The sequence below is a fragment of the Lacerta agilis genome, chromosome 11, assembly GCF_009819535.1.
Source record: "Lacerta agilis isolate rLacAgi1 chromosome 11, rLacAgi1.pri, whole genome shotgun sequence".
Taxonomy (NCBI): domain Eukaryota; kingdom Metazoa; phylum Chordata; class Lepidosauria; order Squamata; family Lacertidae; genus Lacerta; species Lacerta agilis.
In genome coordinates this window covers 14,574,701-14,718,879 of record NC_046322.1, presented here as the reverse complement: position 1 = coordinate 14,718,879, position 144,179 = coordinate 14,574,701, and the positions used below count along the sequence as shown (strand labels likewise).

The 144,179-nt window shown below is 43.8% G+C and overlaps 3 protein-coding genes across 12 annotated transcripts; all 3 read right to left on the bottom strand.

Moving 5' to 3' along the window:
* Positions 1–7,856: 7,856 nt before the first annotated feature.
* Positions 7,857–10,905, bottom strand: LOC117055271 (O-acyltransferase like protein-like). Its single transcript, XM_033164727.1, has 4 exons — positions 10,888–10,905; positions 9,415–9,598; positions 9,088–9,230; positions 7,857–7,988 (listed from the first exon to the last, which is right to left on the bottom strand). The coding sequence occupies exons 1-4, from the start codon at positions 10,903–10,905 to the stop codon at positions 7,857–7,859; spliced, it is 477 nt and encodes a 158-aa protein (XP_033020618.1).
* Positions 10,906–34,067: 23,162 nt separating this feature from the next.
* On the bottom strand, positions 34,068–87,274 carry ZNF532 (zinc finger protein 532). 9 transcript variants are annotated; one of them, XM_033164048.1, is made up of 10 exons: positions 87,014–87,274; positions 82,726–82,855; positions 62,417–64,783; positions 49,325–49,506; positions 47,621–47,797; positions 44,169–44,331; positions 42,108–42,386; positions 38,409–38,521; positions 36,916–37,063; positions 34,068–34,995 (listed from the first exon to the last, which is right to left on the bottom strand). In XM_033164048.1, exons 3-10 carry the CDS (start codon positions 64,754–64,756, stop codon positions 34,501–34,503), a joined length of 3,897 nt encoding a protein of 1,298 aa, XP_033019939.1. In that variant the 5' UTR covers positions 64,757–64,783; positions 82,726–82,855; positions 87,014–87,274; the 3' UTR covers positions 34,068–34,500. The 9 variants fall into 9 exon arrangements, with proteins under 9 accessions (XP_033019939.1, XP_033019940.1, XP_033019936.1 ...); XM_033164049.1 differs by lacking the exon at positions 87,014–87,274 and adding an exon at positions 83,779–83,796; XM_033164045.1 differs by lacking the exon at positions 87,014–87,274 and adding an exon at positions 83,380–83,631.
* A 17,603-nt stretch (positions 87,275–104,877) lies between these two features.
* Positions 104,878–143,429, bottom strand: MALT1 (MALT1 paracaspase). Of its 2 annotated transcripts, XM_033164106.1 has the most exons (17): positions 143,244–143,429; positions 141,601–141,767; positions 139,361–139,482; positions 138,360–138,510; positions 130,490–130,668; positions 128,279–128,375; positions 124,429–124,461; positions 124,015–124,041; positions 122,959–122,991; positions 118,334–118,537; positions 114,879–115,056; positions 112,416–112,490; positions 110,883–111,010; positions 108,266–108,415; positions 106,999–107,156; positions 106,690–106,815; positions 104,878–105,895 (listed from the first exon to the last, which is right to left on the bottom strand). In XM_033164106.1, exons 1-17 carry the CDS (start codon positions 143,399–143,401, stop codon positions 105,440–105,442), a joined length of 2,442 nt encoding a protein of 813 aa, XP_033019997.1. In that variant the 5' UTR covers positions 143,402–143,429; the 3' UTR covers positions 104,878–105,439. The 2 variants fall into 2 exon arrangements, with proteins under 2 accessions (XP_033019997.1, XP_033019998.1); XM_033164107.1 differs by lacking the exon at positions 124,429–124,461.
* Positions 143,430–144,179: the final 750 nt, after the last annotated feature.

Below are 144,179 nucleotides of genomic sequence, written 5' to 3'. Positions count from 1 at the left end.
CTCACTGTTCTCAAAAGTCTGTTCCTTTCAAGGAGGAGTCTAAACATCAGTCAGCTTCCATAGCTCAGATACAGCTTGGATCATAGAACTGTAGAGTTGGAAGGGACCCTGATAGTCATCTAGTCCAACCCCCTGAAATTCAGGAATCTCAACTAGATCATACATAACAGATGTACCCAGGGGTCAGGAAAAACTTTTAGCCACAGGCTGGTCCACTGTCCCTCAGACCTTGTGGCGGGCTGGAGAAGCAGCACCGGGGGGGGGGGAACTGGAAGAAGAGGCAAGGGGGGCAAGTAGTCCTCCTCCCAACCCTCCAACCCCACCCCCAGCCGCTGAGCTTACCTTCCCAGTGGTGGCTGCTGCCGCTGCTGCCGCCACCACCGCTGCTTCTCATGGGTAGGCAGAGGGAGCTAGTTCGCTCTGCTCTCTGGCCGACAGGAGCACCAGGGCGGTGGCAGAGGAAAGATGAGCGGCGCAAAAGGGCTGGCTCCGGAGAGGGGCTGCTTAAAATGGTGCTCAGCCAGCTCAGCCCAGCCCCCTTCCTCCTCTAGGCAGGGCGGGGAGAAGCCAAGCGGAGGGAGGGAGGGAGGAGGCACCACAGTGTTGTGGGGGGGAGGGGTAAAAATGGAATGGCGCAGGGGGGGAAATGTTGCAGCCTAACGAACAGAATCCCCACACCGATCCATGGACAGTCCTGAAGGCAATTGGGCCTGATCCGGCCCTCGGGCCTTAGTTTGCTGACCCGATCTAACCACTGCTTATACAGATTTTACATAAAGCTAATTCTAGGCAATTCAGTTATCTTCTGACTGGCATGGATACACGATGCTTAATAAGCTTACCCATCTCACTCCTTTTCATCTCAAAGCCTGTGACATAATTGTCTCAGAAAGTGCGCATTAGATAGGTTTTGCCCATAAATGCAAATACATTTTCTCCTCCATCCCTAGATTTGATGCTGTTGCAATCCTTTCCCAAGCATTTAACAGTGTAACCCTATGCATTGAGTTCCTTGGGGCTTTCCCCCAGGTAAGTGTGCATAGGATTGCAACCTCGGTTTCCTTTTGCACTAAAGTGGCAGTTTGCATCCATACAGGCTGTTTTGCTATGTCTCATCACCCACTCTAGTTGAGCTCTTCTGCTCCACAAATCATTATGCCATTGTTGCTTAGACATTTGCAGCTCCTTTATCTACAAATTGAAAATAAGCCCCTGTTGTGAAGTAGGAGCAACACCGGATATTGTAATTTTGCTGTCCTTACCTGATTTTGGTGCATTGCCCCCTTAACGGAACAGTGCTGGCCCAATTACATCATAAGTAGCCCAGAGCTCTACATTGTTAAAGGAGCAACACTTAAATGTGCTTATGTGCTAGTTTATGCATGCCAAAGGCACAAATCGATTTGCTTACAAACAAACAAAGCAGGGTGACTTTGACCTGTTTTGAAAAATAATAGAAACAGATCAAATTTTCTTAAAAATATACTACATTAAAACGGTTCAGTATGACTAAGACCTTAAACCTTTACTGAAACATAGTAAAATAAAAAACCCAGTGTCCAAGAGTGAATTAACAGGGTCTTGGTCTAGCCCATCTCAAACAACAACAACAACTGACAGTGCCCTAGCCAACCATCTGTCATGGACTGGTTGGACACAGAGGAATGATGGGAGGAATCAGCTGGAGAATCCACAAGGGAAGAAGGTTCAGAGCCTGGGAATTGGTGGTGGGACTATGATAAGTGGTCAGAGGGAGAAGACTGGGAGGAGGTGGTGTCACAAGCTGAAGAGGTAACAGGGCTGTGAGAGGGGGGAAGTCTGTGGCAGTGAGAAGTCCAGAATCAGAGGCAGAAGCTGAAGCAGGAGAGGGGGATGAGAAAGGCCAAGAGGCAGAGAGGAGTCAGGCTGGTGAAGAGGCACAGGTGTCTCTCCTTCCTGCTGGGACCCTTTCTCCCTCATCTCCCAGGAACAGGAGAGGCATGAAGTGGGAGGAGCAAAGACAGGCATGCTGGTACAGTCTCAGATTGCTTGGGGAAAACCCTAGAGAGGAGAGGACTTGGGCAACTGCGGAAGGCAGGGACCTTCCAATGTCTCTGCAACTGCCTCATAGGGGCAAAACCTACTTAATATGAATTGCTGTGCTTATTAAGGCCTGGCATCCCTATGCAGATCCTGTTTTTCTAATAAAGAGTTAACTTCACTTACACTGTGTGATTTACTGCTGGCTTGTTCCTGCCACCACCTTTGTTTTGTTGTAATTCATAGAGGAAGTAATCAGACAGCAATAAGTTATCCATCCAGGTAGTGAGGCAACATTAGCTGCTTCTAGAATTTCACTGCAAATGAGAATCGGATCCCAGGAGGAATTCCATCCCTCTGCCCTTTGGCTCTTGAAACTAGACCTGCACATCTACCCAGAAGCATCCATTCCTTGATCCGGAGGGAACGTTTACACAGGTTATTCTCATCAATGTTAGATGGAGAGTTGATCTGATCTCCACCCATGTCAAACGAATCTCTTGAGCCTTAATTAAAAGTTGCCGTTTCCAGGTGCTGAGTCACACACCAAAGAATTAAAGTAAGTGCCATGGATTCTGCAAATGGAGGGAAGAAACATAGCGGAGAACACATGCTGGATGCTGGGACTAATTTCAAACCCCTTAGTCAAAAGCCCCACCAGTATCAAAGACTGCGTACCTTATGATCACTGCCTTACAATGTGCACATAAAGGAGCATATGTAACATTGTGTGCAGGATGGTAGCAGATCAGACTTGGTCAGTGATAAAGCATCTACTTTGCATGCACAGACTTGGAGTAAACATATCAAAATTCTGACCCCTGTCCAAACTAAGAACATAAGAAGTTTGCCTTATAGGAAGTCAGACCATTGACACATCTAGTTCACTTCTACCTACGTCAGGGATTGTCAATGTGGTGCCTTCCAGCTGTTGTTGGACTCCCCGTTCCCATAATCCCTGACCGTTGGCCATGTTCGCTGGGTACCACAATGCCTACCCCTGATGCACATTGAGTGGCAGCCAACTGGGGACTTTATTATTATTATTATTATTATTATTATTATTATTATTATTATTATTACTTTTCTGGTTTATACATTTCACTGATTTTACAATCACTTTGACATTTCAAAACATGACTTCCTTCCCCCTCTTTCTGCGGTTCCTTAAATCTATTTTTAATATCTTCTGCATATGCAAATTACCTTAACTTTTTCATTTATTAATCTACTTTAAAATACATACTCTTATGAAACTGCAGGTTATTACAATAATCTTGCCAATGTTCTTATCTGTTTACAATTCATTTGTAAATATTCAATAAACCACTTCCATTCTTTTATAAGAAGTTTGTTATCTTGATTTCTTTTTCTTCCGGTAAGTTTCGCCATTGCTGCATATTCCATAAGTTTTTGTATCCATTCTTCCTTTGCTGGGACTTCAGCTTCCTTCCATTTTGGAGCAAGTAACATTCTTGCCACTGAATAACTTTCTATACAGTTTGGATAGTTCTGTCCCTGTAATTTTAAACATCCTTTTCATTTAATTATATATGACTGAGAACTCTAGACTGGGGATATTGCCAGCCTTACCTGGAGATGCTGACGATTGAACCTGGGACCTTCTGAAGGGAAAATGGAAGCTATGGCCCCTCCCCAAAGAAACTTCCACTTTAATGGAGAGTTGAGTGGTGTGTGCAGGTAGCCTAACCCCACGGAGAGGGCTGCGCTTCCAGCCATAATGGGGCGAGGGCAATTCACGGCTCTCTGCTCACGTTATGTACATTTGGACACACAATTAGTTGTTATGAAAGCCCACCCAAAGCAAAGGGAAATTGCTTCGCCGAAAGGATGAAACTGGATTCTGCCTGCGCAGCTCATTTGCATTCCTCCTCCATCCAGGTGACATTTGCAAAGATGAGCAACCATGTTTTTTGGGGGGAGCATGAACTGAGCAGAACATTTAGTGGAGCCAAATTATTCTGCCTTTTAAATCAGAGTTGGGCATTTTGTTTCCAGCTAAAAAAAGAACTTTATTCTCCAGAATATTGAATCTGTATGTATATAATAACAGAAAATACCAATGCAATGACCTCCAGAGGTTTTTTGAGATTCCAGCTCCCATCATCCCCAGACATCATGGCCAATGGTCACTTCAGTGACATCTGGAGGGCAGGCATTTAATAGGGGAAAGGTGGGACTTTCAGAAGGGGTGGAAGCCTCGTTGTGGTTTTGTGAGCAGGGTTTTAGTATGACAATGGCATGCCATACATAAGTGCTCTTAGAAAAGCAACCAGCAGCTTTTCCGAAATATTAGTGCAGGGTATAGGGAAGTTATGAAGAATAAAAGAAAACAGCTTCAGCTGTGGGTTCCACTCAGCCGAAGAGCCTGTCCATACCTTGGGAGCCAGTGTGGTGTAGTGGTTAAGAGCGGTAGACTCGTAATCTGGGGAACCAGGTTCGCGTCTCCGCTCTTCCACATGCAGCTGCTGGGTGACCTTGGGCTAGTCACACTTCTTTGAAGTCTCTCAGCCCCACTCACCTCACAGAGTGTTTGTTGTGGGGGAGGAAGGGAAGAAGAATGTTAGCCCCTTTGAGACTCCTTCGGGTAGTGATAAAGTGGGATATCATATCCAAACTCCTCCTCCTCCTCCTCCTCCTCCTCCTCCTCCTCCTCTTCTTCTTCTTCTTCTTCTTCTTCTTCTTCTTCTTCTTCTTCTTCTTCTTCTTCCTGTCTTAATGCAGATTGTGAACCCCTAGTGCCACCTTTAATCCCCCCTGGTCCATGTGGTGTTTCTGAAATTCCCAAGGCAGTCCACATAGTTCTCCTATTTGGATTTTCAGAGCATAGGGAATTATCCAGATTTAGGAAGGAGAAAGTGTGGGGCAGCACCACCAGTTCTGCCACACTGAGCACTAAGCCTAGGGGGTGCTGCAGGGCAGCACAGCTACACAATTGAACAGAACAAAAGGGAAGGGTGCCAAATTTTGGCCTCGCACAGGTTGCTGCTGAAATTTGAAAGACCAAAGTCTGCCCCCTCTGCAGCACAGGCCATTGGGTTAGTATCTGAATCAGCACCGGCCACATAACTGGCTGACCAAAAGAAGGGATATAGAAGCCGCTGCATCTTCCTATGTAAGTAAAAGTGACTTTTGTTCTGCTCAATATAAACTCCACCCAGCCAGAGAAAAAGATAACACCAAGCTAGAAATCAGGACTCTGCCTCCTTGACAACTCACTGCCTGAAGTTCACACTGTCCTGTTCACACCTCCAATCAATGCAGGCTAAACACACGGGAGAAGATTGTGCCCAGTTGATCCCACATGCGAAAACCTAAGGGCAAAGTTTGACCTTCACAGGAATGCTTGGCTCTGGGGAGGCGAGAAGGGAATGCTTAATAATGCAGTTGAGAAACTTGTTTTAATTTTCTTTGTTTCTCCAAAGCAACACACGTTTAAATAGAAAACAAGCTGAAATATGCACTAAGCTGTATATATTCACAAAGCCAGTTAGGATGGGCGACAGAACTTTGAAAGGAGAACTGAAGAGGACTGAAGCGGATTAGGCAAAGTCCAGGGCCCCACAGACCCCAAAATGACCACCCAGAGAGTGGCAGGTGATTAGGGGGGGCAGCAGCAGTAAACAGGCCCATGAAAGAACTGCTGGATTAGGCCAAGGGACTGAGCAACCTGTTCTCACAGTGGCCAACCAGATGCCTGCAGGAAACCCAAAAGCAGGACCCACCCTCCTGCAGTTTCCAGCAACTGCTATTGAGAAAGATACAACCATAATGGCTAGGAGCCTCTACAAAGTTGCCTAATCCTCATCAGCACCCGGGTTAGGATGAGTGTACAAGGGCCCTCTGGAGCTGATGCTAGTCCAGGCATAGGAAAACTCGCCCTCCCAGATGTTTTGGGACTACAACTCCCATGATCCCTAGCTCACAGGACCAGTGGTCAGGGATGATGGGAATTGTAGTCCCAAAACATCTGGAGGGCCGAGTTTGCCTATGCCTGTGCTAGTCCCTACAGCATTCTTTCTTTCTTTCCTATTTTATATATATACTGTATGTATAGTCGGGATGACCAGCCAAGTGTGTACCTGGTTACAAGATGCCCATTTTGATATTTTTACTCTAAAAATATATATTAACCTTTTCTACATGAGTTTGATCCCTATGAGACAGCTGCATATTTCTGCATTGCAGGGGTTTTTACTAGATGATCCTTAGGGTCCCTTCCACCTCTACAATTCTAGGTTCTACATACAAAATGCCATTTATTCCCAAGGCAATGTGTTTATTTGCATAAGGTGAAGAGGAGCAAACTCCCGTTATATTCCTGTAGCCAGGAGGATGCTATAATAATTTATAATAATTTATTATTTGCACCCCACCCATCTGGCTGGGCTTCCCCAGCCACTCTGGGCGGCTTCCAACAAAGATTAAAAATACATTAACACATACATGCTATGATTTAAATTGGGGGTTCCAAAAGTGGGGGGGGGACATCCCCTAGTGAGGGGTGTTAGAATTACCTAGGGGGGGAAATGTCTTGTCAAAGGCAAGGTAGTTCTTTTAAAATGAGATTCAGAAGCAGTACAAAATACACAAGTGAGTGAGAAGATTAAATATTTTTATTCTAAAACAGTGGGCAATGTATAGGATACGAAGCAAGCGCTTCAATCTACCACTTGGAAGCCCTCAAGAAGCGGCGAAGTGACTCCCCCAGGTAGCCTCAGTTTGCACAGTCCTGCGGCCAATCAGTCCATGCATGAGCTTCCAAGAAACTCTGCCCAAACCATCCGATTTTATGGATAGCCGCCTGTGTGGATTCCAAGACCACCTACATGCAGATAATCTATTAGCCACCCCTTCCCAATGCCTCACTTTCTCAAAACAATGTCCAACATCAATGAAGGTACCCAGCATTATCCTCCACAACTGATTAAGGCAGCTATGGGGGGGGGGGGTCGCTTCCTCCCAACCTTCTCAGGACATTAAAGACTGTTCTCACACCATCAAAGAACTTAACAAGAGCGAGGGAGGGGGAAGGAACAGAGGCAGGAAGGGTAACCATGTCAGATCACTAACTCTAACTCCTCGATACATTTTTTTCTTCCAGATGAATTTCCCATACAAGGGAGGGCACTAAGAGGCAAGCAGGTGTGTGTGTGTGTGGGGGGGGTGTCACTGGAGGTGTGAATGACTACCAGACTCTGAAAAGTTGGCATCACTGGATAGTGTTCATTTGTTGAAATAAGTAAGCTAAATAGTTTTAATTGGATTTTGGATAAGATTAATTGTTACTGTTTTGAATTTTATTGTGTTATTTTATTCCTTAGTGGGTTGTGCAAACTGCTGTTGTGAACAATGCATTTTATAGGGGGGGGCACTGGGGACGAGTTTATGGAGCCAAGAGGGTGGCGGCCCGAAAATGTTCAGGAACGACTGATTTCAGTGAATTAAAAATGCGGAACTGCATGGGCTCAGAGTATTTCTTTTCTTTTAACTAGGGTTGGTAAACCGTTTGTTCACTGTAACATAGCAGGAATGCAGAAGCAGTTGCAAAGCATGGAACAGAGGCGATGAAGAGAAGAAGGGTGTTAGCTGTGTGCTTCACAACTAGCCATCTAAAGGGGAGGCCTGGCAAGACCATTAAGACTAGATTCTGAAATTCCCTAGCCACATCACTCTTGAAGAGCCTGGGGTGCAAATTTTCAGATCTTCATCACTATAGTACAGTTCTTCTGGAGTGCAGCAGAAGAACCTCTCCTTCAAAGGGAAAGGGTATGGTGGGGAGGGTTAAAAACATCACACTGTTCCTGCTTCCCCCTTCACAGCTGAACCACTTGTCGGCACACGCAAGCCACAGCCCGCCTTAACGCTTGCAGAGGCATCTCAACCATCACCGTCAATGCCAGCCCAACCATGAAAGTCATCAGGCAGTGTCCAAGGAACAGATAGAACTAAAAAGATAAGTGCAAATGGAAATAAGGGCAGATATGTTAAGCATAATTGTTTAACAGCACACTGAAATGCATAGCTGTCAACTTTTCCCTTTTCTTGCGAGGAATCCTATTCGGAATAAGGGAATTTCCCTTTTAAAAAAGGGAAAAGTTGACAGCCATGCTGAAATGGAGAATGGCTGTATACATATTGCTGAAAGGGTTTAACATTGGGACATGCCACTGAAGCATATTGAAGCTCTCTGAGCTCTAACAGGTTGATAATTAATCAACTGGTGTTCTCTGCTAGCTCTCACGTGAGTGTTTAACCTTAGATAGGGCTGCCATACGTCCAGAATTCCTAAGACACATCCAGGATTTGTACTTTGGAAATTGGGTCCGGGAGGAATTTCCAAAAATTGATTAAATGTCCGGGGAAACCCAGGTGTATGGCAACCCATGTGGTTATTTTGGTGACTTTCATAGAAAAATTATTCACAAACTTTCAAAAAAAAATGAGGTTTTGCAAAAAAGGGGTCAACAAGTTTTGTGTTCGGATTTGAAATATGACAACCGAGCCTTAGATCATGTGATTAAGATATTCAATTTCAAATCTCCATTTTGAAAAGGAGTTGACTCTTGGTCTTTTGTTCCCAGGCACAGCCAGAGAAAGATGTGATAATGAAGCCTCTCCAGGAGTTGCATAGCCTTAGGCTGGATGCAGGCTAATGCAAGCTATGGGAGAGACAGAGCTTTGAATTTTGTTCTGATCATAATGCAGTTCTGCAGCCAAGTAATGTGCTCCAAAAAATAAAACAAAAAATACTAGGGTAAATGTGCATAAAAGTGTATATATTAGTGAAAATAACATGCCAAAGTGTATTAGATTATGGAAAATGCTTTGAAAGAATGTGTGTGTTTGGCAAAACTTCACACAAAAATGTGAAATTTGCACTAAAAAGGTGACAAATTTTCAAGAGGAGTTTTTTTTAAAACAAACAAACAAACACCAAAATCTCAAATTGCTGCAGAAATGCAAGGAACTGAATTTTAAAATTGGAAAAATCAAGATCCTGAAGAGAACCGAAATTGATAGATCCGTCTATCCTTAATCACTCACCATATTCATGTCCGAGTAGTGCATGGACGTTTCTTGAAGTCCATTATACAACAAAATCAACATTGGGTGGACCAAGTAGCAGGCATAGCTGATTTTGGCAACCACCGACCAGAAGCCCCATGAAAGCATCCAATTGATGAAACCTATAAGGGAGCAAATCACAAACCTTTGAAGACCCAATTGTGGTGTAGTGGTTAGAGTATTGGATCAGACCTGGGAGACCAAGGTTCAAATCCCCACTCCTGAGGGCCAGATGGGGGGGCTCTGAGAATCACATTCGCCCCACTGCCCGGGCATGAGCTTCCCCACTCCTGCTCTATAGAGTACCTCCATAGCCTTCCTCGCACGCAAAAATTATCCACCCTACAGCAATAGCCCACACCGTCCGGTGAGTAGCTTGGTAAATGGCTGTGGCAGGTGAGTAGTCGAGGGGGTCTTGTAACGTATAGGCCAAAGCAACCACCATAAACATGGAAAACGTTGCACAAAGCCACCCGATGGAAGCCTGCACCTGCGGAAACACAAGAACGAGACGTTTGATTGCATCTTAGTTCATTAGCACAATTCCTCCTGACCCTGGTCCTTTTGTCAGATCTGGAGTAAGCGACTTTGCTTTTCTTTCAATGGAATGCTCAGGCCTTCTCTTCCTGTCATGGACAGACTTTGGTAACATTATTACTATCATTATTTTGCGCCCTCTCAGCTCAGTGCCCCGTGTGGGGCAATTGCACGCACTGCCCTAAATCCAGTGCTGCCTCTCTCAACTGTTACAATGCCTTGCTGGTGGTCTCTCTCAATGTTCCTCTCAATGGATGTTTTGTCATTTCTCAATTCTACTCAATATTGATCCAGAGTAGAATCCAATGTATAGTTAGCAGAGTGAAAACTTAAACACGTTGCAGGATTCCCAAAAAATAGACCAGAGGCAATTTCTGAAGGCAAATGAGCATAATGGTCACAAATCCAATACATTCAGGATTGGCCCTGTCCATAAGAAATGCAGTTGCAGCAGACTTAACTTAAACTTACAATAACTTATAATAAGTCTAAACACTATATACCGAACACCACACCAGAAGGAAAGGAGATAGAAAGAGAAAGTGAAACCCAGGCTCCTTCTGGCCCTACTTTTATAGTCAGCATGACCTTGACAGAAGAGATAACAGTACCAAGTTTAAGACAGCTGTACTCAGCTTCTCTGAAGGAATAACCCAAACATTATGAACTTTTTGGTTGTTTCTTTCACACAAAGAAGCTTCCAGAACCCTCTTGAATTAAGTAGAATAGAAAAGATCTATACACATCACATCAATACTTTCTGCACTAAGAAATGCAAACTGACATATTTAGTTTACTCAGTTCAGTTACTCAGCTTTCAGGCACTTAATGATAAAATATACATATATTTTAGGCCTGCTGTCTTTCATGCATTGTAAACAGTTAGATTAACTGAACAAAATAAACCAACCGATGTAGAGGAGATTTGTAAAAAGTGCTTATTTCAATTAAAGAACTTCTAAAAAGACTGCAGATGAAAGACGCTTCTCTCTCATAGGAGGGAATTCCTCTTCTAAAACAGTGTTTTTCAACCTTTTTTGGGCAAAGGCACACTTGTTTCATGAAAAAAATCACGAGGCACACCACCATTAGAAAATGTTAAAAAATTTAACTCTGTGCCTATATTGACTATATATAAAGTAATTTTTCAATTTTTCCCACGGCACACCAGGCAACATCTCGCGGCACACTAGTGTGCCGCGGAACAGTGGTTGAAAAACACTGTTCTAAAACAATGCTTACTATGATATATGCATGCATTACCCAAAATCAAAATAAATTTAGCTTCTTCCTTCAAAATAATAAATAACAAGAATTACTATTACCTCCCAGCCTCCCCCTCTAAGACAACAAACAACAAAATTGCAAAAATAAAACTTGTAACAACAACAACATCTTGAAACAGTCATAAATCCTCACAATTGAGTAATTTTAAGGTTGCCAGGAATAGAATATTTCAGCCACCAAATACCAAATTTTTCCATGTAGAAGACTAGTTTTTCCCCCTAAAAAATAATGTCAAAAATTAGGGGGTGCCGTATACATCTTATACATGGATACATCTCCCCCCATTTTCTTAAATCTGAGTCCCCGAAAATATTATACATGGGGGCGTCTTGTAGACGGAAAAATACGTCACTTGGGTGGATAGGAAAACCAAGGACCCTCCTGGGCCCTGCATAATAACCACAGTTTACAAATTTAGGTCTGGGGAAGTGGGATACAGGACACAAAAGGGAGAGGAGACAAACACCTGTCACCCACCCAGCAAGGCAGCTCCAATCAAAACTGGAATATGACATGGCTGTTCTACAGACCGTGGGCCCCTCTTGTTTTTATGGTGTTCATTTTAACTACAAAGTCTCCCTTAGATGCTGCAATTGCATCTTGCTCTCCTCTCGAGACTGCTGCTCCCCTTGCCAAAACCGCCCCCATTTATTGTGTGCCACGAAATGCGCAAGCTTCTCTCCATGTCATATCAAGGTCACTTTCACTCTCTCTCTCTCGCTCTCCAGGTTGCAGTGGGAACACTTCAAGGCAACACTCGCCCCAGAGGTAATATTTTGCACAGCACTTCCAGGTGGCTTGAATATTTGGAATCAAAGGGGCCCACAAGCAGTGCTCCGGGAACCTTTAATCAACGGCTCACAGCAGCAGAATGATGTCGCTTGTGCAAAATGGACTCGTCCCTTCTTTGTTTCATCATATACTGTAACAGCAAAATTAATTCCTTGAGCGTGGATCCATCAAAGCACAAGAAGGGAAATATCAGTCAGTCTGGAGGGACCCCAAGGTTTGCGGAAATATACTTTTTTTAAAAAAAAAGAAAAAGTAAAAAACCTTCAATTTGTATGGCTGTGTGTGAAGGCAGGGAACCAAAGACAGGGAACAGAATACGAGCCAACTCTTGGGAGAGGCTAGAACACTGGGGAGAGGAGGAATGGAATATTCTGGAAGACAGCATGATTGGCTACTAGAACCCTGAACAGGAGCACTCTGCACTGCAACATTTTTGTTGCAGTTCCTGCTTGTTTTTATTTTTTATTCTTCATACTGGAAGGAAGCCCCCATTATGAGGATCAAGCCTTGGTGACACCTTTCTGCCTTCTAAAAAAAAAGTGTGGATAGCAGGACGCACACAGCACATCATCCAATTGCATTACAGTGGATGATGTTATCCCCCAACTGTTGGCCCTGTAAATCTGCCAGTAAGGAGGTTTAGATTGACTCTTCCAAAGCCCAGAGGATACAAAATCTTCCAGAGCCTTATGAACTACCCTTAGAGCACAAGGGATACCTTTATAACCGTGCATCTAACGTACGAGGAAGATCTTCCCGAGAAATACCCTTTTAAGACCGAAGAACTTTAGAAGGGAAAGGGGGTTATGAGAAAGCAGAGGAAAGAAAGAAAGGAAGGAAGAAAGGAAGGAAAGAACCACACATCGCCACCATCAACTCTGAGTGGAACCTTGGCATTTCAGAGCATGTACAGAATTCATTACAGGACAAGATAGTTTGAGAGGGCATTAGTCTCTTGCAGAGCATATTTGGTCCCCCAATACACATGGTTCCTGTTATGTATTGAAGTTCTCACCCTAGGCCACTAGGGGTGTGTGTGTATATAGTTCATTCTGCTGCAGTTTTCACTCAGGTCAGCATATGCAAAAGAGGGATTGTAAAGGGACGTTCAGGGATTGGTTAACTGTGGAAAGTTGTTACTGTTGCGTTGTAGCTGAGTTCTATATAAGCAGGCTGCTGAGGCCTTCAGGTCACTTCTGTTCCAGCCTGAGAATAAACAAGAGCTATTTTGGAAATCACTGTGTCGTCTGCTGTGTCCGCCCACAACTTAACAGTTCCAAAGGAAAGGAGGGATTGGGGTGATAGCCCACATATTTTGGGGGATCTGAGACCAACTGAAGCCAGTCTCCCTTCTCAGATGGAGTGTAGTTTGAGCCAAAAGTGAAAGAAGCTCCATCTCTGACATAAATGGTTGAGGCAGCCAATTAGAAATTGCCCAGGAGGATAGTCCCATCTTCCTAATGCGTTTTGACAAGAGAGCTAGCCAGTTCCGACCAGCTGGTTGTTGTAAATTTAAAAAAGGGGGTGGGGTAGGTGTTAAACTTGGGAAAAGGATCAGAAATGAAACAACAAAAAATGCATTCTCAGGAGGGATCCAGAGTTCCAGATATTCTGAATGGCACTGTTGGTCATGTTGGAATACGATGCAAACCTCACCAAACCTGTGCCAGATTTCTTTGGAGGACGCCACTGCAGTTAAAATGGTTTAAAATCAATACACATTTTGTTGTGTAGATAGGTTCCCAAATGTTTGTTAAACACGCCCATTTACCTTGGTCCTTAGGACTGGGGTTCGCTGCTGGTTCATGTACAACCCAAGAAGAATGCCAACTAAAAATGGACCGTATCGGCAGTAAGGTTTTGAGTAATACTCTGCGAAATACATCACAGTGGCCATTTTCCTGCAGCATATTGGAAACAGGTTATAAAAAGATTATACGGAAGGCTTGAAGGGAGAGAAAGAGCATTCACAGATAACTATTTCGAACCAAAAACATTTGGCAAATGACTCAGATGGAACGATTCTCCTGGCATAAAATGTATGAGTACCAAGTCTGAATATTGCTGCTGTTAACAAACATGGCATAACCCAAGTGTTCTGCTCTGAAAGGAAGTGTGATAACACCACCTGTTTATTTGCTTCTCAAAATTCACAGGTTTTGCCTTTTTTAAAAAATCAGTTGGGAGAAAAACACATTAGGCAGATGAAGTGAGTCAGTCAGATGAAATCTCTATTAAGTGCAATTTTTTTCCCTCAGGGTGCCATTCCAACTTCTGTTTCCAAAAATTCAAGAACTTCGGACATACAGAATTACTTTCTCTTGATTAATTAGATTCCTGGCTGGGAATCTCTCCCAGCATATTATTGTGACCTATTATTGTGACCTATTGTTATCTCTCCCAGCATATTATTGTGACCTATTATTGAAGGGGGCAGTTTCAAGAAACTTACCTCATATCATGAGGATTTGCAACAGGAAGCCTGTAGAACGATGACAGCAGGGCTGTCACTGTAAAAGTCGTCAGGAACAGCAAAGTCCCCAAAATTATAATTCCCTGCTTGCTCCTGCCAAAACAATAGAAATATAAGCAACAGATGGAACCTTTTTTTTTGGGGGGGGGGGTAACTTCATCTTATTCATTTAAATGATAAAACACTTAATAACAAAAATCTCTAACCTTTATACCCAAAGGGTTGCCTGAGAGGGCATGTATTTCCCTGTTATGACTGAAGTGATACTAGTTTTCCAAGGGGAAGTAGAATAATTCACACTCTAATCATCCACATGCATGCATTCAGTTTGGAAGAAACAAAGCGACAGACCAAATGGGTCCCATTTGGTACAGTTTTCTCATGTTCTAAAACAAATTCACAGAGATACAGATGCTAAAAGGTAAGGTAAAGGACCCCTGGATGGTTAAGTCCAGTCAAAGGTGACTATGGGGTTGCGGCGCTCATCTTGCTTTCAGGCCGAGGGAGCCGGTGTTCGTCCATAGACAGCCTTCCGAGTCATGTGGCCAACATGACTAAATCGCTTCTGGCACAACGGGACACTGACGGAAACCAGAGCGCATGGAAACACCGTTTACCTTCCTGCCGCAGTGGTACCTATTTATCTACTTGCACTGGTATGCTTTTGAACTTCTAGGTTGGCAGGAGCTGGGACAGAGCAATGGGAGCTCACCCCATCGCAGGGATTTGAACCACCAACCTTCTGATTGGCAAGCCCAAATCAGATGAACAGGACTCTGATCCGTGCCTCCCATGTGGGGTGGAGGGGTCTAGATCCCTCTGGTGGCAGCAACAGCAGAAGGCTGGACAGGCTTTTCTGGAAACTGTCATTCGTCCCTACCCCACAACCCAAGATGCCCCAAAATGACATTCAGAGCATTACTGTTTTAAATGTGCATTTTATATTTGACTTCACTTAAGCAATTTTGTTTGTTTGTTTTGTTGAAATGTTTAAGGTTTTTTGTTAATTTTGTTTGTGTTAAATATGTATTCTGCAGTTGACCTCCTTTGTAATGTTTTATTTTGAAATCTTTAAGATAATATTTTAGTTTTCTTTTAATTATGTTGCTTTGACTGCATACTCTGTATTTGACTTTCTTCAGAAATGTTTGTTTCTGGATTGTTTTGTTGCTGTTTTAATATGCTGCAAACCGCTTTGAGGTGTCCCTTAAAAAATATAAAGCGGTATAGAAATCAAACAAATCAAATAAATAAATTACGAGTCAACCTCATGGTAGATGTTCCTTGCCTAAGAAATACTCACCTCATGGAAATATAGACCAGCAGAGGTGTTGTGAAATAAAACTGGAAATCGTTTGCAAGGTACCATGTCCATCCGTTACACTGAAAACGGGGTGGGAATGGGAAGACAAATGTATACTTTAAAAATGTATTAGTTAAAATATATATTATGACACAACGCCCCAATAAATATTCCATCGTACAGACTTACTGACTCTTGCCCAGCGATGAAGTTGTTGATCAGCAGTAGGTTGGCCCACCACGTTCTTCTACAGTTATCAACCTCAAGTTTCGAGAGCTCCCACAACGTCCCCCAAGGAGCGACAGAGTACAAACCGATTAAAAGGCACAAGGAATATAAATGGAGTGCCTGAAGCCTCCAAACACAAGAGCAGATGTGGTCAGGTTGCATGCAGTTTTCAGCACCTTGTTAAACAAATTCATACCTGATTGCATTTGCAAAGCAGACTCTCTTCCCTTAAACTTCATCCCTGCATTCCTTTGTAAGCCCAGCTCAATGGCAAACTGCAGTGATTAATAGTGCAGTGGTACCTTGGTTCTCAAACTTAATCCGTTCCGGAAGTCCGTTCCAAAACCAAAGCGTTCCAAAACCAAGGCGCGCTTTCCCATAGAAAGTAATGCAAAACGGATTAATCGGTTCCAGACTTTTAAAAACAACCCCTAAAACAGCAATTTAATTATGAATTTTACTACCTAAAGAGACCACTGATCCATAAAATGAAAGCAATAAACAATGTACTGCAGTCACACAATCAATCAGTAGCTGAACTGGGTTCCGCACAGTCACAAAAACAAAACAAAAAAGCCACAAAAACTTAAACGCAACATAAATAGCAGAAACAGACAGACCTCAGCGTAACACTCAAAATGGAAGTGTGGCACTCAAAATGGAAGTGTGGCATTTAAAATGGAACACATTCGGCTTTCAAAAAAAGTTCCCAAACTGGAACACTTAATTCCAAGTTTGCAGTGTATAGGTTCCAAGTTGTTTGAGTACCAAGGCGTTTGAGAACCAAGGTACCATTGTATGTCTCTGTTAAGAAAGAAAGAAAGAAAGAAAGAAAGAAAGAAAGAAAGAAAGAAAGAAAGAAAGAAAGAAAGAAAGGATCTTTCCTGCATCTAGACTTCCTGGGAATCATAGAATCATATAATTGTAGAGTTGGAAGGGACCATGAGTGTCATTTAGTCCAGCCCCCTGCAATGCAGGAATCTTTTTGCCCAACATGGGGCTTGAACCCACAACCCTGAGATAAAGAGTCTCATTATCTACTGACTGAGCTATGCCAGGCCTAGTGAAAAAAATGTACTTCGCAGCTAAACTGATCCATTTAAACCATTAATCTAGCTTTCCTTCTCAGGCGAATGTTACATTGCTGTTGGAAAAGTCAATGTTTTTTAAGTTCAATGTTTAAGACACAGTGATCCGACGTCATGCCTTCCACTAGGATTGCAACTTCCATCACCCCCAACCATTGGCTGATGGGAGTTCCTGCCCAACAAGATCTGCAGGGTGTCACTTGTGCTATCTTTGGACAACGGTAGCGGCTTCAGGCCCAGGTGCCATGTGCCCGCCAGACCTCTCTATATGGCCCTTGGGTCTCTCCCCAGGCCACACCCTCTCTTCCCAGGACTGGCTCATTTACCATCCCTACTCAATTTGCCTAGTTAGAATGTGTCCTTGGACTGTGATTAAGCCTGTTGTGTGCCATGATGGATTGTTGCATGCCTGTATGTGGTGCTGTGGTCTAAACCACAGAGCCTAGGGCTTGCCGATCAGAAGGTCGGCGGTTCGAATCCCTGCGACGGGGTAAGCTCCCGTTGCTCGGTCCCAGCTCCTGGCCACCTAGCAGTTCGAAAGCACATCAAAGTGCAAGTAGATAAATAGGTTCCGCTCCGGCGGGAAGGTAAACGGCGTTTCCGTGCGCTGCTCTGCTTTGCCAGAAATGGCTTAGTCATGCTGGCCACATGACCCGGAAGCTGTAAACTGGCTCCCTCGGCCAGTAATGCGAGATGAGCGCCGCAATCCCAGAGTCGTCCACAACTGGACCTAATGGTCAGGGGTCCCTTTTACCTTTATGTGTGTATTAAAAAAAAAACTCCCCGCTGACTTCTGCATAGCTGGAATGTATCATACTGCATGAAGGAAAAAGTCACACTCATTGTTGCACCCATATTTGCTTCTGGCTCCACCCTGTGACCCTTGGAAATGGGGCCCTCAAGATGAAGAATGTTCCCCACCACTGGCCCAAGCCATTAATTTGCTAATATACTCACAACTCCCTCAAAGTCTTAAATAGCAGAGGTAAATATCACCTCAGGTACCAGCAAGGCTAACGACAGATGACTTTCTTTGTGCCCATTTTGCTAAATGGATCAAACCCTCACAAACGGTTACCGGAAAAATCGGCGCCACAGGTACTTCGTTGTGAGGCAAAAGGTGATCCGTTTTTCAGAGAGATTCAACATGTTCAAAAAGGACTGGCAGCTCAAAAAGCCACTGAGGAGAAAAAGAACTGAGGTTTAATTGCCTGTTCTAAAATGCCTGTCCTTCAGTTTCCTTTCCAAATAGAGGTATTCAAAGCGACGAACAAAAACAAGCCCCCCCCCAAAAAAATTTAAAAATAAACTCAAATGTAATAATGCAGGAAAACACACAGTGTTACAATGATGTAATACCCAAAACTAAATAGCCAGAATGAAGAAAAAACACACGGTAGACATCACAACGTAATAAGCAACTGAAAAATACATGTCCTCAGACATCATGGAACATGGACAAGGAGGGGGCGCAGTTTGTGTGATCACAGCACTCCGTGGTGAAGGCGCCAGTTCAAACAATCAGGGATCCCACCAATCCTGGCTGGCTGACCCATGTGATCCCTATGGCACAAGACTGACCAGCCCATGGGGCAAGGTGAGGCAGTTGCCTCAGGGCGGCAGGCTCCGGATAGATGGGAGGGGTGGCAGATCTGGCCTCCCTCCATGAAGTCTGCCTTGGGCTTGTTGGCCTCTGTTACTGCCATGCGCCTGCTCCCCCAGGGGTGGGGTGGGGGGGTCAAGTAGGTGGGCAGCAGAGACAGGGAGCATGGACTACCAGCAGGATCAATTGTCCTACAGATCACCTGTTGTTGTGAAATGCTTCTTCAAATAATTACCAGGGAATAATTCTCATGTTCCACCTTTATAGACTTTGCAAGTTTCACCACCATGAGATGTTAGATTGTTGCTTTTTATTTAAAAATAATAATCGAGGGAGAAAAACTTCTAATAACACCTGACTTACCTGATGAGAAAAAACGTGTCAACGCCTAAATAAAATGGTCCACTTAGAGAATATACGTAAAGAGGGTTTTTAAGCACTTTAGCTTCCCATTCCAACTCGTTATCTGTGGTAACATATAAGGGAGGGAGGGAGGGAGGGAGGGAGGGAGAGAGAGAGAGAGAGAGAGAGATAAACAGTCCAGAAATATTTGTAAATTTACTTAATTCAAGCTTATCTCTTTATGCAGACGAAGAGAACAAATCAGGTCCAATTCTGTCTATTTGTGGGTTGTTGGTTTTTTTTTTTTTTTAAAGTTCCCTTCCTCTCACTTAAAACATTTCCAAAACTGCTTGAAAATATTTTGGGTCTTTGAATGCTGTTCAGGCTATGGCATTCATACTTTATGTTGGGCTAGTCTTTGCAAATACAGTGCCCTACTGATGTTTTCATGTCTCTGGGAAGTTTACGGGAACTATTTGTTAGACCAGGCATAGGCAAACTCGGGCCTCCCGATGTTTTGGGACTACAATTCCCATCATCCCTGACCACTGGTCCTGTTAGCTAGGGATGATGGGAGTTGTAGTCCCAGAACATCTGGAGGGCTGAGTTTGCCTATGCCTGTGTTAGACAGAGGATGTTTTGAAATGTTAGAACTGTTCCTCCTCTCCAGCTAAAAGGGATGAGTGTGTGTGCCTGTCTTGAAGACTGAGATATTGGGGCAACCCAGGAAACAATCACACAACCATTCAAAGACGAGGAAGAAAAGACACAAAATGCACTGTGGTGTGATTATCCTCCTTGAAGACTGAGGTGCTGGAATGAAAATTGCCATGTGTCTGGTGTCACTAGATGGAACTAGATTTAGTTATATCTGGGACACTGAGTCAGTAATGTCCTGTTGTTGGTTTGTTCTTGTTCAAGATAGACAATGAAGTTCTTGTCTAAGTTCTTAACTGGTGTGTCCTTAATCCTTCTTTTACAGAATGTATATTCAGGAAACCCTTCCAAATTTTATTGATTTACAACATTTATATCTCACATTTCCAAAATGTTCAAGGCAGCGAAGAAAGACGAAGAAACACACTACAGTATATCTCAGAGGTGGGGAGAACTCACGGGCTTCCAGATATTGTTGTACTCCAGCTCCCATCAGCCCTGGCTAACAGCTTCAATGGATGGGGATTATGGGAGTTGGAGTTCGGCAACACCTGGAGATCCATAGGTTCCCTGCCTCTGAAATCACACACACACACACAAACAGAGGGAGGGAGGGAGAGAAACACACAAAGAGAAATAGAGGAAAGCTGTGAAATCCTATCAACCAAAGTTCAGAAGCCAACAGGTCTTCCACAGTGTGGGTGAAGAACATCAGGTGAATCTCTCTGAAGCGGAGAATCACCAAGTTTTGGTTTGGTCACTGAAAAGGGCCTTTCCAGTTCAAACAGCAGCTCAGCCTCTCTACAATCATTCTTAAAGGACCCAGGAAAGATGTGAAATTCACTGAGTGAGATATATGAAGTGAGGACTCTTGTTGTTCTTTACAACTCTGTATTGAACAAATCTCATTGCCTCTATATAACCCTGTCAAAAAAAACAAAACACCCCAAAGGCAGGGCTATTTAGCAGCAAGTCACAGCCCATGAACTGCAATCCCGAGTGTCAAATATGGAATAAAACAGCAGTTGAAATGAGTAGTGAGTTCATAAAGAGAACACTGTGTTTCCTTTAAAACAGAAATATATCTGCCCTTGTAACTTCAGCTCATACCTAAATTCTGCCACGCTGTCATTTGACTTGTATGCCCAGAAATTACCCACAAGAGACTCAGCCCTCTGATACCATTTAGAGCCAAGGAGACTTCCTTACAGGGTTTCATCAGCCAAATGGCTGGGAGATGGTTTTGCAAGGAAAAACACTTCAGAACGCAGTCCAAGGTACCTAAGAATATTAAAGCAGCAGAAATTAATTCATTATACCGTGTAGATTATACATGTTCTGCCATGTAGAGTGAAGAAATAGTCCTCTTTTGAAAGCATGTACGCACTTAACTCCATGGGGCTTACTTCTGAGTAGACATGCATGGGATCGCATATTAAGACTGTCAGATGATGGGGGATAATTAATGGACAAACAGCTTCCAAAACAAACTGCAGTGCTTTTCTTCCAGCTTCATAGGCTGCTCTTGGAGTAACATTCATCTTCAAAGGGGAAGCCTGTGCAAGGATTATTGCTAGCCCAACAGGACTTCCCCCTTCTCAGCTCCGAAGGGTTGGGGGAGAAACTCAGAACAGATTTGGGGGCGAGTGGAGGAGAGATGGAGATGGTTCCTTGGTGCTACACAGAATACAACTCAATACCTTTCAAAATTCATTCTGGATAGATTGTCAAGAGCCAGTGTGGGGTAGTGGTTAAGAGCGGTAGACTCGTAATCTGGTGAACTGGGTTCGCGTCTCCGCTCCTCCACATGCAGCTGCTGGGTGACCTTGGGCTAGTCACACTTCTTTGAAGTCTCTCAACCCCACTCACCTCACAGAGTGTTTGTTGTGGGGGAGGAAGGGAAAGGAGAATGTTAGCCGCTTTGAGACTCCTTCAGGAAGTGATAAAGCGGGATGTCAAATCCAAATTAGAAACCTGAAATGGAATTTTTAATCCTCCTAAAATTATCCTGAACCTGAACCCAAATGAACCCTGTGGGAGTTGAAGATTTCAGGGCTGGCTTCCTCCCTCCTCCTTGTCCTTGATTCTCTCTGTTGCCTTTCCTGCTAGCTCAAAATAGATTGTAAACTCCTTGGGATGGAGACCTGCCCTCCCCAAGCCCCACACCCTGTGATGCTTCCTGCTCACAGTAGGTGCCATAAAAATAACTACCAACATCACCATTAATAATAATGCAATGCCTACTTTGCTTCGAACCATCAAATGCGGCTAACACTGCTGATACAGGTTCATGACTATGTTTCCTCTCTGCTTTTGATTCGCTTGCATGTCTTGCAACGAAAGATGTGCTCCCGTAATTTGCAGGAGGCAAACCGTCCGATGGCAATTCATTGCTCTTTGCCTTCTCCCATACATCAGCGGTGTAAATGGTTCCAATGATTGGCAAGATGATGAAGGAAACGCTAACAAACCTGGAAGGGAAATAGAAGTTCATTACCGCAGAGTGACTCTCGCTCCTGGGAGGCACGGTATTCAGGGTCAGTTTCATGGCTGGGCTGAGACGTCCGTTCTCAATACTTACAAACAAACTGCTACAAACACATCAATAGGGAAAAGGTTCTTAGCGCATCTGGCCACAGTCGGGAATGAGGGCGTTGAATTCACAGCGAACAGAGATGGAAAAGGCAATAGGAAAGAGATGGTCTTGAATTTAAATACACCTGTCAAGGAAGAATAAATTAATAATTCCACGGTCAGGACAATGGAGCCTTTTGTGATCGCAATTTCTACCAGCTTGTTCAACTGAGTAAGTGGAAACATTTGCTCTTTTAAGTCCCAGGAAGTGTTTCTATTCGGCACAAAGGTTTTACTGCACATTTCCCAAAAAATAATAAACTTCCAGTAGCTTTAGGAAATGAATCTCTCACATGCATTCCCTTGGTTGTTTCACCTTCCTTGCAGAAATATGGAAGAAACAAGAGTTGGTATAAGCCCATGACAGGTCAGTTTAAGGGCCAAATTGCAGGTGACCAACAGTGACCTATGTCATAGAACCTGAGGTCTGCTAAATGTTGTTGGACCCCAGCCAGCACGGCCAAGGGTCAGGGATGATGGGATATGGAGTTCTTAAGCCATTGGAGGGTTACAGGATGGGGAAGACTAGCATACAGCGCAACCAGAAAAATGAAAGTATCCATTCTTCCTTTCAAAAGTACTCATAATGTTGTTTTTCCTGTTCTTTGTAAAGAACAAAGAGGCCAATGAAAAATGAGAAGGAAGAAAAATAGGAGTAACAACTTAAGCACAATGCAGGATTCCCCCCCCCAAAAAAAGGACCAGAGGCAATTGTATTTCATTCAGCAGAGCTTTACTGCTACTCAGTGCTTTTTAATGGGGGGGCGCATACCCCTAAACATTTTGTGAATCTAAGTTTGACCTCATTGAAGGGCAGTATTTCAGTATGAGTAGAAAAAAGCACTGCTGCTACTGAAGGGATAATGCTCACAAATCCAATACATTGAGGATTGGCACTGTCCATAAGAAAACCAGCTGCAGCAAACTACCTTAAACTTACAAGAACTTTTAATAATAATAATAATAATAATAATAATAATAATAATAATAATAATAATAGTCAGCATGACCCTGACAGAAAGAGATAACAAAACCAGCTGTACTCAGTTTGTCTGAAAGAATAACCCAAACACCAGAAACATTTCTGCTTGTTTCTTTCACATAGAAAGAAACCTTCCAGAACCCTCTTGAACTAAGCAGAACAGGAAAGATCTCTACACATTAGATCAATACTTTTTGTACTAAGAGATGCCGACAGTTATCTATGGGAATAGGGTGTTATTTGTTTTTAGATAGTAAACATGTGTGCTTTGAAGGAGAGCAAAAGGAGATCCATCTAGGTACACACACTAGCCTGTTTGTAATGTCATGTTAAACCACAGTCAAGGTTTGACTATGATTTATGAACATCCTGGTGGTGCACGAAGTCCGCAATATTCTGCTTCGGGCTGCGCTAGAAGCAACAAACCATAATCCTTGTCTTGTCACGCCATCTGAATGCAGACCCGTGGTTTGTTTCTCTCCAAACTTATATGTTTAATTACCAGATGCATGTACTGACATTAATGTGTCTGTGATGTGAATGGATGGTGGTTCATGGTTACTATTGGTATTATTCATATATTATTTCTTTTTCTTTATTTTCTTTAATAATTTCCCCCTTCATTTTCTTTGTTTAATCTGCAAATAATAAAACTCACGTTAAAAAGCACGAGCAATGGTTTAACACGGTGTGTGAACTCAAGACACGTGTCATAAATCCACACACGTTGGATCTTCAGACAGAAGTCTCATCTACAAGATGTTATACGCTAAACAAGCAACAAAATCACAGTCCATTTACCTAGCGCGGCCAGTGTTGTAATTTCTTCTTCGTGGCAGGAACTGGGCACACATAATCCATTGTAGTAATCAATTCTGTCCTAAGAAGTGGAACGCTTTTCAGTTCTCTTGTTGCAATAGGTTTAAGAGAAAATAGGGATACTGGCAAAAGTAGGCAAATAAGGTAGATACCCAAGATGCATTGATTTCAAGGGCAGCCAGGGACAGTTACAAATCTGCTCTGGGGTTTAAAAGTACAGCCCAATACATTTTGCTGCCTGTGGTGCAATAAGAAATGGTGCCCCTTGCCCACTCCCTGCCAGTAAAAATGCAACCCCAGTAAATTAAAAAAAACTAACAATTTGCTGCTCTTCCCCAACACTCAAAATGAGCTGTCTGAGCGGCCGAAGTCAAAGTAGGAAAGCCTGCTAGAAATCCTTCCGTGTAATTATTAAAAGTTACAGGATTCGTCAGTTAGCTATGAATTCCATTTGTATCCTGAGCTCATAGTGCCGGACACTAGCTTTTTATCCTCAGAATAAACCTGGAGCCTAGAAGTGGCTCAAATGAGTGGGCATTTGAGACCAGGTATTTAAGAATTTAATTTATCAGAGCTCCAACAAACAGCAGAGATAATTCTTTTTTTTTTCAGCCCCTCGCTGAAACTTTAAAGAGCACTGTGTCAGATTCTAGAATAATTGTGCATTTGGAGCTTAAAGTACGTTAGCTTAAGATCAAGGAAGGAAAGTTTGCTGTCCCCTCTTACCCCCAGCAACCACATGTGCCTTGTGGCTATCAATGACTGCCGTTAACTTCCTTAATGTACAGGTATTTTAGGATTCCAGCCTAATTTTGGATTATCCCCTCTCCCCTAGAAGTCCCCCCATTTCATTCCACATTAGTCAGCATGTGCCCCAACCTTCCAGATCAGCTTTTAAGGAGTACAGGGTGTGGAGAGGAGATAGGACACTTTCCACCTATCCTCACCTTAGAATATTACCTGTGTCTTAACCCTTAGAATGTTACCAGTTTTACCTCTGTCTTCACATGGAGTCTTTTCCTCCCCTTCTTTTTTTTTGCTAAAGGACCTTTGGGAGTTGCTCTTCCAGCATGAGCACCAGTATTACTACAGTCATTCAGCCAACCCAAAGTGGTGCAGTAGGTCACACACCTGCTGTACTTGGAGTTTGCAGTACTGCCCTCGGAATCTTCCAGAAGGTGCCTCAGCAGAAATGCATTCAGTATAAGATCCCAGTCTGTCCACATTCCCACCAAGGACATTGCTGCCAGGTTTCCCAACAGAATCGTACACTGTAAAATCAAAGCAAAGATGCTGGGCAAGTATATATGGTCTACCCATAAACTGACTAAAGGAAGGATGCAATGAAAGGAAGGGGCCCAGAGGCATTTGGGGGAAATGAGAAGGTTCAGCTGCCTGCACCCACTGCTTCTCTGCCAAATGCTTTGGTTGGAATGGTTCTACTTTTTACTAATTTGGTTATTTATACTTGCATTATGATCCCCAAAGCTGGCATTAGCCTGGGGATGTAGCAAAGGGCCCCGATCTTTTGCATCTGCCTTAGAGAAGAAGCTATGCCTCTCCCTGAATACACAGGCAGAGAGATGGAGACAACCACTGATATTCCAGCCTAGTTAATAGTTGTGTAGGAAAACGCATCACCTGGGTGATTATTCTTACCCAACTGCAATGAAAAAGTAATGCCAGTAAAATCCTTCCATCTGGCAAAGAGATGGCGAATTCTGGTGGTAATTAAGACCGTGATGGCCACACACACCCCAACTTCCAAAAGGTGTCAGTCTACCTAAAATGACATTACTGGTGACTGGCAGGAGATAGTCTGTTGTCAGACAAGTCCCACCTGGGTCCAAACCCCTTAAAAACGGACTGCGGCCAAATGGTCCCTGTCCCACAAACCCCATCCAATGACTGCTACACGTGAGTAACCAGAAGCCTGTTTGTAAGTAGATGTATTTGGATAGACTTAAACTGACAGGTTCCTTTTCTTGTTTTATTGAAGCAACATTCTGCCTCTTCTGCTTGTCTTCTTCCTTCCTTTTTATTATTATTAATAAACTTCATAAAATTTGGCTGGTGTTGGTTTCTGGGGAGTGACGGATAAGCCAGATGCTATCTCTGTTTCCCTTTTAAGAATGTGCCTTGGATACCAGAAAGCATTCCTGCCTGGGCTAAAGGGTTCCTAAGAGGGGTGAGATGGCATCTTACTTGTGGAATTCAGCTGGAAGATTGGGGGACAAAACTAAAATTAGTTGGTTCTGCCTGTCATTGGCTCGGGCTGCACTTACTGTTGGTCTTCCTGCCTTTCACCCTAACCTTTCCAATGGACAACCACCACCACAGCTAATATCCCGATTGCCGCTTTAATTATACGTATTTGAAATACTTTGTAAGCCCCACATCAAGAATCCCAGTTAGCAGGTGGGAGATACATATTTCAAATAAATTAACAGGCCAAGAAAACTCAAGCAAGCACACTTAAAAATAAATAAATGACTTACTCTTTACGGCGTAAGCTTTGGGTTCTTCCGCATTCAGGTCAGAAAGGAATTCTGTGACGTCTTCCCAACATCCAAGAGTTATATTTATTGCAACAGAAGCAAAAGGTAGTAAAAGCAGCAGGAGGAGTTTGAACACACAAGCCATTTCTACACCTCGTTTACCTCTAGACTTCTTCCTTTAGGCCTGGCGATATATATTAGGGCCTCAAGCCACTTGCCTTAGGTGAGAAGACAAAGCAACCGTGTCTTAATTGAAAAAGGATCAATTCACCTTGCAAAACAGCTGCAATGCTGTGGAAATTGCACAAATAGCGTGAAAAGGGCTATTTGCGCCTCAGTGCTTTCTCAGCTTGGATGTCTTGCTTACTTCCTCTGCGCTTTTTAAAATCACCTGCTGCAATTTGTTACAGAGATCAAGGCAGGTGACTGTTACCTTTCGATGGTGCTCTCTCACCACAATTTCAGAAAGTATACACTTCCGAAAATTCTACATAGGATTACACACAAAGGTACAGACCACCTTTAAGAATATATCTGAACGAACACATTTGGACTGCCTAAAATGTACTTGATTGTGGTGGCAGGGATAAAGCTTCTGGGTTAGAACAGCATTTTATCTTGGAAGACTGTCATAATGGGAAGGCCATACAAATATAAACAAAACAGATAAATTGGGCAAAAGATGTGGGACATAATATTATGATGGATGACTGGGAGAGGCTGTGGAAGGAAGGTATCAAATTCACTGCTTGTAATGTATTAAGAGAAAATATTATGAAAATGATATATAGATGGTATCTGACACCAGTTAAGATAGCTAAGATATATCATGTCACAAGTAATGTGTGTTGGAAATGTAAATCGGCGGAAGGTACCTTTTATCATATGTGGTGGACATGCCCAAGGGTTAAAGCTTTCTGGGAGAAGATTTATAATGAACTCAAGAAGGTAATGAAAATTACCTTTAGTAAGAAACCAGAGGCCTGCCTTTTGAGCATGACCAATCATGAGATACCCAGTCAGGATAGAGTCTTCTTTATGTATGCCACAACAGCCGCTAGAATCTTACTTGCAAGAAACTGGAAAGGCGAAGAGATTCCGACAGTGGAAGAATGGCAGATGAAGTTAATGGACTTTATGGAACTCGCTGAACTGACCGCGAGACTCTGAGACCAGAGGGAGGAGAAGGTGCAACAGGATTGGAAGAAATTTAAGGACTATTAAAAAAATCGTGTAAAATTGGATATTTGAGCAGAATTAGCTTGGCAAATTGGCTTTAGCTAGTTGATGTTAGATAAAAATGTATACAAGAAGTATTGTTATGAATGATTTAAATGTTTAAAAATGTTTTAGGATGTGTAGTTTAAGTAATGAGTTATATTTGATTAATTAATGTCCCAAAGACTATTAAGAAGAGTGGTTAATGTTAAGAAAAAAGATATAAAGTTACTAAAGTATATTGATATTGAACGCAGTTGAGGGAGTGGGGGAAGTCCCCCTTTAAAGAAGATAGAAACTAGAATTGAATAAGGATAGTTTATTGTTCCTGTTTATGTAGGTAGGTATAAGTTTTCTTTTATTTTTTGTGGTCTTTGTTTGATGTGTTTATTATGTTTTTTATTGTGTATTTGTGTATGTATTGTGTTTTTGTTGTTCAATGCAAAAAAGAATAAAATATATTTTTAAAAAAAAAACAAATATACACAAAACAACAATGAAAAGAGTCTTGTAATAAAAAGGTAACCTTTATTATTCCATTCACACTGTACAAAAAACCCCCAAATAAAACACCATCACTGCATAGTGACTGCCCATTTGTTACACAGGTCAAAAAGTGCACATCGACAAGCGTGAGGCTTTAAGAGGTACACAGTTTCTTTTTTTAAAAAAAAAAGTTTTAAAAGGCAGTGATAAGCTAGTATACATCACTGACAGAAATGTAACAGGATCCTGCATATTCAGCTACAGGGTTATTTATTTTTATTTTTTTAAGAATCCATAACCTCCTGATATTTGATGAGTATAAAAAGAGGGAGAAAAGGAATAACAAGCATTCACTGGTCATCATCAACAAAGCGAAGAACAAATAATGTTCAACTACTGAGAACTCGTTTTGTTTCTGACAGAATATCGGGGGGCGGGAACGTTAGAAGATTGCAAGGAATCTGGAGGCACCTTAAAGGCTAACACTTGCCAACCTGCCAACCGAGTGTTTTGGCCTACAGCTCAGTCGGTAGAGACCCTTAAATCTCAGGGTCGTGGGTTCGAGTCTTACGCTGGGCAAAAGGTTTCTTGAGTTGCAGGGGGTTGGACTAGATGACCCTCATAGTCCCTTCGAACTCTCCAGTTCCATGGGTTCTAACTCCCACCAGCCCCCTGCCAGTATAGATTATGCCAGATGGGGCTGATGGGAACGGCAGGCCGAAACATCTGGAAAGCTCCAAGCTGGCAACTTATGATTAAGGTGCCACACGAGGCTCTTGGGATATTTTTTGCTGCAAGACTTAACACAGCTACTACCCCTTCTGGACATCAGTGGATCAGTATTTCCTCTGCTCAATAAATAACGGAATATTACAATTCTTTAGGGGCAAAAGAGAGGTGGGTGGGGGAACCCCACATTTATTTACATACAACATGTATCTTCATACAAGTAACTATGGACAAAATGTATAATTCCCGAGAGCAGCGACACCTTCCCTTGGTTTTCAAGAATGGAACGTTTAACTACAGTATAATCATGCAGTTTTCTTTCTCCCTCCCCCTATACATACATACATACATATATTTATATATACATACATACATACGTACATACACTGAACATTTTGTTTTCAATGTGTTTTCTCTCTCTAAAAAAGTACAAAATTGGGTTCAGGGAATACATATGTGGTATAAAAGCAACCCACAAAAATCCAACCTAGCGTAAGAAGGGCAGCGCATGGAACCTCTTCTGTACTTCCATAAAAACACGAGTTATCGATAGAAGGTACATTCTGAGGTGTTCCCCACCTCCAAAAGCACCATACTTTCCACCGAGGAGAGGAGATCGACAGTGTTTAGGAAATGCAAATCAAAAGGTGCTAAATTAACAGGCTTATGCCAGGAGAGGAGGAGGAAGTATCAGCACAAAGTGCAAGGTCGCTAACCTGCCTCCGAGGGGTGTCTCCTGTCAACAGCCACACAAATCCAACAAGCAGCTGGATTGTACGCAGAGCACCTCAGGCACACGTTCTGTCACAAACCAGGGGAAGCTTTTCACACATGAGGTGCTCCCTACTGAAGCATTTGCCAGCCCAGAATAAAATGGATACACCGGCGGTGGTTTGAACATTTAATTACTGCAGACACCTGGTTCGTGGCCACCAGCTGCACTTTTTGCAAGTTGACTTATATATACTTTGGAGGCATCTCGGGGCTGATTTTTTTTTGTTATCGTAAGAGGCACAGAGTAGTCTTGTGGGTGTCTGTTAAAACTGGCATGGGGATGTGAGTGTGCGGCATGGACAAATGCACAGAGAAAGCTGCCTCAAATGCCGAAAATAAAACTAGAAGATCTTAAGAACAGAAGAGGGTCCCTGATGGGTCAGCCCAATGGCCCATCTAGTCCAGCCTCCTGTTCGCACAGTGGCCAACCAGATGCCTGTAGGAAACCTGCCAGCAGGATTCGAGCACAAGAGTATACTCTCCCCTTCTGCAGTTTCCAGGAACTGGTATTCAGAAGCATTATTGGCTCCAACCATGGGGACAGAGCAAAGCCACCAAGGCCGGAAACCACTGACAGCCTTCTTCAAATCCTTGCTAACTCCATAACCATGAGTTCTAGAAACGTGGCGGGGTTTTTTTAAACACACGCCACCAGCTTTCCCATTAATCTCAAATACTCCACCATTAATACTTCCCATTAATCTCAAATACTCCATCTGGGCGATCTGGGAACTGCATAACACTGAGCTAACACAATTTGTCCCAAGAGACTTTGGGTGCAATTCAGAGTAGACGAGAGCGTACGTTAGTGCAGAGGGTTAAGACTATGAGCTGAGAAATCCTAAGTTCAAATCTTGCCTTAAATATGAGCTCTGTCCATGCACATGCAGCAATCTGCAATGTGGGGGTGATAATAATAATAATAATAATAATAATAATAATAATAATAATAATAATACTGACCTACCTTACAAGGTTGTTGTAAGGATTACTGAGATAATTTATGTGACGCACTCTGAACACACCAAAACATTTTGTAATTGCTGGTATTGTCCAGAACCTTTAAGAAATCTGATATGTGTGAATTACACAGCAGGCCTTGTTCTTTTACATTTTTTTTTTAAAAAAGAAATTACATTTTACCTGCAAAATTAGAACTACTATGTAGGTAGTAGTATTATTCACGTCTAGAACAGTTTCATTATTCAGAGTGCTTCATGGTCCTTCATCTTTATGTGATGCAGAATGGTATTATATGATGGCGCTCTCTTTTAAATTGCATCCCGAAAAAGACTCAGAGTGCTCAAATAGTACCCTTTCCATCTATCACCCTGGCAACATACCTCTCAGTTCATATTTCTGCGATTGCTTGCACCTGAACACATCTCCTCCTCATATATGTAAACCGAGAGGCTAAAACAAACTGATAGCTACAAAAAGAGCTAGTGGGCCTTGGAGGTGATTGGCTTATGTCTGTGTTAACCAGAAGACAAACAACCTTGAAAATAGTAACCATGTAGTTCAGAATTCAAAATGTTAGTCAAGTAATTGGAAAGCGAGACCAAGAGACTATAAGGAAGAACACATGAAGCTGAAACTCACTAGGTAGCCAATTCAGAGGAACACACTAGAAATTAGCTCACTCCTATGTATTCCTAAGTGCACAAACAAACCATGCAAACCAGAACCATCCTCAAAGACACATTAAAACATTGGCCTGGTTTGCACATAATGCTAAACCATGGTTTCCTGAACAATGGCATAATGTTTACAGTGTGTGTGAAGCCTGCCCAGCAGCTTAACTGTATTTTGGTTTTCTATTTTTTTCTTCTACCAGCAAAACACAGTCTGAAGCAATGGTTAGCTTACGAACATTCGGTTTGTTTCAGATCTGGCTTGGCATTACATATGACTCCAGTGCCCTTCCTCAATCATAGTTTGTTTGGCTACCCTATCTCAGAAGCTCGCCAATCATTAAGAGATCACTCAGGCCTCAGATTAAAACACAGCACCAGAGGCCAGTCCCATTGCTTGCTATGAAGGGTCAAGTGTAGCTCACACTACCCTGTTTCTCCTAAAATAAGACATAGCCATAAAATAAGCCATAGCAGGATTTCTATGCATTTGCGAAATATAAGCCATTCCCCAAAAATAAGCCATACCCCGAAAATAAGCCATAGTGACGTGGTACCTCCCATTAAAACAGCCTGGAGAGGCGTGGCTATGCAGCGTACCAATGCAACACGGTTAAAATAAGACATCCCCTGAAAATAAGCCATACTGTGTTTTGTTGAGCGAAAAAAAATATAAGACGGTGTCTTATTTTAGGATAAACACGGTAATTCAGGCCTGCACTATGCATACGCTGCATCAACAAAAACTGAATTCTGCCACCTGTGTAAGTTATGCAAATTAACCACATGATTAATTTATACTTTGCATGATTTAAAATGTCTCTCCTAATTGCAGGGAGTGGCAAAGAACCACCCTAAACACAGAAGCACCATTTCCTAGCGGCTAGAGCCCAGCCACTGGAAATCCTGTTCATACTGTCCTTTGGCTTCTGAGAATTTAACAGCCGTCCTCTGCGAACTAGAGACTTGCTTTAAAAAGAGTAAAACAAGAGTATTTCAAACAATACAGGATTCTGTGCCAGGTACCAGTTTATAACAACTGCTGAATACTGTTTATGCAACAGAACTGCTGAATAATACGTTAAGAACTGAAGAAGAGTCTGCTGGATCAGGCCAATGGCCCATCTAGTCCAGCATCCTCTTCTCACAGCGGCCGACTAAATGCTGGTGAGCACAAGAGCTCTCTCCCCTCCTGCGGTTTCCAGCAACCATTATTCAGAAGCATTGCTGCTTCCCACACACAGCGCTGCACTAAATCCCTCTTGTTCCCACAGTCCATGCTATTCCCAAATCACATAACAGGAACCGCTATAAGAACACCATGGATTGCAAGGCTCACTGTCTTGTGGTGGTCACACGACTGGCCCTATCTTTAGAGCAGCCTTCCCTGTGGCCCAGATCATTACAACTCTCAGCATCTCCCAGGGCTGGGCCTTGCTGGCTGAGACTTATGGGACTGTGCCAGCTTTGGCAGGTGGGCAGGACAACCCCCCTGTCAATTATATGATGGACAGGTGGGCTGCCCTACCCACCTGTCAAAATCCCTTGTCCTTGCTTTAAGACTTCCTATGTGAGCATGGGAATGTGGGGACTGAGCGCTCTTTGCAGAACTCTACCCGGAAGAGGAAGGAAGCTCTAGAAAGCCTCCCAGGTTGTGCATTTTGGTGTCCGATCTAGTCTATGTTTCAATAAGCAACGGAAACAAAATCTGTAGGAGAGGGAAGCAAATCCCTCTTTTTCTGCCTGAGATCCTGGTAAAGCTGTTGCAAAACAAGATGAGACAATACTGGGCTAAATGCATGCATAGTCTGACCTGCTAGAAAGCATCTTCCTACGGGGTGTTAGCTTTTCGATGGGGGTTATAAATTTATCCTACGGCTCCAAGCACCTGATCTGACATAAAACTGGCACTGCCTACCATCTTATGCAAGCACCCAGGCTTCAGCATTCTCCGCCAAACAAAAAACACATCATTTCATGGGTTTTTCAATGTAGTGTTTAAGAAATGACACGGCGCACGATCCTTCTCCCTGCCTCTCCACCATTGTAAACTCATTTCATAGTACTCTACATATTTGTTTAACTGGGAGCAGGTAAGCAGCAAAATACTGAATCACCTCAACAGGGCTTTCGAAAGAGTCCAAGGGCCTCTCTCAAAAGTGCAGTGGAGAGCAAAAGAGCATGATACTTAAAACACAATCAGCACAGACCCTCCAGGACATTCCTTACACATAAGCATTGGTTAAAAGGAAGGATAGTGCTTTGGGGCAGCTCCCATTATTTCAGGGAGGGCTTTTCTGCAGGAAACTGTGCAGCTGGGTTCTGTAGCCGATGCGTTCTCTACACACGGAAATGCCCTCTCACATTAATACGGGAAGATCTTCCAAAAAAAAGCACCTGTAACGTTTATGCAAGAGGCCGGATTTATATATATATATATATATATATATATATTCATTCGTAGGCTTCCTCGTGACTTCAATGCTGAGGTGTGTGAGCCACCACAATGTGCGACGTTTCCACACACACAACGCTGACAATTTCAGAAGCTCTAGATCGTGCGGCAGTCCAATGACACATGGTACAGCTCCTTACCACACCAGCATTAACCACGGTTTCCAGGAAGGGTGATGGTAACATGGAAAAGATCTGGGGGAATTGTGGCTCCTTCCATGTGACCTCTGGCAATCTGGCATGATCAGAGAGTCACGGGAAAGACGGGCGTGTTCCCTTGATGCTGTAGTGACATCAGAAAAGGGACCTCCCCCACAAAGCGGTTTAATGGAAACCTAAGCAATGCCCCACTATGAAGAACTCTGCTTTAAAACGAAGTTGCTGTCCGGAAAAAAAAAAAACTGACCAAAAACCGAAAAACAAAACAAAACAAAACAAGGATTTCCCACTAAATACCAATACCAACACATAACAAAGAGTATAAAAATTATCTGTTTAAATATATACAAACTCTGTTCAACTCAAATACTGCTTTATTTCACGTGGAGTGTTTCGTTTTGTTTTTTAAAAAAGTCTTTAGGGGGGTTATATATATCTATGTATATATATATTTCTCTATATATATATCTCTCTAGCGATGAGGTGAAGAAGATATTGTTTTCAGTACAGAATATATTGCAACAGCGTGGGAAGAGCTGTTATCTCCATTGTGTGGCAGGTTTCCTGTACCAAAAATGAATGAATGAAAGGAAGAAATGTCAGTCATGTTCTGAAGTAGAGAAGGCTTCTTCTTCTTCTTTTTCTTCTTTCTCTTGCTTTTGGAATATGCGTGTGGGGTGGAAGGGACGGGCGGGTCATTTTTCAGTCGAGCTCATTCTTTTCGATTTAATGAAGGCCATTCCATGTGTCCGCATGTGGGTGTTTAAGGCCGCTTCTGTTTCAAAGGTCTTTGCGCAAACTTTGCACTTCCTGTCGGACACGGCACTGTCAGACGACTCCTCCTCGCGGCTGGGCTTGTTCTCCTGTTGGCTGTCTTCCCCCGACCCATTCTGTTTCGAGACAGGCTGAGGCTCCTTCAGCTTGTGTACGATGAAGAGATGCCGGGAGAGGGAGACGTGGGAGGTGTAGCAGAGGCCGCATTCCCTGCACTGGTACGAAGAGCCGTCAGATTTGTGCTGGGGAATATGTTCGTGGAACTGAAGGAGGTTCTCGGTCGTGAAGCCGCAGACCGCGCACTTGTGAACTTTGAAAACGTTGATCTTGAGCTTCTTCAGCGGCTGAGTGATGGCGCCTCGAGGGGGCCTGAATTCCAGCACAGGCTCTTCCAATTTACGCTTCGGACTGGGAACCTGAAGTTGGAACAAATTAGTTTTAAAAAAACAAAACCCCAACTATGATCATGTAGCTGTTCTCATGAACAGCTTCTGCACTAGAAATAAGTTTTTTTTTTAAATGAGCCAAGGATCATGTTCAGAATCAGCCAACTGGGAAGCACTTCTTGACACAATGCACAATTTAACTTATGGAATTCTCTGCCAAAGTGTGTGTGTGTGTGTGTGTGTGTGTGTGTGTGTGTGTGTGTGTTTGTTTGGGGTGGTGATGGTTACTACTTTAGATGGCTTCAAAAACATAGTGGTGTATCCGATACGGAGGACAGGTTTTACAATGGCTGTTATTTATCTACTTCCATTCACATGCCACCCTTTCTTCCATTATGGAACCCAAGGCTTCCAGGCCTGCTTAGCATCAACAGGCTTATGGTCTCGCCAGGGTGTTTTTTCCCCAGACAGAGCCCCCAAACAACAACTCCTGGCGCTGAGTCCTGGCACAAACTAAGGTCCGAACAAAGGACCTTTCTCCTCCCCCTCCCCCCTCACCTCACCCCCCAACCCTGACATGGCCATGCCATTGCTCTTCAACGTGGGCAGAGGCCGCTATGGGCGATGGCAAGGCCTCCCCAGAGGCAGCTAAGGCATCCTTTCTTCCTCCTCGCTCCGGCTACTCTAGCAGGAGGTGGCGGAGAGGCCTGCGGAGCTGGAGGAAGCGAGGAGGGAGAGAGAGGGCAGTGGGGAAGCCAGGCCATGGTGTGAAGAGGAGGAGGAAGAAGAGGAGGCAGGGTGGCTGAGAGGGAGGGCCTCCCTGTAGACCTGGGAGGAAATATGGGCAAACAAGTGAAGACCAGGATAGATAGCAAGGGTCTGTGATGCCTAAGGAGGTCAGACTGCATATGCAAAGCGATTAGTGGATTAAAGGGTAGGAATCTACATTCTGAATCAGGGGTCAGCATGGCCACCAGTCTGTGGATGGAAGACATGAGCCAGAGAAGGGCTCACAGGGTGCATGGGGGGTGGGGAAGAGGGAGGAAGGCATGGGGGGCAGAGAGGGGGGGAAAGTGCTTGGTCTCGTGTGCCTTCAGACCAGATGCTCCAGTGGCTACAGTGCCTAATAAACTGGAGCCACTTTCCATCTTTTGACAGCATCACATGAAGAAACATTTCCAGCCCCAACTCCAACTGCTCAACAGAGCATTATACTCGTGTTCCATTGTTTCCAACAATTCTTCAGATCTCATTCAGCCGAGTTCAGACCCGCAGTGTCCTGTGCCCAACACTAATGCATACTTCTTCTTCTTTTTACCACCCTCCCACCCTAGACACAATGTGGGAGCAGGAAGGGGAAGAAGCAAGGGAAGAGATTCACTGCACTAACTGTGTTGGGAGAAATTCAGGGAGAGTCTGTAACGTAGAAATCGAACGTGTGCTTTGCCCAGTTCAATGCCCAAGGATCAGGCCTGACCTCGGGCATAGGAGAGCTAGTGCCAGAAAATATTAGGCTAGGTGGACCAATGGCATGACTCAGCATAACGTGAGATCGTATGAGGGATCCATTTTTCTGCACCTGACCCAGCTCATGAGCCAACCCAGCTTGGGAATTGCATGCAGCTCAGGAATGACAGTCTGGCTCTTAAGAATGCAGTACTGGTCCAAGTTATTCCAGGACTATCTGCAGGTCAGGCTAAAAACAAAATCCCAATGCAAATAATAATAAAAAGGCACAATCCTAGCCTGAACACTTTCCAATCTCCTTAAATAGGCCACAAAACCATTTTTACATTTGGAGGTGCTTTCTTCACTTTTTTTCCTCAAAGGACAAAAGAAGCTCCAAGTCTCCCAACTCTGATTTGTTGAGAGGACACAGAAGTTTATTCAGCTTGGTATTCCATGTTTCTTTTTTTAAAGACCAGGACTTGCATAAAAATAAGAGCTCACCTTCGCATCTTCTTTTACCGCACTTTGTCCTATATTGCTTGATTCTGTCATCTCTTTCACATCAGGCTCTTTAATGCCGTGCATCAGCTGAATATGCTTTTCTAGCATCAACCGCTTGGTAAAAGTACGCCTTGAATCTGGACAGTGCCTGCATGAATAAAATGCATAGCAGACCATCAACAGTTATGGTCGACTAGTTGGTACTAACAGTGTCTGCACAGGTGCTTGAGTGCCTACCCTTAAAATGAATGAACATGGCTAACTCACGTCTTACTGATTTCAATGGGTGTACTCAAAAAATATAATTTATTTGTAAAAGTCGGTGAGGCTTTTATTTGTAAAAGTCGGTGAGGCCTTCAGCTTGCCAGGTCTTTATCTGGAAGGTTTGGGGATGCATGATGGAATAGTGGGTGGTGGGCCGGGGCAATTAGTGGGAATGGGGCCAGTTTTCCTGCTTTTTCCTTGAACCTGGTTAGTGTTGTGGGAATTTTCCTTGGTTTGTCTTGGAGCAATGGGTACACTAGAGGAGGGCTTTTTCCGATGTTATCTGTCACCATTTTCACCCATTGCTTCATTTCGGCTTCTAGGATGTATGGGATTACATCGCACTTGGTTGGCGAACGTAAACAAACTGTGGAAAAGACTATGAACCGAAAATGGAGATGCTATATATACTTTCCTTTGTTTGTTTTGCAACACAAGTAAATCTTTAATAAACACACACACCCGTTTTACTAGGATTCAACCCAGTGCCCTGAAAAACAATAGGAGCACTCTCTCTTACACATACATACACCCAGGCCATTTTAACTTATTTGCTGCATAAAAAGCAGCTTGACTGCTGTTACCTATTTCCTCCAGCAACAAGCTGCCTTAGGAAACAGCTGGGTGCATTCCAGGACACATTTCTGGTTTCAGTAAGCCTAACTGTCACCATGCTTCTGCTGAGAACGCACTTTAGCAATTGTCGAATAGTCCTCTACAACCAAGGGTACATAATGTAGTGCCCACCAGACGTTTGGGACCACAATGAGTCCTCCAGATGTTCTGGGCTCCTCTGGGGCCCGGTCAGCATGGCCGATGGCAGGGATGATGGGATTTGTAGTCCAGGGCATCTGCAGGGCACCATGTCAGCTATCCCTCCTCTGTGGCAGGCAGCCTTACACGACAGACATGTACAGGGTTCTGTTCTTCAACTCTGGGCCCTCACATGCTGCAGGACTCCAGCTCCCATCATTCCCGACAACTGGCAACACTAGCTGAAAATGATGGGCATTGTAGTCCAACGACATTTGGGGACCCAAAGGTTGAAGAACACTGTGTGACTCATTTCCTCTAAAGAGTAGGCCGAAATGCGAGCAGATTGTCTCCATATATGCCACCTGGCCTCTCAATGAGGGAAGGGCAGGTTGTTGTTGTTGTTGTTTTAAAAAAAGGTCTAAGAATTATTATAACGAACATAGTTGCGCAGAACTCTAAAAAGCAGAACTTACGAGCAGGTATAAACTTTCCTAATGCCTTTGTGCTTGATACGATTGTGGCGGCAAAGGCTGTGCGAGGAACTGAAGGATTTGTCGCACTGTCGGCAAGGATGCTTCTTCATTTGCTTTAAAGAAAGGAAGTCAAAACGTTTTTTTTAAAAGGAGGTACATTACGATATGTGCCAGTAAACTTAAAACTTTACCTTTAACAAAGCAATGTCGCGAGCATGACACATTCCCAGGGCGCCGTTATGGCGTGATGTGTCCACCAGAGGGAGCAGGGCTGTGCTGTAGAGTGAATTATTTCCAGAAACCAATGGAAGCCACTTCCCCCTTACTAATTCTGATCCAGTATAGGTAGCCTGCTGGCTCTACAAACACAATGCTTTGAAAGACCTACTTGTGCGGTTTCCCAGATTTGCAATTACCAATTGCAGCTGCTCTGCCTAGCCCCCTAGAAGTCAATCGAGTGGGGGGGGGGGGAATTAACAAGGCAAAATGCAAATCAGCTAACGAGAGAGAGGAATGGCATCGTACACAAAAGCCAGCTGTTAAATGCAGAGCAGCATATGGAGGGATACATGTGCATTATTTCAATGCCCTGTGCTCAGATCTTCCTGAACAGGTGGCTCACACACTTGTCATTTGAGTCACAGGACCTATGGACCATTGTGTCCGCCCCCCGCCCCACCCCCAATCCAAAATAAGTGGGGACTAGCCAATGGCTTATTAGCCATGACGGATACATGCAACCTCCATGTGCAGGAGAAGAAGCCTGCCTCGGAGTATGAGATGCTGAGAACGTAGAGCAGTTCTTGCACTGCTTTGTGGGCCCCAGAAGGGTCTAACTGGTTGCTGGACCGCAGTGGAAAGAGGTCTGTGTGACCAGAAAGTTATGTGATGCTCTTATCCAGTCCACCTGCGGGACACAGATCCATCACTGGCATTCCTCGCGTCTGGCTGACGACCTTGCTAGGCCCAAGCCAAACCCAAGGTTGCTAGGCAACCCCTCAAGCTCTCTCTGTAAGGTTGCTTTAGTAGCCATTCGCAACACAAATGATAAACAGCAGCGAGTGGCTTGCTGCATGATAACCTACATAAATGACCCAAGAAGCAGTAAAACATTTTAGCCAACAGCCTGTATCCGAGAATTTATCCTACTCTGGAACAATTCACACACACAATGCTTTATTTCAGCTTCCATCTTTGAAAGCCGCTACATGGGTGTTTCATCATAGCATCTCCGACCCATGAGAGCCTGCTTATTACGAGCTTTCTTCTGTCTTTACCAACACCTCTGAGCTTATTACATTTTCGCGGTATTTCCCATATGGCTTTCTCTCGAGTCTCTCTCTCCTTCTACCCAAGGCAGCAAAACTGACATGGTTTTTATTAGTTTTACTGAAGCCTAGGGGCCTGTGCTGAACATCAACCATGAAAAATTATGAGCTTTTAAAATTTCTTCCTTTCTTTTTAATTTTACTACTCTGAAAGCCTCGTTGGCAGGCAGGAGCCAAAAGCAGGCTGGAGTCGATAAGACTGTTATTAGTTCAGAGAAGTGGGTATTGCAACAAAATATTACAGTATGGAGTGTTCCTGCTCAGGGTTCCAGCCAGCCAGTGCTCTTTCAGGACACTCCATTACATTCCCTCTCTCCACTTCTGTTTCTATTCCTCTTCTGAGGTGCCATTTTTGTGCACACTGAGCATACTGCCTGCCCACCCTGCTTGGAGTTTGGTACATATTTTGCAGCAATGTGACCAAGGAAACAGTCTAGTAAGACTGGTGACTGAAAGAATAAACTTAAGGTTTATTGCTCATGGCAAACAAAGCAAATATAGGTTTTTACATGTGGCCCAGATGGAGCAAACTCCTTTTTGGACCAGCCTACTCAAGAGAAGAAGCAGGAAGGAAGTAAAGTCTGAGAAGAAGGGATCTACTTTACCAACAAGTTGTTACTAAAAGAAATGCAATCTGTGAGGAGTAAGAACAGGGGGCCTTTCTGTTTATTGCACACACACCACACACCAGGCTCTAGTCACAGTTTACACAGTTTATTCCTGTCTCCTTGAGAAAAGGTTTCATTTTAACAGCATACAGAAAAGCTTCTACTTAAAAGAGTCTCTATAGAAAAAGAGTTCTTTATACTTCTGGACTAACAGTACATTCAACAATACATTCAGGTAATTATACCCAGGTTAGCTAACCCCCCCCCCCTTTTAGGTTTGTCAGGTTTGTGTAACCCCTTCCTTCATTCCCTGCTCTTCTTTTTGGACAGCCTTCCGGCTCGTCCCAAGGTACTGGACGGTATTCCCTAGCCAAAGCTATAATTTGGGGCCGTACCATTCGTGACACCCTTTTATGCATCATATTTTGCAAGCATTGCAATAAACAAGGTATACATGAGCAGAAAAGCAGCAAGATTAACAAGAGGCCCATTAACATTATAAAATTATTGAATGCCTCCAGCAGGGCTTTACTGGGCAGTATTGAATGTCCCACACAAATACCCTCCTCTTAGGGGTTGGCGCAAATCTACCCAGGGGCCCAAGGTGATCTGTGGAGCAGGTGTCAAGCTACCTCTCATTTCTGTACCGGGACATGGGCTATTCCTTCCATCTGGGCTGCTATGGTGTTCACATCTGCATTTCGCTTTGATCTATGAAATGAGGTCTATAAGCTGCATTCCAAGCGAATTAGATTCAGGCCTTTATGCAAGACATCCTACCATTCCCAAAAGGTAACTTATTGCAATCCCTTTTTGCTGTAGTCCCATTCGAAATATATAAAAATATGATCAGACACATTCTGCTCAATAGGACCAACTAATCAGAGCACCTCTGTCCTGTTAATTTATCGCAGCACCTTTAAGAACACAAGAAGAGCCTGCTGGATGAGGCCAATGGCTCAACCAGGCTAACCACCTGCTCTCAGAGGGACCAACCAGATTCCTAGGAGAAGCCTGAAATAACAGCCCTCTGCCCACTGTTACTCCCAGGAAAATGGCACTCAGGGGCAATGTGCTTCCAACTGTGCTGGGGAGATCACAGTCATTGTGGCTGGTAGTCTTCTATAGCCTTCTCTTCCACAAATCTGTCTAACCCTCTTTCAAAGCCATCCAAGTTGGTGGGCAACGCTTTGAAAAGCACTTAAAATTTAATGGATCTAGGCAATAACATACTTGTGAAAATTTCTAGTGTTGAATCTCCTTTCTGCGCTGTAGGAAATGTAAACCAGGCCGATCCATTGTGTTGATTTGTATTTTATTTCCCTCCATAACCCTGTGCCTTTTAGCATGCATGATCTTATTTATTCTCTGGATTTAAGCTTACATAAAACTAAATAATGACCTTTTTTCAGTGAAATTGTGTGATGGCTAGTTACTTAAAATGCAATCAAATCTGCCTGGCCTGGCTTAGCAAGAGAGGAAGAGCCCATTCCAGCATGCAGAATTGACGTCAGTCGGTTTGTCCTGGGCTTCACCACTTCCTTACTATGAGACCATGGTGAGGGATTTATTTTTATTTTTGCCAGGGGTAGGGTATTATCTTTTATAATAACTTTTCAGCAACAGGCAAGTGTAATCAATAAACCTCACTGCTGGTTTGGTTGCAAGGTGGGCGGCTAACGGGGAAGAATTCTTTCCATGCTAAACAGCCCCGTCAACAACTTGAAAACGGCCCAGATCTAATCTTCTAATTCTCCACTCACCTTTCCGTGCTCTTTCCTCATGTGGGATATGTAAACATCTCTCTGAGTAAACAGCCGATCACATTCCCAACATGTCCAGCCCGGATTGGGGACTTTGGGGGGCTCTGCTTTCTTCACAGGGGAGGGGGACTTCTTCTCTGTCTTTTCTGTCCCGTTGACAGATTTGGAGTCCTCCTTGTTGTGACTGACCGAGTTCTGAGTGGTGGGCTTCGTGCTCAGAGGCAAACTGATACCCAGGTTCGGAGGCCCCTCGACACTTTTCAGCGTCCCGTGCATAGACTAATTCAAAAAGAAAGAACAAAGCTATCTAGAGAGAATAGAGAGGTGCGATGACCAGCAGACGGAAGGCTGGAGAAACCAGTGTGATGTAGTGGTTAGAGTGTCGGACTAGGACCTGGGAAGCCCAGGGTTCAAATCCCCACTCTGCCACAAAACTCACTGGGTGACCTTGGGTCAGCCACTCACTGCCAGCCTCACAAGGTTGATGTGAGGATAAAATGGGGGGGGGGAGGAGGAGGAGAAGAGTTTGGAGTTGATATCCCGCTTTTCACTTCCCTTAAGGAGTCTCAAAGCGGCTAACACTCTCCTTTCCCTTCCTCCCCCACAACAAACACTCTGTGAGGTGAGTAAGGCTGAGAGACTTCAGAGAAGTGTGACTAGCCCAAGGTCACCCAGCAGCTGCATGTCGAGGAGCGGGGAAGCGAACCCAGTTCTGTGAGCATTAAAAGCCCATTTTGCAGATAGCAAACTCAGTCTTTTACAGCAAAATGCAGCAAAAACAACTGTGGCTGGAAAGCAACATGTAAGGTTTTATTTATAAAGCAAATAACAAAACAAGAAGACAACTCTCACATCCATCTTCTTCAGCAGAGGGGTAAAAGGGAGAGAGAGGGAGGAGACATTTAAATAGTTCCCATACTCATGCATCAATTAAGTAATTAAAGGCAACCCGCAACATTATGCAATGTGAGAATGAGACATTACAATACTGACAAATTCACCAGATTACGAGACTACCTTACCAGAAATAGTAGTCAGCCTCAAAACACCACTCCAGAAAAATCTTGTGGGGTTTGTTCTCTTTTAACCTATAATATAGGTCTCTGAAAGTGGATTCTGTAACTTCATAGTAATCTGCATGAAGTTTAGAATCTATGCAGATGAAGGGAGCGGCCATAACTCAGTAGTACTATAGCGCAGAGGCCGGGACATCTCCCATCATCCATGACTGCAGGCCACGCTGGCTGCAGCTGATGAAAGCTGCAGCCCAGCAACATTTGGAGGGCATCACTCTGCACCCGTGGCATAAGGTCCCAGGTTCAGGCTGTGATCTATTCAGTTCAAAGATTTGGGAAAGTCCTCTGTTCTGAGACTTGGGGAAGAGGAGCTGCCAGCCTGAGTGGACCGTACTGGGATAAGCAGTTTAGTGATCTGGTTCCTAGAATATAATGCCGTTTCACACATTCACAGTTTTATTGTTCGCAAGCCTGCTCCCCTTGTGATTACAAGGGCATCTAATCTGGTGTCAAGAACATGCCCCCACTCCCTGAGCGCAGGGGAAGAGTTAGACTCAGAAATCGAACTAAGTGAACAAGGGCCCGACTCTGCAGATGAGAGCTGGCTGACAGAGTCAAGAAAGGGCAGTTCAACTCCCATTCCCGGGGAAGACTCTGTTAGCTCTGAAGAAGAGGAAGAGTTGGAAGGCAGCCAGAGTGTTGCTAGGCAATCAGCAGATAAGCAAAGGTATGAGTCGGTGTCTCAGTCCCCGTTCTAGGCGTCTAGATAAGATCAGATGGCAACAGAAGGGCAAGAGGGGAAAGGCTGGAGTCTGGTGTCCTTCCTGCTGTGGGAGGGGCGAATATTCAGACTGACCAACTATCGTAAATCCGAGCAGGCAAGTAGCCGGGCTCTGGATGTGTCTTTCTTGTAAATAAACGTACATAAAACTGCCAGAGAGTCATTACTTCTTATCAGGCTTGCCTGCCTGCCAGAGATCATTACACCTGCTTTCATCTACTTCTGGTGGCTTCCCGTTATGGTTGACAAACAAAGCCCACACACCTTGATATGATCCATCATGAGTTGCTTCTGTGCGTACAGAAGCGAACAGTCAGGACACTTGAAGACAGACACTTTCTGGTTTTCGATGTGTTGGTCAAAGTGGCGATACAGCAAAGGCTGCAGGGTAAACACTGTGTCGCACATGGAGCATTTGTAGATTATCCTTTTAAAAGAAAAACACACAGAAAAAGGCAGTTGAAGAAATAACCTCCGTCCGTTGTGGCATTTCATTTATTCCAGAAGACTGCATTATTAGCATAGGTTTTTAAAACCGTACCGCAATTTTCCATCACACAAAGAGGCTGCTCAAAGGGGCTTACACATGAAAAGCAGACAGAAAAGCCACAGTAATCCCACCATTAAAACTTACATTATCCAACTACAAATAGCTGCAAAAACATAGAAAGCATTGCAAGCAACAGTCGCCCCCACGTATAAATGTGGGATAGCCCAACCCTCGCCCCAGAAGCATTAGCCAGGAGGTCACAAAGGTGTGATCCTGGATGCACAGTGGAAGGTAGGCAGGCAACCTTTCCACAAACACACCCCAGCTAATGTATGATGGTCAGGGGCAGTGGGATGATGCAGTTGTGATGCATGGAGGAAATATCTGAAAAAAGCCTTTTTCTTCATGGGGCCCTTATTACTACTACTACTACTACTACTACTATGGCTGCTACATTTATATCCCAACTTTCCTCCAAGGAGCAAGATGGTGCACACAATTATCCTTCCCAATTTATCCTTACAATAGCCCTTTGAGGTAGGTTAGGATTGAGGTTGAATCCTGACAAGACAGAAGTATTGTTTCTGGAGGAGACGGGGGGGGGGGAACTCCCTGGTCGTGAATGGGGTAACTGTGTCCATAAAGGACCAGGACTCACTCATTCTGTACTCATGGAGACAACATGTCAGATATGTGTCCAGGGCAGCTGTCCAGGACAGCTGTCTGCCAGCTCCATCTGGTACGCAGGCTGAGACCCTACCTGCCCACAGACTGTCTTGCCAGAGTGGTGCATGCTCTGGCTATCTCCCACTTGGACTACTGCCATGTGCTCTTCGTGGGGCTACCTTTGAAGGTGACCCAGAAGGTGACCCAGAATGTGGCAGCTAGACTGGTGACTGGAAGCAGCCACCGAGACCATATTACACTGGTCCTGAAAGACCCATATTGGTTCCGAGCACAATTCAAAGTGTTGGTGCTGACCTTTAAAGCCCTAAATGGCTCCAGCCCTGTATACCTGCAGGAGTGTCTCCACCCACATCGCTCAGCCTGGACACTGAGGTCCAGCTCCGAGGGCCTTCTGGCGGTTCCCTCATTGCAAGAGGTGAGGTTACAGGGAACCAGGCAGAGGGCCTTTTCAGTAGTGGTGCCCGCCCTGTGGAACATCCTCCCATCAGATGTGAAACAGATAAACAGCTATGTGGTTTTTAAAAGACATCTGAAGTCAGCCCTGCTCAGAGAAGTTTTTGGGGTGATGTTGTGCCACGTTTTTACTATTTTTTGCTGGGAGCAGCACAGAGTAGCTGGGGCAACCCAGTCATATTATTATTATTATTATTATTATTATTATTATTATTATTACTGAGACAGTGACTGGCTCAAGGTCAACCAGTGAGCTTCACAGCAGGGTAGAGATTTGGACCCTGGTCTCCCAGGTCCTAATCCAGCATTCTGACCAAACTGCGAGAGGCAGTGGAAGACAGGAGTGCCTGGCGTGCTCTGGTCCATGGGGTCACGAAGAGTCAGACACGACTAAATGACTAAACAACAACCACCGCCACTACCTCATACTGCCTCTCAGGGCAGCGTGAAATTGTAGCTGAAGCTATCCACACATAAGCCCAATGCACGGAAGCAATATCCGAAAAGGCCTAGATATGTAGGTCACTGGGTGGCAATGAGGCGTTTTCATTTCTAAGGCTCATAAGAACAACCTTTGCAGAACTGAAAGTAGTGCTTGCATGGCAATGGGCTTTCAAACGGCCCCTTGAGGCTGTAAATCAACTTGGTGGTTTCAGTGCCTTTCCATAAATGCAGACAAAGGACTCTTGCTCCTAATAAGGGAAGCATTACCAGCCACTTATCATTAGAACTGACACTGAATTTTCACCCGAAGCAAAATTCAGCTGAAGAATTGGAGGGACGTCAAGGGGAGCCGGAGGAGCGTTTGAAAGGAACGGCAAAAATAATTAAAATTCTCATTTTGCACTTTCCTCCTTTTTCTATGAAGATGCATTGTAGATGCTGTATCTGCATTATGCATTTATAACAGTGGCATACCAGTTCTGACTTAAATGGGAAATGTAATGTGGCAGGGATGCTTAGATTTCTCTATTAAAGACCCTTATCATTCTCTCACACAGCGTGCTCCCTTGGGAGAGAAATGGCCATTTGCATCTGGAGTGAGCACAGATACCCCTATTTAAGGAGCGGGAAACTGCAGGGTTTGGGGGGGGGGCTTCCGGCCTCTCATGGCTCTTCCTGGGCCCTGCCCCTCAAGGGCTGTTGCCTGGCTCCACTCTCCTCACATTCTTTTGCCTGGTTGGAATGTGTCCGTGAACTGCCTTTCCTCTGTCTGGATGTAGAATGAAGATGTGTGTGTATATATGTTTGTGTGTGTGTAACTGGAATGTAGCCTGTCGTACAAAGTTTCACCCATTGCCCCGCCCACTTTTGCCTCTGGCTCTGGCTCTACCCATTTTTTATTTTTTTTTTGCCTCTGGCCCTGCCTACCATTGATGTGTGGCCTCTGGAAAGTTGTCCATAAGGGGGACATGCCCTTGGGCTGAAACAGGGTCCCCTAGACCAGTGATGGCCAAACTTGGCCCTCCAGCTGTTTTGGGACTACAACTCCCATCATCCCTAGCTAACAGGACCAGTGGTCAGGGATGATGGGAACTGTAGTCGCAAAACAGCTGGAGGGCCAAGTTTGCCCATCACTGCCCTAGACCATCAGCAAGGAAGTACAGAAGTGAATATAAGAAATCTGGGGACAGGAAAACGAGGCTTCAACAGCTGCAAAATCCCTATTTGAAAGGTCGGCTCCGTGTGGGAGAACGTGGCCTAAAATTTGCTTTGACGCAAGACCTTTTCAACATGCTAAAAATAAACGGATCTCTGTGCAACTTTTTCAGTTACACGGGAGCAGGGTGCACATACACTCTCACCAACCTCACTCATAACCTTCTTGAATTAAGCAGGAAGGTATGAAAGGAGGTTCTAAGCACAAGCTGTTGAACATGCTGCTCTTTTTTTCTCATTTATATACTGCACCTGTCCTTTAATTTCAGAAACACAGTGGAAAGTAGGAGAACCAGCTCTAGCCGAGACTTTTCCCACTTCTCTGATGGCATATGGAGAGTTCTGGTCATGACACGCAACACTTTATTTCTGAGCACTGCAAGTCAATAGTTAAGCCAAGTAGGATGCAAAGATCAGAGCTGCTTACTTGGGCTCCCCTATCTTGATTCCAGGGTGCTGCGTATAGGCGTGGGAATGAGTGCTGGGCGCCGACTTGAATGCCATTGGACAAATGGGACACTTGTAGAAGACTTCACAGTGAGAACCTTGGATGTGGGATTTGAGTGCCGCCACATCAGAGTATACCACATTGCAATGGACACAGCTGCAAGAGATGGAGAGTTATGTCAATGTTTTCTGTTGTGCAGTGCAACGTAGCGCAACACAACACTGTAGGGTCTAAGTGTCAGTATCCTTCTACAGGGTGTAGAAAATGGCCAAGGACACAGCTATAACTGCACACAGAACAAATAAAGGATACAAAATGTCTTCAGTATGCTCCACTCTTTCCAAGTACAGTGGTACCTTGGTTCTCAAACGCCTTGGTATTCAGACAACTTGGAACCCAAACACTGCAAACCCAGAAGTAAGTGTTCTGGTTTGCAAACTTTTTCCAGAAGCCGAACATCCTCCGTCTTGAATGTTATGCTTCTGATTTGAGTGCCACACTTCCGTTTTGTATTTTATGCTGAGGTCTCTTTGCTTTTGCTATTTTTTGTGTTTTTGTGGCTTTTTTGTTTTCTTTTTGTGACTGTGTGGAACCTAGTTCAGCTACTGATTGATTGATTGATTGATTGATTGATTGATTGATTGATATGTGACTGTGGTACACTGTTTATTGCTTTCATTTTATGGATCCATGGTCTCGTTAGATAGTAAAATTCATGTTAAATTGCTGTTTTAGGGCTTATTTTTAAAAGTCTAGAACGCATTAATCCATTTTGCATTACTTTCTATGGGAAAGCGCGCCTTGGTTTTGGAACGCTTTGGTTTTGGAACGGACTTCTGGAACGGATTAAGTTTGAGAACCAAGGTACCACTGTATCACTGAAAGATTCTCAACCCTGGGACGCAGGGCACAAAGGACTGTGGCCCAGACCAACGATTTTATCTTCCTCTGTACAAGATTGGTAAGAAGCCAACACACTTGTCATTTGAGTCACAGGACCTATGGACCATTGTGTCTGTCCCCCGCCCCACCCCCAATGCAAAATAAGTGGGGACTAGCCAATGGCTTATTAGCCATGACGGATACATGCAACCTCCATGTGCAGGAGAAGAAGCCTGCCTCGGAGTATGAGATGCTGAGAACGTAGAGCAGTTCTTGCACTGCTTTGTGGGCCCCAGAAGGGTCTAACTGGTTGCTGGACCGCAGTGGAAAGAGGTCTGTGTGTCCAGCAAGTTATGTGATGCTCTTATTCAGTCCACCTGCGGGACACAGATCCATCACTGGCATTCCTCGCCTCTGGCAGACGAGCTTGCTAGGCCCAAGCCAAACCCAAGGTTGCTAGGCAACCCCTCAAGCTCTCTCTGTAAGGTTGCTTTAGTAGCCATTTGCAACACAAATGATAAACAGCAGCGAGTGGCTTGCTGCATGATAACCTACATAAATGACCCAAGAAGCAGTAAAACATTTTAGCCAACAGCCTGTATCTTACACAAGCCATACATAAAACTTCCAGGTAAATGTATTGATCAGACTGATCCAATGAGTAAAAAAACAAAAAACAAAACCGTAAATGTCCTCCATGATAATTTTTAGCTAGCACGACTGGACTACAACTTATTCAAGAGCACAATAGGTTTCATTTATACCACTTGACAGTCTCAAAAGTATTTTTATTATACTGACCGAAATCCAACTCTTCGAGTGTAGTGTAGGCAGTTCTTTGTGACGTGGGTCTGGAAATGTACCGATCTACAGATTGCACCACACTCGGGACACGTGTACGGCGATTTGTGCTGATGAATTCTCTGATGCGATGCAAAGCTGCACAGGTTGGGAAGCAGCATTTGACATATACTACACGTCTTCTACATGATAAACCGGAAACAAATGAGATGGTAAGTCAATTGTTTGTCCTGGGCATTTAATAAAGGTGGTCATGATTCAAAACAACAACAACAACAACAACAAAAGTACCATTATGAGCATTTCAGTTAAAAGAGATAAGAACAAAGCAATAAGGACCCATTACACCACTGTTCCTTTAAACTGAATTCCTGTCTCTTAGGTCCAGGTTAAGAAAGGACAGGTACATTATATCCTGTAAAGTACAGGTAACTGCACTTGCTAACCACATTCACTGTCACAACTCTTTCTCCTTCTCTTCTAATATTAGATTAGAACCTAAGGGTTGAATCCAGCAAAGTCATTCCACTTGAGCTATGAACGTTTGCCCTTCCTTTGCTTTTCATTTTCTTTTCTATATAAAGTTTTGTTAACATTTTTTCACACTACAAGGCAAGCTAATCTACACCAAAATAATAATAAAGAGAAAAGGAAAAACGATAGAGAAATAAGAATTCAATATCCCCTCTCACAAATATATCTTAACTGTTGTCTCATACAAAGATGTGTCGTCCCCCCCCCAGCTCTCACCAGAGAGCACCCCTCTCTTCTCCCAGCCTCCCTCCCCTTTCTTTGCTTTCATATTCTCATACATTAAAAAGCATAATGACAACAATAAAGAAGAGAGTAAAGGGAAAGAAATCAAAGCAAGGAAAGAAAACAAAAGAAAGGAAGGCTGCGAGAAGAAAGGAGGAAGTATTCAAAAAAAATAACATTATAATTCCAGTCAATTGTCTTTCGTCAGCATATTATCCAAGAATGTTTCCCCAAAGGAACCCATGAGAAGAGGGCAGCTGCCAATCATGTTCCTTAACTTTAATGGGTTCAACAAACGGATGCCAACCTTTAGAAAAGTTGACCTTTTTCGGATTGTGTAGAGTTCTGATATATTTTGTTAACTTTTCCATTAGTTCCCAGCCTTCATAATTTGTTTTGGCCAGTTGGGAGAACCACCAAAGTTGGGGTGGGGCGTGGGGTGGGGGGTTGTGCAGGAGGAAGAAAGGGAAAGAAAGTTATGTTGTTGCACAAGCAGAAATCATTCCACTTCCTTACGCAGGATCTTTGTTAGATGCAACCCTGAAGGGTTAAGCCCCACGAAGGAGGAACCTTGCCTTCTTTTGCTTAAGTTGTAAATGAAACATCATGTGCTTTACCGACTGTATTGAAAGGCATGGGGCAAGTCGCGGGGGGGGGGGGGGAGACTCCCTTTTTATTCAAAAAGAAATCGGAAACGTTAGGGAAGGTGAAAAACCCAACAGGAATGAGCTGTTTTTCATAACTCGCTGTCATTTCAAAACCCTGATCCACAAGCTGTAGCAAATGAGGTCTACGGATGGGTTGCAAAGACCGGTGGGGGGCCTCTACAACAAATCTAAACCAGGCATCTTCAGGCTATGCTTTTCATACTGCTCTTCCTCCAGACCTCTGGGTGGTCTTATGCACCCATACAACAATATCGGTTAAGCTGAGAGACAGCAACTGGCTCAAGATCAGCCAGGAAGCCATGCAGCTGAACAGGGATTTGAATTCAGTTCTGTCTGGTCCAGCTCGTGAACCCTCACAAACCCCAATGGTCATTTCCATCTCCCCAAGCTTTGAGTCTGGCTATTCCTTGCGGATGGGAAACTGCATCAATATCCTATGTCCACACCAACTCTAAGAACCTTGGAGGAAAGAGCAGTATAGAAACAGAACAAGAGAGTACCGCAGCAATGAATGTAGTGTTGACGCTGTATTTTCTACATATATATATAAAATACAGTTATTTTCATATTTCGCAAGAGAAAATTTGCAGCACTGTCTAGTCTTTTATCTGCCCCTCCCCACCAACCCTAAATATCAGACTCGACTCTTTGGAATATAATCCTAATCATGCATAGGCCCCATCAACACAGCAGTAAGATACCCCTTTGAATAGGCATGGCTTACCTAGGGAGTGTTGTTTCTTTACGGGCTTTGAGAGTGGCTGGAAGAGACCCCACCCCACCCCACTTTCCCTGCACAGAGCTACAATACCCAGAGCTCCCTGGAAGACTGGTTGCTAAATCACCCCACCATGACTGCTTGGAGTAGCACGGTACTGGTTTAAATGTATGTTGCTGGTGCAGCCTTACTCTTTAGTAAGTCCCGCAAGACACAATGGGGCTTTCTGCTGAGTCAATGCACATAGCATTGTAGCGCCTAAAACCCAGTGCATAGAAGATGTAAGAGGAGCAGCAGCAAAATGTTGCAGTATATCCTCCCTCTAACAGAAGCACTCCTTCCAACTGATATCCGACATTCTGCAACTACCGAGCATGCTCAGTCTTCACTGGAAGGGGGGGGGGTGTCTACCAAAATCCATATACCTGCAAACCTCAGGAATCCCATTACAACGCTGCAACCTTCCTCTCTTGTTCCCTAGTGGCCTCATTTTGTTTCCAATCCCGTCGGCACTTAACCACCTGAGTTCGCAATTATGAGGTTCTGCAGTTCTGGACTGAACCACTTCAGACCTTCAGGAGTCAAATTTTGGAAGGCACCACCAACTGGGGGTGGGAGTTTGAGGGAGGGAATATGCCTTATATGCAACGAACTAGCATTCGAAGAGACATGCACCACACATTTCTCTCAGATATTCTAGTTCGTTATTACATGCAGGGATTGAGGCAGTATTCAACAATACAAGCCCTGCCCCACCTGTGGCCTAAAGTAGTGCAAACCAGAATGTTAGCATTTTGCATGTGCTTGGGCTTTTCAGTTTGGAAAGAAGAGATAAATGAGGTTCTGCAGTTAATCCATGGGTAACCTAGCAACCTGGAATGGGTTTCACGCAGCTCCACAAGTACAATTTGCCACAGAAGCTAGCTATTTATTTATTTGTTTTTTTAAAAAGAGAGATTTCTAGCTCGTTTGGAATTCTAACCAATTCATAAATCACACAAGATGTGTACGAGCTCAGATTTAAGTGTGTGCCCTGCCAGTGACAATTTGCATCTATATACGCACATCCCGATCTACATTACACCGAATTGGCCAGATGTGCCTTTTGCTGGGAATGGGGATGTGCATCAGCAACTGAATCAACCCAGTTCTTTTGCTGGGATCTGAGCCAATATTTTATTTTGCTTCTTGCTTTCCCCACCCTAAAGCTGAACATGCACTAAAGATCTGCAAATTCTCTTTCTTTCAGAAATGTTTCCTTGCTGAATTTTACATTTAAAATATAATTTTGTGTGTGTGTGTGTGTGTGTGTGTGTGTGTTAGTGGTTCTGCTTTCGTATCAATGAATAGCAAACCAACAAACAAATAAGAAAAGTAAACTAGAGGTAATATTAACATTTTGAGCTTACAAAGAAGCATTACACAGTTTATGACCAATTCTGTATTTCCAAAAGTGGTATTGCTTGATTTTAAAAGCTACTACCAATATATAAGAGATAAGCCCCAAAGGGTGGCAAATAGTACTTTTACAAATAAACTTCACTCCTGCAACCCATTCAGGTTGTTTTGTTCATTTTGCTGCTCTCCCCTTCCTCAAAATTTGTAACAGTGTTCGTACATTCAGAGTGATGGCAGACAGCATGGCCCTTGCTCTGATTTGGCTTTCTAGCTTTTATTAAGATTAGCAACTATTGTTACATAGGATTTCTAGAAGGAAAAACGGGGGCTAGTTTACAGTCTACTGGTGATGAACGTCTTGCAAAATAGGCTCCGCTATCTCACATGCTGGCTCGTTTAAGAGGTCTTAGAAGTTCAAATCATAATCCAGCTCCACTGCAGAGACTTCATCTTCCACAGCCTCTTAATCCCCTGGTAAATTTCCATTCTAAACAGGAGCAGCTAGCTAGCCAGCTTTGGAAATGCCTAGATACTCACTGTAGGGACCAACTCTTGCTTTGATGACAGTTTGCAATAGAGCCAGGAAAGGGTTGGGGAAGACTTTTTTTTCCAGCTGGGGTTGATTCTTCTACTTTAGAAAGCAAGGTGGCAAAAGTATATTCAGGACAGAAACATACACATTTTCTCTTAGCCTTTCTACTTCCAAAGCAAGCTGCTCTTCAGACTTGGGAATCTTGGCAACAGAAAGGCACAAAAAGGCAGCCCAAATTCTTGAGCCCCCAAACCCCAAGAGTAAACCCTAAATAAAAGTATGCAGTCAATTCCAGAAAGCAGTTAATGTTTATTGTCAACAGTATATCTAGAATCACAGGCTGCCCCATAAACCAAAACTTATTCAATGCAAATATAACAACACACACACACACACACACACACACACACACTGTCTCAATAGTCCAGAAAAAGAGAGTAATATACTGTGCATGGATCCAAACAATCCACAAGAGAATGATCTGACTAAAAGTCCTGACCAACACGAGCTCTGGATAATTAATTGAATATTTTTTGAAAATACACACACACACACACAAATCTACCTTATACGCAGGGATGGGTGAAATCTATGAATTTCTGTTTCCCTTGGTTTATTGTTTTTCCAATCTTAATTTCAGTTCTCTACATACTCATATCAGTTTGCAATGTATTTGTTTGTTTTAATTCATCGACATTTTGGTGTGAATTTTGCCTAATATACACATTTTTTGCAGATAATTTTCCCCAAATATACAGCAATTCACTTTTGTATGTTATTTTCACTAATATAGGCATTTGCGTGCACAATTAAACCCGGTATACACATCTATCTAAACATTACTTGGCTGGAGAACTGCAGAGCAAAATTTGGAGAGTGTAGATTTCAAAGGATAGCAGCATTCCAGTTATTTTATTGGTTTCAGAAGTGCAAATCAGGTAACTTAGCTTTTAAATGTGAAATGAATCATATTTCTCTCCCATCACTACTCATGGGTAGATATATCTTGGCTCAGGAGATGAGGCAAAGGCTGTTTACTAGAACCTCCCTCTCTGTAACTGTATGAGTAAACTTGATGTAAAATATGGATTTCTCACTGATGAACTGCAGATCTAGTTACCATGCCAGTCTGGTGTGTTAACTGCAGTTTCACCAGCTGAAGCACAGTGTCAGGAAACTTCCCTCCCCGTGGCTGGTAGGATCGCAGGAGCGTCTGCGGTATAGAGAACCCCAGAAGCTGATTACCAGTTCGTCCTCCCCCTCAAGCACCAGAAGCGACCATTCCTCCAGTGGGGAGGGGGAGTCAGAGGCAGGAAGGCGGTGCAGGGGCTCTGAGAGGATCGCGGAGCCTCAGCACCGAGGGAAAAGCGGGGAACGGGGTCAGGTTTCCACGCTCCGAAGGGGTAGACAGGAAGGACGTGGAAGGGGGAGGCGGGGGTTCAGAATCCCGCGCCTCTTTTGCTGGACAAAGGACAGGAAGGGGTCATTCCTGGACTCTGCAGAGGGATGAGATGGACGTTTGATCTTTTGCTCCACTGTACATAGCTGTGCACAATAAATAACTTAGTTTTTAGAAGTTCTGCGTCTGGCGCTTTACTCATGAGCAACCACTAAACGTCCTTACACACAGTCATGCTAATTGGTTATGCTTGTTCATCAGTGATTTTAGCTACATCATTCTCCTGAAGATTGTTTGGACACATAGCTCAGTTGGTAGAGAATGAGACTCTTAATCTCAGGGTTATGGGTTCAAGCCCCATGTTGATTACTGCGTTGCAGGGGGTTGGACTAGATGATCCTCATGGTCCCTTCCAACTCCAGGATTCTATGATATACATTATCTTGTTTTTGAATTAACTTTTTGTTGTTTTTTATGCATTTCATGTAAAATGTTGTTGCTCTTTGACCTAGAGAGATCTATCTATTCAATTAAGTTGTTTATGTCCTGCTTTTCCAATCTCACTGTGCGCTAAGTCTCAGGTTCTGCTGGCACAAGGATTTATCTTTGCACAACATAATTACTCTCTCCTTCCCCTCTGCACCCCCTAAATTTGTTCTCAGGGTACTCCCACCCCTCTAGAACAGATCTGGGGACAGCGTGTGGCACCCAGGGTAGGTGTGTGTGTCTTTGTACTAGGGTTAATCCTTGCAGTAGCACAAAAGTTAGTCAAATACCGCAATATCAAAATCAAATGAAGTGCTGAAATACTCTTGGCCGCAAAAACCAGCACTGCCACCAGTTGTGGAGATGATTCCCCTCAGAAGCACAGCTGGCCCTGGCATTGCTCTGTCCTCAATGCCACCTCTTCTTCCAGGCTTTTGGTGGTGCACAAGGAGCCAAGAAAGAAGGCCTATGGGCCCTGGTATTCAGAAGGAGCAGACAGAACAATTCTATTGAAGGTTTTTCTGTTGATTGTATAAAGTTACTGTTACGGTGTACATTTTACGTGGAAGGTGTAACCTGCCCTGGGAGTGCTTCTTGATGGAGAGGTGGCATGAAAAGGAAGAAAGCAAACATCACAAAACAACTTCTGGAATAAAAATGTTTTCAAGCACCATATAAAAATGGGACAGAAGGAAGGCTTGCAGTATCTATGAGAGGGCAGATTTCCACAACTGTAGCACCACCACAAAGAAGGCACTGTCCCAGTTGCTCATCAATCAGGTATTTGCTAATCACAGACTAAAAATCCCAGGCAGTTTTCTATGTCCGTAAGCTTGGGATCAAGTTATTCTCTAACTGTAGCACTTAACTTAGGTAAGAGACATTTCCGATTTTATTTCAGTGCCTCCTTAAAACCTACTTATTTGACTGTGCTTTTGCAAATATCTAATTCCGGTTTTAGTCCTGCTTGGTGCAGCCGAATTTTATACTGTGTATGATACTGCCTGGTGTGTGTGATTTTTAAATAGGTATCCTTCCTCAAGGGGAAAGGCAGCCCAGAAATGTTTTAAATGAAATAAAATGAACAAATATTACTAGCACCATAACCTGAGCTCAGAACCCAAACAGAAAACAGCAGATCTAGCTAGTACAACTCACAAACCCTTTCCCACAAACTTTTACAATACTGGGTGAATGCACATCCCTTCTTCTGGAGAATATGGGTCATGAGGGAGCCTTTCAGGGAAGGTACCGGTATTTATCCCCTCTCTCTGACTGACGCATAATCTATGATCTCCTGGAAAGGTGAGAGCAGTAACCTTCTGCAACACCACAGGAGGACTCAAACTGTGCAGAGGTGCAAGGGTACAGATGCCATCCCCACTTCCAAGATCTGTATGCAACACCATCCTGCCCCCTCCTCTTCCAGTCTTTCTTTGCACGGAGCACAAAAAGCTCCAGGGAAATTCTAACTCATTCATGTGGCCACAGACAGAATCCTCCAAACGATCACCCAGATGAAAGGGGCGATTTCAACTACCTATATACTTGAGTATAAGCCTAGTTTTTCAGCACATTTTTTGTGCTGAAAAAGCTGCCCTCGGCTTATACTTGAGTGTGGCGGGCGGTGGGGGCGGTGAGAAAGAAGCCCTTTCTCTCCGCTCGTGCCGCCACCCGCTCTCCCCAGTCAACCATTCCTTAAGAAGCATACAAGAACAGCGGTTCTTTACTCTCCCCAGGCAGCTTGTTCCATTCCTGAACTGCTCACATAAATGCAAACTTGGCAAAGGAGGAAGAGGAAGGAGCAGCCCAAAGGGCTGCTTTCGGGCTGCTCGTTCCTCCTCCTCCTCCACAGCAGCAAAGGTGAATCGGCTTATACTTGAGTCAATAAGCTTTCCCAGGTTTTTGTAGGAAAATTAGGTGCCTCGGTTTATATTTGGGTCGGCTTATACTCGGGTATATACGGTACATTTAGCTAAACACTGTGAGATTTCCACTGCCAACTGTTATGGGCAACACATCAAGGTACTATCAGGAGAAAGGGAGGTGGGGTTTCATGGGGGTGAAGCCAGTGCACATGGCCCCACACCCCAATCACAAAATGTGAGCCTTCACAAATTCCTCTGAATGCTTGAACAGGGCTTGTGAGAACACTGCTGCAAACCACTGCTCCAAAACCAGTACAGTCGTACTTTGGTTCTCGAACGTCTTGGTACTCGTACGTTTCAGCTCCCGAACGCCGAAAACCCAGATGTAAGTGGTTTTCCGGTTTTCAAATGTTCTTTGGAATGTGGAGTTAACCAGGGCTATTGACTGTCTGGCTCCGAAGCGCCCTCTCCGATTGCATGGAGCCTGGACAGCCCCATGGTTTTCCCTGGAGCTGAGGGCGATGAAACAGTCGCTGAGACGGCTAGTGCGCCAGTGGTGGAAAACTCATTCTGAATCAGACCGGACACAGGCTAGAGCTCAACTTTGAGCCTACCAAGTGGCAATGGTGATGGCGAAGAGGACCTTCTTCACCGTTTCTGTTGCATCTGCAGAAAACAGCAGCAGGAGACTCTTCCAGGTGGTTCGCAATCTATCAGAACCACCTTCATCACCAGGGCTTGGTAGGGACCCCAAGATCTCCTGCAATGCTTTTGCAAAGTTTTTTGCAGATAGTCACTCAGATTTGGAAGGAGGTAGACTCCACCGTGGGAGCAGGGCCGGGGCAGGAGAGTGCTAGAGCTCTGTCTAGTCATGTTTCATGGGATCAATTCCAATCTGTTACCTCCAAGGATGTGGACAGGCTGCTTGGACAAGTGAAACCGACCACCTGTCTTATTGATCCTTGCCCATCCTGGCTAATAAAAGCGAGCCGGGAAGGGCTGGGCGATGGGCTTTGCGGGGTGGTGAATGCTTCCCTCTGCGAGGGAGTCCACTGAAAGAGGTGGTCATTAAACTGCTTCTTAAAAAAACATCTTTAGACGCGGCCAATATGGCCAACTATCTCCCAGTCTCAAATCTACCATTATTGGGCAAGGTGATTGAGTGGGTGGTTGTTGAACAACTCCAAGCACGCCTGGAGGATGTGGACCATTTGGATCCCTTCCAATTGGGATTCAGGCCTCATCATGGGACTGAAACTGCCTTGGTCGCGTTGGTCAATGATCTCCGGCAGGCTGGGGACAAAGGTGAGAGCTGTTTCCTAGTTCTGCTGGATCTCTCAGCGGCCTTTGACACCATTGACCATAACATCCTTCTGGACCGTCTAGAGGGGTTGGGAGCTGGGGGCACTGTTATACAGTGGCTCCGCTCCTTCCTCCTGGGCTGTGTTCAGAAAGTAGTGGTGGGGGATGAGTGTTCAGACCCCTGGGTTCTCACTTGTGGGGTGCCTCAGGGTTCCGTCCTCTCCCCCATGCTTTTTAATATCTATATCAAGCCGCTGGGAGAGATCATCAGGGGGTTTGGCCTGGGTGTTCATCAGTATGCGGATGATACCCAGCTCTACCTCTCTTTCAAATCAGAACCAGTGAAGGTCCTGTGTGAGTGCCTGGAGGCGGTTGGAGGATGGATGGCGGCTAACAGATTGAGGTTGAATCCTGACAATACAGAAGTACTGTTTTGGGGGGACAGGGGACCGACGGGTGTGGGGGACTCCCTGGTCCTGAATGGGGTAACTGTGCCCCTGAAGGACCAGGTGTGCAGCCTGGAAGTCATTTTGGACTCACAGCTATCCATGGAGGTGCAGGTTAATTCTGTGTCCAGGGCAGCTGTCTACGAGCTCCATCTGGTATGCAGGCTGAGACCCTACCTGCCCACAGACTGTCTCGCCAGAGTGGTGCATGCTCTGGTTACCTCCCACTTGGACTACTGCAATGCGCTCTACGTGGGTCTACCTTTGAAGGTGACCCGGAAACTGCAATTAATCCAGACTGGTGGCTGGGAGTGGCTGCCGGGACCACATAACACCGGTTCTGAGAGATCTACATTGGCTCCCAGTACGTTTCCGAGCACAATTCAAAGTGTTGGTGCTGACCTTTAAAACCCTAAACGGCCTCTGTCTCCACCCCCATCGTTCAGCCCAGACACTGAGATCCAGCGCCGAGGGACTTCTGGCGGTTCCCTCACTGTGAGAAGCAAAGCTACAGGGAACCAGACAGAGGGCCTTCTCAGTAGTGGTGCCCGTCCTGTGGAACGCCCTCCCATCAGAGGTCAAAGAGATAAACAACTACCTGACATTTAGAAAATACCTTAAGGCTGCCCTGTTTGGGAAGTTTTTAATCTGTGATATTTTAATGTATTTTAATATTTGTTGGAAGCCACCCAGAGTACAAATAAATAATAATAATAATAATAATAATAATAATAATAATAATAATAATTAGCCGAACGTCCAACGCAGCTTCCAAATGAGTGCAGGAAGCTCCTGCAGCCAATTGGAAGCTGCGCCTTGGTTTTTGAACAGTTCCGGGAGTTGAATGGACTCCCAGAATGGATTAAGTTTGACAACCAAGGTACCACTGTACTGAAACTGTGTGCGTCTTGGTGCCATTCTATAGGTTTCACTCCTCATTTCTCTTATTAGGCAAAGATCCTAAAGGTTTCCTTAGAGATGCCATCCCTCGCAGAGAGAGGAGGGAGGGTAGAATAACTATAGGACTGGGGGATAAACGTCAGGTCAAGTTGCACACACATGTTGAGAGGAACTGTGTTGTTTTATAAAGGACACTAGAAGAAATACCAAGTTTGGAAGCTTTTTAACCGTTTTTTATGGTGGGTGCCAGCAAGGTCTTATTGACTATAATATCTGCCACAGGCATGTACCTGAAGAGTGGAATCAGCCCTAAAGGATCATATGCGCAGAGTTTGGCATGGCCGCTAAAGTTACTTTCCCCAAACAACGGGCTGCTCCACTCTGCAGATAACAATGTTATACTGAGAAAAATGTGCAGGCAGGTTCATTCTATTCGGTTTGTCCTGAAAGCAGCTCTCTTCGCCTCTCCACACCCAAACAGCACAAGAGGGAATACTGAGGAACTATCCCTAAGAGAATTTCATTTCATTTCGCCCTGCACCAGAAAGGTGAGTGAATACAGGGACACCGGAAGTTCATGCTGGCTCACACATCTAAACTCTCTGCACCCCTTCTATCCAATAGTACACAGCCTTTTCTGCCTCAAGGCTTCTTTCGTCTAAATTTTACTTGAGCAGTTAAAATATTTGTCAAAACTCCATGGCATCACAGCTCGACCAATGCTTAGGAAGGACTTAGATATTAATACGTAATAGCTGGCCTGTTTTAGCTCGATTGGTTCTTTTTTAAAAAAACTTCCTAACCTTTTTTGTAAAACTATATTTTTGGGGAAAGACCATGCCTGTGCTTTACTTTTGATACTTCGCTATGTATCTTTGCAGCTGCAGTAAAATACACAGACCACACTTGGGAACAACGAGAAATCTTTAACGGCCAATAACTACAGTCAAACCTCGGCTCCCAAACGGCTCCGTTTTGGAACGTTTCGGCTCCCGAGCGGCGAAAACCTGGAAGTAAATGCTCCATTTTTTTAGAACGTTTTTCGGAAGCCGAACGTCCGACGCAGCTTCCGCTAAGTGCAGGAAGCTCTTGCAACCAACCGGAAGCCACGACTCAGTTGTTGAACGTTTCGGAAGCCGAATGGTCTTCCGGAACAGATTACGTTCGACAACCAAGGTTTGACTGTATATGAAAAGCAGTGTTAAGCACACAGGCTACCATGGAGAAGAAAATGAGACCTATTAATCGCCACTTTTCAGTGGTATTTTTGATACAGGCTTGCAAACAATGATGGGCATGTTTTTCCATGGACTTCACACATTAACAGAGCTCAGAAGGCAAGCGCCCAATAGGGTAAGGAAACTTCATGCAGCAAATTTAACTACCGGGGGGGACGGGGACAAAGCAAAGGTTGTGTCTGTCAACTGGCAAATTATTAAAGGGGTAGCAACTCAACAAAATCCATTGTACATAAGGATGTACATGAACCTTCCAATTTCACTTTCTCATTTTCCAGTCCTAATTGCAGTTCTCCACATCAGTTTGCAAAATGTCTGTCTGTGTGTATATATGCACACATATACATACACCTATGTCCAGCATCTTAGTGTGCATTCCTCTAAATAGCCACATTTCTGTATACAATTCTATGTGACACACGATTTTGGCAAAGTAATTTGCAAATATTTTATAGGTGTTCTATATGTACATCTTAGGCACAATTTAGCCTAGTTTATTTTTGTATACATAACTTGGCCGAAGAACCAAAATGCAAAATTTGGATAACTGTCTTTTGTTTCTGATACCATTTTGGAAAATGCAAATTAAGTTGATTTTTTGGGGGGGGGGGGCTGATGAAACCCAACACAATCCGGAGTCTTTTCCAGATGCCTCCAGATTATTTTCTGGAGCAGATCATTATAGATACAGATCATGTGTGCGCGCATGTCCGTGCATGTGCACACTCATGCTAGAAAAACAAAGCCTGTATGAGAGTGCTACATGCAGAAAGACATATGGACTGAAACTTTTCTATCAGGAACCATGCTGCTTCCAGACCCCAGAAAAGTAACACACCAGTAACCTCAATGGCCTCCTGCACAGTTGAGCATTTAGCCGGAACCCTTGAAATTTGATGGGGAGCTCTCCAACAGCATGCAGAAAACTGTTTCATAGCAGTCTTCCCCAACTTGGTGCCTTCCAAATTTGGACTATAACTCCCATCCCACCACAGGCTATGCTGGCTGGAGCTGATGGGAGTTATAGTCCAAGAACTTCTGAAGGCGCCAGGCTGTGGAACCCTTAATAGTTGAAATACTTTGCCTCGTTGTTATGTTTAAGTAGCTTAAAGACTACTTAGGAATTCTTACGAGCACTTTTCTTCTCAAAAAAGCCGTTTTTTGCTACCCAACGATTCCTCCTTCCAGCCCACTTTAAATTTACTTTTCTCAATCTTTTGCCACTTAAAAAAATAAAAGTTATGACCAAAAAGAACAAAACGATGCAAAGGAAAACACACATTTATGAAGAAGTGGGGGGGGGGGGGGGAAGAGAAGAGCACATCTCAATCTCCTTTGCATAGTACCAGGAACATTGGAATTTAAATATAAGATACTGTACTTGTCCGCTTGAGTCTGCAGCCTGCTGGAAGTGCGTTGCTAGAGACGTCTCGTCCTGGAAAACTTCGTTGCACTCCAGACACTTCAAGCTATGCCTGCATAGCTTTGGCGAGTCTTCGTCCAGGGGCATGGCTGGAGGGACAGGCGTGCTTGCAGGAGCCGATATGACCGCTCCGGTGATGTTGGACTGTATCTTGGCAACAGTATGGGCGCCCATCCCGATGGAACTTTGAAGGACGGACGATGCGACGGAACTGTTGCTCGTCGGAGAAGCTATCATTTGGTCCGCCGGGACGGGTTTCAAAATCAAGTGGGAGCACTGCATCACCACCCCTTTCTCTTTATGCCCACGGGCGTGGGAGAGGAGGCTGCACTTGTTGTAGAATACAAGGTTCTTTGTGCAGTGGTTGCAGGTGACCTCGATCCGCACGCTCCTCCGGTCGTAGTGCTGCGTCAGGCTCCTTTCGAGGGCGAAGGAGTCTCCGCACTCCAAACACTTGTAGCCACGCGGGGGCAAAGCGATGCCCGCGTTGGCGGGGGGGCTGAGGTTCGGGACGTAAACAGGGACGGGGTTAACACTGCTGAGCACCTTGTTGAACGCTTCGACCACGGAGCTCTGCAAAGAGGACACCACCTGGACTCGAGACACCTTCTTCGAAGGCTGCGAAGCCGCCGCAGAGATTATTGCCTGCTTGATCTGCTGCTGAGGTTTGGTGAGCACCTGGCGGAGTTCGGAGGTGGCCTGAGCGCTTTGAGGCAGTAGGTTAAGGTTGGCAAGATGGACTGTCTTTGGCACGAGTTTTGCGCTGGCAAGGCTAGACGCTGGCACCACCACAGTCTGCTGCTGTATGGCGTTGGCCGCTTTGATAATGGCACTGCTGGCACTCTGCACCGAAGCAGCAGATATCACGGTGGCTTTCACCGTCGTGTTGTTCGCGAGCTTCAGGTTGATAACTTGGGATCCTGCTGTCTTAACAGCCGACACCGGAAGGAAAGCGGTAGCCACAGGTTTAATGGTGACCTGCTTCGGAGCGAGTTCTGCGGACGCAACGGCGTTGGTGACAACCGTTGACTGGAGGGGTGCCCGAGGGGGGGAAGAAAGGACTGCGGCAGAAGTTGGGGAGGAGAGCAGCGAAGTCATGGACGCCACCATGGAAGCGGTTTGTTCTGCTTTCCGACCGCCGTCCAAATCAACTTCTGGCAACACTCTCGTAACCGTCCTCTTGATTTCGCCAGACGACGTCTTGATGGTTTTGATGCGAACTTTCGGGATTGCTGGTGTCGAGCCTGCGGGTGACGGCGGAGACCCTTTGCTGCTGTTTTCGCTCGATACGCTCCTGGGACTGTCAGGTTGCTTAACGGAGGGTTTCTTAGCACAGTCAATGAGACTCTGAGATTCAGGTGATTTGTCAATGGCCCTAGGGCTTTCGTTCATATCTTTTGGCAAGGGAGAAGGCTCTCTTGAAGTAGACTGTGGGTCTTTAACAGGGTCTGTTGCTGCTTTTTTAGCGCTAAGTGCCGCGATGGCAGCAATACACGAGGAGAGTTTTGCTGATGACTTTGCTTTCGACTGTGAAACACTGGTGAGGTTTGCTTCCGCTTTCTCTGTGCCTGTTTTTCCATCAAGTACCCGGTTTTCATGTACCTTTTCGGGATTTTCTTTATGTAGCTTATCATCTATTTTTCTCGCTTTAAAGGGTTCATACATACCCAAAGGTGCAGAGTTTGTTTCTGAATCTCTTTTAACAAGTTTATTTTTATCGGCATTACTGGAACCTGCAACTCCAGGTTTCATCAGGTTTTCCCCTCCAAGTACCTTTAATTTCTCATAATCCTGCTGGGAGGCGGACCCCGTCAATACGTTCGCTCTGAAGTTCCCACGCATCTCTTCCTTATCAGGAGGGTCATCCACCTCAATTTTTTCATCATCGTCGAATTCTTCGGCACTTGAGATAGGGCTAAATTGGTTGAAGGTAGACTCTTTCAGTGTTGTTTCCGAAACGGAGCCTTCCTCTTTGTGAGATTTACAGTCTTCTTTATTGTAACCATCTAGAGTCGAAACAGTTAAAAACCCGTTATGCAAGCCATTGCCTGTAGAGGGGTGACCTTCCTTCTCCGCTCCTTCAGAGGAATCAATCGTCCGCACGTTTTTCACGATGACGCTGACGCCAACATCGGACGACGACGGTGCGTGAGAATCGTCATCAGCATGCACATTCTGCTTGATGTGGTTGTCGTGGTCATCGTGTCCTGACTCAATAGCAGCTTTAGGGTCAACCATATCTGGGATGTCAAATGCCGCAAGGAGGTCGTCAAAGTCCGGGGTCTTCATATCTCCCATGGTCACGTTAATGGCTTAGAAGCAAATCTACAAAATGAACAGAAATGTTTCCTATCAGTACTGTGATTTGCAACATGCAAAAATACCCTTACCAGTAGAAGCCCATTAAAGTTGTTTCGTTCTGCCAAGAAACTTACACAAACTTTCTGAAGGATCTCTAATTACTTTGAGGACTTGCAAGTAAGAGAACAATTTTGCTTTTAAAGCAAATTGCAAGGGAAACCTTTCTTCTCAAGGACCGCCTTTCCATGTGAACCTACCCGAACCCTGAGATCATCTTCTGATGCCCTCCTTAGTGTGACGCCTCCTTGAGAGGTCCGGAGGGTGGCAACACGAGAACGGGGCCTTCTCTGCAGTGGCTCCGTCTGTGGAATGCTCTCCTCAGGGAAGTTCGTCTGGCACCTTCATTACACACCTTTAGGCGCCAGGCAAAAATGTTCCTTTTTAATCAGGCCTTTGGTTGACCTGATCAACATCCCATACCCTTTTAAAATGTGGCTCTTTTTGGGGGGGTATTATTGGGTTATTGCTTTTATTTTAATTTTATATACTGTGATATTTTTATGTGAACTGCCCTGAGACCTCCGGGTATAGGGTGGTATATAAATTAAATTAAATTAAATTACCGTATTTTTTGCTCCATAAGATGCACTTTTTTCCTCCTAAAAATGACGGGGAAATATCTGTGCGTCTTATGGAGCGAAAGGTGGTCCCTGGGGCTTTGCTTTTCTCCCTTTCCAAAAAAGCTGCAAAACTTTTAGCTGATCCTAAAAAAAAAACCCAAAAAAACAGGTCTTTTCCCTTTGCAAAAAAAGCTGCAAAACTTTTAGCTGATCCTCAGAAAAACAGGGCTTTTCCCTTTGCAAAAAAAGCTGCAAAACTTTTAGCTGATCCTCAAAAAAACAGGGCTTTTAGAGGAGGAAAACCAGAAAAATATATATATTTTCTTGTTTCCTCCTCTAAAAACAAGGCGCGCCCTATGGTCCGGTGCGCCCTATGGAGCGAAAAATACGGTAAATTAATCTCTAGGGATAGGAGGCGAGCAAAGTATGTCAGTGCTAGATATTTACCAAAACTCCAGGGCAATTTCATCCACAAATGATCAGTATCTCAGTTATGATATCAGTACTGGATGTAGCATGGAAGAGAACAGGCAGAGAGGATCAAGAAAATCTTATGGAATTCCATCAAAACATTCCATTCACATTTTCCACCGAGTTTAGAGCATATATGGCATCATTAAAGTTCTAGTGGAACATGGGGAGCCTATCTTCCCTATGCTAAAAAAAAAGTTGTATCTGCCCAGCACCATACAGACTGATTTAATGCTGCCTCTTTGCTAGGAAGATTCAATATTTTAGGTGTGTTGACACTTTTATACAATCTTATTTAGGTTTGTGAAAATATTATTCATTCTAGATTTTGTTAATTTCATTACAGATACGAAGCACCCTTTTGTTTAGTTCTAGCTTTGTGATGGTCTGGTGATAAGGCAAAAATAAACAATTCTGAATCTGGTAATATGTGGGAATCAGTTTAATATCCAGGTAATATAAAGTTAGATTTGATATTTACTGGGGAAATTGCTTCTCTCTCTCCCCCCCCCCGGCACTTTGCAGGTGGGCAGTCTCAAAGCAGAGACCCTCCCCAGGGCTAGGGGGGAAAGTGAATTTTAACAGGAGGGACACACCTGCAGGTCTCCAGATAAATGGCAACTCATGCAAGAGAAAAATTCAAAAGGAAAACTCTTGATCAGGAAAAAAACAAAGAATGATGGGCAACACTTAATATATATATTAAAAAATGCATTCGATTTTCGGTTCAGAACACAGAAGGAAACATGACTGAATAGACATACATCTTCAAGAACAGCCAGGAATTCATTCACAGTGTCAGCCTTTATGCCTACAAGAAAAAAAAAGGGTGGAAACGATTTCACAGAAGTACCAAATCTTCCCCTTGCCGTTCCTTCTTGATGGATAGCCAAAAAAATATAGTGGGACATAAAAACATGATAGCCTACAGGGTGGAAATTCCAAGAAAACTCTTCCATGTACCTACAAACTGCGTTTCAGAACCAGCAGCCCAATTCGCCAGTGGCTTCATTCACACGTAATGCTGGCCATAAACGATGGTTATGCACACAGCTCAAGCACCTTGCCCTTTGCTCCTTTCTTATAAAGCGGGAGCAAACCACAGTGTCGTGTGCAAACCAGTGTTCGTAGTTTGCTCTTCTCAAGGCAAACCATGATTGGAAACCAAGGTCTGTTCTTGGCTTCCCTTCTAGGAAGGTAGGAGCAAAGCAAGGACTACTCAAGCTGCTTGCACAGACACCGAGCTTGTGGACAGGCTAGCTTCCTGTTCATGGATAGCGGCATGTCTGGAAGCAGTCAATGAAAGGCAAGAATTACAGAGTGGGCATGTTAACTCCAAATCTCGGGCCTCTGGGGTACAATGTCACTGTGACTGACAGGTAGACAACTCTGCCCACCTTTTAAGCTTGGCCCATGAGGGGTGGGAGATATAACTATCTCCCCATACCTGACCTATAATATCTGTCATTCCACATCCGTGCCTTTGACCTTTACGCAAGAGACAGCAGAGTCCTACTTTTCCATATTCAGCAGGTGCTGGCAGATAACCATCCATGTGGCTTATTCAAGGCTGAATTTAACCCTAGTGATACAGATCCCAGTTGAATCGGTATTCCTATTGACCCCCAGGGAGTGCCAGAGTACAAAGAGTGTTAAGAACTCTCTTACGGACGCCCAGGTACATCTATGTACAACTGTACTAATATGCCCACAATAGCCCCCCAAAAATATTCATGAGAAATCAAGAGGATTTAATAGAGAGCTAGAAAAAGCACAGGAACCAAAATCGAACAGGAAGTCAATGCTGGAGCCAATTCAACAACTCTAGAAATGCGGAGGCACAGAATGTAATTCTAATTCCAGTTTGGGTCTACAATGTTAATTTCACAGCCCCTCTGTACCGACCTAATGCAGTGATCCAATACCGAGCCGAATGAAAACCAACTGAGAGTGCCCTATAGTCACTTTTGATACAGTTGAAGCATCACAAGGAGGCTAGGATAAAGCAAAACAAAACAAAACAAAACAAAAAAACCCAGCTATGAAATCTCTTTATATTTATCATAAGTATGTAGTAAAATAAGCTGAATACCAAAGGCATTCAAATTGTCTGAAGTCATAATTCACATGGCAAAATAAAATGCTGGGATGACTAGCATTCACATACTAATGACTCAAAAGCCCTGTTAACATCAAACATGTCACTTTTTATCCACTTAAAGGTAAAGGTACCCCTGACCATTAGATCCAGTCATGGACGACTCTGGGATTGTCCGCAGACAGCTTCCAGGTCATGTGGCCAGCATGACTAAGCTGCTTCAGGAGAACCAGAGCAGCGCACAGAAATGCCGTTTACCTTCCTGCCGGAACGGTACCTATTTATCTACTTGCACTGGTGTGCTTTCAAACTGCTAGGTGGGCAGGAGCTGGGACTGAGCAACGGGAGCTCACCCCTCCGCGGGGATTCGAACCGCTGACCTTCTGATCAGCAAGCCCTAGGCTCAGTGGTTTAGACCACAGTGCCACCCGCGTCCACTTATTATCCCTATATCCAATTTCTAAATCTTTCCAATACAAACCTCCCCAAACCAAGGCACTTTCCTCCAAAAGTTCATGGGTTCTTATTTATTGCCTTTAAATTAGGCAAACTGCTGAGACCAGTCACTGATCTTGAAATACTGAAAAGATTTCGCTCAGCTGAGTTGCTGCAAATGGATATACATCTTATCTTCTTCAGAGATTATTGCAAAAACTAGATTATCATAATTACATTTGCTGAAGCATGAACTCAGTATAAGATGCACAAAATATTTTTTCTTTTTTTTAAAAAAAAAAACCTCCTCTATCAAATAAAATCCTTTTTAGCAGCCACAAGCTAGCCATTCCTGGAAGGGTTTTATTTTATTTTTTTATTTTAAAACAACAACCCCAAATTAAAATTCCATTAAAAGTTTTGCTCCACAGATTCCAAGATAATTTCAAGGGTGAAAGCCCTGAAGAGTTGGCTAAATAATTGAAGCATGGGGCTAGGCAAATGCCAAAAGTCGCATGGAGCTGGAACACTGTACACAGTATGGAGCTTTTTTAAAAATCACACCCTTTGGCTGGAAGTAAGTAACATTTCAATTGTCCCTAGTTGTGAGCAGTCCTAGATTTCTCCAAGGAAAGAGATTTAAAAACCCAGGAGCACAGGGTTCAGGGAATTCTGTCTTCTGGGACAACTGACAACTGTAGCATCCAAAAAGAAAACACAATATAGTTGTGTCTGACCCTGGGGTTGCGGTGCTCATCTCGCATTATTGGCCGAGGGAGCAGGAGTACATCTACCGGGTCACGTGGCCAGCAAGACTAAGCCACTTCTGGCGAAACCAGAGCAGCGCACGGAAACGCCGTTTACCTTCCCGCCGGAGGGGTACCTATTTATCTACTTGCACTTTGACGTTCTTTCAAACTGCTAGATGGGCAGGAGCAACAGGAACTCACCCCGTTGCGGGGATTCAAACCGCCAACCTTCTGATCAGCAAGCCCTAGGCTCTGTGGTTTAACCCACAGCACCAACTGCGTCCCATTCATAGTGGGGTAGAAGAGCTGAAAATAATGTCAATATATTTCACTCGATTCTGACCAAACTTAGCCTCCTAGAACACGATATACATTAGGAAGCTTAGTTTGGTCAGAACTGAGTAAACATTTCCAGAGTTAACACTAAATACATTACTTCTGGTAAAAGAGCCAACACAGCCACTAGAGGGCCATGAAAAATTTGTGACCCAGGCTTCTTAGGACTCCTCTACCCATGTACTAACTATCTGAAACCAAAGGGGCGCGCTGGTTGCCAGATGTGAGGTTTTTTTGCAACTCTCCTACCCCACAAGCAGGTGTATAATCTATAATTAAAATACACAATAAAACAATTCCACCAAAACGTTAAAAGCGTCCATAATTAAAACTTCATCAAGTCTTTTAAGCTGAGATCTTTCCCAGGACTGCATCTGTACTGGAATTATCTTTAAGATGTTTGTTGTTAATGTTTTGTCACTGGGCTCCTTTGGGAAGAAGGGCAAGACATAAATTTAATAAGTAAAATTGCAATGGAAGAAGCCGGTTAAAGAGCATTTAGAATACAGTAGTTAAAAGAGGAATTAAAACAATTCCAGGTCAGGAAGTTCCAAGTTCAGGGGAAAGCTGCATGTATCAGGAAAACATATCCTGGTGATTCCACCCCACCCCACCTCACCCGGCCATCTTGAATCTGATTTCTTGGTGAATCACTGAAAACAATCAAGCTCAGTAACACAACCAGGATTGATTCAGCTGACTTCCTGACATGTCAGGGGAGCTCTGTAAATCAGCCCATATAGTTTTGGGGGAGGCGGCAGGGGGCAGAGAAGGGGGAAATAGATTTTATCGAACAAGCATCCCTCTTCACCACCTTACAGAAGTACCATTGCTCTCCTCCAAAACCACAAGCCAGCCAGAGCTGATATCACACAAATGCATATTTTATGAAAACGATAAAAGCGAGCATTTAACTAGCATTTTCCTCCTTTTCTCTTCAGTCTCCATTTGCCCATCTCTGCAGCCAGTAATACGTTTGCTAATGGGTTGTGACAATAGAACACACCTACCTGTGGTGTTAAACAATGAGGAGGAAGAGCAACGCTCTTAAATTGCGCCTAGATCCGAGTCGGGTCAAAACCAGCCTTCTCCCAACTTTACGCCTACAGACGCTTCGGATTACAACACCCATCTGTTGGCTGCCAGCACAGCTGGGAGTTGCAGTCAAAGACATGCGGAAGGCAGGTCAAGGCCAATCGGGAATCTTCTGGCATGCAAGGAATGGAAGAAGAAAGCCATTCGCTCTCATTTCTGGAGTCAACATGCCTGCATCGGCCGCCTCCCCTGACCCATGTACATCAGAACAAAGGTGAATCTATCAATGCATGCTCTGGCAACAGCAAAAATGCATTACAGTCATACCTCTGGTTGCAAAGGGGATACGTTCCGGAGCCCCATTCGCAACATGAGCAGCGTGCAACCTGAAGTGCCGCATCTGTGCATGTGCGCGACGCGATTCAGCGCTTCTGCCCATGCGCAAACCGCTGAACCTGGAAGTAACCTATTCCGGTACTTCTGGGTTCGGCACGTTCACAACCAGTGACGAACGCAACACGCAGCGTTCGTATCCAGAGGTATGACTGGGGTGGTCCAAGAGTTCCCTTTTTCTTTTTTAAAAGAAGAACCATTTAAAGCAGTGTGGTACAATGCATATATACCATCTCTATTAAAATGCTCCAGAAAGTGATGGGAGCATTAAGATGGAGGTGTTTGGGTGGGGGGTTTTCAACAGCACTACAGAGTAAGGTGATACAGAGCCCTAGCACAGGCCCAAGTGTTCCTCAGCCTATAGCTGCCATTTACATTCAAGAGAGAGAAAATGCATGTTTACAGTGTTCATAAAATAAATGCCACTCAACCTTGTGTCTCAGTTCTGGTTTGTGTATGATGCAACTGTAGCCTCTCCAATCTGCACAATGCTTCAACCCCGCAGGCATTTAACATCCTGGCTTCTTGACAAATCGCACTTGGCAGATTCTGGGGACACCACCATCCAATCCTATAGAGAGACCATCTACCTAGGAATCTAGATTTGCTTGCGTTCGTTGCCAATAGCCCAGTGCTGACAACCTGGTTAATTCATTTGGGAAACTGCGGTGTATAGCTTCGTGACAAAAAGCAGCTTGGAAAAGAGGGCGGCCTCTTTAACCCAATTCTTTTTGGCTTCTTCTCAATGCCCCTTAACTATGCTTTTCGAAATCGCCCTTGAGGATGATCAAATCACAAACTTGCACACAGAGAAAGAATAGGAGCAAAGAAAGTCTGTTTTCAAACCTTCTTGGACCAGCTCCACCAGCTCCCTCAGGAACAGAATTACGAAAGCCAGCTGTGAGGCAGAGCTTTATATACACAACTGCTTATGATCTTCCTCGACAGATTGCAACCAGACATTCACTCAGCCTGTGTCCACATCATTTCCTGCCTCCCCTGAAATTCCAGGATGCAACGTGGTTAACCCTTGTCCCAATCTCCTGCTGGCCTTGTGGCATAGCTGTCAACCTTTCCCATTTTTTGTGGGAAATTCCCTTATTATAGCATTGGGAAACAGCAGGGAGGGTTGACAGCTATGTATATAGCAGTGGGGAACAGCAGGGAGGGTTGACAGCTATGCCTTGTGGACTCTGCTTCAAAGGATGAAGCTGTCTTTATTCCCAATGAGACAGTGTGAGGAGGGACAGTGGATCAGGGCAGAGGCTACCTTGCAGTAGTGCCTCTTGGATACAACTCTCATCCCCGGGTTTGCAGGCCCCAACACAAGGGCAGTAGTGGGAAGAAACAGAGGGCAGGGCATTTGATGGGAAGAGGGGCTCTGCTCATTGTGCCTCAACTTCAGCCACTTTGGAAAGGGGAGCAGGGATGCCCACTCCTCCCCCCAACAGAGAGGAAAGTCTCAGTGAAGCCTAAGCCTGTAGGCCAGTGTTTTTCAACCACTGTTCTGCGGCACACTAGTGTGCCGTGAGATGTTGCCTGGTGTGCCGTGGGAAAAATTGAAAAATTCAAGAGAATTACTTTATATATAGTCAATATAGGCACAGAGTTAAATTTTTTAACATTTTCTAATGGTGGTGTGCCTCGTGATTTTTTTCATGAAACAAGTGTGCCTTTGCCCAAAAAAGGTTGAAAAACACTGCTGTAGGCAACCCAGAGAAGGAAACTCAGGAAGCGTCATCAACTGATTAGGAGCCTGAACAAAAGGGTGTAGCATTGCTGACTAGAACCAGGTGCCATTTCTGCAATCGGGGCTCACTCCTGAAGCACACACTTTGCAACCCTGACATTCTTGCAAAGTGAGCGAGTCTCTTGAGTGAGCACGCCATGCCTTGTCTTTAAAAAGCTTGGCGAGCAAGTCATGGAAGCTGTTGAGACATCTTCACTGCTTCCGTCCTGTTCTGAATGTCTTGCGTGATTCCTGAATGATGACTCCCAAACTTGGTTTCTGTGCCAAACCTTCGCCATTATTTGCCTGAATAAATATCCATTTCTTACTTGCGTGTAAAAGCTGCTCTCTGCATGTGTTGGGCATGAAGCAAGACACTTAACTGTGGAACTAGATCCAAAAGTCCCCAATGAGACAGTGAGATGCTCAAGTAAACTCCTGCACCAAAACATGGACCCAACAATGATGCCTATCACTAGACCATCAATGGCCCATCAACTAAAAGCCAGCATGGCCAACAGTCAGGGATGATGGGATGGGTGTTGCAGTCCACTAACTTCTGAAAGACATGGGACTTTTTAAAGATGCTGCAGGAATTCAGGAAAAGGGAGGAGTTACAAGGGTTTAACACTATTATATAGTTATTTATAGCCCGCCTTCTTCCTTGACAGGACCCAAGGCAACATTGCTGTTTGGGCCTATGCCTGTTGCATGACTTCAACATGCCTTGCAGTCTCGGAGTCTGTGACTCACATCCACAGTCAAGGCAACACCGTCATTATATAAAACCGACTGCGGCTTAAATCTTAACCAGTGATGCATTATCATCAAGCCTACCCAGACATATAATTAAGTTATCTATATCTGGCTGAAAATATGTTTCATTGATAATTTTATTATGTGCAACACTCAAGATTTTTTTCTGATTGAGAGGTCTACTGTTTCCCACCCCCACCCCCACCCCCCAAAAAATACATACAGGGGCAGCCAAGTTCTGGTCAATAAGTTGCATGAGTCTCTCAAATAATTTAGATACTGAGCAAAATGAACAGAAAAACAATTAAACTGGGGGAGGGGGAGGTAGCTTTATGCATGCTCCAAATGTACAAATCCATGGTAACATGCACACCATACATTTAAAGCATGCCGCTTCTCCCCAAAAGAATCATGGGAACTGTAGCTTACCCTTGCCAAAGTTATGGTTTACAGCACCCTTAGCTAACTATGGTTCCCAGAATTCCTTGGGGGGAAGCCATGTAATTTAAATGTATGATATGAATGTGTCCCAACAGAGCAATGGTTCTCAAAGGGTGTGGCAGGAAGATTCAAGGACAATCAAAGAAACAATTTAAACATTTCAATGCAGCATGGATATACAACTAGAACAAGTATCCACAGCTCTCTTCAAGAGCACTGGATATTCTTTGAAAATTCTCCACAACACAGGAATTTTCAACTCCGACAAATATGGAAGATCAGAAAAGAGAAAAGCCCATTTGTGTTGATGAGGAGGTGAGAGTTTGTCTCAAATTAATTAAAGGTAAAGGTAAAGGGACCCCTGACCATTAGGTCTAGTCACGGACGACTCTGGGGTTGCGGCGCTCATCTCGCTTTACTGGCCGAGGGAGCCGGTGTACAGCTTCCGGGTCATGTGGCCAGCATGACTAAGTCGATTCTGGCAAACCAGAGCAGCATACGGAAACACCATTTTACCTTCCTGCCGGAGCGGTACCTATTTATCTACTTGCACTTTGACATGCCTTCGAACTGCTAGGTCGGCAGGAGCAGGGACCGAGGAACGGGAGCTCACCCCGTCGCAGGGATTCAAACCACCGACCTTCTGATCGGCAAGCCCTAGGCCAGGCATAGGCAACCTTCGGCTCTCCAGATGTTTCGGACTACAATTCCCATCATCCCTGACCACTGGTCCTGTTAGCTAGGGATCATGGGAGTTGTAGGCCAAAACATCTGGAGAGCCGAAGGTTCCCTATGCCTGCCCTAGGCTCTGTGGTTTAACCCACAGCTAATATAAATGAGATTACCCAGCAAAAGCGAGCTCACACCTCTCACTGAGTTTATGATCCAAGTCCATGTGCAAGAGGCTCGTTTATAATTATTTTGGGGGAATGATTCTGTGTTGTTTCATACTTTCTGGATGTCCCGCGATCATACTATAAAGCAGCTGTGTTCCGTGTTATGAGTCAAGCACTGCTAGTTGTTTCTTTTCATTTTCCAACGTTATTTCTTATCAATCTAAAAATTTGGTGTGGTGCGAGCAAATTTTTATTCTGATAGTGCGGCCCAGAGAAAAAAAGTTTGAGAAGCACTGCGATAAAGAGAGTTCACATTTGTTCATTTCCCCCATCATCTGTCATAGCCAATAAGAATAATAGAATCATAGAGTTGGAAGAGACCACAAGGGCCATCCAGTCCAACCCCCTGCCAAGCAGGAAACACCATCAAAGCATTCCTGACAGATGGCTGTCAAGCCTCTGCTTAAAGACCTCCAAAGAAGGAGACTCCACCACACTCCTTGGTAGCAAATTCCACTGCCGAATAGCTCTCACAGAGAAAACGACTGCAGGGACACTTTGAGCATCTCAAGCCAAGCTACCAAATTGAGAGGGCTATGTCTTGGGAGAGACGGAATGGACAACAGAGAACTGGGGCTTATGCTGAAGCTAGAAGAGATCTTTCTTGGGGGTGCGATGATGGTCACTAGCTTAGATTCCACCAGGCTGTACTAGAGGGGAAAAAGAAAACAAGGGCCTCTTCATAAGGTCTGCTGAGACAGTAGCAACTTTGGGCTCCTCTTCCTGTTTTGATTCCTGTTAAAGTAAGTTTGTAGACAATATATAGTGCCTGGGTTAGCTTGTTTCCAGTGGTGTCTTTGTAATCTTGGGGGAAGGGACTACCTTATTACTGTCCTGTAGGCTGCACTGGGGTGCTTTGGGTCTTTTTCAGCTTCAAATAAATGACTTTAAAAAGGGGGTGGGAATTGAAGGAGGTCTATCAACATTTGAGCAGTGGTGGCTAAATGGAACTTCCATGTTCAGAAGCAGAATACTTAAGAACATTAGATGCACTAGTGCAGGATTTCCCAAACTTGGGTCTCCAGCTGTTTTTGGACTACAACTCCCATCTTCCCTAGGTAGCAGGACCAGTGGTCAGGGATGATGGGAACTGGCAGACCATGCTGGAAATACAATGCTAAATGAGATAGACCTTTGGTCTGATCCAATTAGGAAAAATTGTAATAATCACATATAAAAGAAACAGTATACAAGTAGTAAATAAGGAGGCCATTTACAGGATAATGGAAGTCTTTTATTTTTATGGCATGTTTTCTTTGTGTAAGTGGATAGGAGTTTAATTTTGATAATTAAATTGTCAATGGTGGTGGGTTTGTTTGTATGTATGAGTTGTTGTGGACTATGTTGTAAATAAAGTTAAAAAATGTGATATTTTTTTTTAAAAAAGGATCTTCTTACGATTAAGTAGCAAGGGCTGAGGAAACTGTGGCCTTCTGGATGACAAAAGACGCCTTCAGCCCCATCCAGGATGGCCAAGGAAAGGCATGGGAGTTGTAGTCCAGCCAAAAAGAAAAGAAAAGATGTTTATCAAAGCTTACAATAAAGTCCTCACCAAAGACACCTGAGTATGCTTAGTAGCCGTGGAATAAACAGAAAGGTCCAGTGTGCCGTAACTGCGAAAAGGTGAAGCATGTTGCTAATAACACCAAGGTCACAGGTTTGATCCCCGTATGGGACAGCTGCATATTCCTGCACTGCAACGGGTTGGGCTAAATGATCCTCAGGGTCCCTTCCAACTCTGTTATTCTATGATCCATGTGAAGAATGGTGAAAACAGAGATAAAGAATGCAGTTGTCAATATAGAAATTTAATAAATAATCATACTCTGGGAGGATATTGTTTTTGTTCGTTAAAAGTATGTATTTTTTGTTTTTAAATTGCAAACCATTCTGTGATCTCCAGAAGAAGGATGGTATAGATAATGATAATGATAATGATAATAATAATAATAATATGGCGAGTCCGCACTTGGAATTTTGTGTACAGGTCTGAGCTAACAATATTGCAGAACTGGGACGTGGGTGGCGCTGTGGTCTAAACCACTGAGCCTCTTGGGCTTGCTGATCAGAAGGTCGGCGGTTTGAATCCCCGCGATGGGGTGAGCTCCCATTGCTCTGTCCCAGCTCCAGCCAAACTAGCAGTTTGAAAGCACGCCAAAAAGTGCAAGTAGATAAATAGGTACTGCTCCAGCGGAAAGGTAAATGGTGTTTCCATGTGGTGCTCTGGTTTCGGTGTTCCGTTGCACCAGAAGTGACTCAGAAAAACTGTCTGCGAACAAATGCCGGTTCCCTCAGCCTGTAAAGCAAAATGAGTGCCGCAACCCCGGAGTCGTCTGCAACTACCTTTTTAGAAAAAGTTCAGAAAAGGACAAATCCCTTGTGAGGAAGGGTTAGAAGAGTTGGGGCCTTTTAGCTTAGGGAAAAGGCAAGTAAAGGGGAACACGTTAGAGGTATACGAGATTTACACATGGTAAGTGGAATCTGGATAGAGACACTTTTCTCCTTTTGTTGCAATGCTCAACCAATGAATTTTGTTGCAATGCTCAACCAATGAAGTTTTGTTGCATGGTCAACCAATGAAGTTGAGCACTGGTAGATTTGGGACAGAAAAGAAGAAGTCCTTCTGCACAGAGTACAACTAATCCAGAATGCAGCCGCCAGACTGGTGACTGGAAGCGGCGGCCGAGACCACATAACACCAATCTTGAAAGACCTACATTGGCTCCCAGTACGTTTCCGAGCACAATTCAAAGTGTTGGTGCTGACCTTTAAAGCCCTAAACAGCCTCGGCCCAGCATACCTGAAGGAGCGTCTCCACCCACATCGTTCAGCCCAGACACTGAGCTCCAGCGCCGAGGGCCTTCTGGTGGTTCCCTACCTGTGAGAAGTGGAGGTTACAGGGAACCAGGCAGGGGGCCTTCTCGGTAGTGGCACCTGCCCTATGGAACACCCTCCCATCAGAAATAAACAACTATTTGATGTTTAGAAGACATCTGAAGGCAGCTCTGTTTAGGGAAGTTTAAAATGACTGATGTTTAAATGTATTTTTAATCTTTGTTGGAAGCCGCTCAGAGTGGCTGGGGAAACCCAGCCAGATGGGCGGGGCATAAATAACAAATTGTTGTTGTTGTTTGGAAGTATGGAAATGCTGCCCTAAGAAGCAGTGGTGGCCACCAACTTTGATGGCTTTAAAAGACTGGACAAATTCATGGAAGATAAAGCTATCAGTGGCCAGTGGCCATGATTACTTTGTTCCACCTCCACTCTTGGAGGCACTAGGACTCTGAATATCATGTGCTTGGAACCTCAGGTGGAGAGAGCCTTGTTGGACTCCGTCTCTGCTCATGGGCATCCAGTTGGCTCTTGTGAAGAGGAGGAGGAGGAGAAGAAGAAGGAGAAGAAGGAGAAGAAGAAGAAGAAGAAGAAGAAGAAGAAGAAGAAGAAGAAGAAGAAGAAGGAGAAGAAGAAATAGAAGAAGAACCTGATATTCCGTCTTTCACTCCCCTTAAGGAGTCTCCCCTTAAGGAGTCTCAAAGCAGCTAACAATCTCCTTTCCCTTCCTCCCCCACAACAAACACTCTGTGAGGTGAGTGAGGCTGAGAGACTTCAGAGGAGGAGCAGGGAAGCGAACCCGGTTCACCAGATTACGAGTCCACCGATCTTAACCACTATACCACGCTGGCTCTCAGAGCACTGATTTAGATGGGCCTTTGGCCAGACCCAGCAGGACTCTTTTGATGTTCTTAGCATCTGAAACCTTCTACTATAGAGGAACAACATAATATGTAGGGGGAAATACACAGGGGGGCTTGACCTCCAAGACTTGTGAGGCTGTGACACTGCAATGCATGCTCCCAACTCCTAGGCACCCATTTCTGGGGTTTCGGTGGTGGTTTTTTAGATACTTGCATATAAAGAGCTAAAGAAATATTTCAGTTTCCTGGATGGCAACATCAAATGTTCCAGGCTTTCAGGCAACGAGAGTGTCAGGAGTATTCTAGCACTTCGTTGAGATTGAACGTTGTGCTGTTACAAACATTCCATGCCTGCAAATGGAAAGATCTGCTCCCCCTACCGCCACGTACTGTTCTGGGGGTTCTCTTACCACTGCCCAAACCAATTTGGGTGGGGGAAGGCTCCTGCACTAGAAGAAGTCTTTATGCAGGGCTTCCACTGAGGTTCATGCCCCTTGGGTCTGGGATTCTTAAACTTCAGAAAATTTTGCCTATCTTTAGCTTCAGTTGTGATAATAGAAGCATCAAGAGAAACAAACGGACAAGAAGTCACTCTGCCTATCACCAAAGCGGGTTATCTAAAGCAATGCAAAATAAAACTGAAAAAGATGGAGGAGGAAAAGCCATAATACAGCACGTTCAAACCGAACAGGGTTCAACGCCCAAGTGCTGCATTGTTTTTGATCACTTCTCAGCTTCACCAGCCCTATTTGGGATATTTCCTTGAACCAATAACCTGGTGCAAACTGCTTCACACATTCAGTTGTCAACTCTGATGTACATGCTGTGTGCAGATACCTTCAAGAAGAGAATCAAAGCATGTGCACCAACCCTCTAGCAGAAATTGTCAATGCATGTTACCAGTTTAAACAAAATAAGAATTTATTTAGAAATATTTCTCAACTGCCCTTCAGACAAAGATACCAAGGTGATGTACAATGCACATAAAAAACAAGGTACAAATGCAACACAACATCACACTGGGTAACTAACAGTGTCCTACACATGTTGTTGGACTGCAAATCCCATCAGCCCCAGCCAGGATGGCCCATGGAAAGGGATGGTGGGAGTTGTAGTCAAGTATCATCTGGAGGGCACCACTTTGACTACCCCTGGCGAACAACAAGGATAGGGAACCCATTACCCTCCTGATGTTAAACATCAGGAAGAACTTTCTGACGGTAAGAGCTGTTTGACAGTAGAATGGGCTCCCTCAAAAGGTGGTGGACTCTCATTCATTGAAGGTTTTTAAGCAGAGGTTGAACGGCCATCTGTCATGGATGCTTTAGCTGAGATTCCTGCTTTGCAGGGAGTTGGATCAGACAACTCTCAGGGTCCCTTCCAACTCCACAATTCTATCCTGTTGGATTATAAACTCCCATCATTCCTCATCACTAGCAATGATGGGCGAGGCTGTTGGGAGTTGGAGTCCAGCAACATCTGCAACTCTTCCAATGGTCTTGGACTACAACAACAGGCCTACTACGCTGGATGGATCAGGGATGACGGGTGTTGCAGTCCAAGCAACTTCCGGAGGGACACAGGTCCCCCATCCCTAGCATGAATATCATATTGATGGAGCGCTCAAAGGATAATTTACTTCTGCTATTTATTAATATCCTGGGCCATGTTAAGGGCTTCTAAAGTTCAGGCTCCTCCCTGAAAGTCAGGGGACCATCAGGAACCATCTCCTAGGCAGAGTAGGGTTCCTACTGGAATGGAAAATGAGAAAACTCCCACACATGTGTCAAAGTAGTTGGTCACACTCCTGGGATTATTTGGATCCAAGAATAGTATTCTATTTACACTGGGGTTGGGGTTTTTTTTTGGGGGGGGGGAGTATTTCCTCTGCTGCAGCAGTGGTGAACGGATAGCACTGGCAATTCATTGTTCAAGACACCCACACGTAATCCCAGTGAACTGGGAAGAAGTAGGCCCTGGAAATGTTTGTGTCAACGTTTTCACACTTGCACAGACAAATCAATATCCTATGTGTACCTAGGGTTACACTTCCAGTGAAGACAAAGCAAATTGCTTTATTTCCGAGAAGACCTAAAAGCCACTAACTGATTCAGAAGCAGCTAGGAAGCAGATTCCAGCATGAGCTCCTCCTAAGAAGACCAGCTCTCAAAAAATAATAATCTGCATTTTCAGCTTAAAAGGATGGCCTACATGTGCAGGGGGTGGGTGGGTGGCACAACACACACACACACACACCCCAATCCTCAAAAATCTCTCAGAGAACAGAATGTTTGAATATATTATACAGAAACATCCAAAGAATCATAAACAATTATCTGTTCGGGTTTCTTGCGCTACAGCAAACAGTTCCAGCACAAAATGTAACTGAAAAGAAAGAAGAAATGCTTTGCAGTAAGAAAAAAAATAGAGCACACACAACACAGACACACATATCCATGCATAGTGCAATGCCTCTTCCAAACCCCAAATCCAGTAAGAACATTGCCACAAAATGAAGTGTTAGTACTTACAGTTTTATAAAAAAAAAAAACCTTACAAAGCAGAAAGGTGGTCTCATGTAACCCCAGGGATCTCAGCTGACCCTAGGGAGGAGAAAGACCCAATGCAGACTAGCCATCCATATTTTCCCCATTATGTTACATGGGCTGGTACTGCCTAAAACAGCATTATCTACAGCCCAACACCGAACCACTGTATATTGACATTAAATTCAACACACAAAAATGGAATCACAGCACAGTTGTCCCTCTCCCCACCCCCAGCCATGCAAGCTATTTAATGCCCTGTCAGATCTGAGACACACAAAACAGTATACCTGGTGTTTTTTTTTTAATTTAAAGAAAAAAACCTCCATACCAAATGTCTGCAGGCTTGAGACCACATGCAACTTTCAATACACTGCAATTTATTCCTTAAATACCTTATGTCATCTGCTGCACAATCAGGAAATAAAGAGGTTCCTTAATGCTTGTGTCACCCTCTAAATGCAGCCAACCTTGCCTGTCACCAGCCTCCATGGAACTTACCCAATCAAAATACTCCCAAGGCTTTTAAGATTGTCTACTTTATTCCGCTTGAATACAATGGACAACCTAAATTTCAAACTAGATCAGAACAATTTTTTTCATCCTACTGTTTATCCTCCATCTTTATTTGGGCTCCTTCTCTCCGCACCTAACCCCCCCCCCCCGGTTTGTTTTTTTTCCATGACTGCAGATTTATAATACCAGCTGCCAGCTAGGGCAGGCTGGATTTTTAGAAACATCATAATGCACGTAAAAATTCCAGCGTTCCTGACGATTTCCTGTTTTAGGAAGTCACAGTTTTCTAGCCACAGAATCCCCAAAGGCAAAGAAATGTTTAGGGCTCCAATATAATCTCTGAGAGCCTTTGTTCTTCCTTTTGCCACATTCATTATTGCTTTCTCCTACCTCCCCCGCTCCCTTTCTCTTGAGTCTCCAGCTTCAGTAGAAGATGCAAAATGCCTGCTCTAATCCTAGCACACATTTATTTTTTAAGGAAGGAAAACAAATCTTATCCATTATCTAATGCTCTGAAGCTTTGAGTCAGGAGGAGACATTCCTTACCAGCTGATGCACTCTCCATCCGGTTTCCTATTTGTATGTAATTAATTCTCGAGTATTGTAATTCATGCTACTAGTAATCCACTGGAGTTCTACACAAAACCTTTTTTTAAAAAAAGCATCCCCTCTGTTGGACTGCAAAAGCCTCCATTACAATACAATTTAGTAAGCAAAATGCATAGCTTATCTGGCATTTGTACACACACACACAATGTCTGACTCAAAAACTCCTTTCCCTTACCTCTCAAAAAAAAAACAAGAGAGAGGAAGAAAAGAGACAAGGTTATTTAGTTTGGCCAAAAGAGGAAGGACATAAGAAATCATCACTTTTTTGATGATTAGATGGGAAATTATAAAAGTTCAATGGGCCAGTAATGCAAAACAGCCCTCTGCCATGTGGTCCATGATTTATGATTGTCATACAGGGGCCTGTTCTTTTATGAATCAGCAGATGAAAGAAAATTCCTGCCTTTAAGGTACTGTACACCAAACAAATACAGTACTGTTAGCCTGGCTATCAATATAAACCATAGCTTTAATCCTATTAAATCTGGACAAATTTAATTGCATTTCTTCACCTAATTTAGACCACTGCTTTTCCCCCCACCAAAGTGCCTGGGTGTGCAACCACAAAACTGCATTCAGGCTCTGCATACATGTTCCTCAATGCCATTGTGATCATAGTCAAATAATACCATAGAGCTCACCTTGTGTACCTTGGCCTGTGACAGATTTTTGTTTTGGTTTTTTTTTTTAATGCCAATGATCAGCTATGCAACCACAGATGCATAGCCACTGCAAACCTGAAAGGGTTAAAGGCAGCCCCAATCAATAGGCCTGCAAGGAGAAAAAGAAGAGAGAATGCCTTTTAAGCCTCTTTTGAAAATGCTTTCATGAGCAATTCTACAACAACACACAGGGTTGCTCTTGGCCTTTAACAGTGACACAACACACAGAGAGACATATAGACTTAATAATGCTATTTTCTTTCCTGAAAAGAAACGGCAAGACAGCAGCACCCTGTAAATACAAAACAGCATGCAAAGCAGCAATCCTGACTCACAAGCATAGAAATACAAATCTTCCAATCCTCTTTTTTTTTGTTTATTTTGTGCAGCTGGAAAAAAACAAAAACACAACCCAACACCTACATATCCAAGTGTGCCACCTAGCAAAGCAAACTATTTTTCTTTCCTTTACAAAAAGGGTGATAAATCTCAGTTCTTGTCCATTGCTTCAGCAAAAGAAAACCAAAAAAAAGGAGATAAAAAAGGCATGAACCAGCCAAAAGTAATCTCAGTTACTGAAAATATGTACACAGATACACAGAATCCTTTATGACTATTACAGTAGCCACATACCAGTGCTGTGTGTCTAAAGTGTGCATTCACATATTGTTATGGGATGGTATCTTTCTGCAAGATCCTCTGCTTTTGGCTGCCATGGAGGGAGGAAGCTCTCCCACTGTAGCTCAATGACTGCATTGTGTTCAGGAGCTGATCTGCCTCAAACCAGTTTTAGCCGGTTCTGGTCACCCTACATAAAAAGCTATGGCAACCCTCGCTGAGTTGCCAACAAGTCCCTGAAAATCAGAGGGACTCGGGTTGTTTTCTTCTCTGGTGCAAGGGCAATTTTTTGCCCAGGGTGCCCTCCTGTTTTCAATCGCAGACCCCCTTCCCCACCCCCTACACAAGCACACAACACCACAACAGCATCACACCCCCCCACGCCTCCTCTTCTCTTCTTCCTCCACAACTTACCTCCCCCAGAAACCTGGCCGAAAAGCTCTGTGTGTGTGTGTGTGTGTGTGTCTCTGTAGCTAACAAAAGAGAGACCGCAATAAAAATAAAAAGAAATCCCTACAGGATCTCCTTTTGCTGCACAAAGGATTCTCGGACAGAGGAGCAAGAGGGTGGCTGCTGCCAAGCAGAGTCCCCCCCCCTCCCCCAAATCGCGGCTCCCCAAGAGAATAAGATGCTTCTAATGAGAACCATCGCTTCTCTTACTGCCCTCCTCACCAGGGCATCTTCAAAGCAAGGCTTCCTGACTCAGAAACCAACCCATCCTTGCAATATTTGGGGAGGCTGAAAGGAATCCTCTGCCCCGGCCCAACACTGCTTATTATGGGTCTGTTCAACCCACCCTGATGGTTGCAGCAACACATATATAAAACCCTGGCCTTGTGGAGACAGGGTGTGTCCCCCCCCCTCTCACTAGAAGGTGATTGAAGAGCAAGGCCTTTCCCTCACCTACCCACATCTCCATCCTCATGAAGAGCTGTCTATCCTTTGCAAATGGAGGCTGGAGTCCACTGGGGTTGGTGGGGTGGAAGGCAGGGAGCCAAAGGCAGAGAGACCCAACTTATTCTAGTTCTGCCTTCATCCTCCTGCCTGTTGAAGTCTACAAGGGCAACAGTGAGACTAAGGAGGAGAAATCACAAAAAGGCAGGTAGGCAGGAGTGGGCTGGCTTGAGAGCTGATTCAGGTTAGTAGAGGCAGTGCCCCATTCACCCTAATGGACCATTGCTATTGGTCATTCTGACTGGGGCAGATGGGAAACCAACAACACTTGAATTACCCATGAGGATAATTCGAAACCATTTTTACCAGTTTCTTTGTTTGTATTTGCATAGGCTTTTTAAAGGATTAGTTCATTTCATTCAATCCGGGATGGAGAAACTGAGCTGTTGGGATGATGAGGTTGGAGTCCAACATCATCTGGTGGGTCACTGGTGCCCCATCCATGACAGGGTAGAATAGAAGGCTCAAATTTTCTTATTGGCTTATTGCCAACCCTAAAACAGAGCAACTACCATTGACTTGGTTTGCTAGCAAACAAATACAGCAGTATTAGAGCTTTATTATATTATATTATATTATATTATATTTATTATATTATTAATCCCTCCTATTTCTGTTTCAGACTATAACAGCTTGGCTGCTTCCATACTTGGAAGATATGGAATTCTGCATTACCCAACCACCAGAAGACCTGATCATGCTAGCATCCTCCTAATACCATCTCACTATCACCCACCCCCCACTTTCTTCTCAACGTGGGTCCTACTCACATTTTCTCTACCACGCTCTTCCTCATCTCCTTCCATACTCTGTCACATGCCACCACCCCTCGCTCAAAAGTCCCTTGCCATTGTTCCTAGGTGGAGGACCACAGTTCAGTAGCAAACCACATATTTTGCATGCAGAAGGTCCCTAGCATCTCCAGTTTAGGTAGCAGGTGATGTGAAAGGCTTCTGCTGGAGAGCAGACTGGGCAGGTCTAGACCAGGCACCCCCAAACTCGGCCCTCCAGCTGTTTTGGGACTACAACTCCCATCATCCCTAGCTAACAGGACCAGTGGTCAGGGATGATGGGAATTGTAGTCCCAAAACAGCTGGAGGGCTGAGTTTGGGGATGCCTGGTCTAGACAGGCAAATAAGTCTAGCCTAGTATAAAGCAGCTAACCAATAGTTCTGAGATCTCTACAGAGGTGAGGCCCTTTTGTTATCTTGTCAACACAAGGGCACTGAAAACTCACTCCCTTCTGAAGCAAGCACAAGTAACATAGCTTTCGCTACTCCCCTACTGGTGCAACATTCAGTGGGTAAGATTTACTACCCCTTGCTGCAAGAAAATCACGTTTATTAAGAACTCCAAAATCCATAGCTGGGCATTAACTTCATTGGGTGGCACACTTTTGGGTTGGACCCAACCCAAACAATGCTCAGCTGTGGACCTGAACCTCCCCACTCCTCCTCACCTTCATGGACCAACATAGCAACCTTTCTTGTTCGTGTTTACAAAAGGATGCCTTCAAGGTATGAGGGACCTCACCCAGTGGCCCCATCTGACAGCAAGACAATTCCTGGCCTCTGGGTCTTCTTTTCAATCCAGCTCCACTCTAATTGGGGCTGGAAAGTTACGCGCCCATTACCTGGGAGTAAGAGCCACTGCTGAAATCCTGAGTAAAAGCGCGCAGGCCTGCACTGCACCAAGAGGCCCAGGAAGGGCGCCGCGGGCGAGAGGAGGCGGCTGCGCCAGTTTTGGGAAAACAAGAGAGGCCCAGAAGGTATAAATGGAAGAAGCCATTATGCTGCAGTCTCCTGCGGGTTCTTTCCGCACGCAAGAAATACCCACTTATGGGCTGTGTGCCATGGGGCCTGGGGTGGGGAGCGGACATGGGCTCCTAATACATTTAACGTAAGAGACACGCACACAAAGAAAGGCCCTCCCCAGGAAAATCGCTTGGCCCCATATCCGGCTGCAAAGAAAGCACTTTATGGTGGGAGGGGGGCTGTTTAAGCACACACGCTTTATTTTTAAAAAGCACACAACGGCGTTTGAAATTCAGCCAGGAGAAGGCCTCCCTCCCAAGGCTTGGCGATGCAGGCCAGCTCCAAGATGCCCCCGGCAGCAATCCTTCTCCCGGGTCTGGAGCGCGCGGCAGAGGCCTAATCTCCGGCGGCTGCAGCAGCAGCAGGCGCCTTGCCTGTTCCCGGGCGAGCTCCCGTGCTGCAGAAAGGCTCCAGCGGCCTTCCTCCCTGGCAAGCCACAGCTTCCTTCCCTAGCTTCTCCCGCGCGGCTGCTGCTGCAAGTGCTCTGCAGCTTCGCCTCGCTTCTCCACTACCACCCAGCCAGGTTCCTCCTTTCCATGCCGCGTAGGCGCTGCAGCGGCAGCTCCGGAGAGGAACCAAGCGGCTGCTGCTTTTGGATTTTCCTTCCCTTGCGAGCTCCTGCAAATATCCAGGCGGGAGGGAGGAAGGAAGGGGGTGTTAAAATACCATGTCCTGTGTGCTTTTTAAAAAGGGGTTCTCCCGTGGGAGGTGCATCAGGCAGAGGCACCACCAGGGTAGGAAAGAGAAGAGGCAAGGAAGGGAAATCGGCACCATCATCATCATCATCTCCACCAAAAAAAACCACCGCCTCTCTCCTTTCTCTCTCTCCCCGGCTCTCCCCGCACCGCATGCAAACTGCTCACACCCCCATGCAAACAGACCTGCTGCTGCTGGTAGCCTTGGGCAAGAGGCCAGTGTGCTGCCACCCGGGGAGGGGCTGTTCCTGCAAGGGGTGCTTTCAGGCAGACATGTTTAAGAGCTCACTGCTCTCTCTCCTTTGCCAAGAGGAGCCTGCAGAGAGGAGAGAGAGCGAGAGAGAGAGGCCTGGCTTTAAAAAAAGATGGTTGCACATAATGGCAGGCAAGGCAGGCAGAGGGGGAGAGCGCGCGCGAGGCTCTTGCAAGGACTAGGAGGGGGAAAGGTGGGGGTGGGGGATGCCTCTGTGGCTTGGAAAAAAGGGATGGATGGATGGATGGGGTTGCGTAGGGTAGGTGGGTGGGAGGGAAGAGATCTCCCCTGTGGATTCAATTTAAAACTTGTCACCAGAGTGTGAAGAAAACGGGGGCGAGGGGGGGGGGGAAGAGAAGGAAGGAATTTATTTTTTTCCGCCTTTATTGGTGGTTCGTCTCTAGAAGCTTCTCTTCCACCCTCCCACCCCCCACTTTAGAAATAAGGGATTCCCTCTTGTGGAGAAAGGAGTTAAAAGCCATTCCCCTCCCCTGGCATGTTTTAATTACAGGCAAGGAAGAAAAGGCGAGGCTCCTGGGGTGAAGAAAAAAAATGGGACCTGCAAAAAAAGGCTGCAGTGTGCAGAGATTGCGGTGCTGGTTGCGTTTTGGCAACCTTCCTCAGGAAACTAGATTGAGCAGGCCAGAGTTGGGCTGACTAGGAAACAAAAAGTAAAGGGTTCCCCTCCCGCCTCTTCCACCCACCTTCCTTGAGGTAAAACTCAATTAAAATGTGTGTTGTCTGCTATGCGTGTGTAGCATAAATCTGAATAATTACATATTTTATACCTTAGGTTGGGAGGTGGGTGAGATAGAGACACACACATCCACATACAAAACAAACATGGATATATAATTCAGGTGAACAAAGAATGGTGGATTTTCCTCAGACTGATATCAGGGGTTTGGGGCGGGGCAGTTGTGCCCTGTTTTTAAAAGGCTCTGCCCAGTGTAAAGAGTAAAATACAGTAACAGATAATCTGGTATGGGAGCGAATAGGGATGGGATCTCACTGATCAAGCAGAAGATGGAAGCAGGTTTTCGCTTCATCTCTAGTTTGGGCCTCATGAAGAAGTCTGAGGAATAAGGGCAGAATAATGTATGTGAGCTAGCCCACCGCTGTTTCTGATTTTACTGGCGTGTCCACATTAAGCGTGCTCACATTTGCTGCTAACAACCTGCTTCTGCTCTTATCTTGCTTTATACAGCAAATGTGCCATTCTTAAAATCATAAGGATGTCTTTGTTTAGGAGCATAATTCATGTGGCCTCAATAAAAACAGAAGACATTTTAAATCCTTGATTTAACCCCCCCCCCAATGTATGCAGATATTTTTTCAGCTCTGCACCATGGAGGCAAGGAAACAATTTCACCTTTATTTTCTTGGCCCATTCTCAAGTGAGTCTTGACTACTTCTCTGATAAGCATCTGTATTCTTGGAAAATATGTTTTCTTAACTGACAAAGCAGCAGCAGCATCCATCAACTATGCATCACAGCAGTTCTCCGTGCTTTTGCAATTAATCTGTGTGTCAACACCTTTTTTGTTCTGGGAACTGCATTGCCTGTTTTTCCATAGCATAAATGCAGTGCCCATTTCCCCACCCCATCTTTCTATAGGTGCATTTTCTCTCTCTCTCATGGTGGCTTATTTGCATGCATACCATGCATTAGAAGCCAAGGAAAATTCCTAGCATCAGGCCATGTGTGTAGGGGGGGCACAGGGGAGCAGCTGCCCCCCATCAATAAAATTCAATACAAATATGTAGCAAACAGGTTCTGCACCTCCCTTAAAAAAGGCCTGCCCTTTCTAACAAAAATCCTGGCTACACCCATGCATCTGGTCACCATATTTAGGAGCTTTCCAGGGGATCAGGCAGAGAGGGTTCTCTCCTGTCGCCTGACCCTTCTTAGTAGAGAAGCTGAAGATTGACCCTGGGACCGTCTACATGTAAAAGCATGTGCTTACTGCTTTGCTAACAACAAATTTGCATCTGCAAATTGGAGCCGGTGGGTCTCAAAACTTCAGTGAGTTAGGGATATATTCTTCATGTGAAGATAGGCTGTGGCACATTGAGGGGGTGAGATCAGTGTGGGTCCAATGGTCAAGAAGGTGGTCACTGCACATGCAGTAGACTGAAATGCTGGCTGGGAATGATGGGCGTTTGAAGGGTCTCTGGTTCCCCACCTCTTGAGTTAAGATCATATTCTACTCAAAGCTGTTTCTCTTATCAGTACCTATTATGAGACTCGGACAGACCCAATGCGACCATTAAGAATACTTGGGTAAGGTCGGCAGTTCAGATCGGTGTGATGGGGTGAGCTCCCGATGCTCTGTCCCAGTTCCTGCCAACCTAGCAGTTCGAAAGCATACCACCATGAATAGATACATGTAAATAGGTACCGCTGTGGCAGGAAGGTAAACGGCGTTTCTGTGTCCAACAAGGTGTCCCATTGCACCAGAAGCAGTTCAGTCATGCTGGCCACATGACCCAGAAAAGCTATCTGCAGACTGCTGTAAACAAAATCTGCCCTTTTCCTCTTATGGGGTATCCAAGAGCCTGTATAGCGTCCTTTAAGTGGATTCCCTATTGGTAGGAGAAAATAACAGAGGCCAAGCAGAGAATATTGAGAAGCAAAGCAACTGGTAAGCCTGATCTTTATTAAAACTGTTGCAACAGGGTGCTCACTCACCACATGCAGGAGGGAGGAGGAACCCAGAACATTGGTGTGCAAGCTCTTATATAGACTTGAAATTGCCCACCTTGTAGCCCAGGACCACCCCCGATACATCATACATACATCACTGAAGGGGTGGTTTACAACAGAAATGCTGTCTGCCAGGACCTGATAATGGACACTGGTTGCATTACTTGGGCAGTCTGGCCATTCTTTTGTGATGGTAAATACACAGTTCCTGAATCCAGGTCACAGGCTCACCCTATTCATACACAGATATGCCCTTAAGACAGGATTTGTGAGCAAATAGACAATGGGGAGGTTTTCCCCTTTCCTTCCTCCTTGCAGAGAAACATTTGAGGTCAATTTGGAAGAGTCAAAATGGTTTCAGGACTGATTTCCTGTACTGTTTCAGAAATGTGGTTTATATATTTATGTATGTGTTTGCCTGGTACATTTATGAACATTTAATTTATATATTTGGGACCTTAAATTCTTATAACAAGACGAATGCCGGCTCCCTCGGCCTGAAAGTGGAGATGAGCGCCACACCCGTAGTCGAATTCAACTGGATTTAACCACCTAGGGATCCTTTCCCTTTCCCTTTTACTACAGTGGTACCCCGGGTTACGCACCCCCCCGTGTTGTGGACATTCGAGTTGTGAACGCCCGCAACTCGGAAGTGTTTCCAGAGCGTGCGCAACCCGCGCACGACCCCGAATGCGCAGAAGCGCTCAAATCGCACTTCCGGGTTTTGTGCATTGCATACCGCGACCCGGAACGGATCGCATATGTAACACGGGGTACCACTGTACTTGGGTTGCAGCCAGGGCCAAGGTAACGATTGGGAAGGTGAAATAAATGAGCATATTGTTGTCCATTGGAACTCTAAATCAAAACAATTCTTAAAAAGGAGTCTTTAGACAACCAAACCCTTAAATTTTCCCATTTCATGATGTCAGATAAATGCGTAAGTTTATTAGTGACAGCACCTTTCTTGAAGCTGCATTTTAGAAAGAAAGAAAGAAAAAAAGAAAATCCTCGCCTCATCTGCCCCCACATTTTTGGTGGGCTAAGAAACCTGTATGTTTCATTAAATTTTACCTGGAAGTCAAAAATATTTCTATCAAGCATCTTTAAAACTTTGATTAAAACAGCAGAAGACTAGAAGCTTAATTGCTGTCTTAGGGCATGTTCCCAAAGTGAGCAGCACTGTGTTATTATTTACAAACTTATACAATAAATTCACTGCTGTTTGTGAGAGGCCTTTAATATGATTTTTTAATGTGCTTTGCACAGTATTATTTTCTAAGATTTCGGAAAAAGACAAGTTTGCCCTTAACTACCAATCTCCCCTGTAAAGGGTATGGTGTGAAGACATGAAGCAGCAACCTAGAGCTATTCAGTGTGTAAGTGTGAGAAGAGCCAAGAACTCTACGGAGTCTGTTCCATAACAGCAGAAAAGTGGATCACAAACATGACCAATCCTTTTTAGGATGAACTCCCAGTACATTTGCGGCGGCAGTGAGACCAAAAAGGTTTGGCCAGTGCTCTGAACAGAATGTGCACACTAGAACACATTTTCCCAAATTGCAGTCCATGGGCCAATCTTCGTTCAGGTGGTTTGCAACATGTCCGTGGATTTGTGGTGAAGACAATATGGCACACCCATCAGCTTAATTATATTGATTTTTAACTGTATTTTAATTGCTGCCGTTATTTCTTAACGCTGCATTTTATTGCATTAAGATTTGAATTATTTGGAATACAATAAAATACAGCATGTAACAAATAAAAGCAGCAATAAAAAAATTAATCATTAAGTGGTCAGCCGCATTTGGTTAGAGTGTGGTGCTGATAATGCCAAGGTTGCAGGTTCGATCCCAGTATAGGACAGCATTGCAGGGGTCCTCAGGGTCCCAACTCTACAATTCTATGATTCTGTGACCCTTGGCAATCTCCTGAGTGGTCCATGGAGGGGGGATTTTGGGAACTACATGCTAGAATATTCTCTGAATAAGCAGAGTTTGTGTGACATATATTTAAGGGTCCCTTGGCAGATGAGTTGATACGTACATGGGTTCCCTCAATGTAGGAAGTTTGAACATTACAGTACTGCACTAGAGTTCAGATCTTGGTCCCTGAAAACAAAATTATTCAGCCTCAAGAGGGCAGCACACTGATAGGCCGTAATACAGGTTTCCTCAACCTCAGCCCTCCAGATGTTGTGAGACTACAATTCCCAGCATCCCTGACCACTGGTCCTGCTAGCTAGGGATCATGGAAGTTGTAGTCCCAAAACATCTGGAGGGCCAAGGTTGAGGAAGCCTGCTGTAATAGCTAACAGCAAACCTTAAGAGTTGCAGAATGATAGACGGGACTGGCCCAAGGCATTTTGCTGCCTGAGGCTAAGGAGGAGAGAACACACACATCTCAAATCCATGTACATAAGTCAATTGTATTGGCAGGTAAAACATTTATATACAGTACTACTTAATCGTGGACATTTCCATGTGGTGTCAAACCACACAGAAAATGAAATTGCAAAACAATATCACAAAACCAAAGATTACCTTAAAATGAGCAAGAAATTCTTAGTCACACACCTGAAGATTAGTAAGGAGGGTGTCTGTGCAATCTCAGCCAGGAGTTCCTCAGGCTTGAGCTTCCTACACTGAATTTACAACTGAATCTTACTACAAATCCGCTAACAGGAAAGGAGCACAATATCCTCCAGGAATCCTGAAGATAGCAGGCATATTTGAGGGTTGCAGAGCAGGCCATGTGACGTGCACAACTCTAGTCTGCAACGGAGGTGCTTGGCGGGAAACTTTGGAAGAACAGCCAGTGGGTTGGATCTGCTGAAGAGGTCAATCTGCCTAATGGTAATGCATTTAATTGTGCCCGGAACAGACATTCCAGCTCCACTCAGGACTGTCCAGGGACATTTTGTTTCCTGAGACCAAGCAGCTAATGATGTCCACCCACAAGTCAAGGTGGACAGCACTCATGACTGGTCAAAGCCGAAGACCACTCAAGTGCTCTCCCCCTCCCTGGCAGGAAAAAGTATATATGTTTCCCTTTCGCAACATCCAAAATCCTCTGCCTGAGGCAGCCAACTCATTTTACCTCATGTCGGAGCCAGCTCTGGCCTATAGAAAAAGCTCTCTCACACACAAAATTACATTTTCTTCTGTTGTTTCATACCTTCCAACATTCCTAAGAAGGAGGAATGTATCCAAATACGTTCTGCTCAAAGTATTAATGGACCTCTGTTAGTCATGTTTGATGCTTTTTTGTGATGGTTGGTATTCATCAGTACAGAATACTATCACCTCTTTTTTGCTCCCAGTGGCAGCCATTTTGTGCTGGCACCCTTGGCACTTTTCTCATGGTATGAATACCGGCACCTCATTTTTTAAACCAAAAAAGCACTGCTTGTGTCCATTAATTTCAGTGGGTCTAGTCTGGGGAATGAATAACATTGGACACAATCCACACCCTCAAACTGCGAAACCAGTGCTCAAGGGCGAATTTCTGAGGGGAAACTGAGTGTAGGAGCGTGGTGGCAATTTTAGAAACAAGATTTCACGCCGCTGCTCCCCACCACCCAAACTTCACATTGTATCATTTTGATTCCTTCGATAGCTTTAACTCTACAATCAAACTTTGCTGGAACAAGCTCTTCTACGACAATTACCTGGCCTTTGAACATATGACTCAAATTCGGCAAGTGTTAAGTGCGCACACAATTAATGCCTTGTCTAATCAGGCTCATCTGCTTAGGAAAACTTGAAAATGCCAGTTTCTACACATCTCTTTGTTGTACCAGATGTGCGGTTTTGCTTCTCTTAATATGTATTAAAGATATGCTGGTCACCGCTGAATAATTCATTGCACACATGCCTGATTAAATAGCAGCTCGTACTGATTAATAAGCGTGCCGTTAGCCTTTTGCAGATGGCACTGTCATCAGCTATTTAAGCCCTGTATGCTCACCTGCATGGAAACATAAAGGGAAACGGTTGGCATTGAACTCTACATACAGGTTGCTGAGTGTATCATTTATATTAATGGCATGGCATCTCTCTACAGCCAAGCCCACACGATGCTAAAGCTGTCAGGTGATTTTGCCAGCTGAAAATATATGGGTGGCAGTGGGGAACCTTTGTTCAGGTCAAATTTATCCTCGTCTCCATTGCTATATGCGTCCTCAAGGCACTTTCTAATTTTAAAATTTACATTTAGCAATAAATACAGGCAACGACCATTTACGCTTGTTCAATATGTGTGCAGCAAGGCCTCCAACATTTTTCTGATGAAAATACGGCTGTCCTATTTAATTGTTGTTGCTGTTGTTGTTATATTTTATTATATATACCCCACCCATCTGACTGGGTTACCGCAGCCACTCTGGGCACCTTCCAACATACAGTCATACCTTGGATCCCAAATGCCTTGCGACTCGAATGTTTTGGCTACCGAACAGCCAATCTGAAGCCGTGCCTTGGTTTTTGGAAGCCGAATGGGCTTCTGGAATGCATTCTGTTTGACAACCAAGGTACAACTGTATATAAAAACATGGTGAAACATTTTTTTTAAAATTCGTTATATGGGGTAATAATAATAATAATAATAATAATAATAATAATAATTTATTATTTGTACCCCACCCATCTGGCTGGGTCTCCCCAGCCACTCTGGGCAGCTTCCAACAAACATTAAAATAGATTTAAAATATCCCTTCAGATGTCTTCTAAAGGTTGGCTTGGGTTGCATAACCATACCCTCCAACATTTCGCAGATGTCCTAAGGAAAAGCAGGAAATTCTGGGGTCAAATCAAGCAGGGACGGCTTCTGTAAATCTAGGACTGTCCCTGGAAAATAGGGACACTTGGATCTTTAAAAACAAAAAGACCCCACTGATTTTCATTTAGTAGCAGTGCTAAGGTAACACTATGAACTCTGTGAATTGCCAGTTTAGGATGAATAATGTGCCTTGTTAGTGCTATTATGTAGAAATCAAAAGTGGATATGTGAAAGCGGTTCCCATATTCCAGGCTTGAAGTCAGAGGTGGGTGTCTGGCCTGGGCAAGTTGAAGATCACTGATATAGTTCATTAGAATAGCGAAAAGTTGGGCAAGCCCCATGAAACTGTGGTTTGCTCAATACTACTTCATCTTTCCTTTCCCTTTTGTCCCCCAAACAGGAAAACATTGCCATGAGGTGAAGAAGAAGAGTTTGGATTTGATATCCCACTTTATCACTACCCGAAGGAGTCTCAAAGCGGCTAACATTCTCCTTTCCCTTCCTCCCCCACAACAAACACTCTGTGAGGTGAGTGGAACTGAGAGACTTCAAAGAAGTGTGACTAGCCCAAGGTCACCCAGCAACTGCATGTGGAGGAGCGGAGACGCGAACCCGGTTCACCAGATTACGAGTCTACCGCTCTTAACCACTACACCACACTGGCTCTCTGATTCTCTGTCACTGTTTTCTCCTGGTGAAGATTAATTTTGAATGAATCCCCCCCCCCCTAATGTGAATAAGGATCTAACCACATCCCAGAAAAGAAGAAGAGGAAAATCAGATTGCAGCCTTTCGGGAACTGCTGGACTGACATTGTGCAAACTAATTGGATATTTCTCTCCAAACTCTTTTAAAAGCTCATAGTGTGTAAATAAAAGATAATTCCATTTCTATCCTCTGTGGGGTAGGAGGGGGGGGGGGAAGCAGGGGAAATGAAACCAAGAAAATAATAGAACTGATCACAGCTGAGGAAGTGTTTTTTTTCCCCCCAAGTGTGTAGAACAGCGACATCTAGGAGCTGGCTAATTAATTGCACACTGGCTCAAAATGCATCTTAAACATCACCTGTGCGACACTGTAGTAGCCCTGCTGATATATGCATGCAAGGAAGATGGGTAACTGCTTAACCACCTTTACTATCCGTTTATTTTTTAAAATTTTACTAACCACTCAAACATGAAAAATGGATTTCAGGGCAGTATACGAAGAAATTTAAAATATAAATCCTGCCAGCTTGTTCCTGAGAAGGATGGGTGCAAAACAAGTATTTATTGACCCTCCCTGTCATTCGCTCTGGTTCCAGCTACTGTCAAGTTCCCTGTCTTCTGTCCTACAAATCCCAACGAACACCAGCCACGATTGCCTAAAATGGCACATGGAGAGGGGCCTTCCACCAGTCAAAGACCAATGGAATAGATCAAGTTTGGAATATCCCCACATAAAACTGATGTTTGTGATGGCCCATTTCCCCCCTACCAATTGTGGCAATTGTACTGCTCTGTGCTAGATGCTGTATGATTTTTCATTGTATTTTTCATGACACCTTTTATTTCTTTAAAGGTAAAGGATGGTCAGGCCAAGGGAGCCGGCATTTGTCCACAGACAGCTTTCTGGGTCATGTGGCCAGCAGGACTAAACCGCTTCTGGCGCAACAGAACACCGTGACGGAAACCAAAGCGCACGGAAACGCCGTTTACCTTCCCACCGCAGAGGTACCTATTTATCTACTTGTACTGGGGTGCTTTCAAACTGCTAGGTTAGCAGGAGCTGGGAAAGAGCAACAGTTCATCCCGTTGTGTGGATTCAAACCGCCAACCTTCTGGTTGGCAAGCCCAGGAGGCTCAGTGATTTAGACCACATCGCCACCCGCATCCCAATATTTCTTATAAGAAATGAAAGACTCAATAAGCTACAATAAAAATCAATATGGATAGTTAAGGTGCCCATGGGCACCTGATGAGGTTTTACGGACCGTAGGTTTGGGAGCAATTGCAAGAGATTTGAAAATTCAGAATGTATATTTACTTTCTGGTATAATTAATGTGGAATGAGTACCCTCTAGTGGAAAAGTTTGGGAACAACCACATTTGTACTTTTGTGTCTCAGAATTGGTATTTGTTATTTTCCTGTACAGCTACCAGGAGATCCCTGTTGGATCAGAATTAACACCCATCCAGATCAGCATCGTGTTTAGTGCAGTGGCAAAACAGATGCCACCCAGGAAGTAATGAGAACAATAGCAGTGTTGCTCCATAGACTTATAATTCAGAAGCATGCTCCTCTGGAACTGGAATTAATATAAAACCGTCTTGGCTAGTAACTATTTGATGATGACCCTCAATGGATTTGCCTAATCCCATTTTATTTTTTTATTTTTTTTTAAATATTGATTTTTCCTTGTATGCATCCTCTAACAATATTTCTCTATCAATTTTCCGTATCTCCCCCCTCCTCCCCTGGACTATTCACCCTGCGTGTTGTTTCCCCAAAATTTTCCCAATACATATAGTCTTACTTTTTGTTATATACAATTGTGTTTGTTTATTCAAACCCTGCCAGTGAGTCCAGTTCTTTACGTTGTCTCTTCATATATGTTGTAAATGGTTCCCATTCTCTTTTAAAACCTGTTATCCTTTTCATGTAATTTATCTGTTAATTTTGCCAGTTCTGCATAAGTTTCCCTTGTCATAGTTCTTTCATTGGTATTCTTCTGTCTTCCAAGCTTGTGCTAATATAATTCTTGCCACTGTTGTTGCTGCCCATTTTAAAGCCATCCAACTCGGTAGCCATCACAATGTGGCAGCAAATTTTATATGTAATGCATAATTTTATTTGCATGTTGCCTTTCCACAGTTCAAGCCATGCTCAAGGTGGCTTACAGCATGGGAGAAAAAAATGCCTAACTGCAACATAACAAAAGTTGTTGTTCAGTTGTTCAGTTGTGTCCGACTCTTTGTGACCCCATGGACCAGAGCACACCAACCAGCAAAAGCCATTATCAGTGCATCTGGTTTAATGGCAGCAAGAACCACACAAAGCATTGTTGTTGTTGTTGTTGTTCAGTCGTTCAGTTGTGTCCGACTCTTCGTGACCCCATGGACCAGAGCACGCCAGCCACCCCTATCCTCCACTGCCTCCCGCAGTTTGGCCAAACTCATGCTAGTCGCTTCGAGAACACTGTCCAACCATCTCATCCTCTGTCGTCCCCTTCTCCTTGTGCCCTCCATCTTTCCCAACATCAGGGTCTTTTCCAGGGAGTCTTCTCTTCTCATGAGGTGGCCAAAGTACTGGAGCCTCAACTTCAGGATCTGCCCTTCCATTGAGCACTCAGGGCTGATTTCTTTAAGGATGGATAAGTTTGATCTTTTTGCAGTCCATGGGACTCTCAAGAGTCTCCTCCAGCACCATAACAAAAGTAGTCATAAACAATAAATAAAACATTTAAAAATGCACAAACTGAACCATTTCCTCATAAATCACAAGATCTAAAATAAAGATACAAAAAAAACCACCCCAGCTACAACCCCCCCCAAACAACCCCCAAATTCCAAAGTTTTACAATGCACTGTACTTCCTCTTGCCTGTCCTATGGCCCCCCACCATTCAGCTTCATTGGATGACACCCCCATCACCCCCATCTTTAATTATCTTCCTTGAATTCCATGGAGCATAAAATGGTTAGCTTTGGCTGCATCGTGTGTTAATTATTTTTTGAAGAGTGGCTGTATAAAAGAAAAGTCATGCAAAGTGGGGGGGGGGAATCTGATGGATCTGGGAAGTTTTAGTGGAAAGAACAGAAGAGTGTTTTTAAAGATTTGAGAAAACAGGAGGAAGGGAGTTATCAGTAGCTCATAAACATATGGCCCATTAACTCAGGGTTTTCGGTTTTTTAAATGCTCTTGTTGTATTGTTTGATTTATTATTGCTTAATTATTATAAACCATCTTAATATTTCTTGATGCACAGTATAATAAACTTCTAATTAAAACAAAACACATTCTTAGTCATTAACGATGTGTGATAGTATTGACAAATTCAGCAAAACGAACTATTTCCACCTAGTGAAAGGCAAGATAAAACCCAGCCACATTTATCATTTGCTGCATACATCTGATTTGTGGCAATCAAAGCAACAATGCTCCAATATCATTTTATTGCTAGATAACTCTCCTGAACTCTTTTTGTCTCTTACTGATCTTGACCAACCTAATGCAAATTGCAAGACCTCTGGGGAAGGGACCATCTCACTTTTGATTCATGTATAGGTAAGAGATCATACTTTACATACCAAATGTTAAGGATTAACTAGCAGCCATACATTTTGTTACTGTTTTGATTGTCCTGCTCTACTTCAGCCATCAAAGCAGAATTAACTTGTCAGGATTGCTCTCTCAGGATTTCATTCACTTGGTAGAGGAGCTAGGCTGATGTGGAAATTACTTTGATCTAATTCTCCCAATGCTGATCTCATTTATCTTCTTTGGCTGTGCCACACAGCATGGTTTTAGTATGGTGTGCACGAGCAGGAATGAGATGCAGTGAGCCTTGGGTTTGCCTGCTCCCTCAGTCCCATCCCTTCCTTCCATGCAATCCGTAAGAGTTCAGAAGATTTCACTTCCATTTTAGTTAACCTGTCATCCAAGCCCAGAACAGTAATTATTATTTACCATGGTTAGTTCAAACAAGCCAGCTCCAGAAACCATGGTTTGAAGTTGGCTTGTTTCATGCTAACCATGGTTAATATTAACCAGATTGCCACTTCAGATGACATAACTAACTACTGCTAACCAAAAGTAGGTTTAGGAGCTTCTGAACTTTTCTGGGTGATGCGGGCAGAGGAGAAGGGAATACACAATTTGGGGTCTCACTGTAGCCCACTCCTGCACATCGCCCTGAACATGCTGAAGTGTGATGTGCAAATTCAGCCAAAATCAACATCATCAAAACTGTCCTTAGCAAAGATATTTCAAATTTACACTATAGATGACAGAACCTTTACAACATGGAATGGGGAACAAAAGTTTTTTCTCTCAGATCACCAGCTTCACAATTTAATTCCAGGACTCACTCAGTTTATATGCTAACAAAGTGACATGTGTATTAATGTCGATTTAGAGCTCTGTAATTTCACTAAATACCTTCTGGTGGTGCTGGGAAATGTGTCAGTTTTAGTCATTAGGAAAAATTAAACCAATAAAACTGGGAGGCAGTGTTCTGTCAAAAATCTTGTGCATCATTCTTTACTTTCCACTTCAGTGCACTGCAAGCTCCAAACCTAATATGGGAATTAATTTTCCGGATAGAAAATGCAATTATTTGTTACAGATTTGCTTTGATTATACAGAAGCAGTCTGCATACTCACTGGCTCTTTAAACAACAGCAGTTTCCACCCCAAAAGAATAAATGAAAGAAATGGGATATCAATCTTCAAGTAAACATTGTGAAATAAAACAAAACCCAGAGCCGTCTCATCCATTGGGGCTGGTGGCGCGGCGCACCAGGGCGCAATGGCCTGGAGGGCGCCTCCGCCCTCCAGCCCCGCTGGCAGCGCCTGCCGGCAGCGCCCTCTGACTCCCGGCAAGGGAGCTGGCCGGCCACGCCACGCCCTCTGGCTGCCCAGCAGAGCACAGGAGCTCTGCGCGCCCTTCCAGCGCTTCCGGGACGGGAGGCGAGGGCAGCCGGCTCACGCTCCCGCGCGCAGCCAGCCGGCCGCCCGCCCGATGCAGCGAGAGCTGCCCAGCCGCGCCGTGCCGTCAGGCTGCGCGCGGAGCGCGAGCTGCCCGGCTGCGCGCGGGAGCGCGAGCCGGCCGCCCTCGCCTCCCATCCCGGAAGCGCTGGAAGGGCGCGCAGAGCCCCGCGCTGCTCCAGCGCCACGCCCCTCATCCCCCGCTCGCCCACCCCCCTCCCAAGGGGCGGCAAGCGCGGGAGGGAGGCGGCGGAGAGGCGGCATGGCGGGGGCGCCGGAGGGATAGCCGCGCCAGGGCGGCAGATCCCCTTAAGACGGCTCTGACAAAACCTTTAAAAGAACCATACCAAACAGAGTGGACAACAAAAAGAACTGGATGTCAATTTCAGAATGGATCACATAACTGGCACTAGATTCCTTTTTTGGAACCTGCACCTGACTTAGATGGACAGATCCCACACACCCATTTGATACTCACAGTGGACTACTGGGTTCAGAGAGCTCATGCACATTTAAGAGCTATTAATTTTTAAATTAAATTACCCTTGGTTTTTGTTTATTATTTATTTTATTTATATTTCTTACCCACCCTTCACCATGAGGTCCCAGGGTGGTTGCAACAGCACAGTGCGCAGTTATAAAAAGAAATGGAACCATTATAATTACCAAACAACCATTCTGTATTAGAGAGGAAACATTATTCTAGTCAAAAGTAAGTAGCGAGTGGTCTGAGAATTACAGCTCAGAAAAAGACGACTGTGCCTCACTCCTTAGTTTCCTAAATGATGAAAAGTGCCAGGGGCAGTGTTTCTCAGATCTGACTTCCTTCTGATGGAGAGGCCACTTTTAGACAGTTGCTATTTTGCAGGAGGGCCCAGTCACAAACTGGCAAACCCAGTTTATGCAATTATAGTTGACCACGCTGTCTTGTGCAACAAAGCCATGTTCCCAAAAGATCAGACTTTTTGTGATAAGGAAAGTAAAGGTGAACTGCACTGGAAAGTGTGGAGTAACACTTGCTTTAAGCAACATCATCTAACCTTATGCTTATTATGGTAAATAGCCAACATTGTCTTAATCTCCCTGCAAACAAATCAGGAGGAATGCTCAATAAACAAGCTGTCTGGAAGCAACCCTTGTGTGTTTTTCTAATATGAATTTACAAATATACAACAAGAACGTCTGCCTTGTTAAAACACAATGCTAAAAACAGTTTAGAGCAATTTACAATCACAAAATAAGGTGACTCCTCCTATATTCCTGGCCATGGCACAACAGCTGTAACCGTAACTCATAACTGCCTAGATGACAGATACTACTGTACTATGGAGCTGATGAAACCTTTGCACGTTCTTCTGAGAATGGAAGGCAATGCACAAGAACATCTGGTGCCTTAGTGCAAGTAAAATATAATAAGCTTGCTCTTACAAGGATTGCATCTCTGTCTGGAAATTTATATGGTTGTCATCCTCTGCGCCATACTGCTGGAGCTTGAATCCCAAACCAAACACAGTGATTTGTAAAGGGAAAACACAGATTCAATCAGAGATAGCAAAGTTGTCAAGCTTGCAGCTGATGGGAAACTGGGGAGGGATGGAGGCCTTTACAGTTCACATTAACCTTGAGGAAGTCTGGTGCTCATAGCATATGATGATGATATAGAAAATCCATGCATTGTCTAGCCAGGTTAGCCAGGGTGCAGAGGTGCTCATGTGCTTGTTTTTAGTCTTGCCAGAGACTAAATGTGCCCCGGGGAAGTCACTTTGGTGCTGCTAACACAGCAGTTTGACTTCCTGCCATTGTCTTTCCAGACAGATGGATGCCAATAACATTCATTGCACTTTCCACTGTATGCCTGTCCTAGAAAAGAAACCATTCTTTTATATTGCATGCAATGGAGTGGGTGACCAGTGCACAACACAGTCATTGACCTGTTATCCAACCCATAGGAGTACATATCCTACCAAGCTGCACTATATGCAACTGCAGCGAAGAAAATCCAAGTGAGAATCTTTCAATGAACTGTCCGTGACTTGTTAATTTGAGCAAGCTATATCTAACCCCAGGAAGTTTCAATGTTGATTGCATTTTAAGCAGAGTATATACTTAATTCATGTTTTATGCCTGTGCTAATAAGTCTTTTACTGCATTTGCAATGGCCTGTGGCTACAAGCAATAAATATTTATTGGCCATTGGGCTTGCAGGGTTCACTAGAGCAGGAAGTTCAGTGCAGTGCAAGATTAAGGCCCGTAGTGCAAGAAGCAATCTCTTTGTTTCCATCATTACAGACCTAATCTTGCAAGGGCATTGAACAGTGCTCCAATTTCTTAGATCGTGGGAAGAAACCAATGAGTTTTTCCAAGTGCCAAAAAGTATGTGAAGAGAATAGTTACCATGGCAATGCAAGCTCCACACTAATCAAGTGTGTGTGTGTGGGCCTCTTGAACTGATTGTGACTAGAGATGGAGAAGTGCTTCTAAGAGCCATTCTTTTGTTCTGAAAGCAAAGGACAGCATCACCGACTTGCATCAGGTGATGCAGTGCTATCAGACCAGTTGCATAGCAGCCTCTTTAAGTTTTGCATTGTCACAAAACATACACTGCTCATTAATGGTTTTACTTTCCACCTAAAAGCATGAAAGCTAGACGTTTGTCCTGATCTAAATGAAAAGATAACCCTTTTTTCTGAGGAGCTCACAAGGTTTTGCCCTGGATATCAGGCATGTACAGGTGAAACTCAAAAAATTAGAATATCTTGGAAAAGTCTATTTATGTACAGGTAAGCAATTGTTTTCATTAGCTACTGGAGTTTAATATATGAGATAGACTCCCAAAGTTGAAATTGTTAATTTAAGGTTCTCATCAGCTGTACGCCATAATCATCACAATTATAACAAATAAAGGCTTGACATATCTAGCTTTGCATGTAATGAGTCTATCTCATATTAGTTTCACCTTTTAAGTTGAATTACTGAAAGAAATGAACCTTTCCACGATATTCTAATTTTTCGAGTTTCACCTGTATCACCTAAATACGTCACACAGTATAGTTCATCCCTGCTCAGATTCAGGGGTCATAATTCACTGCTAGAATATACAAAATAAAAAATAAAAAATTCCTTCCAGTTTGCCTGGCTTTACAGAACGGATCACCCAATTTCTGCAAAACTTTGCCACTTAGGAGGCTGTGGAAATGCACAGGAGCCATTGAAAGTGCCTCCCATTGGACCAGCTCATTTTGGAAATATTTAATCATTGCATTAGTCTGATGTAAAGGTATTTCATGGGGGCCATGTCAGAAAGTGACAGCTACCAAACTAAGGAACATTTAAAACTTGCCCTTACCATCAACAACAAATCTCTTATTAACTCAAGCAGCAAACCTGCACATAATTTACCTCGGAGTTCAAATGAACTCCACAGGACTTTCTTCCAAGTAGATCTGCATAGGATTGTGTTGTTAACCTACTGACTTTCCGAACCACTTCCCAACTGTCTCCCCCTTAAGTATTCCTTTCCCCCAGAAATGCAGGTAAAGTCTAAATTTAACATACCACAGGCCCTTCAGTCACGTAAGAGAATGGAATGCTGAACTTTAAAAAAATTATTATTGAATATAGTACATATATACAAATATTTAAAAAAAAGGAATTTATTGCCTTGTGTATAATTATGAACAAAATAATAATAATGCTGGCCTTTAAAAATGACAATATAGATGAGGAGTACCTGTAAAGCTGATTCACTCTAGTTGACTGTTAAAGAGGCTGGGGTGCATTTATAATCTCACACAAAAATCTCTTTCCTACCCTTTTAAACTGATTGCAGACATTGGTCATGTAAAACACAACTGGTTCCCAAACGACTTAAGAGGAATTCTGCAGGTGCTTTTATTTAATCAAAGGTTGTTTGTATAGTGCTTGTTGTGGGAGGAAAGATTCAGGAACTTCCAGAGGACAGAAATAAGAATATCATTGATGGATGAGAGCAATATTCTGTTCAGTCCATCGTCCAGTTCTCATGCATTCATCTAGACACGTAGGGAAAGCACCAGATATCCAGTAGTATCCTGCCATCCTCTAAACACAATCCCCTCTATGTCTGGAGGTTCTCACACTTGTGGCTGGTGGGCCACCAGTGGTCCATGAGCTTCACTCAGGTGGTTCATGGCATGTTCATATTAAATATGCAAATTGCTTTTTAACTGCACTTTCCTTGCATTTCATTTCTTATTGTATTGATTGCAACTTCAATGCAAGTTGTTAATACAAAGAAGAGAGCAACAGGCAGTGACCGTTTTGCACATGTTCAATTACGCAGAATATGAGGGCAGATCAGGGGTGTAATGGGGCCTTATGCCTTATGCAAACTCTGTTGACATGTTGGGGGGACAGGAACACAAACCCCGTGCAAATCAGGGGTTGCCTGCAGAAGAAAGAAACAATAAAAATACAACTAAAAATCATTGGCAGAAAAATCATTACGTAGTTCACCAAAACTGTCAGCATTTTCCAAGTGATCCCCCCAGGGGCCGGGGGGGGAGGAGGGAGTGTCTAGCAACCACTGCTCTACTTCCATTGCTCAGGCTATGTCATTGCTTATGTAGCCAAAGCAGACGTAGACTTGAAGAACCCCAAAGTTTGTATAGAAAAAAATTCTAGAGGTAAAAACCCCAAGGGAGTGAGCCCCACACCCAATACAGGACTATATGTGCTCAGTGCCTCATGGAATGCTGACTGTTAGGGAGCAGTGGGTGGAAAATATTTTGGGGGGTTTAGAAATGCTGGAAGTCTGGACAGGCAGACCATCATGGTGCAACATTATGTTGCAGTTCCGATTGTTTTCAACATGTTAAAAGAGAATATACATACTCTTCCATGATACATAGCTGGGCTTGAAGTCAATCAGACTCTTTCTTACTACTGTATTGCAACATGCCCTGCAGTTTCCTTATCCAGGAAAATAACTGGGAATTTCCTGTGGTCCAAGAAGATTTCCTAAGTACTTATGTGCCAACTCATATTCCCAACAACTTGGGATCCTGGCTAAATAATTCAACAGAACTCAAGTGGGACGCCCAATGAGACCTATTAATGCCCTTTCCTCAAAATCCAAGACACACAAGCAGCACTGCAAATCGCTGCCTGAGGAATGTTGCTGCTAAACTGCCACACAGAAGCTTCGACTACTGTTGATGAGACAGCCTCAAGCTTCCTGAGAAATCAGATTCCAGTTCATCCGTCGTCTCCACAGGTACGTTGCTTTGGTTCGAATTGGATGGATACAACCAGGTTGGTGACCATGCGACCAACCTGTTTGGTGACATACTGCACTGGCACCTCACCGGTTGCAAAACACTTCCTGAGTGAGCAGGGCTTTGCTGGGGGAAACCTGTATAACAATGTGGCTGGTGATTGTGATGAGAGGGGCTATATCCATCTGCCTCTGCACCAGACAAGTGGGCGAAACAAGGCCCATCAGGCCCGCAGAAGCTGTGGAAACAACTATTCTTTCTGTATCCTTGATGAATGCGCAGTCTCGCAATGAGGGGCTTGCCAATGTTAACCACCTTCCTTTCATCCACGACATCATCTACTCCTGCGTATTCATAGTGCAGGCAAACTGTGAAGGTTAAATCTTCCTGTGAAATAAAAAAAAAAGAAAATTCATCATTAATCTTCATAATAATGGCAGCTGTTACGCCCAAAGAAAGAAATGCAGGCATTCACTGCCATCAGAGTGCTTTCGTCTCCTAATCGCAAAAATTCACAGGACAAAAAGGTGGGGGGGGGAGCGCTGGAAACCTATTTCTAGCATTTTGCTGTCAGCACACAGACACTGTATTTTAAAAGCAACTGTTACACCGGCCGCTAAAGACATTCCACTTTGCCTTCCACATGGAACTTGCAAAAATTAAACACGAAGAAGCTACTGTTTGCATCACAGATAACTCCAATACTTTCACTAACATAATTAGTTTTGTATGCTGACTGAATTAACGACACTTCTGCATTTCGTGGGAAACAAAAGCAAAAGATGAACATGTCTGCCCCTCAAAAAAAAAAAAAAAATCAATTTTAGCACTTGCTATATCTTCATCATTTAGACTGATGTATAAGCCAAGGGACACCCAGCTGTTCATTATCATGTAGATTCCACCCTCACTCCAATGCCACATACTGCAGTTTTATACTGATCAGAATAGTTCCTTCACCCAGTACATTCTCATTGTCCAGTCAGATTTGGCTCCTGGTGCCCTATTTCCCACCTCACAGTAGTGTCCTATCTGCACTATGCCTTTAAAGCAGCCTGATGCCACTTCAAAACAGTCATGATTCCTGGGAGCTGTAGTTTGCTAAGGGTGTTGAGAGTTTTTTAGAAGATCCCTCTTCCCCCTCAGAATGAGTTTGTGAGACAAAAGTAATGTGAAATGACCTTTAGCTTCTGTAGAGAACTTATTCGAGTGTAGAGACAATGTTTGGGCAAGTCCTTTGAAAGCAAATAGCTTCCGGTTTCCTCAGGAGTCCCCTTGTTTGCCCCTTTGGGGTCCACATCCAAGTCCTGTTGAAATTTTTTTAAAAGCAGAAATTAATTCATAGGATTAAAAGCTATATACCCACAACCACCACCCTCTAGCTGTTAGCTAGATCATATAAAATGTGGTTTTTGGCCAAAGTGCAAATTTCATGTTTTTTATAATCCTGTAAAGAATAAACTCATACCAAGCTCCTGACGCCAACTTACGAGGGGGAAATCTGTAACATAAGCTTTGCAAACAGTGATTTCAGAAGGTTTCTTTACTATTCTTGTGTAGACAATCAGGACATTGGAGAATTCTGCTGCGAAACCCAGCTGAATTTGAACACCACAGGCAAACTGAAGGCACATGCTTTCAGGAAGTTCTGGAAACAAAAAGAATTTGATTAGTGGTAATACATAGATGCTGTCCTTCAAAATTAGTTGGGGAAACTGCATCTTTCCTCATGCTGTACTTAAGTCATTATCCAGATCGGAACATCAGGATTAATTTCAGTAGCTAGGAGATCTACAAACTAATGGGAGCAGATTATAATCAATCTTCAAGACTCCTTCATACATTCTGCACAGATCATCTCCTCCTGGAATCTAGCAACAGTTCTGCTATAACCCTAAAATGATTTAACTTTACTGGAGAGGATCTTTACTAACAACACATTAAATGAATTACAAGTTATCATGAGCTGAGCAGATAAGGAGATGAAGCTATGGGGAGGGGGTCTGGAGGGTCACTTCATATACCCGAGTGCCTATGAGCTATGGGTTAGCCGCCCCTGGGCTATGGGATGTCACTGTCTCCTCATCATTATGATACTGACTGACTTTTTTGTGAACTGGCTATTTTCTATTGTGGGATTTTTAGTTGTTAACCATTGTGGATGTTTTGTATGGAAGGGGATATACAAATGTAATAATGTGATTGGCTTGACCACTAAGAAAAAATTAAATAGCCCCACCCCATCGGGGCTCCAATGATTTTGGTAGCAGCAAAAAAAGGGGGGGGGAATAAAACAGAGGTGGTGTTGGGGTGGACAGAGATGTGTAGAACTCTCTGCACAGCCCAGAGCCTTGATGGGGAGACAAAGCACCCCTACTGTGCTTATCAGAAAGATCATTTGATGAATGGAGAGGGGATGATGATAAGCCCTGCTCTTCAGCTGATCTGCTGGGTGTGGGGCTACGCTGGAGAAGGTGCCCTGAATGTGTGTGTACACACATGAGAGTGCAAGAGTAGGGATGGCCACATCCACTGGCGGCATGCAGCCCCTGGAAAGTTTGCCAAGGGTGAGCGCAGTATTCAAGTCTTCCATTGAAGGTTAGCTATCCACGAAGTAAATGAACAAATAACCTAGGGAAATGAACCATTTGAGAGAGGTAAACCAAGTTATTTCAGTATACACATAAGGCTGTTGTGCACCCACACCCTGGGACATGAGGAGCTATAGATCAACTTGAACACCATCTTCACCCATACCGTGAGCTTTTGCCCACTGCAGATTCCGCGCTAATGACTCTGCCGACGTTACTGTTTGCTGAATAGGATCAGTTAATGCTCTCTTCTCAGATAAGCTGCTGCGAATCTCCAAAGCCTGCTTGCCTTTGGTAAGGTGACACTTGCCCATATCTAAAAATAAAAGATGCAAATCATTTTCTGGGAACCAAAGCTGCTGAAAATTCTAATTAAAGCACCTACATTCCAGAAGTGCCGCCATGTTGCTATGGTTATTGTTGTGTCAGCGTTTCCATGACAAACCTGATTTCAAGGGGGCATTCAAGCCTGGCTGTTCAAAATTCACTATAGTCCAGAACATACCGTCCAAGTTCCTCTCCATGAGAACTATTCCTCCCCTGCTCTTTTAGCATTCATTATCACCCAAACATTTCTTAAGCTGCGTGGCAAGTTTCTTCATCTTCTCCCTCCCACATGCATAGGCATAGATCCTCCAGTCAATGAAATCCTTCCCAGGAACAGACATGTTTCTTAATTGCAGCACTCTGCTTACAAGAATACATGTTCCAATCGTTTTACACTACAGATAAACTAGACTGATAATCTTTTCCAACAGTTGTCTTTTTTTTAGTTGGGGTTCTCCATCTATTTTCAGCCACATCATTAGCATCCTTAAAACAATTTTAATGCATTTTTGTCCACCTTTGTACTCTATATGCTTTTAAAATGTTGTTACATTTTCATAAGGAAATTCTGCAGCGGTAGTAGTTTTTGAACATCGCTTCTGCAACTTAATTTTTTTTTTTACTACATAAGGAACTGCCTTCGATGAATGGTTCATCTTGCCTAGTTCTGTCTATCCTGGCTGGAAGCAGCGTTCTGGGGCTGTGAAAGGAGATAAAGTATACCTTTAAAAAAACAATGCCACCATTTTGGATGCATCTATCGCTCTGTGCCTACAAAGCAAGCATGCACAATTTATTTGATCCCCTCTTTCTACCCCAATGTGTTAGTAGTATTGTTATATGTTGTGCTTCCAAGGGCAGGGGTACGTCAAAAAGCCACACACACACCCATTCCCATGGCCCTGTTATTCTTTTGCATATGGACACAATTCATTTCACAGCTTTTATTAGGGATTATGTGCTACATCACACTCCAATAGTTACCCCACCCCCAGCAATGCCAGAAGTATGTCTTGATTGGCGTGAAGGCAGCCTCCCTGGATTAGGATTGTACACAGTCGCTCTCCAATAGTCAACCAGCAGTCCCACTCAAGAACACTTAGGCATCCAGTAATTGCCATCTGGCAGCCCCTTGTCTGGCAGTTTCACTTCCGCCTTCCCCAAAGTAGAAGTGAGGGCAGGGGGACCTTCTTGCGCTTCGCTTCCAGGAACACCCAGGGCATTGAGGCAAAAGAGTCCTCTGAATGAGGTCTATGTCAGCATCAACTCCCTTCAGGAACTCAAGAGAACTCCCTTTCTTCAGGTATGCTTTGCAGCTCACTAGGCTTCGGGATCCCTCCAGCCTCCTTCCACTGAGTTTCCCACCCAGGGCATTGGTTACACACAGTTGACATTTCTCCCTGTTGCCAACCTGCCATTCCAGCCTCACCCCAAGCGTTTTCTTCCTGCTTGCCTTTTGCCCAGTCACCCTCCATCCACCCCCATCCTTCTCTCCCGAGTTCTAAGAAATTCTGACGCCTTCTCGAGGCCAGCAGCTGTTTTCTATCTGCCCTGTCAGGCTGCTCCTCAGGGAGGAGGAAAAAGGTTCCTGCCTTGTTTGCCAGCAGGCTATCCTCCCAGCCATCTCATGATGGCAGGTTCAGTTGACTAGAGCCCGTAGGAAACACAGGGTGCACTGGGGCAGGCCATTCATATCATCTCAAGGAGGTAAGGGTTACGGGGATCAGGCTGTATTTCAGCTGACAGGCATAGTGGTCCCAAAACAGTTATTTACAATGGTTGGTGTGCATTTGTTCTTTATCCTCATCTAGGAACAAGCAGTTTGGGCTGCTATTTGGGGGCAAAAAAGTAGTCTGAAAGGAAAGAGTGAAGCATGGGTGTGCATATACCTTACCCGTTTTCAACTTCTGTTAAAAAATTACAGCCTCTCAGGGCTGCTTTTTGGCTGTACCCCCCCCCCCCAATCAAAACAGCTTTTACATGCATTTGTGCACAACACTCAGTTTGCTCTGAAGGCCTCAAATGTGCAAAGGAAAAGTTTTACACTTCACTACATTAGTACTGTATTCTGCCTTTCCATCAAGGAGTTCAATGTTTCAATCATTCTTCTGTCCCCTCCCTTTTATCCACTCAACAGCCCTGTGAAGTAGATTAGGCTGAAAAATAGTTATTGGTCACCCAGTGAGTTTGTGGATCTGTGGGGATTTGAACCAGAGTCTCTACTCAGCCCCCCTAACTCAGATGTGGGCAACCTTTGGCCTTCCAAAAGTTGCTGAACTACAACTCCGATCATCACTGGCCAATGGCCATATTTTCAGGGATGGATGGGAGTTGTAGTCCAGCAACATCTGGAGAGCCACAGGTTCCCCACCCTGCTCTAACCACTGCACCACACTTTTCTCAATCAAGCAAACTCCCCTAGTGGCTCAGGTATACTTCTCATAGGGCTTCCTTACCTTCTGCTACACCATCCAGCAGCACAGTAATTTTCTTGTCCTCCAACAAGCGCTCCTTCAAGAACTTCATGAAAATCCCATTGGCTAAGCCAGACTGCTGAATTTCAAAAGCTTCTGCTCCTTGGCACCTTAAATGCATATTAACAACAGCAGAGGCATAAGATGGCTGGGGAAAGTATAACTGCAGCACAATAGAAGGCAAAAATGTTGCTTTGTCAAAGTAAAATAAAAAGCACTTTACAGGATTCTGAAAAATCAGTTCATGTTTCACAATAAAGTATAAAAATAAATGTATTTTTTACAAGAAACGTTAATAAGTATTAATGTTTGCTCACAAATGTTTGCACTGCCAGGATGCAATTTGCTAGGAAGCAAATCTTTACAGGTTGGAAAATCTGATTCCTTAAGCTTGAGTGATATTTCCAGCCTGCAGAATATCTGTGGCTGCAATCCTCTGCACACCTACATGGAAATCAGCCACAGTGAAACCAGAGGACCTTACATCCAAGTAAACATATTAAAAATTGTACTGCTTAAGTATTAGTGCTTACTAATCACAAGTTCTCAATGCTGTTGGAGAGATATATAAAGCATAGGTTCTGAAAATATGTATTTGGGGGTTTCAGGATACAACCCGCCTCATGCCAGCCCTGCCCCTGCCACACCTGATCACTATACCCACACCCTGCTCCTCTTCACATTTGGCACACATGAGAATGCTGTGCATGCTGAAATACACATGGAGAACTCTGTCATACAAAGGGGGAATCTGGGGCCAATCAGTTTCCCATTGTATGCAGGTACACACACAGCTGCATCAACAACAAAAGGGTTCTCAGGATTAGCTGCTTCAGTGGATGGTGCTTGACCTGAATCCAGGTTCCACCTGTGCCATGACTTCACTTACCTGAATATAACACCAGAGCAAAGCCTATTATTCGGTCTGTAAAACAGGTGTTAAAATCAGGTAAGAATTCTCAACTCCCCAATTAGTGGAATGAGGCACATCACATTTATCTGAATGCACAATCTCCTTTTATCACCCCAATCTGCCTTTTGAAATGGGTTTTTGGTCAAGTGGCCAGGAAGATGCTGCACTCAGATAAACCAACAAAAGGAATGTACCATGTTTATGTTGTGTTGTAGTGGGAGAGGCACACACATGTGTGGGGCTTGCACAAGGTTGAAAGTTGATCCAAAAATGCAATCATGAGGTTCAATACAGACTTAAATCATTTTTAGAGTTGACCCACTGATATCACTGAGTCTTAAGTTACTCATAACTAGCTTGAATGCCATTGATTTCAATGGGTCTACTTAAACCTGAATCAAAGATTTTCTCAAATGTGCCCACAAGGTGTATGAAGGTCTGCTGGAACCACAAGCAGATTGTTGTCCATCTCTATACTGAGTTATTTTGTTAGCTCAGAACACATTAACACAATCATTCTGTTGTCATTACACACACACACACACACACACACACACACACACACACACAAAATATATGCAGGTAAAGTAACATAGCCTTACGTGGCGTATCCAAAAACAATGTTAGCTGTAACCTTCAGGGCATCCAAGATGAGGACGGTATTATCATATTCATTCCTTTAATAAATGTAAGAATACAAAATCAGAAGAACAGCCTGAATCTGAGGCAATCTGAGGATTATACAAAATGTTTTTTATATCCAAAGCCATGACATTATTATACAGATAGAAAATTCTATATAACCCCCTCCCCCCCAAATCCTGCCATTTATTCTATCACTTCCTTTAACAAATCAAGCAACAGAGAAGTAAGCAAAATTTGCTTTGGTGAATCAGTGCAAAGTGCTTCCTTCCACATTCATGAGCTGCTCATGTTGCAGTTGCATAAAAGTCTCCCCTCTATCCTAAGAGCCCAGTCCTAAATTAGGGACAGGAAACCTGTTGTTCTCCAAATATTGTTTGACTCCAACTTCCGCCAGCCTCAACTAACATGGCTGATGGATAGGGATTGTGGGAGCTGAAGTGCAACAACATCTGGAGAACCACAGGTTTCCATCGCTGCCCTAAAGTGCAGAACCTGAGTCAGACTTGCGAGCCATTCAGTATTATATACAGTAAGAGTTGGTTTTAAATGGGCTTTAAAGAATTATTTGCACCCGCTTTTTAATGGACAATGATGCCGGTCTGTGTTCTTAGCGCTGCCACTGATTTGAAATGAACTGTTTCATTATGTACAGCTGAGAATTTAACGTGTTTTATGACTGTATATATTGTGAACTGCCTTGAGAAGCCCATCTTGGCCCTGAAATGCCAAGAAATAAAAACCCAAAGTCCTCTTCAAGGACCACAGTGAGAAAGAGAACCTCTGGAGAGCAGAAAATAACCCTGCAAACTGTTTGAAAGAAGGGGGGGGAGATAAATACGAAATTTAAACCAGTTTTCATTTCTTTCAACCATTTGTGCTCTGCATGGCACTGAAATGCCTAGAGAGAAAAGGCCCCTGATCCCATTTCCCCCTATGGGTCTTCACATCTCTAGATACGCTTAATGCATCTCTTCTCTTACATTTACTTCCCCCCCCCACCATTTCCTGTCTGTATCCAGGGTACATATCCTTGCATGCTTGAATAACCACTTTATGCATTTAATGAAGTGGGCTTTGTCCTACAGAATCTTATCTAACAATAATTTTGTTAGTCTTTAAAGGCAGGGGTGGGGAACCTAAGGCCCAGAGGCCAAATGTAGCCCAGACCTTGCCCCCTCACTGGCTCGGCTCTGCTTGCTCCTTGAGTGCTTTTGCCTGGCTGGAATATGCCCTTCAACTGTGATCAATGCCTCTTGCATGCCTTGTTGGAGAGATGCGCAGGTGTAAAAACCTCTGGTTTTTGCCTGGTGGGAATGTACAAAAGAAAGAAATTGCTGCTCAGCAGCCTTTTGCTTCAGGCACCATCCACCACAGGCATCCAAGTTCCCTGACACTTGCTCATGCTCATTGGGAGAAAAAGACCCCACACTCATGCTTTTTACCCTGAAACCTCTCTAGAGTTAGGCCAAGGGTGGTGATGCTGTTACAAAGCACCCAAACCCAAAATGGTGCACAAGCTCTATAAAAATGCTTTGCTTTGGCCTAGATGACTGGTTGGAACAACACCTAGAACAGGGCTACGTTATACTTACATGAAATGCAGCTGGAATCTGCCTGTCCAAAACTTTGAAGATTCAGGCCTGCCTGAAGCAATGTTTTATTTTGAAATCTTTAAAATAATATTTCAGTTTCCTGTTAATTACGTTGCTTTGAATGTATGCTTAATACCTGACTTTCTTCAATAATGTTTTACTTTGGATTGTTTTATTTGATGTTTCAGTGTGTTGTAAACTGCTTAGGAGATGTTTTCTTAAAAATATAAAGCAGTATAGAAATGAAATGAATAATAATAATAGCCAAGGAAAGTTGGGAGGGGCTTGAAGTAAAAGCTGTTATCTCTTCCTAGGTAATATTCCCTACTAGCTGGGAGAAGGAAGAGCAGGGAAATACTGTAATGGCAAGATCTCAGAGGGGGGAAATGCCAGCCTGACACTCCATCTTCTCAGTCAATAGGATGTCAGCTTCATCTGTTAGAAAGGAGCTTTCAGTATTTTGAACAAGCTACCCAACTCTGCTTTCATGTGGTAATCAAAACACTGTTTTTTTCTGAGTGGGAAGAAAAGAATTTGTATCTGAACCACCGTTATCTGGATTGTGAATCATGCCCTCCTTTGTTCCCAGAGACTGACCCAACAAATCAAACATGACCATGTAGCAAGTTTATTTTATTCCCTATTATTTTGCTTTTGCTCTGAACTCCCAAGCCTGGAGAAGAAAACGGAAAGGTTGTGACACTTGCATACAGATGGTTGATTTAATAAAAGCTAATCTCTCAGCTGTTCCATTTGCCTGTTTTTCTAGTGTCAACATGGCTTCTTGAGCCTTGATCTACTAGGGAGGTGATGAAAGCAATTACATACCTTTTCCTGCACATATCCAGTAAAAATACATTGAGGCCAGTATCCTTTTCTTGCATCCGTTTGAGAATATTTTGTACACACAGACAGTTTGCAGCTCGATAGGGATTTGGGGCATCTATAGGAACCATAAAACTGTTACCATAGTTTTCATAGCCATGGCCAGCATAATATAATAGCCCTGGGGAGAAACAACACACATAGTTAAAATAGCTTTTAGCTATTATATTAAGCAAACTAATTACATTAAGTTGCAAAGAAAACAATAAGGCAGTTTTCTATAGTCATAAAATCACACTTGACATAAGTGGGGCAATGGATTTGCTGTAAGCAGAGGCTGAATGTGTTCCAATCTCCCCATTCTTGGGATGAGGTGAGCAACAGCTTTGTGCACTGCAATACACATATAGTGGCACATTTCTACTAGGCAACACACTGAAGTTAGGAAAGCAGCAGCAGCTGCGAATTTATTTTTTGCACTTTGCACTGCAAATGACACTTTTCTGGGAGTAACCAGCTGATGCAATATCATGGTGAACACTCTGAGCATCTACAAGGACAAGTCCTTCTGGGTATGGAGGTAAGCCCACCAAAATGCAGAAAATTTGGTGCAGGGAACCTATGTTCCTTTAGATGTTGTTGAAGTACAACTCCCATCAGCCCCAGCTAGCATGGCCAATGGTCAGGACCAATGGGGGTTGTAGTCCAGCTAGAGGGCCACAGGTTCTCTACCTATCCAATCAGTCATGGAATTGTAAAGTTTGAAGAGACCCTGCAGGCTCGTCTAGTCTAATCCCCCCTGCAATAAAGCATTATTTCATGTTCCACAAACATTCAAAGGACACTACTCAAAAATGCAAAAAACCAAAACAGGAAGCATCCAATCATGTGAAAAAAGATAGAATAGTATCAACGAAGCTGGAAAGAACGAATCTTCAAGGCAATTCTCTTTTTGTTCTCTACTCAAAAACTGTAAAGAACTAAGAACCAGACCTACTTTGGGCTATAAAAGCAAAACTAGGGCATTCTGGCACAGTGAACGAGCATCATCCCCACTGTTACAGCATAGACCCAGAGCTGAGTGCAAAAGTGTTACATACACACAGAGAACTGGGTTAAATAAAAACAAAAGAAATACAAAAATAAAATACACATAAAATTTCCTTAAAACTAGTGTCAGGCTGCGCTTGCCTTTGATGTTGCTTGTGAGAAACGGCCGGCTCAAGCGGTGAGCTTAAAAGCTGTTTATTAATCATTAAGAGTTACAGAGTGTTGAAATCATGACTACTCCCTTGCTATCAGTTTTCCGGACTAGAATCTTCCCGCGCGCGCCAGCAGAGGAAACCTCTGGGCCCCCTAATATGACGTCGACGCCTACGTCTCCCCCTTTGCTCCCCCCTTTGTCGGCTACTGACAGTGTGTGAAATCTCTCCCTCTTCCTGAGACGTTTGCTGATGAGGGCTGGGAGAGCTAGAGGTATCTGTACTGATTATAGGTAATTGCTCTCGATATCTCAGCCCCTCCCCCTTACTGGCTGAATCACAGTCTTTTCTCTCCTCTGCAGTTTCATCTCTTCTCTCCCCCCGCTCCTCCCGAGCAATCCCTCTATCCCTGACAACTAGTTTGGGGAAACAAGGCAAAAACAACAGTAACTATGTATCACACACAAAACTGAGTGGTGTACAAATGGATAATAAAAATTAATTCAGTCAAGAATCCAGAAAAGCTTGAGTAAACATGTGTGATTCAAGAAGGTGTTTAAAGGTTACTACTGTCGACCTCCCTTGAGCGCCCCCCCCCAGCGGCAGCGGCCTGTGAGGCCTCATGGTGATGGCAGGAGGTGGTGGCAAATAGTAGTGGCAGCCTGCAAGGCCTCATGGCAACACAAGCAGTGGGCCTTGCGAGGCCTCGCCATGGTGGCAAGAAGTGGTGGCAGCTTGCAAGTCCTCCTGGTGGTAGTGTGAGGTGATGGCAAAAGCTGTGGCAGCCTGCCTCAGTGAGGACTTGCAGGCCACCTCTGCTTCTGCCACTGTCTCCTGCCGCCACCACAAGGCCGCCACTACTGCCACCGCCATGACAAGGCCTTGCAGGCCGTTGCCGCTTTTGCCACTGCTGCAAGGCCTTGCAGGCCACCATTACTGCTCCCACCATGGCAAGGCCTCACAGGCTGCTGATTATTGTGCCACTGATGCCAGGCTACTGCTGCTTCTACCCCTCCCCTGTCGTCATTGATTCTGCCACTGCCAGGCTGCTGCCACTTCTGCTGCCTAGCAGGCCTGCTGGCAGTCCCAGATTATTTGTATTCACTGTGACTCATCACTGTACTTTGGACTGTCCTGACTACCGCCATTTGGTAACCAAATCCAAAACCAAAAGTCTCATTTGGATGCATTTTGGCTTGCCTGCTACTGAAAGTGGCTATGAGGTGATTGATAATATCATTTATCCATTTTAGACCCTTAAGTAGTAGCGGTTGCCAGGACATTGTTATGTTCGCCTCGGTGTAGTAGTTCCTTCCTTATTTCAGATATTGTGATATATCAATATATCGTGATGTTCATCTGCTGATATATCACAATACTGAAAACCAGTTATTGCCCAGCCCTAGTGTACGTGGTTTAGATGGGTGTGTAGAATTTTAGATGTGGAAAGAGTGTACAGATTGTGCTGTGCTATCTTATGGAACTCTTAAAATATTTTGCTACAATGGAAAAGGACATCAATAAAAGAGAAAGTTGAAGTCAACATATTTTGGTGTAGTTTTTGATTTGAGACGTCATCAGTGCCCAGCAGTAAATCTATAGCTGAAACTGACCCAAAGGTGCCCGACAAGCTAGCACTAAAAAAAGGGAATGGGAAAGTATGCTGCCGTCAGAAAGTCTGCAGACACTTTTGCTGCTTCAATAAATCTTCCTGTCATTGTGACCCTTTGGCTCAGGCGTATAAAGGGCGGAAGGCATTCTGAATGTCAGTCCAGCCAGCACAAAATAAGACAAGCATCAGCCATCTGATCAATAAGAAATTCTCAATATTGGCTGCTTTGGGAAGAAGGGCAGGATAGAAATTAAGTAAGTAAGTAAGTAAGTAAATATTCAGTAACGTCCCCTTGTTGCAGTAACTTCATCTGGCACCTGTTGACAATTTAAACCACTGCTTGGCCCCATAAAAAATTTCATGAAAAATAAATATTTGGTGTTATTAAGACAGTTTATGGCAGCTTCTTATGTTTGGCCTCAATAATGTTCTAGCTTAACATATCATATCTGTCTGTCTGTCTATCTATCTATTTATCTATCTAGGAGTACATCTAAAATTAATGGATGCTGCATTTTCCAGTTTTTCAGGCACCAAAAATTATATAATGGTTACATAATATACGGGCGGCTTGGGTCTACTAAGAGCATAGGACAAGGAAATGGATATATTTAAAAGGTAGCTGTCATGCTACTAGTTCTTACCGTATACTCCTTTGTCCAGCAGCAGTAAGAACTCATCTACCGCATTCCGCATCTCAGGTTCAGTAAGATCCAGCAAAGAAACCACTTTGAAGTCCAGTTGCCTCAGCAAGTTGGTCAGCTCATAAACATCCACTAACGGAGCCTTGAGCTTAGGATGATTATAATAGCTCATGTTTCCCATCAGCAGCGCTACTTTGTCTACCGCTGCAAAAGCAAAAGCAAAAAACATGACAGGATTCTTGTAGGACAGCATTTTCAGAGTTTGGCCACGGGATGATCCATAGTCAATTATTATTATTATTATCTCTTACACGCTGAGTACTCCCCATGTTGAAAAGGTGTAAGGGTTTGTAATGTCTTATAATGAGATATTCCAGAGTGGTGGAGGGCAAGGAGTCTAAACTATGTCACCATAGTCACTGCTTCTGCTAACCATAGTTTATTACCCAAATCATGGCTTGAACTTCCAAGTGTATAGGCAAACCATGATTTAAATGTGCTTAGCACTCTTTAGGTGTAATGGCTCCAGGAGGTGAAGCAATGGATTGTCAATTCAGACACTATGCCATAGCATAGGTAGCACAATCCATAGTTTACAACCCACTTCGAATAATGGTTTGGCGAATCACAAACCATGGTGTACCAATTCAGACAGCATAAGACACCATTTTTAAGCATATTCTACCATGGTTTGCCAAGATATCAGAACTGAGAATATTAGGTACTGATAGCTCCTTTAACACTGTATATTTATCTAGTCAGTTTGAAATAAATGCTTTTTAAAAGAACCACATACTTTATTTATCATAATAAGATTTGACAGCTTTCCTGGAAGTATCATGAACTGATCTCTTTAACTTGGATTTAATTTACTGTTTATACTTGCAGCTTTAGAAATAAACAGATCATTTATAGATGAAATACAATATGCCAAGCTCCATCACAATGAAAGCCATTTTAGAGAGACAGTTACAAATGACTGCACACTCTCAAGGTTTCAATGACCACTTGTTTAATGGGTTGGTACAACACAGTGTCATTAATACAGGCCTATTTACACTGACAGCAAAATATCTTTGAGCTGTTCTTATCCCAAGAGAAACTAAATTACTGAAACAATCTGCAGACTGCCTGTCTTCTTATAAGCAGAAGACAGCAAGAATAATTGCTTCAATTTGAGAATTCAAAACTAACTTTTACTCAAAGTCTGCCTATTAAAATCAAGTGACCTAATTAGTTATGGCCATTAAATTCTGAGTAAAAGTTAGTTGAATACAACGTTATGCATTTGTTATGCTTCCTGAAACTTAGAACACAAACTCCAAATTCTAAGCTCCACTTTGATTAGGAAGTATAAAGCCCTTGTGTTTTCAAATTCAGTTTTCTTAGCTATGTTGGTAGACATTCAGCAGAGTAGATTCCAGTGCACTGACCTGGTCATATACAATTCAAAACCTGCATCTATTCCATTCCTTTACCAGCAAGATGATGTAGTTTTCTACAGTACTACCCCTGAAAGGAACAGAAAACCTCAACATGCAATTTCTGTCCCATATCTTATTTTCCTGATGCGCTGAAGGGGGAAATCGCCAATGGAACCATGGCTCTGTGCACAGCCTGTGTATTACCTATGTTCCATCTCTACGCTGATTGTGGTATACTGGTCTACATATTCTCCCCCTATCATGTCATATGTAACTCTACCATTTGTGGTGGAGGCAGAGATGTATTTGTATAGTCTACTGCCCCTGGGAAGAAGAGATTTGAGTCCACTGCAGCTGAGAAACTACTTAGCCATGGCTGCTCTGCTTTCTCTCCTGCACAAAGGTCTTCAACTTACAGCTCTTCACTTATTGGCAGTGGAGCAGTCAAGCTAGGCTAGCTCATTTCACAGAAGTTGCAGGGGGATGGGGGATAGCAGCTAACATGTAGGCTTGTGGACTTACTTTCTTTTCTTAAATGAAAGCTCAGAGTCCTGCTAGTGTTGCAAACACCACCCCTTAAAATTAACCACCCTGGACATTTGCCCCACTTGTCCTCCCATAAATATGTCTCTGGGTGAAGGGTGCACAAAGGGGGGGGGGATTTATGTATCATAAATTAGAGAAGAGTAGGTTGGAACATTTTCCCCACAGTGTCCTAGTGCTCTTTTCCCCTGCCCCCAAACCATGTAAATAAGCTGTCTCTCCCCACCATGCAGCTATCATCTTTGATCAGAGCTTAAGGGGGAGGAGGGCAGAGGATAAGGAACACAGTTGCCCTGCAGGCATTCTGGTCACCTTTCTTCCAGATGAAAGGCAGGCTTATCCTTTTGTGCCACATTTCTAGGCACAAGTCCACACTTTTCTTGGCCCCAGAGCTTTCTGTGCAAAAACAAGCTCCTTGCTGCTGAATCGGAGCAAACAACAATCCATGGATTCAGCAACAATCACGCTTTGGATTAACCTCATTGGATACGGTATATAACCTTACCACCCTGAAGTGATGCATAAACTGTTAGACTGTGGAATAAGCAAGGAGTAATCTGTGTGCGGCATTAAAGAGCATGTTTCCGTGGGGAAAGTGCAGGGACAAAAAAAAAAAAGAGGTGGAATACAGTGCTTTAAAGCACGCACCTGTGACCAGAAAGCACGGGGCAAAAGTTAAGCGTGGATGAGCCCTAAATGCCTTGTCCAATACTGAAAATGTCACTCATGCTTTCTGGGTGCCCAGCAGGTAGGTTGCTGCTGGATGGGCCCTGCAAAACCAATGCCCAGGCTGAGTGTTCCACTTATCTATAGACCAGGCCAGAAAATCTGATGAGGTACTAATGCTCAATCAGTAGCAGCAAGTCTAGGCAACTTCATTCCATCACAAGAGATAAATTTGTACAGCTTAACTGAAGCAGTCCAGCAGCAAGCATAATATACTTCACCACCACAATGACCTTTCTCATCCAGCATGGAAATGCTGTCATCACGCAAATGGTTTGCATTTTGCTGTGCTAACAGAGTGAGCTGACCTTTTGTTGTACAGGTCTATACTTTAATCTCTTTTATCGAGAAAGTTCTATGCCAAGAAAACAATCTAATTCCAATGGAAACTTTCCCAGGAGGGGTTCAAACACCCTGTACAGTAAGCCAAATCTCACGTTGGGCAACGAAGCAAGAAATTAACCTTGCCTGCAAAGAAACTGAAGAGACATTGCTTAATTTAGCCATTAGGAGCTCTACAATTAAAACAAAGCAGTGAAAACCCACTGATGTATTTAAGCCCCGTTTTACACTCCTCACAATTTTACAGGTCTTTTTCTCTCTCCCAATTTTCAAAGAATTATGAAAGCACCAACAAAAGACCCACATGTATTTCTCAGCGGGGCAACATTATTTTAACTGGTCATTTAATAACTGGTCTCTTCCAACTCTATGATTCTATGATTCTATGGAGGTCTTTAAGCAGAGGCTTGACAGCCATCTGTCAGGAATGCTTTGATGGTGTTTCCTGCTTGGCAGGGGGTTGGACTGGATGGCCCTTGTGGTCTCTTCCAATTCTATGATTCTATGATCTGTGGAAAGGAATTTACCACTATTAAGCAAGTTCCCACATAGAGTGCAAAATAGGTGTGTGCACTCCAAACCATGGAGGACCTAATGCTTCATGTACTACCACAAAAACCATACACTGCTAATAGATTTTGGTTAGAGTACAACAGATATTGATTAGACATGAAGGTCTGGGGGGGGGGTTGTACCACCCACTCAGTACTAAAGGGGAATTCAAGAAGAAATATTATAGCAAACAGGATTTTTTCTTTTTTGGTTCACAAAACTTTCTATCCCAAGTACATCTTTTCTTTCAAATAAAAAAGTGAAAGTGTTAACAGTCCAGGGGTCAGCAAACTTTTTCAGCCGTGGGCCGGTCCACTGTCCCTCAGACCTTGTGGGGAGCCAGATTATATTTTTTTGGGGGAAATATAAACGAATTCCTATGCCCCACAAATAACTCAGAGATGCATTTTAAATAAAAGCACACATTCTACTCAAGTAAAAACATGCTGATTTCCGGACCATCCGTGGGCTGGATTTAGAAGGCGATTGGGCCGGATCCGGCCCCCGGGCCTTAGTTTGCCTAGGTGAAGGGACCCCTGACCGTTAGGTCCAGCTGCGGATGACTCTGGGGTTGCGACGTTCATCTCGCTTTACTGGCCGAGGGAGCCGGCATACAGCTTCCGGGTCATGTGGCCAGCATGACTAAGCCACTTCAGGCGAACCAGAGCAGCGCACGGAAACGCCATTCACCTTACCGCAGGAGCGGTACCTATTTATCCACTTGCACTTTGTGCTTTCGAACTGCAAGGTGGGCAGGAGCTAGGACCGAACAACAGGAGCTCACCCCGTCACAGGGATTTGAACCGCTGACCTTCTGATCGGCAAGCCCTAGGCTCTGTGGTTTAACCAAATGGAGTACAAAGTACTGAAAACTGAGAGATCAGCCTCCCCCAATCTAGTCCTCTCTAGACCAGCCATCTAGCATGGCCAGAGTTAGATATTATGGGAGTTATAGTCCAAAACATCTGGCAAGTACTAGACGGAGGAAGGCTGCTCTAGATTATAGCCATGTTTCTAAAGAAGAATTTAATTACTCACCAAATTGCCTTTCAGACGACGGTTCTTTAAGATCTGTTTAAAAAAAAAAGAATGAAAAAGTTCACTCTGTTGTCAACATATTTTGCAAATGAAAAAGTTCTTCAGCTTGGATCCTACATGTCATTTACATTTTAAATATGTTTACACCATTTTTCTCATCCACAATGTGGTTTGTAGATTTTTAAATTCTACTGAATACATTTGTAAACCCCCCTTCATCTGAAGATCTCAGGGTGGTTGACAGAATTTTCATGTATTCTAATTTCTAGTACAATTTAAAACCAAGCAGGCTACAATCCTGAAAACATGAAGTACATAACCATCCAATCCTCTTATGTTCAACCATGTTGCAAGATATAAATTTGCAATATAGTACTGGTGACAGACAGGGGATTCTGCTTGGGGGAGATGGGAGAGAAAGAATATGCCTCTGTTGGTGTAAACTACACAAAGATGTGAGATAACCAACCCTTGTCTCCATGCTATATAAAAGGATATTTTGCTACTACTGCACTGCTTGCAGTATCAAGGCACAGAAAATATTCTATGCAAGCAATGTATAATTCCTAAGGATTCCATTCCCATGCACGTAACCCACCAAATATATAATGTGATGGAGTATTTTGGAATCTACAGTGGTGCTTGGCAAAAAGCAGACGTGTGGTCCTTTAGCCAGAGAAGGATTGACATGACCTTTTGGGGAACAAAATGCTTGGCACAATCCCTAATGGAGTCATTATTTGATACCACAGATTTACCAAACACCTGATGAGTGTCATCGTACCTATATGACATTAGGCCATTCAAAGCTACATCATTAACTCCATGCTAACTCAAGCAATGAGACAGATTCAGTTTTATACCACCTGTCCCAACCATATTCTAGAAAGGCTTATGAATGAACAAACTATGGCTGACATGCACATGAACAGTTGGTCTTGAAATGACAAACTCAAATCTAAATTTGGTTGTTTGGTCTTGTGCTCTTTAGCTTTTAAGTGCTTTTGATTTTTTATGCTTTTACTTATGCACAATTAAAAAGTATGTTTTACTTACCAGGCACTCCAAGGCCACTTAAGTCCTCTGAAAAAGAAAATAGAAAACTGTAACAAATATGTATTTGAGAAGCATATTAACAGAGATTCAAGAGCAGGATTTTGCTACAGCTAACGAAGTCAGAGAAGGAAAGAAAGTAATGTTTACTGATAATATTTCATGATAATCTCTTTAACATGATAAACAGATAAAGCAGCTCCACCTTCAGAGTGAAAGAAAAAATATACAGTGGAAGTTGTAAGGTAGAAATGAGAAGCTCATGCATAAATATGAGATTATGTTATATCAGCTCTGTATATAGCATTATGGTCCAACACAGTGCACAATTCTATTTTAGCGATAGATCCCATAATCTCCTGAATTCCCAGCATACAGAATTCATCAATAAGCTCTACAACATTTGGCTGACTTTACCTTCAGAGCATTCTACTGCAATAGATTTTCCACCTTGAAATTTAAGGAAAAAAGAAGAACACTGAAATGAAGTTCTTGATTGCATTTATGACAATCATGTTTTATAAAGAAAAGGTAGAATCCAATGTAGTGTTAAGGCAATCATTCCGTCCGGTTGCTACTATACATAATTTTGAACCTTGTGTTGATATACACAAGACAGCATGCTGCCAAATTAATCCTGCATGGAATCATGTATAGTCGTACCTCGGGTTACGTACGCTTTGGGTTGCGTACTCTTCGGGTTATGAACTCCGCTAACCCGGAAGTGCAACCCAAAGCGCGTGCGATTCGTGCATGCGCAGACATGTTTTTGCGGTCTGCACATGTGCAGAAGCGTTTTTTCGGATTACGTACTTTTCAGGTTAGGTACAGCGACCCGCAACCAATTAAGTACGTAACCCGAGGTAGCACTGTAACTAATCACTTCCAAAATGTGCTCAAAAACCTAAAGTCCAAGGGCAAACAAGTCATCCAATAGTACCCTACAGATAATCCTGTTGAAATCACAGCATGCCACAAATGGAAAGAAATCAAAAGAACAAGCAAATGGATTCCAACACCTGTCAACCCCAGCAAGCACAGCCAATGGGCAGGGAAGATAGGATTGGCTGCTCAACAAATATCGGGGGGGGGGGGGGCACAGGTTCACCACCCAATGTACATTTGTTTATTTTTTAAAAAAATTATTTATCACCTTCTCACAAAACATCAGGGCAGTGTAAGTAAGACAGCCAAGAAACACATTGCAGGGGAGAAAAAACCCAACCTCCATGCTGTAGCAGATGCGCCTATTGACATTCTCTATTGCACAGCCAGGCAGCAAGTTACAACATACGACATATAAAAAACTTGCATCTATCTGATCAATCTTGAACTAAAGTTCTTGTTCATAACCACTTAATGTCACCTCCTAAGTAAAATTCTATGTTAATTGTACCTGCACAGTATAAAAAGGTAAAGGGACCCCTGACCATTAGGTCCAGTCGCGAACGACTCTGGGGTTGGGGCGCTCATCTTGCTTTATTGGCCGAGGGAGCTGGCGTACAGCTTCCGGGTCATGTGGCCAGCATGACTAAGCCGCTTCTGGCGAACCAGAGCAGCACACGGAAACACCGTTTACCTTTCTGCCGGAGCGGAACCTATTTATCTACTTGCACTTTGACGTGCTTTTGAACTTCTAGGTTGGCAGGAGCAGGGACCGAGCAACGGGAGCTCACCCCGTTGCGGGGATTCGACAGTATATACAGTATATACAGACACATAATACACTGAATTATAAGCCTCCTTTTGTGGTTAACATTAAATGAAAACAAAAATGAGAAAATTTATTTTAATTCAGTGAACTGCACATTAAGTTTTTTAGGCTGTCCCAACGTGACTACTCTTGTCAAAACAGCATGAAGGGAGAATGGCACCAATGACATACACACTTTTCGTGAATGTGAACAAGTCTTAGGAACTCATATTAGCTTTTGTTATACAGTAGTGGGTAGCAGACTTAGAAACTTCGTAAGTGATGTAGCGATCCTATCTGCTAATCTGAAGTGTCAAGTTTCTCATATGCACATGATGCTGCCGGCAAGTCTAACTATTTCAGAAATGAGCAAGCTTGGAGGAACACAGAGGTTAAGCAATTTAGACAAGGTCATAAACTTGTGTAAGTGAAAGAGGGTCATGCCACAAATCTTTATTATAATTTCAAGAGTGGCTGCTATGGTGGTTGTCAGGGAACTGCCTCCAGTGGGGAGGAGAGGGAAGGAACCAGCCTGGCGGGGAGAGGGCTTAGGGATGCCACTGAGAGCCCCAGCGCCTCTTCTAGCCAGGAGCCACAAACAGGGAGCCTGGCGGGGAGAGGGCTTGGGGATGTTGCTGAGACTCTGCGCTCACCTCGCCCAGCTGGTCAGGAGGGAGGCACGCCATTTCCGGCACCCCAGTTGCGCAGAGGGGTGAAATGCAAGGAGGGTAGGAGGAGAGTTGGGGTGCCGAAGTTATTATGCTGGGGGAGAAGCCGGAAGGGGCCACTCCCGGATTCTGCCAGCGACTGAGACAGACATGCTTTTTGTAGCTCTGCACTGTAAATAATTTGCACAATAAAACTGCAAAAGACTGTTTGGTCTCCTGCTCCGTTACTCGTGAAGCACCTTCACGCGAACCTTACAGTGGTGTTCAGCATCAAGAGGTTGAGCCTGAAAGGTTTCATATGTTAATTTTCTTTGGATCAAGTTTTGAGATGTACACAACGTATCACAGCATGTCCCAGAAAAAAGTGCCATGCTAGTCATATTTGATCCAACTTCTCATTAGTAGTTCTTGATGTTTACAGTGGTACCTCGGGATAAGAACTTAATTCGTTCCGGAGGTCCATTCTTAACCTGAAACCGTTCTTAACCTGAGGTACCACTTTAGCTAATGGGGCCTCCCGCTGCCACCACACCACTGCCGCACAATTTCTGTTCTCATCCTGAAGCAAAGTTCTTTACCCGAGGTAATATTTCTGGGTTAGCAGAGTCTGTAACCTGAGGTACCACTGTACTTACTGAACTGATCTACATTGTTATTAGCTGCTTTCCTCGAAAAAGTGACCCAAAGTGACTTACAAACACAATACGAGCACTAAAGCAAAGTATAACTCCCAAAAGCAATAAAACCTAAAAATACAACTATGCAGATAAAGCCAGTGTTACAGATCCTGCCCCATTGAAAGAAGCTGCAAATACCTGAAACCCTTCAAATCAAGGGCCAAAAGCCCAGATTAAAGGGAAAGATTTTGCTTGGCATCTAAAATGAAAGATGGTGCCAGGTGTGCCTCCCCAGGGAGAACATTCCACAAGTAGGGAGCCACCACTGAAAGGCCCATTCTCATGTTGCCAACCTCCAGGTCTCATGCAGAGGGGAGAAGGGCATCAGGTAATGATTACAGGGTCTGGTTCAGTTCCTGTAGGTATCGGGCTTTATAGGTCAAAGAGAGCACTTTGAACTGAGCCTGGAAACTAGACTTAGATTTTCTGAATCTAGGGCGAATTTCTTAAGTCTAACTAACTGAAGCAACATGTGGAAGCATTATTAAAGCATCTGCACTGGCTGCCCATCTATTACCAAATCAGATTCAAGGTCCTTGTGATAATTTAAAAAGCCCTGAACAGCTTACGTCCAGGGTACCTGAACCTTTACATTCCAGCTCGATCACTGAGATAATCTACTGGAGTATCATCGATTGTTCCCTAAGTTGGTGAGGCTGATTTGACAAGAAGAAACCAAGCCTTTAGGGTCATTGGTCCAGGACTGTGGAATACTCTATCAGTTGAGCTCTAGCAGGTTCCATTGAACTTTTAAACACCTGTGGAAAACTTTAATAATCTGTTAGGCTTATGTAGGCAGTTAAGAGAACGCCTGCCAACAATAGCTAGCCGATTTCTTACTTTAACTTTATATGTAGCTTTTATTGTATGGTTTTACTTAAAATTGCTGTTACTGGTTGGCAACTGTGAGAATAGGATGCTGGACTAGTTGGGTCACTGGCCTTATCCAGGAGGCCATTCTTATGTTGTAAAGCACTCTGTATGTATTTTTTTATAAATAAAGAAATATATGAAACAGTGGAGTCAAGGCCCCAGCAGATGAAAGTGAGCCACTGTTGGTTCTACCACCTTTTTTCAGGCCATAATGTAAAAGACCCTATTCTACCGGGAAAAGCTGGACAGCAAAGTATGGATGCAATGGAGGCAGCAAAGTTTGTCACTGAGTAGGCTCACTAATGAGCACTCAATGCCAGATTCTGTTTATTACACCCAATAAAGAAGCTTCTTACCTATAACAACTTTTATCTTCCTGCTTTCTTGATTGTCTTGGTTGTTGTATACACGGCACCAATATGTACCTTGGTGTTCGGTGTCTATGCAGGAGACCTAGAAGGATATCTGGTAGGATATACTTAACTGCATTCTCAATAATTCCATCAGTACTAAGATCAAGACTTAACAAAAATTTTATACACCCAAAAACTCTAGAAGACTCTCCTTAAAAGTCCCAAATCGTCTGCTGTGAAATCTAAGCACTGAGGTGGCAAACCTTTGTTTTATCCCTTAACTTAGACGACTGGCACATGTTCTATGTTATTTTTTGCAAGTTTTTTTAAAAAAAACAAACAAACAAGCAAACAACTTTTGCTATCTTGTGGTGAGGTGATTCAGACCTGCAGATTTTGAATCCTCCTTTCATGACCTGTCCTCATATGTGGGCTGTCTTAAGTCTACTACAGGGGTGCAAAGGGTTTGGGGAAATCCACATCTTATATGAATTTTAAGAGGGAGAGAAGAGTTTTCTAAAATAAGACTTTAGTGTCCAAGAACAAAACTGTTACCAACATTACATGAAACTAATAATATATTTGCATAGGTCACTGTGTTGGAGGATTGCATCTAGCTCTGCATGAAATTTGAAGTAACTATGAACTATTAAAGACCTTGTGTGCTGTCTCTACCCACCCAGTTAATACCTTAGGAAATAGGATACATGCAATTAAACTCGCTTCAGAGTTCAGTACTCCAAAGAGATTCAAGCAGATATTATCAGCATGCTAATGACAAGAGCACGAGGAAGTTAAAGAACATCTTAATTTATATATAGAATTTCAAGATCATGCTTTTAAAGGTATTTATTTACAGGCGGCTTTTAATTTAAATTTGATAACACTGATTTATTTATTATTTATATTCCAGGCCACCTTTCCAGATGTATTTTTTTATAAAGCAGAGTACAGAAAAAATGAAAAAGATATTTAAAAAACAAAGCATTAAAATGTACAATTAAAAATATTAAAATTGAAAGAGTAGTAAAACTATTATATTCTGAACCAGCCATCCCACACAAACCCTCGCTTACAGCCATTAAAAGCAATCCTAACAACAATAAAATATATCTCCTAATAAAAGCAGACCAACATAAAAACATGCTGGTCCCATCTAAAAGGCAACCAAAAAGGAGCTGAAGGACCTCTCAGGGAAGCGAGCTCCACAAACAAGCAGCCATCACCCAAAATATCCCCTCACTTGCATCCACTGTCCTCAAAATGGCCGGGAGACAAGCACCTACCACGTGATTCATTGTCAATTTAGTAAAATGTTCCACACAGGGGCTGCCCTTGAAAATGGTCTGGCGGTTGAAGCTGGTGCAGGATGCAGCTGCTAGTGTATTAAGTGATTTTTCTTACCAGAATCACATAAAACTCATTCTGTGCTGATGGTGTGCTACTAGGTTCGATGCCATCTTGGCAATTAAGGTCTGCAAAGGGGACCCTGCTGGTTTCACAGGGCCTTCTTGGTTGTGGCATCCCAGCTACGGAATGCCCGCCTCCAAGAGATTCAGCTTCCCTCATTGGTTGCCACAGACCAGACATGTTCAACCGGTTGGCCGCGATCGACAGGTAGATCGTGTTGGTGCTCCATGTTGATTGCAGTATTAAAAAAAGTGATCGCCTGTGTGCTCCTGATCGATTGCTCTGCGCCCCGCCCCTGGCGATATGTCCCATTGCCACCATCACCACTTTGAAAGTTTTTTTTCCATTCCGTGGTGGCAGAGTGTTTGAAGTAGGGAGGACGGCATATTGTTGTATGAGTGATTCAGGGCAATCCTTCCCCAAAAAAGCTCAACAACTCTGAACACTGCTCCCCCCCCCCCAAAAAAAACTCATCAACTCTTGGCAATGACAATGGGTAGATCACTGCCAGTTTTATTATACTGGGAGTAGAGTAGATCACAGTCTCTAGACAGTTGACTGTGACTGCCATAGACCAAATACTCATCTTTTTCTGCAAGCATTTGGAAATACCTGAATTTTTCAGGTCCTGAGATGTGGATAGCTGCTGATTTCCCCCTCTGATTTTAATGTTTTTAGTTTTATGGTAATAGTATTGCGTATATGGCTACAGTATTTGCTGTGTAACTCCTGCCTGCCATGATGGAATTATTACTTATGGCAATAAATCTAACAAACAAACAAAGGCAAAGAGTTAAGACTCACCATATAGACCTTTTTATCCCCATTAGGCAGTGAAGATCCATTTCTGTACCACTGATATTGTGGCATAGGGATTCCTATAGCTCCGCACTGCAGAATCAACGTTTCCCCTACTAGCAGGTTTTGGCACTGCGGATGGATGTAAATATGTATTTTCTTTTCAGGTAAATCTGGGCAGTTTCCTTGAATGCAAGATTAAGAAAGGGAATTTGAGATTCTTTAGCAGCTGATGGTAAAAATAGACACTTTGTTCATTTATGTACATTTTATACAACTTTCTATAATAAAAAAACCTCTTGCTTATATAAAAGCAATTTAAAAATACAACAACGTTCACAATTTGATAGTAAAAAGATTTGGAACATGCACTACCTCTTTTTTGCAGCAGACCCAAGAAAGGGGAGCTGCAAAATTTGTGAAGGAGAAGCAGCAAGAGGAGTGTTTCATTGCTTCCCTGCTCACCACCTTGCACACCCACTTACCCCTTCCTAGTTGCTTTTCTAAAAACACATTTTTAAAGATGCTTTTAATTGTTTAAAATATATTTGCTTTTTATTTTTATTTTTATTTTTTTGTAAAGAATTTATTGGTTTTTACAAAACAAAGAACAACATAACACATATACCAACACAAACACAAACACAAACCCAACAATCAAACCATAATAAAACAAATACAAATACACCAATGATTCTTTTTCTTGTTTACACAAAAAAAAAACTTTTCTTGTTCGAATCATTACTAGGTGACTTCCCCCGTTTTCTCTCCTTTGGTTCCAATTCCAATTTTACTTTAATAACTTCTCATCTCTGAAATTAAATCATTTAAAAATCAAAACTAAACATACTTCTTAAAATCTTGTTTTTACTTCACAATAATCTATCACTCCTTAACTTAAATCAAATCTATTCCAAATATAACTTCATGATAATTAATAATACAGCTTCATAACACAACATATTGCTTCTTATATCAAATCATGTCATACATCTTCTTTCACTTAGACTGCTGCTAATAAAAAAAAATTCAAATATCTCTTCTCTAGTTCAAAAACTTAAAATCTTAACACACCAGCTTCAGGGTACCATAATAAACCATCCTAATTTTATCCTTAATACATTTCACCCTATCCCTTTTCTAACCATTTTCTTTCGCCATTTCAGGGTCTCCCCCCAGACGTTCCTCCATCTTACACCAAAACCATTTTTCAGAATGTCCTCTTTTCTTATAAGTCCACAGTTCCAGACATAATCCACAACTGTCCTTACAAGGAGCATCAGGGTACGCAGATCATCACCTTCCAGCATCTCCGGTTCAAAATTCCGTTCCTCTTCTAATTGTAAATATATAAATGTTTTTCCTATCATTCCTGGGCTCTCACCCCAGAAATTGGATATAAAAAATCTTCTCATCCTGGGTCTCCCACCCCAACAGGACTTTTCATCTTCTCGGAGTTGCAAAAGCATTATACTTTGTTCTTCAATAATTCCCTTCAGCTCTCTGCCAAGGTTTTCTTCCATTTTAACAATGTTCTGAATGGTCTTTCCTGTGGGATATAACTGTTCTGCAACATCCTGGTTCAGCAAAATTAATTTCTGGTTTAGCAATTCTAACTTCAAAAAAATAATCCTTTGTTCATGAGTCAGTCCAGATTCTAAAACCAGCTTGAAAACGAAACCCAACATGGTAGAAGTGGGCATAGGGTATCAAGTTTCAGTATTTTTCCATCTTAGTCACAGTACTTTTCCGTCTCAATCACAAGTCTCCGCAGCCATTTTCCCTGGAGTCAGGGCGAAAAGATTACATTCTGTCCACTTTAAAAAGAAATATTCCCACCAACTTAAGTCCCCCAAAAGGGGTCTAATCAGTCTCACTTGTCAAAATCGAAACATTGTATCCATCACTGCAACAGCAGTCGCCATCAAAGCAGTTACTTTCTTTCCACCAAAGGGAGAAAAACGGGCTTCCTTTCCGTCGTATCTCCCGGAGCGCCAAATGTCAAAGATAAATTCAATTGTTCACGTACTCACGGCCAACGGGCTTCTTTTATTTTCCTTCTGCCAGGTAGAACGATATTGCTCATCGCGAGCGGCGGCCGCCGCTTCGCCGGTCCGGTTGGGGCATGCCTCCACAGCCCGGCTCCGTGGTCCCTTCACCCCCACTCCCCCTTTACAGGGGGAACGGGGGAAGGGTTCGGAACCATAGCGGGCTCGCCGGAGAGCCCATGCCGCGGGACGCTCGACCCGCGGTTTAGCGGAGCCCCGCTTTGCGGTAGCGGGGCTCCTACCCCCGGGCCGGCCTGAGTCGCTTCGCTGCCGAAGCGACCCACGACCGCCCGCGATGGCGTCCTCGCCGGAAGTTATAACTATGCTATTAAAAAGCAAATATATATATATATCCCTGGGGGGAAGGGTAGGATATAAATGCAAACTGCCCAGGCTTGCGCCCTGAGGAGGTCACTTTGCCACTGCTAACACAGCGGCTTGACTTCACCCCTGGAGACTCACTCCATTGTCTCTCGAGACAGATGGATGCCAACAGCAACCATTTGCCACAGCAAGCGTATAAGAGAGTTCAGGGAGAGGGGGGAGGAGGCTTACATAGGAAATCAGCAGACAGGGGAAGGGTCCTCTTGCTACCCTACAGAGCAAAAGCAACAGCCTAGGTTTCAAACTGCATTCACTATTGAATATCTTGCCTTAATAGACAAGCTAATTGAAAAGTTTTTTTTTTTAAAGTAAAGATCAGAACCCTGCACAGCAAGTTATTTCAAGTTAGTGACATCCTCCCCTTTCTCCAAGGCGTTCTGAGAGACTCACATCAAGTTCCTGCATTTTGTTTCCTGTTAACGCTAAAGCATTGCCAAATATAATCTGCGTAACACACACACAGACTCGTTCTACACAGCTGAATGCCACTGACAGTAAAGGAATAGCATAATGTCTTCCTGTTTCTTCACAGGTCGCTTGCGTATTTCTAGAGGAGTACATTGAAGGAGTTGCACTTCAGACCCAGGAATGGGATTTACCTCCCCTTAGTGGTATCAGAAGTGCTTGATTGGGAGGACAACCATGTAAGGCCACCCTGAGCTCCTTGGAGAAAAAGGTGGGCTATAAATGCAATAAATGAACAACAACAACAACAACAACAACAACAACATGGAATTAATTAATGTATGTTCCTAAGTGTATTTAAAACAAAACAAAACAAAAACTAAGTTTCTGTGGCCTAATATTTCTAATGCACAAACATAAGCTAGCAAGATGTTAGGTATGCATTGAATGTGTGGCACTACGGAGTGCACATATTGTACCATTAAAGCAGAGCAGGATCTGTCAGAAGTTTTTAACTCAGTTGTTGTGGTCAATCAATCATGTGTCAGCATGCATGGATTAAAAGGTTTAGACAACCCAGACACATGCTGCAGTTGCCACCTAACCTGTCAAGGGCTTTGGATTAAAGGTTCAACATCATCATGTACTGCATGCATTGAAACTCTCTGGTCTTCCTACTGCTACAGATGCTCTCGTTTTATAGGACACGAAGAGCAGGCAGACTGTGTTCAAGGGGGTCCAACAACTGATGTGCTCTACATGTATACAATAGGGACACGGGTGGCGCTGTGATCATTGGATTCTTATCTCATTATACCTGATAAAGCTATGTTTGGCCATCTCATCCCTTGCTTTTTCATGTACAGTGGTACCTTGGGTTACATACGCTTCAGGTTACATACTCAGCTAACCCAGAAATAACGCTTCAGGTTAAGAACTTTGCTTCAGGATAAGAACAGAAATTGTGCTCTGGCAGTGCAGCGGCAGTGGGAGGCACCATTAGCTAAAGTGGTGCTTCAGGTTAAGAACAGTTTCAGGTTAAGAACGGACCTCCGGAACGAATTAAGTACGTAACCAGAGGTACCACTGTAAGACCAATTGCACTCGTTAACAGTCATCAACAGGTCTACCACACCTATCAGCCAATCACCCATTCCCACCACCCTTCTGAGTAATCTCACTATATATAAGGGTCTGGTGACTTATGTTTCAGTGTATCTAAAGAAGTGTGCGTGCACACAAAAGCTCATACCAAGAACAAACCTAGTTGGTCTCTAAGGTGCTACTGGACAATTATTTTAATTTTTTATTTATATTTCTACTGCGTCAGACCAACAAGGCTACCTACCTGTATCAAAACAGAAAATTCCACTTTGTTCCCCAAGATGTGCCCAATAGCCAGGTGGGTTCCACCCTAGGAATTATTTGTTCTTTCCCAGAGGCATTCCTGTTGATCATTCTCTTATTCACTACTACCACGTCAGTCCACCCATCACACAACTAAACCGATTTTCACAAATAACATGAACAGTATTTCTGTATACGGTGTTTTTAACCGTATGCACACACACTTCTTTCCCAATCTTCTACTGTTACCAATTAACCAGAGTGTGGCATCAGGGTTATATGCAGCTTTACAAACCCTGCTTAATAGCTAATCATGCCTTGACACAAATGCTGAACACAGAATAGGGGCAGGAGAAAGAATTAAATGGAGGACTGAGGAAGAGCCATGCTCTGATCTCCTAAGTAAGGGAAATGTTATGACTGCAAATCTTTTGGTCTCTATGGGCTCCTTCAGCTATAAATTCAATTAATAATAATAAAAATTAAGAAAGCCAAACAGCCCTTGTGAAAGTGCCATATGACATCAAGACCTTCTTTTCAATTCAAACGAGCCCTGGAAATGTAGCTATTTAAATTATCAGAAGGACATCTAATTTAATAGAAATGGTCTGTAAAGATTGTAAATGTATTTTTTTTTTTAATCAAAGAGAGAAACGTATAGCATCTGAACTCTCCTCCTGGGGGAGTCTCCCATTTTTTCTTAACTGTAGTTCATTTGAATATGCATAAATGCCAAAATCAGTGTAATGTCAGAACAGTTTGACAATAATACGAAATCCTCTTTTAAGATCAGGTAGTCAGAAAAGACTGAAGAGCATTTCTTTCACAAACCATAGGGGAGTGATGACAATAATATAAACAGCTGGGGTAGGACGGTTCATTCCAGGGTCATGGCCTGCCCCCTTGTAATTGCACTGTAGTTATTACTGTTTTCCTCATACGCATACAGTGGTACCTCAAGTTGCGGACACGATCCGTTCCGGGGTGCCGTTTGCACCCTGAAAAGTCCGCAATCCGAGCGGTGCTATCGTGAATGCGCAGAAGCGCGATATCGAGCTTCTGCGCATACACGACCTGCACTGAACACTTTTGCGGGTTTGCAGCGTTCATAACCCATGCCATTCGCAACCGGCAGCAAACGCAACACGAGGTACGACTGTACTTCCCTGGTATAATGTTACACACAAAACACTACTGCAATTTTCTGCCTAAATTACAATTATCTACTGCTTTATAATAGATTCTTCTCTGTGCGGTTTCAAGGTGTCTCATTGATGCCAGGAACGCCATCAAAATTTCACGTGATGAATTACGGAACAGTTTGGCATAATTAATCATAACTTTTCCAGGGTAGTGTACTATGAACTGGGAAGTAGCTTAACCTTATGAAACCAAAAGTGTAGTCTGGTGTCTGTGGAAAAAGGGAACCTGACAGAAGAAAATGCTCATTACAGCTGTGGATGATTCAAGCAGTTTTAGTGAAACCAAAACAAGGTCACAGAACATGATTCTCAGGACCTCTCCGGAAAATCAGTTTTTGCAATTAATATACTCTTAGTTTTCCTTGTGGTACAAGGTGGTATTCAGCTATGCTTTACTCAGAGTAGACCCACTGAAATTAATGAACATGACTAAGCTAGGTTCATTATTCTCAGTGGGTCTAATTTGATTAAAACTTAGCTGAATACTACCCACAGTGTCTAGGTCTGTAACATTTGGAAAAGGAAAATTCCGCCTCAAATCCCCACTCAGCTATAGAATTCACTATGTAGTCTGAGGCAACTCTCCCTCCCTCCCTCCTCTGCATCTTATCTCATAGGCTGTGAAGCAAATACACCACCATCTTGAGATTCTTAAAGAAAAGGTAAGGTAAAGGTAAAGGGACCCCTGACCATTAGGTCCATTCGTGTCCGACTCTGAGGTTGTGGTGCTCATCTAGTGTTACTGGCCGAGGGAGCTGGCATTTGTCCTTAGACAGCTTCCGGGTCATGTGGCCAGCATGACTAAGCCACTTCTGGCGAACCAGAGCAGCGCACGGAAACGCTGTTTACCTTCCCGCTGGAGCAGTACCTATTTATCTACTTGCACTTTGACATGCTTTCGAACTGCTAGGTGGGCAGGAGCTGGGACCGAGCAACGGGAGCTCACCCTGTCGCGGGGATTCGAACCGCCGACCTTCTGATCAGCAAGCCCTAGGCTCTGTGGTTTAACCCACAGCGCCACCCACATCCCAAAGAAAAGGTGAGAAAAACAAATAATACAGAAATATGAGAATAACAAATAATACAGTGTGCAAAGTCTAGACATCCTCCCTCGAGTTTGTACTTCTGTTGCAAGGCATCACATTTCCCCTGCACTCAGTGAGCTATGTTTTGTTGAGGGGAAATGCAATTATTTCTCTCAGCTACTGCAACTGTCAAATTCATCTACTGAATGCTGACTGTAACAACTTTATCTACTCCACTATCACTGCTTTAAATGTCCTGCTTTTATTGAGTGCAAGAATACTCACCAAGTCCTTAATTGAGTGGCAGAGGTAGTAAAAATTACCGCTCTCCACAATAAACCATCATTTTGTGAATGTTTCACTTGTAGTTTTTCAGGGCTGTGGGATTTTTTTTGGGGGGGGGGGTTGAACCTGCACGTTCCCCATCTCAGTTTGGGAGAAGATATCTATACTGAATACATTTTTTTTGACAGAGGTGAACTATCTCCTCCCAATGCCTCACAACCATTCCATGAAGATCATGGTATCATACTATTGACTCATCTTCAGCCCTACCTGGAGATGCCAGAAATTGAATCTGGGACCTTCTGCATTCAAAGAAGGTGCTCTCCCACTAATAGCAATAATAATAATTTTTTAACCCGCCCATCTGGCTGGGTTGTCCCAACCACTGAGCTATGGTCCTATTTGCATGTGTGCTTGCCTGCTCAAGCAGAGGCTGACTGGGGTGGGGAGAACAATAAATCATGCAGAGATTATCACAAAATATCACAAAAATGACTTTGGGACTTGCATTGACTGAACAGCTGAATAAGCCCTAGATTAGGGAAGACCAAAAGAGACTGAAGGGTAGGAGGGGATCTGAACATATACTTTAATTGTAACTCGGGGCCCATTTATGCAGCCAGTGGAATCAAATGGCTATGCTTTTTATAGACTGAATCACCTCAGGCTGCAGGTGGCAAGTCTGAATGCTTCCCTAATGGGGAAAAACCTCCCTCCACAAAGAAAGCTAAGATGTCAGGTAAAGGCCACACTCGTGACAAGCGACTTTTCATTATGTAGGGCATTTATCCGAGGGGAAACATTAACCCTCTGCACCTGCTAGGTGAAGTGGTAAGCCCCAGGAAAAGCATTTCCATTTCATTCTACTACTTATAAGAAGTGGCTGCAAGTTGAAACAAAGCAGAAAAAAGAGGGGGGGGAACAATCCTGCTCTCAAGACGGAGGCATGGAGAACAATGGACAGGAACACCTGTACTTTCTGGAAGTAGGAACTATAGAGCAGGAGGAAAATTCCATTATCAGTGGCTCTAAGCCGGTCTGAGACATTCTTCACAATCATTACCAAGAGAAGAAAAAACAGTAACACGTAAGCAGCCATAACCCACTGGCTGCAAAGACCCAAAAGCAGCAGCATTGCAGCAGAATGCATTTATTGTACGACATAGGTTTCTTAACTCACCATGGCAAGCTCCTTGGATTGTGCAGACATCTAGCTGCGCCCACTGGCTGAACTGGTAAGTATAGTCACTGTTTACTCGGCATATGTAAAAACCAGCATCCTCTGCACTTACTTGGTTGAGCACCAGTTCTTGAGTATTGCCACGTGGAACCTGAGTTAGGAACAAAACAAAACAAAACACAAATTGCATCAATGGAGGATAAAGCACACAATAGTACTTGTTTTTTTCATACAAGAACTATAATCAAAGATGATGATAGTTTGAACTTAACATTAAAGGATATTAAAGGATTAACTTAACATTAAAGGAGCCCTGCTGGATCAGGCCAAATGTCCATGTAGTCCAACATTCTGTTATCCAAGTGGCCAATCAGATCTCTATAGGAAGCTTGGAAGTGGGACCTGAATACCACAGAACTCTCCCCACAATATTCCAGCAACTGACATTCAGAAGCAAGCCAGCAGAGGCAGAATATAGCAATCATAGCTAAAAAAAATCTTATCCTCAAAGAATTCCTCTAGAATTTCAAGCCATCCAAGTTGATAACCTGTGGGAGGGAATTCCATCCTGTTCAGGGAATGCCATAGTTTTAATTATGCACTGTGCAATTAATTATTTTATTTTGGCTCTCCTGGGTCTTCCAATATTCAGCCTCTTTGGATGGCCATGAGTACTAGTATTTCCAATTTGTCCAAACCATTTGTAATTGAGTAAACCTCGCTTTTTCAAAAAGGCCAAATGTTTATAGGAGAGTTGCTCTAATTCCATGACCATTTTGGGTGCCCTTTTCTGAATCCTTTCTAGATCTACAATATCCTTTTAGAAGTGAAGCAACCAGAACTGTACACAACTTTCCAAGTATGGTCACACCATTGGTTTGCAGAATGGCATTGTGATATTAGCAGTTTTATTTACCAGCTAAGAATAATGACCATTTTGCTTCATAGTTTACTTATCAACACTCCCGTTATTCCCAGAGCTTCCTCATAAGTTGATTTACCGCTTTGTTTTCTTTGAACCACTGATAATGAAGAAGTGGATAACCAGCTGCCCAGCAGCTTAGCTTCACTGTCTGGCCAGATAGAACAGCTTGAGATTCTGGTTCTACAACTATCATTATACCTGTAAAAAAAGAAAAGACAAGCCATGTTTAATGTGGAAGATTAAACCATTTACACTTGATGTTTTATTATTAACATAATTGTGAATTGTTTGCAAGACAATTTGAGAACAAAGTCCTGTTACTTCTTTTGTTTGACATCTCAGTGGCTTTTGATATCATCGTGTCAGCCGAACCCAAACTGGAGGTTTGGTACTCCCAAACAAGTCATGGGTGGTAAATCGAGAACAAACCTTGACTTGGGAATCTCTCTAGAGAGAAACAAACCACATGACTGGGTTCAGATGACATAGCAAGCCCAAGCCTCTGGTGTGGCCAGAATCACAGACTTTAAAGCAGCATGTTTGTTGCTCATTTGCATTAAACTGCAGTTAAACATTAACTATGGATTCACATGACGCATGAGCCGTGCCATACTAGCTTGAACTTAAGAATCGTGGCTAGAGGGTAGTTAACTAGGTTCTTATCTCTATGCATGCCATTAAAATACTGTGAGAACATTGCCCATATTTTAGGTAAGGTAAAAGGTAAAGGACCCCTGGATGGCTAAGTCAAGTCAAAGGCAACTATGGGGTGCGGCACTCATCTTGCTTCAGGCTAAGGGGGCCAGCATTTGTCCACAGACAGCTTTCCAGGTCATGTGGCCAGCATGACTAAACTGCTTCTGGCGCAATGGAACACTGTGATGGAAACCAGAGCACACAGAAAGGCCATTTACCTTCCCACCGCAGCGGTACCTATTTATCTACTTGCACTGGTTTACTTTTGAACTGCTAGGTTTGCAGAAGCTGGGTCAGAGCAACGGGAGCTCACCCCGTCACGGGGATTCAAACTGCCAACCTTACAATCGGCAAGCTCAAGAGCTCAGTGGTTTTTAGACCACAGCGCCAACAAAGACATTAAGCCAACAAAGGTGAATAAAATAACAACAATGAAGACTTTGACCTCTACATTTAGACTGCATTGGCAGATGGTCATTAAATTCAATTTGCTCTCTACACAGTCAAGGTTACAATGTCAACATATGCAAGCAGTATATTTCACATTTGCATGGAATTTTGATGGGATTGCTGTTATAGAACTCTCAGAAGGAGCAGAGAATACCTGTTTTTATTCAGCACAACTGCAAAGTGGCAACATTACAGCCACATTCACCTCAATGGTCTGTGGCTGATAAGCAACCCCATCCTTTGTGTATACACAGATGTAAAGGACATACAGAGTAGCTTGAACTGACATAGCTAAAGTAATCAACCAGCATGGCACACCTATCTTATTCTGTTGTGGAATAAAATTCCATTCATGATTCACGCATCGCTATGGAGGGGGCATTTGCCTCCCTGCTGATGGATTCTCCTTCTGCCTGGCCTAGACATGTTTCAGACTGTCCTCTTCCCCAACCAATTCTACTCTTAAAGTCCGCTTTATATTTTGTCTTTAGCATACCCTAAGTACGCTGGGTCATGGATTGCCAGGTTACATATGTTAAATCTAGTGAGGTGGACTGTGGTCCCCAAAAGCTTCTTCCATAATATATTTGCCTGTACAGTGGTACCTCGGTTTACGAACAGTCCTGTTTACGAACGATTCGGTTTACGAACTCCACAAAACCGGAAGTAGTGTCCCGGTTTGAGAACTTTACCTCGGCCTAAGAATGGAATCCGAATGGTGGAAGGGCACCAGCGGCGGGAAGCCTCATTAGGGAAAGCGCGCCTTGGTTTAAGAACGGTTTTGGTTTAAGAACGGATTTCCGGAACTGATTAAATTCATAAACTAAGGTACCATTGTATTTGTTCTTGCTGCAAGAGACTAAAGTGGCTACCAGTCTGGAAAATGTTGCACTTAGCATAAAAGTAGCCTGACTCTGACTCTGCACATGTAGACATTTAAAGTCTCCCTCCCAAGAGGTGAAGAAAGCTGAAGGGACTTTGATAGCTCCAAAACAAGACAGGTAACTGGAAATGAGAGGAGAAAGCTGACCTTCCCAGTTAAGATTTTAGCCTCCAGTATTTTCTTGCCTGTTTGTGGAAGCCTTCCAAGTTCTGAACCAGCAGAGCCAAGCCACTTTCCAAATTTTCAACAAAAAACCTAACTCAGATTTAGCAGAACCATAAACTCACTTGGGGGGTTGAGACACTGAAGTGCCTCAGTGTGTTCTAAAGCCTGCAGCAATTCTGTCAGCTCCAACACAGTGCAGCCTCTCTCTCCCATTAGTTGAAGGAGACTCCAGCTCGGACTTCCTTCAGGCTCCAGTACTTGGAGAGAACACTGTTCCAATTCCAGGGAACTGCAAAGAATCATAATATATAAAAAAGAATATATTTTTATATTTATATAATTATGAGAGGTAAAAAGGTAAAGGACCCCTGGACAGTTAAGTCCAGTCAAAGGCGACTATGGGGTTGCAGTGCTCATCTCGCAGAGTCCCGCCATGGGGATTCAAACCGACAACCTTCAGATCGGCAAGCCCAAGAGGCTCAGTGGTTTAGACCACAGCGCCACCCACATCACACTATGATATATGACTATGACTAATTATGGGACTAAAAACCGTTCTCCCCTAGAATATGCCTCAAAAATGGGTTCTGGCGCTAGAGCAAAATATCTGGATGTAGACTGCCCAGCTATTTATATCAAACACTTCCTCAATACAACTTCTTGGTTCCTTTTAACAAGAATATGACTCTGTATTTACAGTGATGTCTTAAGCCCCATATTTACTTAACTCTTTTGTCTATAATATTCCAAATTATCATTAGCCTCATTTCTAGAGAGTGTATATTTACTTTGATGAAGGATTCACGCAATGTTATGATACCAGCTATATCCCAGTATCAGAATACTGTTGCTCACAATTTGGCTATCTTGGACAACAGAACAAACTGAAGTGGAAAACCTGCCATCCAGAGGCTACTACTGTCCCAGTGCCCTCCAGGGGGCGGTATCATCCACTTTGGGAAACACTGGGCTGATCCTCAGAGTCCCTTCCAACTCTATGATTCTATGAAATTGTTGAAATAAATACACTGCATTGCAGGGGGTTGGACTGGATGACTCTAGGGGTCCCTTCCAACTCTGCAATCCTATGATTCTATGAAATGCAATAATTGTGTTTAGCTTATTGTATTTTTTATCATGGGTTCCTTTGGAAAGAAACAGAGTCCAATATGTTATCCTTGAAATGCTGCCTTGATTAAAAAACCCATTAAAGGAAGCCTAAAGGATAGCCACTATGGCTATGTTCTACCTGCACTGTCAGATCTTTCCCCCCTTGCTTTCCATTGAAGTTTTCTATTGTTCTACTTTTACTGTCTGCTTTTCCAAGATCCACCAGAAAATTATTTTTATTGGAATACTAAAAGTGCTTTTAAATACCCGCCGTTCATTATAAATTACAGTATTTCCCAATACTCTTTTACCCTCTTACAGGTCCACCACATATGAAAGATTCTTTCATATGGCTTAGCCTTCTCTAGCCTCTCTTAAAAGCTATGCAAGCGGGCGGCAGTCATGTGGCAGCGAGTTCCACCGTTTAAACTGTGCGTGAAGAAGCATTTTTCTCGCCCTGCTCGGCCGAGTCTCCTCATCCAGCATCGCTGGGGGTACGTCTTCCTTCTCCTCCCCAACCCACCGCGCCCACAAACGGGTTTCAGCCCGGTCGACGAAGACTCCTGTGGCGCCCGAAAGCCTCGCAAAAGGAGAGGCCTGCCTTTCCCTCGACGTCCTGAGGCACCAGCGAGGTCCCCACACCCCTACACCTCACCTCAGCTTCACGCCGCGGTGGCTGCCGGCCAGCTGCGCCAAGTCCCTCCAGCCTCTGCCCGGAGCCGCCCGGTCCAGAGAGCCGCTCAGCCTCCTCAGCAGCGGCTCCTCGAGGCGGTGGATGGGCAGAGGGGCGGCCGGTGGCAGCGACCCCGCCATGCTCGGGAAGCGAAGGGGCGGCGGCCGCAGCCGGTGCCGGTGGAGGAGGCTCGTCCCCTCAAAAAATACTTCTTTTTCCCCTCGGACTTTGCGTGCAAAGAACGAAAGGGAAGCAAGGCGCCGCGAAACTCCGAGGCGTCTCAGGAAATCCCCGCCCCGTCGCAGCAGGAAGCCCGCGGAGGCCCCGCGCCGGAGCCTCGCCTCGCTTCTCCTCAGCCGCCCGCCCCCTCGAGGCTGTGGGGAAGCCAGCCGGCACTGGGGCAGGCCGCGCCGCCGCCTCTCCGAAATTTCGCGCTCCTTTCCCGCCCCTCTCAGAGGGGAGTTCGTCTTTGCCAGGCTTGGGAGGGAGGCACCTGTGCGGCCCCTCTCCAAAATCGGAGCTGTCCTGCTTCTTTGCTGAGGGGTGCGGGTTAATGCGTGCATATTTATTATTATTTTGTTTTCATTTAACTCTCTCTCTAGCAACATCCCGCCTTAACTGCAAGGAGCTCAAGGTGCCGTTGTTGGTGGTAGGAATGATAATGATAATAATAATAATAATAATAAGCAATGCATTATAGGTTTGGACCTGTGCAATGAAGTGTTACAGAGCGCCGTGCTTTCCTGCTTGTTTTCTAAAATGCCTTGAGCCATTCTTGGATGTGGCAAGACTCTTATGAAGCAAGATTCTGCGAAGTCTGATGTGAGACAGATAACACTTGCCCCAGTTTTAGTACTGTACATTAAGACATGAGTGTAGTCATAGGGAAGTGCAGCTGCCCCCCTTAAAAATACATAG

Bases quoted from the DNA above. Each gene is read 5' to 3' on its own strand.
- LOC117055271 (XM_033164727.1), bottom strand. The intron at 9,231-9,414 runs GTACTCTATAGA...GCTCCCTTATAG, and splicing joins GTGCGAGGAAGGCTATGGAG to GTTTCATCAATTGGATGCTT. The intron at 7,989-9,087 runs GTGAGTGATTAA...TTATCTTTTTAG, and splicing joins ACTACTCGGACATGAATATG to TTCTATCTGTTCCTTGGACA.
- ZNF532 (XM_033164048.1), bottom strand. From the start codon at position 64,756: ATGGGAGATATGAAGACCCCGGACTTTGACGACCTCCTTGCGGCATTT. The intron at 44,332-47,620 runs GTAAGCAGCTCT...TTCTTTTAAAAG, and splicing joins ATCAAGATAGGGGAGCCCAA to GATAATCTACAAATGCTCCA. The intron at 37,064-38,408 runs GTAAGTTCTGCT...TTATTCATGCAG, and splicing joins AGGAAAGTTTATACCTGCTC to GCACTGTCCAGATTCAAGGC.
- MALT1 (XM_033164106.1), bottom strand. From the start codon at position 143,401: ATGGCGGGGTCGCTGCCACCGGCCGCCCCTCTGCCCATCCACCGCCTC. The intron at 118,538-122,958 runs GTGAGTAATTAA...TTGCTTTTGCAG, and splicing joins GTCGTCTGAAAGGCAATTTG to CGGTAGACAAAGTAGCGCTG. The intron at 111,011-112,415 runs GTAAGGCTATGT...TATGCATTTAAG, and splicing joins ATTGTTTTTGGATACGCCAC to GTGCCAAGGAGCAGAAGCTT.